Source organism: Magallana gigas, chromosome 3 (genome assembly GCF_963853765.1).
Source record: "Magallana gigas chromosome 3, xbMagGiga1.1, whole genome shotgun sequence".
Taxonomy (NCBI): Eukaryota; Metazoa; Mollusca; class Bivalvia; order Ostreida; family Ostreidae; genus Magallana; species Magallana gigas.
Window position 1 is genome coordinate 15,411,747 of NC_088855.1, and position 141,983 is coordinate 15,553,729.

The following is a 141,983-nucleotide window of genomic DNA, read 5'->3' on the forward strand; positions in this document are numbered from 1 at the left end:
GATAAAATATTTCTTTACATTTGATTTTATTTGGGGATATCATTGCAATGGAAAGGCAGGTGTCAACCTTCTTTGTAAGTTTTAAAACCGACTTTTTTCTCTCTTTCTCCTTTTTTTTCTTTCTCTGCTATTAGTTATTGTATTTGCCATTTATATAAAAATCTGACATAAATATTAAGTTTTATCAGTGAGGCTCCAAATGTTTCTGGTTATGGAATAAAAGATGCGATAGGGAAACCCAGTTTTTACTTGGCCGGAACGATAACAAAAATATTATTTTGGGTTGTTGATACAATGGCAAAAATATTTAATAGAAACTTAATATTGTAATTGATTTATACTGCTAAATGTGCAGTGATAACGGTTATGAATGAGTAGAACTAACGAACATCGGGTGAATTATAGAGAGATGGCGATCTAAAGGCCAAACGTTCGTCATACCCAGGGTGCTGACTACCAACGTGTAACTATTGATTTGTAGATAAATGTAATGGGTCTGGAGGCCTAACTGTATAAAACGATATTCTAAATCAAAGATAAATTAAAAATATATTTATCGCTGAATATTAATTCTATATCGCACCTATCAAGCAATCCATTATTCTTTTTAAGCGTATTGGCGCGAAGCAAAATTCTGCAAAACAGTTGATAAAAGCACGACTTGGGTCTTTGATATGGAAATACTAGAGACTTGATACCACAATAATCCGATAGCATTTATAGGACGATAAAGGACGCAGATTTTGATATGCTAATGGCACTTTATTCTCGGACAGATGGATTATTCGTCAGATGAACAACTGTTGTTTTATTGTTCTGATTCTGCCAAACATATTTGTTAGCAAAAGACCCATTCCCTTTCTTGAAGCACGATAAACATCGGGTTCGGATTTCTCCACCCGGTCTGGATATTCTCGTTGCAATAAACGTTTGTCAGACTAAGCTGATAAGAAATCGGGTGACAAAGAAGCTTATCGTATTTGAACTTGCAGATAGTATTCCTTTTTATTTTCGCGAGACAGAGAAAAAGATAACTTTTCTCATTATTCTGTTTCACTGCTTTATGAATATTTTATTTTCTTGACATTGCATAATTTCAGCGTTATGAAGGTTATCAGTTTTATCATTAGCCCATATCAATCACATATACTGAAACCCGATCCCCCCGAAGTCTAAAGCCGGTATTATAGGTGTCCACTTATCCATTGGGGCTTGTGATTGTGGAGATATATAGACAGCCTTTTTTCCCTCTCTGTCTATGTCTCTGTGATAGAATCTTATGATAATAGAAGAAACGAATTCCTCATTTATTTACTATTTTGTTTAAAACAATGCTATTCAATACAAAAAAATCAAGATTCCTTTTTCTTACTAACGCATTGTCTGGGACTTTGGCCCCCAGCTGACTAGCATTCGGTTCGGGGATAATAAGATCTCTTTGAAACTTGACAAAATAAGGGAATTATCAGTACTTACATCTGATTGTGAACACAGATAAACCCCCATTTAAAAATAAATTAAAAATTTGGTAGATCGCTTAATTGCTCGTAAGTGTATTTGTAAACGCCTTTTATCGTGTGAAAAATCTGGACTTGGTAATTAATGTCACGAAGGTAGGAGAGAGAGAGAGAGAGAGAGAGAGAGAGAGAGAGAGAGAGAGAGAGAGAGGGGGAGAGGGGGAGAGAGAGAGGGTAAAGAAAAGATAGTGAGAATTTTATACTAGTATGCTGCGATTGGTAAACTTCAATCAGGCATAACGCGTCGGTAAATCAAGGCACCGGGTACAATTTGTCAAATTTCAGATTTAAAATTTTTTCACAGATGATAAGGAAGAGAGGTGTGCGCAATTATCTTTATCCTTAAAATATAATGCGACTTATCCAAATTAAGTATTTTGTAAGTTTCTCTTTTTTATTATTTATCCAACATTTAATGGCGCCATATACATTAGCCGAAGTCGTCAAATTCGAAAAGAGTCTGTAATTTGTAAGGGGTATGTTTCTATTAGTTCGATATGATCTCAAGGATCTAATTGGATTATGATAAAATCAATATTTCTAATTGATCTGTCATCCGTACAAATTTTGCAGGATCCTTTTTGAATTTTTATATCTTAACTAAAAGGCTTTTATCAGCGAAAGGAGATAAAATGGAAATATTTCAAACATGTTTTCATGCGAGTTTATCTCTGGATCTGTGGCCCTTCTCTGAAGATGAACATCGCCTCTTCTTTGTCGCTGCACATTAACTGACTTAGTACATATCACCAAATCTAGAAATGTTTTAAGATGCATTTGCTTTATGTATTCAAAATTTAAAGAAGAAAAAAAACACTCTTTCCCCCGTCTATTTCTATCGTGGTAATACCGTCTCAGATTGTTTAAAATTTGGCTAAATTCAGTTTCAGATGTATTTTCTGATAAATTATGTCGCTAAAATACTGACAAGTCTAGACCGATTGACAAGGGAGTGTAAATAACCCGTGGAAAATCGTCTTTATGATTTCCAATTTTTACAGCATTTTAACTTTCTGTGGTGTGTGTCGATTTTTATATGAATCTAGCGTTTACTTCTTAGTCATCTCATAACGCTGAAGAAACAGCATCCGTTCCTACTTATCTGTCAACAGACAAAGCGACCGGCTCACAAAGGCGATTGTCAGCCATCTAAGTTAATCTAGCAACTTAAAGGCTACTCCCTCTCAAACTATCTCCGTACATATTTTTCCTGTTTTATAATCCTCTATAAATATGTTTTTATCTTATTCACTCATCGCATGTAGGACTGAATTATTGCAAGTTTCACGAAGATCCGATAAGTTGTACGATTTATTGAATCTCTGATATATTGCATTTGCAACAGGAGGAATAACTCCACCAATAATTTCACTAATTTCTCGTGAATTGTTTTACAGACGGAAAAATCTGGTGTGAAATTGTGAGTGACTTGAGTCCAGGAACAGAATTGTTGGCATCTTTTACGATTAACTCGAATAACATACCAGAAAGTGACGTTACATCTCCTGAGGCGCAGTCGACGGACGAACCAATGGAGACAACCCATGTACCAAAAGTTGAAACCCATTTGCCGAAAAGTCCACCTGCTCCAAGTGTGGATAAACCTGTTCCCTCACATGGTTTGTAAAAACAATTTATTTTTCGTAAAAAAAGAATATTTTTTTTATTTCAAATTTAAAGTGCTGTGGAACTGAAGGCCCCTTGTGTAATCACTAGTATCTTATGGTTGCAGCGGCCCTTTTGTATGGTTGCCAATTCTGTGGTGTTCGGTTTAGCAGTCTAAGGACTCTACAGGGTCATCTGACCTTCTATTGCTCCAAGAAACCCCAACTACCGGGGCAACAGTCGGAGGAGAATGACTGCACAGAAAATGACAAAGCTGGTAAGATTATGCGTCTTGTAGACGTTTTAAAGTATTGTATAAAGTATATTTTAGACAATATATTTGAATTTTGATCTTTTTAATTATCAGGAATGCGTACTGCGAAAAAGAGAACTCTCTCTGAGAGATCACAGAGTCCTGATGGGAAGTTTTCCTCGCCAAGTCCTGGGAAATCCGACGTTTCATCAGAATCGGACGGCGTTCCAGCTAAAGTGCCAAAACCGGAACTATTCAAGTGTGATATGTGTTCCTATTCTATTGACAAGCTGTCCAGTCTGAACCGTCATAAACGAATCCATAATAGGGGCGACAACTCGGCGATGGAACACCAACACATTGCTTCTAAACAAGACACTTATTGCAAAGACTGTAACATTCAGTTTTCTTCCTTCAGCACATACAAGTGTCACAAGGAAGTGTACTGTTCCAAAAGGTTCGTAGGAGTTGGTGCTCCTTCTCCTTCGCCTAAGCTGATCAGTCCTGGGAGTGATCCTGGGAGACTTATGTTGTCTCCAGCAACTCTCCAGCAGGCAATGATCGGTGTATCCGCAAAAACGAGCAACGGGCAACCGCGTGTTATTGTTGCTCCTCCTATATTGGTATCTTCAAAGGAATCTTCTGATATTAACTATAGTTATCCTACAGTTATAGTACAACCTGTTTTACCGACGCTAGGTGAACGCAAAACGCCACCAAAGGAACGTAGGGAAACTCGGGTCTCAACCTCGAGTTCCCCAGACATGCCGTTAGATTTAAGCACGTCCAAAAGCGATAGTCCAAAATCCTCTTTTTCGACGACATCAAAAGCCAGAACAGAAATAGAAGAGGAGCAAACCAAAGAGTTGGACCTTTCGATCAAAGTAAAAGAAGAAAGATTAAGTCCGAAATCGTCGTCCTCGATGTCGCCCCCTTCCAGACAGATGGTGACACCCAAGTCTTCTCCAAGCTCCCCAAACAGCCAGAGAAGCGACGAACACTCTATGTCAGAGTTACCTCGCCTGATGGCATCCCCCATTCCGCCCCTAATCACTGTACCGCAGCTGTCTTATATGGGAAAACCAGTTCCCGCGTTACCCCACTCCGTCAGTAAATGTACGGACTGCAACATCGTCTTCTACAAACGTGAAAACTATCTGATACATAAAAAGCATTACTGTTCTAGTCGCCAAAACAAATCCACGTCAGAAGACGAAGACGGAAGTACTGACCTGTTGTCAAGACGACAGGCTATCGGTGCACGTTCGATTGCCACTCCTGAACGTACGCATTCCACGGATAGCTCTGAAAAGTCTCCTCAAGGGAAAACTGAAGTCAAAGAACCGGTTACACCAGGACAGACAGCAAAGTCTCCCCAGGCTGAAAAACTGAGTCCATCCAGAACACGAGAGGCGGGGGAAATCATCTACCGATTCTATTGTGTTCCTTGCAAAATAAAATTCAGTTCTGCGAGTACTTTGCAAGCACACAAAGAGTTCTATTGTCCGCATGGAAAAGAAAGCGAACATACAGTTGTAGGGAAGAACAGAATGGAAGGAAAATCGTCTCCAAAATCGGACGAGGAGGCCATAAAGTGTCCTCGTTGTGAGGTGATGATGCCGTCCTCCAGACACCTAAAGATGCATTTCTGTACGGGAGTCTCCAGTCAAATGCCAATATTTCGGTGCATTTACTGTGATTTCGTCACTCAGACCGAAACAAGACTGTCGGAACACATGAAGGCCCACATGCCCAACAAAGCATATCGCTGCACTCTATGTGGATATCGCGGAAATACTGTGCGTGGAATGAGAATGCATGGCAAGGTCCATCTGGATAATGGAGAGGAATTTACGGATGATCACATGATAGAGATTGAGGAACCGCCGCTGATGCCAATAAAACTAGGAGACCACGTGTCATCAGAAGCCGGACCAATAGACGTGGAAGCAGAGTTGATCCGTCTAAAGAACGAACCCTACAAAAGGCGACGCTCAAGAAAGTCCTACGAAAAAGCAGAACACGCGTCTTCAATACCAAGAAACTTTTCTAGTATGTGTATGTATTGTGGACAAATCTTTACAGACATTTCAAACTTCGCCATGCATTTGAAACTTCACGAGATGATAGCCCTCCAAGCGGCTGGGGTTCAGAACTACAAATGTCAATATTGCACATCTTTATGTGACTCTTTTGAATCTTTGATGGCGCATGTTTACAACAAGCACCCGGAAAAAATTCCTCGAGACCAGTCTAGTCCAGGATCAACTTCTCGATCAAGCCCAGGTACAACCAAAACGCCAGAGCGGAAATCCCCCTCTCCCCAGCCAGATCAACCTGTCATAAAAACCGAGCCACAATCTTCAGCAGAGGAAGAGGAGGAGTCCCGTGAAACAATGGATCAGGAGTTGGTTTCCGTCAAGAGAGAAGCCACTACTGATAGCGAGGAAAGTGGAAATACCGAAAACATTCCAAACGAAACGTTGTCTTCTTCCAAAAGAATCAAAGAGGAAGTGCAAAGTGAAAGTTCAAGGTCACCCTTGGAGACATCCATTGTAAATAGAGACCTACCAAAAAGTGCTTCCTCTTCCCCTAGATCTCAGAAATCCCCAATTAGTCGCGATTCTACGCCCAAAACCAAATCAGAGAACCCAGAAACGGTCGATAAAAAATCCTCCCTAATGATTCCCCGAGTTGATCCTCAAATGATGCCATACTATCACGTGGTCCCTGCAGCTTTCCATGTCCTACCAAATATGGTAAGCCCTGTGTCGTCACAGATTGGACAGTCGCCAAAACGAACGGACAAGTACTGTCGCCATTGTGATATCTCATTTACCTACAAAAACTCTTACCTAGCACACAAAAAGTACTATTGCAGTGCCAACATGTCGTCGGAGGAAATGACTTCTCCTGCGCAAGCGTAGAAGATAACATTCCTTTAATTTCTATGGTATTTTGGTGCAAAACCTGATAGACTATTCGGTAGCTTTTTTTAAAGTTACTTGTATGAACGAGTGGTAATTTTAGCCGCGATAGACATATTATTTTATATACATCAGGATGTTTTTTGTGTATGATTTGAATCGGTGCTTCAACCCAATTCACGCCATTGCTATTGGTTGATTCAAATATTTGAATTTTGTTGCGTTCACACTGTGTTTAGTGATTATTTATTGTTACATATATGTGTTCATATTTAATCCGTTTCTAAGTAAAAATAAAAGATAAAAAAAAACTTTTTGTGTTTTTCTTTGTATCCTATGATTATCCATTATACGATGCCGGTTAATTTCATGTGTGATAGACATAATATAATTTTGATTGAGCCTAGCCTATAATGTAGACAACCAGTGTATTCATTAAATGAAATTGTAGTCTTATCAAATCTATTAAATGCACTTAAACAAGTTAGAATGTTGGTAGGTTTCTTCAGGTAATGAGAAAATCTTCTCACAGTTGTACTTGATTTATGGTTAGATTACGTATCAAATTTACAAACGCATGATCTAATTACCTGTATTTTGCATACTAGTATTCATATTTTAAATGGAAACGTCCTGGTCAGAATTCTTCTTATAAATTAGATGTGTAATTTACTCAATATGCATTTGTAAAAGCGAGTCTCCAGACTATATACTGACCTACATTATTTTTAAAAAGGATAATATGTATACTTACAAAATGATTGAAAAGATAGATAAACTGATTGTGAACGATAATATCTAATGGATATCTAATGGATTCAAAATAGATTATATTTACTTGTATTCTATTGATACATGCAGTATAATTATTATGATTGAACTTTACAGGAAATATTGAACTAAAGCAGTGTAATGTTCTAATAGGTAGCATTAGCATCCACGCAAACTTTAACATACAAATAATTAAGTCAAAGAGTATATTATAAAGTTTTATTATTGAGAATAAAAACGTGAAAAGATGATTTCAACAAAACCACGCATTACATATATACAAGACCAATATACAGCATTTCATGACGCCGAAATGAAGAATTACAGTGAACAAATTAAACGACCTTACGATTGCAGTTCTTTTTTTAAAATACGTACTTTGTGTAACAAATATCAAACACTTTGTATTATTTCCGCAATGAAGTATCAATTCGATCTATAATAAAACTACATGACTATCTCCCTGTCAGATATAACACGGGGACTGTTGTTTGTTCCGGGTATTTGTAGTAGTACTTAGGACCGCTCATTGATGTTGAACAGGCAGATACACTGTATCACTCATACAGTAGAACAGCGGCAACGACCGGATCAGGGGGACCAAACAATGGCGACCTTGTCGTTACTGTATCTACACAATCTAGAGACCATAAGTAGCTTCCTTAATGTTTCACTTGTACTCAGCGCTCAAGTATCACTTGATAAATAATTGCAGGACTGGTTTAGTTTAATAACCACAACCATAATCTGGAAAAATTAATAAGTAACATCTCTCTCTCTCTCTCTCTCTCTCTCTCTCTCTCTCTCTCTCTCTCTCTCTCTCTCTCTCTCTCTCTCTCTCTCTCTCTGATTCCAATGTACAGTTAATCTTTCTTCCAAAAAAAGAGAGATCTTGCTCAAGTAACACAGAATCCAGCATGCAGAGGAAAAGAAGGAGATGAACTCCTATACGAGTTACTCTGAATCTAAATCTCATTTTCTATCTCTTTTGATTAATTTAACGGCTTTGTTATCTATAGAAACGCGATTGTTTTCTCGTACAATATAAGTTAATTACTAGCGTAATCAGTTGGCAAACGGTTTTCATTTGGGTGTTCTCGACCCACGTGACATTCCGGAGTAGCCCGGATGACAAAGTGGTGAGATGTACTGACTTACAAACATGCCAAGGAATTCCAAATCATCTCGAATTTGAAATCTTTAATTAAATTGATAATACTTCCATTTCATCTCTCCGAAGATTAGATAATGCTACGGAGTTCTTTCTATCCTGCACCTGTCAGGGTCGAACATGTGATCCCGGCGATAGGCGCTTAGATAGGAAGGTGTTTATACCTTTATATCAATCGAGCCTGATTCTTATCTTGATTAGGTTCAGTTGATTTTATCTTTAAGAAAAGCCCAAGAGCGAATTCATTAAGGAACGAATTACTAAGCTATCAGGGACCCGTCATGGAAGAATTTCACCGCACAAGACAAAAATTACTTATGTCTCTTACATCAGAAAAATATCAAACCAAGAAGTATGGGGAGAAAAATACTCCTAATGATGGTTTAACGAGTGATGATATGCACTCTACCCTAGAAATGCACCGAGTGCACAATGTTCCCTCTGTTATTTTTCTTGCAGACTCAAATGTCACTTGATAAAACGAAAATATGAAGTAAAAAGTAATCACTTTGAATCTCTTTTACCAAGATAAGTCACATTCGCTATCTAGAGTTGGTATTCTAAAAATACAACTACATCAAAACCTTGAACGACATTCAGTGCATGATGTATACATGTATTTCTTGCCATGATTTGTGCTTAAAATTTCTTTAACAAAAGATCTGATAATTAGTTGATAATGGTATCATAGTCAAAGATACGTGTCATACGATGACATCAGTTTGTCACTGAATGGATTTCACATTGCGTCATCGCTCTTGAAAGGGTAATATGAGGGGGGATTTTTACCAGTATTACAGTTTCAAAAAAATATATCACAGATGAGTTAAAGAGACTTTAAAATGACGAATAAGGAATAAAGTATTTAATTTAATTATTGCATATTTTAGGGACGTAACAACGGGGTTGAGTGAGGAAGGAAAGAACTCGATCATATTTACTACCACCACCACCAGCAACAATCCCAACCCACCCACCCTCTCCTTCCGTTTAGGAAATAGCAATGCAGTGATGTGTTTACCCCCCCTTTTCCCCCGAGATTGTATAGGGTAGGTCTGTTTTAGGAAAATACATAATACCTGTCTGTGTGGTGCTGTCTCAGCTTAATAACCTTCATGCGATCTGTAATTCCGACCCGAAATCCACCAACAAAAGTTCCTTGACAGCAATTCATCACAGTACTTTGATTATCATATTGACTCCTGTTGTTCAAGATCAAAGAGAAATAACTCCTTTCACTGATTTGAAGTGTTGCCTTCATGAAACAAATGTGTGGATAGTGTGGGTATATATTGTACATTTCCCCTTCTCTCTATTTTTTTTGTAAGGGGACATTCATAACTTAACGGTATATTTATACAGACAGGAAAAATGACATTTATCAAATCTTTGTTTGTTTTTTGTGAAATTCTCTAAAAATGGGAATATTAATAAAACTGATTATTTGACAAGGTTTTATGTACACCGTTCACTTTGCTGAGTACTTGTGATATTCTTCTTTTGGTAATTATGTCTAAAAATGCCCCTCATTAAAATTAAGAGAATTGTTGAGATCTTTAAACCACTTGATGGTTATAACAAATACTGGCATCTGTTTTTAGTTATTGTTGTAATAAAACCAGTGACCATGCAGGCACGTAGCATCATTTTTGAAAGTGGGGGGGGGGGCAGACTCATCCAAAAAATCTTGTCAAGCAAAAAAAAAAGAAAGAAAGAAAGAAAGAAAGAAAAAGGAAATTAGGAATTTCCCAAAATCTTCAAAATCCTAAACCGTAAGGGGGGGGGGGGGGGGGCTGGCATGGTATATAACTTCAATTTCAATCCTAATTTCCTTATTTTCATATTAATTTTTTCCATACCCCCAAAAAGGGGGGGGGGGTAACTCCATGATAAGTCAAATTTTTATATGTAAATTTTAAAAAAAATTGTTGTTCCGATGCTACGTGCTTTCCATGCATACAACAAAACTGAGGAATCGCTCTTTAAAGGGTAATATTTCGAATAAAAAATATGTCGAATTCATTAAATTCGTATTAAATACTTATTCAGAAAATCCACTCCCACCCCCCTTAAACAAACCAATCATGACTGATTATTAATGTGGAGGGACAAAAGAATTCATTACCTTTTCTGCATTCTACTACGTCAAACAAAATGATATTACATTGTTTTACTTTTTTCAATCTTTTACTTCTTATATTAAAACTTTAATTTTCAATGTTTGTGCCGTAGATTGTTGGGATTTGCAATTCTCCATACAATGAAAGTCATTTTTCTTATACCAAGTTTTAAAATTAATACAGTTTCAGAATTCTTCTTCATTGGTTTTAATCTGCTTTCTTAGCATTCTGATTGACACAAACATCTCGCGTCCTATTTTTTGGTATTTCAGTATCAAAATATAGGACATTTTGATAAAATGACCTTGAGCGTAATGGCTTATGAAACAGTACTTTAAATTTATGGGGGAGACTATTTTTATAATCTTAGAACGATTCTCGTCTTAACATTGAACTTTATATCCAACGACGATTTATTGGAGTCGTATATGTGAATAAAAAGAGCAATAAGAACAATTCACGTGTTAAACCAGGAAGGACAGTCGCATATGTTTCCTGCTCTAGAAGAATACGTTTCCTCGTATAACAGTAAATGAGATTCAAGTACTCGGACATACACATGTATAAACAAACCACAAGGATTCAGTCATGGTTCCTCTGGTTGAAACCAAAATCGCTGCGTTTTTCATCATATTCTTTGTGACTTTCCTTTTTGGTTTCCTACCCACATGTGTACTAAGGTGTGTAAAGGGCGGGGCAACCCAAAGGAAGATTCAAACCGTCATTAGTCACCTCAACTGTTTCGCCGGCGGGGTATTTCTGGGCACCGCAATGTTACATTTGCTTGCGGAGGCAGAGGAGAGTATGAGGGAGGTTCTAAATGGCGGGAACGCCACCGCAGTTGACTACCCCGTCACCGAGATAACAGTAAGTGGAGGGTTTTTTGTCATACTTATCCTCGAAGTTGTGATTTTGAGAATCATGCATGGAGTCGGACATGGTCCCGGGGAGAAAAATGAAAAATGTTCTCCTAAACCCATTCATGGATACAAGACCTACAAGTGCTTGGAGGAAAGTGATAAAGTATTAATTGAAACCGAGACGGTGGAAGATCGTCTCTCCGCTTCCGGAGTACACGATGACGTCAGAGAGGTTATTAAGGACACTCCGTCACCTCTCCGCGCGTCTTTATTCGTGTTAGCCCTATCTTTACACATGATATTCGAATCCCTGGCTGTAGGCATACAAAGTACGGAATTAAAAATCTGGACGCTCCTGTTGGCTATTTCTTTACATAAATGTATTGTCGCCTTTAGTATTGGACTGGAGATGCACAAGCTACTCGGAACCGGGTGTAAAATGATGGCTTTTCTTTTAGTGTTTTCTGGGTTATCGTCTTCTGGCGTTTTGATTGGCATGGCTTTCACGGAGGATGGAGTGGGTGAATCGCTGATCATCGGGATTCTACAAAGCCTGGCCACAGGGACCTTCTTCTACGTAACCTTTTTTGAGATACTTCAGCGCGAGTTCGCGCACTGTCACAGCCTTGCCAAACTGTTCCTCTGCCTTGTAGGATACGGTGTAGTTGCAGGATTGAAAACATTGGAGAAAGATTAAAATTATAATCAACAAAAAATATACATGTAGCAAGATTATTTTTTTTTTAAATTAGTATTAAAAATAGTTGAATGGTATGTGTATATATTTTCCTGGTGTTTAAAATACTAGTATACAACAATTAGGTCCTGTATTAACAGGTTTCACGTATATACCTGAATGATCCTATTGATACTAGGATTTATTACAGTTTGTCATATCTTGTTAATAATAAAACACTTAAAGCTTGTGTCAAGTACTCATTTTAGTGACCCCCTTTGTGTGTCTAACTAGAGATCGTTTATTAAGGTCGCTCAAAAATAATTTTAAAAAACTTCCCTTCTGAAATATTTACTGTATACAAGGAAATAATCGCCCTTGGATTATTTTCGCCCTTGTTATCAACGTGCGAATTTAAGATTGGGCGAATTCCAGTTACCCAAATAATCTCTCTTTGACACAACTGTGTCTGAGCGAAATCATAACTGGGTGAAACTGTTTGCAAGTGTAGAAGGTTGAAAAATATTGTGTATACAATAAGCTTTTATCACACAATGTCATAATTGCACTGATTATGAATTAGCCGAATGAAATATTTAACCTATTTTAAGTATAGTCTATTTTTTATGGACACAAAATTTTTAAAATTTTATAGGGATATCAATCGATTGCAGAAATGCTAATCGGTTAATCGCAATTCGTTCGAATTCCGACCGATTAACCGGTAACTACTACGTATCAGTAAACTAAATACGCAGGTTTTGACATGTTATTACTCTTTTTAATAATTATTACAAATAAAACATAAAGAGCGATATGAATATTCTGTTTATTTGTAAATCAAAATACAATTTAAAAAGTATATCTCATGAGAATTATCTTAAACAAAAGCATACATTAATGAAATAGTTTCACTTACCACGTTTTAATTTCGCGGTCAAATCAAAGTCTGGCCATCACAAGTTAGAACCATTTTAACAAGACCTTGGACTTTCAGTAGGACGTAGCTATCTATTTATTGCGCCAAAACAAGTTAAAAATGACGCGGTTTCAAGCGAAATGTGCACCGATTGTGTATAGTCTTAGCTCAAATGCCAGACAAATCTTCTTGATTTCAAAGAGCCATGGCTGAGTGGCCAGCAATGAAATAGACAGGCTTACGTCACATTACTATTTGACACAACAACCCAAAGTCCAAGCTCTTGTTAAAATGGTTCTAAACAGATCTCCATTTGAAATGATTATCCTTTCGGATAGTAGTAATATACATGTACCTGATTAGACATTTTCTATGTGATAAATTGATGTCGTGTTAAAGGAAAAAAGTGAAATGATAACGACGAATGGAGGTACAATATTACTAAAACCGATTTGGTTGGACTTTTCCGATCACGTCGCGTTCAATTCTATCAACTACGTCATACATAAACAATACCCGCACCTTAACCACAATTTTTTTTATTGGTGGATTCAGCTAACCGCTGATTGGTTGCTGGTTAGCTCAGACTAGATTATGCACGGACAGAACAACAACATATCAGAGATGGGTACTCGTGACTGTCGAAATTGGGCTATTTTTCGAAAGTGTATATACACTTGTGATAAAACAAACATACAGTACATACATATATAGCTATAGCTCTATGTACACATTTTGGGTTAGTAAATATAGAACTACAGTGCATTCAATACTTACATGTACAAAAAAAAACTTTATGGCAATTAATCGAGCATAAAAATAACGCTATTTATGAAAAGATTTACATCATACCATACCACATTTTGTGCAAATAATCCATTTAAATAATTCTTCATTTAGAATATAGTTTACTACTGTTAATAATTGTAGCTTTACTCGCCCCAAACTTTCTCCTATTAAACAACCTTTTAACCGTACTCGGAAAGCGGATCAAGAGCTGTATTTTGTATTTATGTAAACAAACCAGTGTACATGTATGGAGCGGATGATCGGTGGTTCAGAGACAGGTAAAATAAAGAAATCTGCGGTAAATTGTTGGGGGATATTTTAGTATATATATTTACACCGAAAGTGATAGGGCAACAGAAGAGAAACGAATCGGACACTTGCCTAATGAAGACGCACATGTACAAACCCTCTTGCACTCTCCACTTCCGTCTCGTTCTTTCGCACCATCGTTTATTTCTTTTATTGACTATCGATTGCCGATCGAAAGGTGTAGAAATCAAGGAATTCATATCGATCACTTCGACTGGCAAGTTAGTAGGTAATACATGTGCATTATACATTTACGGTATTCACATGAAATGTACGTTTAACACATGCAACTTTTAAATATTATACTTTTTATAACGCCGTACTCTGGACCGGAGCTTGAGGCTATGGTTTGACGCCCGTTTACAGAGAGAGAGAGAGAGAGAGAGAGAGAGAGAGAGAGAGAGAGTTTTGCACAGAATTTAAACATAGGGGATCGTCAATAATGACTACATATTCGGAGAAAATGAACTGTTTTGAGAAATCCTTCAGCTCTGACATTGCATAAGCGTGTACTGATAGCTCCGCCTAAGAAAAGGAGTTGACTAATCATAAAGTTTTCAAAACGGCGGCATGTATATAATTTATGCATGACGTAGCTGACAGAAATGATCGTGACGCTATAGGAAAAATCCAACCAAATCGGTTTTGATAATAATAATTGTAACGGTACTCAACGGTGATATATGCATTGTAAGTACCATTCGTTGATGATTTATGAAAAGCTAAACAGACAAGGCATTTTCATGTCGTTTTATTAATCATTATACATGCAACGTCCTACTTACATTTTTCTCCGAGATCTCGGCCCTAAGATCTTAACTGTCTCCAATTTAACTTCATTAGATACCGGTAATAACCTCGAAAGACAAAAATAAAATTTATTTTGAAATTGCGTTAAAATCTACATTATGGTAACTTTTGGGGTTTTTTTTGACTAACCGATTACTGATTTCTAACCGGTTACCATCGTTCCGACCGAGTAATTAGTTAACCGGTTAGAGATTGCCATCCCTGAAATAATAAAAGAAATATTCCACCCTCTATATTTATTCTAATCATGTCCCATTGGAAGGGAGACTGGCTCTTAATTTTTAATAAACAGTAACGCCCTTCACCCAAGGGCATGGATGTGAATAAAGATTACGGGATTCGGATTTAAAAAAAAAACAACAATGCATTTTTTAACAAGCAGTGGACTTGACATTCGATAGGTTAATTTAAAAGTAGTAGTAATGAAGAAAGCTACATAAAAGACCACGGTTTGAAACGCACAACACATGGATCAATAAGGGTATAAAGCTATGCGAATTATAATGAAGTAAAATAATGTAGCACATCTTTAGCTAAGTTCCTACGGACGGGGAAAAATCACCAGTGACCTTTTGATGCAGACGATATTTTGGAAATGAACTTTGCGCAAAATTGAATTTGTGATTTCTTTGTTGAGGTTGATACATACTTGTACCTATTTTCTTTCAAAATGGTCGAAGAAACCGAAACTACATATATATGGGGTGGCAAGGAAAAATTGCTAGTTTGTCTAGAGATACTAATGTTTACATGAACTTCATATATTGGATTTTATCGTACAGAAAAATAAGCTATTAGTTTTGGGTTGCTTTTTTTCTAGCCGTTGCATAGACACTGTGCTATTGTGGGCGATGTAGCCCACAGGCCTCTCCCTGAATGGTTGACCACGTTAATAAAATGTTTCGGATAACAATAAAAAATATATAGGCCTAAATGGAAAAAAAAATTGTAAAAAATTGGGGGCTAAATAAAAAGATTTAGGTGTTATACTTCCTACATGAACATGTAGTTAGTAGTCTGTGCGGGATGCCCCCCCCCCTATTTTTCCTCGCTCTTCTCGATTTCGCTCTTCTATATCAGAAGGTAGAAAAGTCGACGAACAGAGACCGCCACTTTCTCGTCGTAAACGCTGTCACCGAATGTGACTGATGACAAAATAAGATTTATAACAATATAAATATATGCTGTCCCTGAATTCCTAGCATAGAACAGTTCTTAGGTAACATTGTGACACTTACAAGGATGCCGTCGATCAAAAGCTGTCGATTGGTGTGTCCCAACAACACACACGACCCCATCCCCCTCCCCGACGGAGAGCCTGTACACCTGGGTAGGAGTGAGGCTACACGCTGTATCGATCCCCGATGTTCTAGAAAACAATGTAAGTACAGAGTCTTTCCTTCCATGTCATTCAATTTAGAAGTCTTTAAGTGTTTAGATCGTTTTTATTGAATTTGCATGTACCTTTGGCATTAACTGATTAATTTAAGGCTAGTGCAATGATAAAACCATCTTAAAACCATTTGTTGTGTTTATGATGTTTAAGTGGAGGTGACAGCGGACTGGGCATCAGGGGAAGTCTCTGTTAAGCAGCTGGGAGCAAACTCATCAGCCATCGATGGAATAGAACTAGAGAAGGGTATCATATATTCAGATAATTAAGCTTTGAAAATTATGGAAGTCAACGTACATTTTTTGAACAGCTTATATTTTTATTTTAAGCGAATTGCAAATATTTTCATTATATGAAATATACTGTGGCAATACTATATACTGAATTTGACTTGTTTTGCAGATAGAGTATGCAAGCTTCCAGAGGGGGGAACTATATATCTTTTAACAGGGATGTATCCTCAAAAAGTAGAATTTATTCATGATCCATCCCCCAAGTCAACGACAGGTAGTAAAAATCAGAAATGTGAAAACAAAACAACAGAGAAAAAGAGGGAATCAAAGAAAAGGCCTGCATCAGAGAGTTTAGATTCGCATCAAAATTTGAAAAAACCTCGAAAAACTGAAAAAGAGAAACAAATGAACACTTCTGAGAATGGATCAGCTGATAAAACTGTAGAAGAGGATGAAGAAGATATAAAAAAGCTGGAAGAAAAGTTAAAACTTCTCAAGAAAAATGCAGCCGACAAAAAGTTTGCTTTTGCCTCAGACAGTGAAGGTTCACAAACTGATAACAAACAGAAAGCAACAGATGTAAAAAAGAAACCGAAAGCTGAAAAGGAAACATTGTCTTCAAAATCTTCTTCACCTGCCACATCTATGAAAAGTCCATCAAAAGGTCCCTCCTTGTCCAAAACCTCACCATCAGGACCAATGAAGAAGTCCCCCCAGAAATCAGAAGGGCCCCCAGCTGAGGAGACAAAGTGGCAGCAGTTTGAGAAACTGTATGTTTGTACCCGAAAAGGAGTCAGGGCCAGAAATAAGGTTAATAGCAACTCTGTAATTTTTAACTTATGAGACTTATTTTGTATGCAGCGCTTTCAGTACTTTTGACTTAGAAGTAGAGAGTTGAGAGATATATTTCAGAACCACTGAATTCTATAAATTGAAATCATCATAAACCTCCTCTGACCTCATGCCAACCCTTTTTGATAGCTTTCCATATTTTGCTTGTCAAAATAACGGAAAGCTCTGATATTAAAATTTAATTACATGTCCTAAGTTTATTTTTTACAGACATTTAATGGTCCAATTGCATTTGATATATGAAATTGAATGAGTAAAATTCTTGAAATTATCCAATCAAAAATATAATTTTAAAATTTTTTGTTATTAAACAGAAAGAAAAAAAAAATTAAAGATTTATTTGTTTCAACTTTGGTTCATTTGTACATAAAAAGCTGTGACTTACAGTATAACATTCAAAGGCAATGGTATTATGTTGTACAGGTTGCAGGTTTTGACATAGATGGCACCATCATCACCACACAGTCTGGGAAAACTTTCCCCACCCACCCAGGGGACTGGAGGTATGTATAGCATGACCAGTGTCTTGTCAGAACTCTCTGCAAAGGATACATGTACAGTATGAATTAATATCACTTCAAAAATAAAATTGACTTTCACGAATTGAATATTGTTAACGTTATACAGATGTACCACGTCGCTACACAAAGAGATCTTTGTGTAGCGAAATTGAATTTGTTGGAGCAGATCAAAGATCTGATTTTAATCAGATTGCCACATTTAATTGATGTTTCACCTTTTTTGCCCATGTGTTGATGGGCGAATTTGGGCAAATTCTAATGTGAAAATAACCCTGTATACAGTATATCAGGAATTTTGTTTTTCATGAACAGTCTGTTGTTTCAGGATTCTTTATCCAGAGATTCCGGGAAGGTTAAAAAAGTTACATGAAGATGGTTACAAGATTGTCTTCTTTACTAACCAGGTCAGAATGGTATTTTGAAGCAAATCATTTAATTTGTCATAGTTTCGTGGCTTTGAAACTTTAAGTACATGTACTTTCATAATGCTTGCCCGATTACCAAACATTGCCACAGTGAAGATGATTCTGTTTTGGTCAATTGATTTTTCCAGAAAAAATTGATTTCTAAAAGTATTGTTTAACTGCTGTATTTTAGTTCTAGATTACTGGTACATGAAATGTAGATCAATGCTTTTACTTTGAATATGTACATGTATGGTTGAGTGAACTTGAATTTTCATTTGTAGCTGGGTGTTTCTAAAGGGAAGACATCCATTGATGATCTAAAGACTAAGTTTAGCAGTGTTCTGGACAAACTTGGTGTCCCAGCCCAGGTCTGTGTTTCATTTACTTCTTCGTCTTAAAACAGGAAGGACTAAGGGTTTCAAAGACTAAGTAGTTACTGTATTTCATTTGTAGTGATGTATATATTATTTTCTATTTCAAGATATATGTACAAGTACTTTATTTATCCCCCAAAATGCACAGAAATTACATTAGCTATTTTGTACAAAAAAATCTTGGAAAACTGTAGCATTGTGAAAAATTACTTATGCAAATAGAAGATTTCCATCTATTTTCCAAATTTGCATCTCAACAAAAAAAACCTAAAATCTGAATTTGAATGTTGGTGTAATAGAGCACAAACTTTCAAAATAAATTATTTGCCTGTGTAAAAAGCCAAGATAATAAATTGAATGGAACTTGTCACTGTCAAATGGTATGGGGCTTCACTATTACATTTCTGATTTATTGCTGGCAGATTCTGATCTCCACTGGTGGAGGAATTTACAGGAAGCCAGCCAGAGGGATGTGGGACTTCATGTGTCTGGTATAGTCACTTTATTTAAACAATCAAATCTCCGACAAATTGTGTTCATGTTAGTGTAGTAGTGTGTTTCATAGATACAAATGTATATAACAGGCTCAGTACTGCCACGCTCCTACTAGCTTGAGCTAGTGGGTTAACCCTTTAGCTCAGTGGGTGGAGCATAGGTTTTTTAAAGTAAATTTCAATCGAATTTGAAATCAACCCCAAAGACAGTATAGTGTATATAACAGTATTCATAAGTAGAATAATTTGATGGCTGAAGCTTATTAATCTTTTCAGAAAGAAAATGACAGTGTAAGAGTTGATATTGATGAAAGCCTGTATGTTGGAGGTAATGTTAAGTTCAAATTATTATACTTTTTTCATTTACCTGATCCTAAGGCTCAAGATAACTTTCCTAATTTTGTTTCAATGAAACCCACAGTTCTAATTACAAGACATAGAAGTCTAATTATGTGTAACTGTAATCTAGACGCTGCTGGTCGGCCAGAGAAGTGGGCAGCCAAAAAGAAGAAGGATTTCTCCTGCAGTGATAGACTAGTAAGTTACATATACTAGTCATGTTATCTCAGCAACACAGGGAACTTACTGGTACACACTGTTTCTTTAATCTTTCAAATCCGAGTTTTGGGTAGGAAAATAGTTTTACCCAATGTAGATGATGCATATATGAGAGCATGTGTTCATGTACATCAGTCTTGGAATGTTAAGCTGCCCAACTATATATTTTTCACATTAATTTATCATTGCATAATTCTATTTTTTACATTATCATATATGTACATTTTCATTTACATAAATATTTTCAGCAAGAGAAGTTTATGTGTAGTAAAAATTTCTTAGGTTACACTGATTATAAATTTCAGTTTGCATTGAACATTGGAGTGAAGTTTTACACCCCTGAGGAGTTTTTCATGTTCCAGAAAGCGGCTCCTTTTAACATGCCAGAATTTGATCCTGTAAGTATTGTGGAGTATTTTTTTATTGCTGCATTAGAGCTGTATTTACTCACATGATGAATCGTACATGGATGTGTATACTTTATTTACACGGTGATCTGTGCACATATATGAATAAGAATGTACTTATTCACTTATATGCCCCCCAACAAGTTTTACACCATTGAGAAAATGGACTGTACATGTATGTGTTAGCACTTATTTCAGAGGGCAATAGACACATGTACCAGCTCTTCATTTTTTACCTGATGACTTGTAAACAAATATTTTCATGTATGTATCTGTAAATTTTTTAGAGGGCAATAGACACCAGTGCACCCCTTCTGGACCCTCCCAGTGCGTCCATCACCTCCAAGTCCCAGGAAGTGGTCCTGTTGGTGGGGTTCCCAGCCTGTAAGCTTGTCTCTCTGTTTATGCTTCTCTTGTTTATTACTTTATTACACCAGAGTAATGTAGAATAATATCGCTTCATTTGTCAACACTTACACCATATAAGATATGATATTCATTCATGTTATATTGTACAGTATGTTGATAAAGTTACACGTAAATAAGATACATGTAGATTTAAATTTTCTCTGTCAGTTAATTCAGTGAATCTTTCTCTGTTATTAACCTGTTATAACAACTAGATTCTGGCATTTTCAGGTGGAAAATCCTTCTTTTCACAAACCTACCTGATTCCCAAAGGATATGTACATGTCAATAGGGTGAGAACAAACATTAATGCATTCTCAAAACTGGCACATGTAATAGGAAAGTAAAGTAATTATTTTTTTTATTATTTCATTCATATATGGACATGGGTGTCTCTTCCAATATTTATTACCAAGATCAATAATTTTGTTTCTAGGACACACTGGGAACATGGAAGAAATGTGTGGACATGTGTGCTAAATCTCTGAGACAGGGACAGAGTGTGGTCATTGACAACACCAACCCAGACAAGGAGTCCAGACAGAGGTACATATAACCCTAACCCTGCATCCTCTCAGACAAAAAGGATCTACAAATTTACACACACACCCACAAAATTTGACATGTAATTTTGACAGGAAAATTCTCTTTTAAAATTTATTAATTAGCTATGGAATGAAACAAGCTTTCACTAAATATATCACAATAGCAGTGAACTAACAAAAGGTTTTATTATCAGGAGAACAAATACATGTATAATGCTAAGATCTTTTGATTATTCTGTAAAGGCATCCAGTTGTGTGAAATTTTTCCTCATAGAGTTACTAATGTATTTGTGTGTTATCATATTCAGGATATTGTGTGACTTGTCATATTAAATTTCTTATCTTGGATTGTATAGATACATAAATTGTGCAAAGACAGCAAAGGTTCCCTGTCGGTGTTTCTATTTTACTGCAACTATTACACAGGCTCGGCACAACGAACGGGTAAGTAATACATAAATAACTGTCTTAAAGTACCATACCTGTTCATAAATAACATATGTCTATTATGTATTTCATAGATTACAACAGCATTGAATAATGTAAATTTTACTACATGTAAATTATAAGCTTTAAAAAAACTTATTTTAGCAAGGAAAATTAAGTATTGAAGAAGAAATTAATCTTTTTTGGGGGTCTTGTTTTGTTGACAGTACAGAGAGATGATTGACAAGTCGCACCAACCAATCAATGACATGATCATGAATACATTCAAGTAAGTACTTGTCATACCCATGGATATATGTGAATCATGGTCCTCTGTCATACAAAAACACCTTTATAACAATTAAGGGTTAAGGGATAAACCCTGTGGATGGTAGAAAGGGCAGATCAAGCACCTTACACTAAAGATCCATCAATCTAGGAAAGTTTAATTAACACTAAATACTGTGCAGCATATAATACTCTGAACTTTAAGTATGGTTGAGTGACTTGATGTAGCAATTAAAGTGCTATACTGACAAAGACTTAATCATTAAGTTTATTTCATTTAATTACTTCAGATATTGAGCAATGCATTATTATACACTTTTTACTGGTACACCTACATTTATATAGGTCACTGGTGTTTGACTTATGTGTAGTTATGATATATACTTGTAGTTTAATTGGGCAGTTCCTGAGTAAAATGCTAATCATATATATTGTATTTGAACATTAGATGTACACAATATAAATAAAATTCTTCCAGTTTTAGAAAGACCGTGAATTTAATTTACCTGGTTTTATATTACAGATCAAAGCTAAAAGTGCCCGAGTCATCTGAAGGCTTCACAGAAATTGTACGGGTTAATTTTGTTCCAAAGTTCAAGGACTCTGAAAATGAGAAGTTGTACAAGCAATACCTGCTGGAAAAATAAAATGTGGAACATTTTGTTTTTAATTACTGCATGAGTAGTCAAAAAATAAATTAGTTTTCTAGAACTGTTGGTTTTTTTGTTGTTCAAAATGAAAATTCTCAAAATATTTCATGTACATACCGGTAATTATGAGTGTACAAAATATTGAAACATTGTACATGAACATATAAAAAATCCAAAATTTACTACCTTTTTGTGAGTTACATAATGAACATTTCCATTTTTTCACTTTTCTTTATTTTTTGATATACATGTACATGTAAAGTTCCTTGCTAAAACATTTGTGTATAGATTGAACACAAAGTGGCACCATATGAAATCTGCAATTACTGTCGAAACTCAGATTTTTGACCCCTGACACGCAGTCTGTTTTTTATAAAAATCACAGCATCAGAGTTGTAAGGTACCTTTGATAACATTTCATGTTTCTAGTTAATAGCTGTTTGCTGAGCAACTTGTCATACATTTCAATTAAACTCCTAGTCACTTTTTTGTACAAATATCTGTGTACCGGTACTTCTTCAGTACACATTTCTCCAGTGTGATGGATTCTCTCCCTTATTCGTATCGTTTCACATTTCCCCACACTGTGTTATAACAACTGCTATTTTTGGCTTGTTGTTTGGCCCGGTTGGAACGTTCTCAATTTTTCTTAAAACCAAAAGTCCATCAATCACTTTACCTGAAAATAAGATGGAAAAACAATTAGAAATTAATCTGAACTTCAATAAGAGGTGCTATTATAAAACAACTTTTTCACATCAAAATAATTACAACAGCTATGTTTACCGGTAGGTATTGTATAGTCTAATTCAATGTTTCAATGTTATAGTAATTCAATTTTTCTAAACCTTACCAAACACGACATGCTTGTTGTCCAGAAAATCACATGCAGCACACGTGATGAAAAACTGACATCCATTTGTGTCCCTGCCACTGTTTGCCTGCATTTAAAAATACTCCATATGATTTTTGCTAGTAATTTACTTAACAGAAAAATATGGTAACTGCCATATTTCCTACAATCTAGCAATGACATCCAAATATTTTCAAATTTTTTTTTCATGTTAAAGATTTTATGATAAGATTAAGACGGTGCTGGCGTATTTCACTGTATTACTCAGAGACAGATACACAATGCTTTGTGTTTGTTTAAACCCAGAAACTATCTTACCATTGAAAGCATTCCTGGGCCAGTGTGTTTCAATTTGAAATTTTCATCTGCAAAAGGCCCTCCTCCATATATACTACAAACACCAGTGCCGTCTCCCTGTCAATAGAAATGGCAATATATGTTTTAAAGGTATGTTTCTGATACAATTCTAAGGGGAAAAATCATCTTCATGAGCTTATCAGCAGGTTGTTTTAGTGAGCTGCTGCTAATTTTGGCTCTCAAAACAAAGTTTTAGAAATCAACACAATAAAAAGCCAAAATACATAGTAATGGTATATCTTATTTTTTTTTTTTTGAAAATTACCAAATTTTACACCGAACTCCTAATAGAATAAAAGGAAATGTGTTATGCAGACCAATACACACACAGGATAAAAATCTGACCTTCATAAAGTCTCCTCCTTGTACCATGAAATCTTTGATCACCCTGTAAGATATATAAGAAATAAATCATTCTAGGCAGAGTTGCTATGAAAAATTATTATTACCATATTTTTTCATTAGACAAAGCATATGATTTATAAGATTATCCAGTCTAAATCCAGCTCAAAACCAATAACTGAGTGTTATTATCTAACAGTAATGCACTGAAACATTTCTTTGCAAAAATATTCACAATATTCCCATAAATTCTTTACAAGCATAGTAATGTTCACTCAGGAATATGCAATACAGTGTGTGCTTTTGTATGCAATTTTGAAAAGAAAATCTACACAGATGTAAAATGATGTCATTGATCAGAATTTGAACTAGGTACCCCACTAGTCAACTGCTTTCTCATTAAAGCTACATGTATCAGCTGCCTTTAATTCAACTTGTCTGACCATAATCCTCCTCCTTAACTTAAGGGAACCACAAAGACCCATAACTTAGTTTTAGCATCCCTTGGCAGTTCCATATTTGGGGAGGGGGCATGGTAGCAGATGTAACAGAGAAGTAGAAAACACAACTGATTAAACTAGAATATGAACCTCGGCCACTGAATCTCTAATCAAGTGCTCTATCACTTGTTCTATCTAACCTGTATGACTGTCACAAAGAATATAATTTGTCTTGAAAAATTTAGTGAACTCAATATATGTATTACCTGTGAAAGGTACAAGCTTTAAATCCCATTTGGACCCCATCCTTTCTGTATTCTCCTGTGCAAAATTGCCTGTAAAAATAATCATTAAATAACCATTAAATATTATAAACCTCAGTATTAAAACCAGATAAGTTAGAACAGAGCTTTAATCAGGAAATACAACTTGTTTTATGTATTTCTTATCAAATTATTTTATTAAAAAAAAAAAACATATTTTTTTTATCCTAATGTAGCAAATTTCAAATCATTATAAACATTTAAAATTAATAAGTATTTACAGCAGAATAAATTCATGGAATCACCTTTCTTTGGCTCGGATATTTCCAAAAAACAAAACTTGTTGTGCATATAAAAAATGATGTAATAATTGTAGACTGAGCATGCAGCATTTACATGTAGCTTAACTTTGAATATCTACCAATATTATGATTTGAGTTGATGCAGGCAGATCCATATGTGTATGTTTCAAACAATTTTTTTTCTCTTTTACACAAATTGAAGTGTACTGTCTCTGTTTTAACTATAAAATTGGTGCTTGGTCTAATTGTAACTCCATTTACATGTTAAGGAAAATGAAAAAAAAAAGATAATTAGCTAAAATTGTGACCATTTTCGTTTTTTTAATTACGATCATAAAATCCTACTACTTTATATCAAATTAACTGCCTACCCAAAATGAAGAAACTTTGGCTAACTAAAAATTATTAGGACTCATCATCCAAATGGGTCATATAAAAAAGCATGGAAGAATGTACATATATGTACATGTATATAATGTATATGATACCTGAAATTCTCTGCTGTCTTTGGAACCACATCAGCAAATAATTCGAATTTTATCCTTCCAACTTCCTATAAAAGAGGAAAACCAATAAACTTCGATATAATTGTACGTTTTCTTTTGATTTCTTATTTTGTTTATATAAAATAAGGAAATTCGGACTGCATCACGTTTGATAAACACTATTATAATAACATCAAGTAAAATATATTAAAGACAGTGCTAATGATAACACTCATCTGTATTTTACAAACCGTGTTTCCGATTGAAACGTCAAAGAAAACAACAGGGTTGTTAGGATTTGTTACTTTTTCCATGGTTTTTCCAACGTTTTCCCACTCTTTGGGGAACAGGTACGCGTTGATTGTACAATAAATGTTTCGGAATAATTTTTAATATCTTAATCAGCAGATAAATTTGTTGTTGGATTGTGTATATTGTGAACCGTAAAACTGCAAAATAATCGTGCTTGTATAGACATCAATAAAACTGATCATGTTGATGTCTGAGTTAATCAATTTTTGCACATGCGCATTCGACTTTCATATTTGTTGACAGGAGTATCGAGGTTGGAGAAAACTTCAGTAATGTAAGTATCTTAGTATTTTGCTAGATTTTGAATTGTAATTGATTGTTCAACGAATCCTATCATGGCATATTGTTGTTTGCTTTCTAATACGTGAGTTTATCTTACTGGTTCCCTTACTTAATTAAGAATTGATGTGGTTTAATCTCTTAATGACAGAACCATAAATTGGTTCATTGATGAGCCTTCAATCTTGTGTTACAAACGAGTTTCTTTTAAAATGATTTGAGAACAAATACACTTGAAATAAAGCCGAAATTGAAATATTTTCAACTTGAAAACGGTGTGAAGTATAAAAATGATTGAAGACTCACCTTAATGCCAATCCACTTGATAAACAGAAGTAGAGGAGAATTTGGTCCACTTCAGTACTTATTCTGTGTATCAATATTCTAATGGGATGATTTTTCTTTTTTAAGGCCACACCAGTATAATTTCTTGTTCATTCGACCCCTTGCGCTCATAATAAAACTGTGCAAAAAAATTTAATATTAATTTCACGCATCCAGCAAATTCTGGGCTGTTTTCTGTTCTATTTCAGCTCAATTTTTTGTATTTTATATAGTTCAATTCTACAAATAAGAAACAAGTAATAAAATGTAACAGTCCGCACAAATTTATTTATGTACTGCATAAAAATTTTGCCTACAATTAAAATAATTTTATTATTTAATTGCTCGCCTGCTCGTACCTTTTTCATTGTTTGACAAACAAGAAATTATATTAGTGTGGCCTAATACTATTTTTTGCAATGTTTTCCCCCATTATTTACATATCATGCTGCTCTAACTGTAACACTGTAACATGTAAATGATGTAGATGTCCTCTACAATAAGTTACCATATATTAGCATGGTACAAAATTTGTCAAATTTAGGGAAATGTGTAACTTTTTTAAATTTAGTCATTTTTTGTGATTTAAAATTTTCTTATAGCAAACAATACAGGATATATAATTTCTGCGTATTGAATATTTTGCGATTGCAAAAAAGCAGAACTTTGATTATTGCAAAAATTACTGGATATATGGTAAATCCTTAAAATGAAAAGAAAACCTTTCAACATCTGATAATCTCAAGGACATTCAAATTTGTTAAAATATCTAATTTTAAACCATCATATTTTGTGTTTTACAAGTAATGATCTAATATTTCCAGGAAACAAAGTTGCAGTAGAGATGTCCTTATTTCAAATAAGAAATTTAGTGAATCTGAAAAATTGTAGGATTTTTTTTTTTACCTTAGTGATATAAATAGATTATAAGATTGTGTCTCTAAACAGTCTTATCCACCTTGTGTTTTTGTTATTACATGTATATAAACTTTATATTTTCTTTCGGCTTAGATATAAGAAAAGCTACATATTAAATTGAATTTTGAATTAAATAAAAAAAAATTATAACATTGAATTCTTTTAAATTAAAAAAAAAAATAAAAAAGGTGAAGGGCATTGAAGTCCATTGGGATGGGAATTTCACATTGCAAATGACAAGAAAGGGTAAAATGGATTATAATGTTAAAATATCTTGAAAGGAAGTTCAGAATCAAAGTCCCCCGATTTTTTCATTACTAATACCCACTAGGAATTGGTTTTCATTATTTTCATTTCCATGGGTAGAGTAACAATAAAGATATGTATGACCTATTAATTTTCCTTTGCAACATCTAGTAATCTGGTATTGGTGTGTAAAATTTGTTAAGACATTTTCCACGATGTGATGTTTTTTGAAACTGAGACTGTTACTCAATACTCATGGCTGTTTAAAAAATGAATTTGCAAAAAGAAAAAATAAATATCTCCAGCAGACACAACTTAGCAGCAGATTGTTTTGTGGTCAATGACAGCTAGTAAAGCTAAAGGATGGACTCATGGTAGACTTGGGCAGCTTCTTTGTCTATTTTATTTATGATCAATGTTATTGATAAGAAGATGTTGCTACATGTATATATCAAAGGTTATGAAGTGAAAAAGAGAAATATTTGGCTAATATATTTTGTGGACTTTTTATTGCAGTAGTAGGCAAGTGGAAATCAAGAAAATATAACAATTATAATTAGGTAATTTCATTCCAATCTGTTCATCCATTTAGATAAAAGTCAATCAGTTTGAAGGTATATGAGATGTTTTAATATACTTATAAGACTCAGAGGATTTTGCTTGACAAAAGATTGTCAATTCTAATGTTGCAATGTACCGGCATATTAGAATTAACTAGTGGCATTTCAGAAATGGTAAACATTGTTAAGAAACACATTCTTTCACCCATTTCAGGATTAGTTGCTTGGTGACAAATTTTAATGATCACCAGAAGAATATCCGATGATGTCATTAAACACGCATTTTATTGATTCCGACCAGATTTTACAGAAAATCAGCACACTGGGGCACACTATATAGCAGTATATCGGTCTCTTATTAACAAGGACCACTATTGATTCTCTGTCATTAAATCTGCAAAATTACAATGCAAGAGACACTGGCCCCCTCAAAAGAATTGGTAAATAATCGGAAGGTTCTTTATGGCCACACATTCAATCATGAAATCGGTTACCTTTTGTGTCTCTTCCCTCTGTATGAGGTTGCAGGCAGTCTATGTTGCTTAGTTCTGTTCTCAGCCGGTAGAGCACAAACCAGAGTAAGCCAGGAAAGGGTTGCCTCCAGGATTTCTGTCCCAGCTAGCATCTTAATTTGAAGGCTGTCTGATGTTTTCAGCATATTTTTTTCAATACCTTGTGAACTATCATGCAGCAATTTCTTTGTCTCAGAATTGATATGTTTTATGCAAATTAAAAAAATAAAAATAAAATATGAATAAGAATGGCACTGTCAGAAGATTTTATTGACTGTACATGCGGTAGATTTTAAACCAGTATATTTTATATGGAAATGAGATTCAGTTACTGCAACCATGTGCAGCTAGGTTTATATTGTAAACAGGGCTATTTTCGCCCCATGTAATTTTCACCTTTGTACATTTGCAGACAGTTTCACCATGTCTCCCATACACACTACACAGTTGAGTAAAGAGGGATAATTTGCGATAAATATAATTCACCCATTTGGTTGCTGACAGAGCGAAAGGAACAATATAAAATGGGCGAATATATTTTTCCTGTATACAGTATGTAGAAGGACAGTCATTTTTATGCAGGAATAGAAATGGATGGTCATGACTATTTTTAGACTACAGTATCTATAGAGAATAGGTATTAAAACCTTAAAGAACAGTGTTTATGGCTTAAATCATAATTGCAATTTTCAAGGTATAGTAAATCTGATTCATAGTTAGTTGAGCATCCAGTCTCCTTAAAACCCATTGTTCAAGTTTTGAAACATGTACTAAGATACTAGGGTATGTTAATATTAATTATGAATATAATTTTTCTTACTGTTTTTTCCAGCAGTGTCTCTGTTTATTGCAGTGCAGTTTTTTAAGATATGTGTATTATTTGTCATTCCAACATTATACTTGCAACATATGGAGCAATGTTAACACTGTGTCTGTTTCACATTAAGCTGAAAAGAATGTCACGTTTTGGTGATAATATATGTGTACGTATTAAAATCACTCTAAGTGTTACGTTGTGTCTCATGAAAACATACATTTTCCTAGAGATATTTGTCTAAATCCCGAACAGTCAAGATTTACTGATTGCATTGTGAATCCTCATCATCCTTGCGTTACAGATTTAGTTTGACCATGAAATCTCACATTATTGGGAATCCTTGAATTACAGAGTTTGTATGACTATGAACTATGCAAATGGAAAGAAAATATGAAGTTGTCTGTTTCAAGAATTCTTCAGAGATAATCAGATTGAGAGCTGATCTGCAAATGACTAGAATGCACCAGGTTTGTCTCTCAGAATTCTCCTAAACACACTTCAAACACACCAACTAGAAGTCAATAATATATATCTATGGGGAAAAAAACAGTTTTACATCCATTATACTCTGTGTGAAATAGACAGAAAAATCAAAAGCAAATACAAAGATATCATACTGGAAAAAATGGTTCTTCTGTAATTTTATAATTAACAAAAAAGTAACAGCTTAAAAGCCAATTTCACTTAGTATTAACAGTGTTTTGAGGATGCCTAATTACTGTGATAAGCACAGAGAGATGGAAGAAGCTGAAGCACCTAAATCCTCTTGTTTTGTAGAAGGCTCTTTATAATTGTGATAATCAGAGAGAGAGAAAAGGAGCTTCCAGGATAATGTATCAAAGTATGTCATTCTAGCTGAAGTTGGGAGACTTAAAAGCAAATGTTTTGCACTGCAGAATCCTTATTTGCTATCACTGTCGATCAAATGGTGAGAAAATTTAATGGTGGTGTTGATAACAATGTATAAGGATTGTTTTCATACTTTTGTATCCACAAAGGAGTGTACATGCACTACAATTAATCTGGCATGGTCTAGATTTTGTTTCAATTTGTCTTTATTTTGAAATAAGGTTCTGTGTAGTTTGAGGTAAATGTAACACAAAATGAAGTAAGTTTCAGTTTCACAAGAAATTGCTTACTGAATTCATAAAGTAAATGCTTTTTCAACACTACATTTTAGTTTCAATACAAATCAATTGCCTGGCAATTTGAATTGATATTCCTTCATTCAAAATCAATAAATTTTAAAAAAAATGGCCACTGAGAACAGTGTATTAAAAGATACACGCACCAGAGGTTTTATTTGCTCAATGAAGTGCTCATGAAATAGACTTTTGAATACAGATTGTTCTGAAAACGGTTCTCTATGTACAGGTAGCAATGAACAGTGACTAGAGGGAATCTTGTTCTACCGCTGATGTAGAAAGGCGGAGGATACAATGAAACATTATTTGTCTCATAGAATAGAACATCCGATTTCAGCAAGCAATTTCACAGGTTTATCATGCCTGAAGCATTCGTAAAGCAATATATAGAAGTTCCATGTGTCAATTTTTCCTTATATTTGATGAGATATGTAAATTGACATTGATTTAATACAAGGGACTTTGAATCACTGGTCTGGGAAATCAGATTCATCCAATTTCTTCTATTAATTAATCTGTCAGTGCAAGGATATAATAGTTTTTAATAGCGCACCTGGCGAGAGACAGAGAGCTGTTCAATTAAACTGCTGATAAAAACCATTTTTACAATTTCTTCACTCTCCATAATTTATGAATTGTTTGCATTGCTGGTATCATTTGGTTGCAAGCTCAATTACAGTACTTCTTCAAATGCATTTACATGCTTCATACAGCTTGCCAATTAATTAGTTTTTCAGCAATATTAATTAACATTTATCAATTGAAACTAGCTTAGTAAATTATAAAAAAAAACCAGATTTTTTGAGCTGCACACACTACAGACATTCTTTGTCCAGAATAGTTGATAATCTCAGAGACTCAAGAAAAGGATAATCTCAGAGACTCAAGGAAAGGATAATCTCAGTGACTCAAGAAAAAGATAATCTCAGAGACTCAAGAAAAGGATAATCTCAGAGACTCAAGGAAAGGATAATCTCAGTGACTCAAGGAAAGGATAATCTCAGAGACTCCAGGAAAGGATAATCTCAGAGACTCCAGGAAAGGATAATCTCAGATACTCAAGGAAAGGATAATCTCAGAGACTCAAGGAAAGGTTAATCTCAGAGACTCAAGGAAAGGATAATCTCAGAGACTCAAGGAAAGGATAATCTCAGAGACTCAAGGAAAGGATAATCTCAGAGACTCCAGGAAAGGATAATCTCAGAGACTCAAGAAAAAGATAATCTCAGAGACTCAAGAAAAGGATAATCTCAGAGACTCAAGGAAAGGATAATCTCAGTGACTCAAGGAAAGGATAATCTCAGAGACTCAAGGAAAGGATAATCTCAGAGACTCAAGGAAAGGATAATCTCAGATACTCAAGGAAAGGATAATCTCAGAGACTCAAGGGAAGGTTAATCTCAGAGACTCAAGGAAAGGATAATCATAGAGACTCAAGGAAAGGATAATCTCAGAGACTCAAGGAAAGAATAATCTTAGAGACTCAAGGAAAGGATAATCTCAGAGACTCAAGAAAAGGATAATCTCAAAGACTCAAGGAAAGGATAATCTCAGAGACTCAAGGAAAGTTCATTCCATACCCCATTCAAATCCAGTGTGCATGCATAATGCCATTATGGGTGATTTTTTTTAATAATCTGTCAGCTTAAGGTCTTGTTTATTAAGCAATGTGTAGTTCATTATTATACAATACAAATGTACAATATCTATTACATTATATTAATAGAACAATCATGCATTTATATTGCATGAGAACAGAATGTACCGGTACTTGATATATTACATGATGAATGAAAATAATTGGATATATCCAAGAACTTAATTTGGCTCCCATCATATTTCATCTAAGTATGGAGATGGTTGATTTTTTTCCAGGAGTATTCTCAATCATAGCCTTGTAATTGAATTAATCTTTATCATTTCATAATGAGGATTCCCCAAGAGGTGGGAGGAACGAAAATTGAGCCAGTGGGATTTGTAATTATCTTTCAGACGAAGTTATCAATACAGTGCATGATGAGCTTGTATTTTGTACAATTGTACTTGATTTTCAGTGATAACCCATAAAGTTAATCACTTGCTTTGATGGATTGACACAGCTTGAGATGACCAGTAGCAGTAATGATGTAGTCTTGTAGAGTATGAAGTCAGGGTCGTAGCGTTTGTACATTGTGATTAGCTGATACCCCTTTGTTATGGAGCCCAGTAATGAGTTCCTGATTAGCAGCTAACACATGTAGAAACACCAGTTGTTATTTTGTTTTACTGGCGGTGTGTAGTTCATTTACTCTGACCACAATTAGCAGGATTTTCTTTAAGCCATACTCCTGTCTCCTTGGTGGTTTCTCTTCTTTTTTTTTCAGTTTCGTATTGGCATCATTTGAATTACTATAGAACCTTGAAATTTCATTTACTGTATTAAGGTTATATATACTTTGCCCCACTTTATGAGAAAAAAAATGAAACAAAAATAAACCATCCTTCATTTAAAACAAGTGGAATAGTTTTCTACAGGAAAAGAATAAATATATATATTTGGCATGTTGATATCCTGAAAGGAAATTGTATTAGAAAACCTAATACAGTTGTGAAAAAAAAAACAAGATATGAATGCAATGACTTGGAATTTATATAAGCTTTCAAATTTAGGTATGTAACCATGAAAAGATTTCATGCTGAGCAGAGAATTAGTTTGCTAGGATGCCGAGAGGTCTTTGGTTTTCACAGCCCTGTAGACACCAAATATTGATATTGATTGTTATGATATTTAGCTCTAGTGACACTTCTGTGGCAATCTCTACAATTATAGATGGTACTGAGCCCCTAAGGAGTAGCTTCTAAATAAAGGAGACCCGACAGATGACAGAGGGATTTACACTGGAGTTTCTCAGCTGCCGTGGCCAAATACCAGTTGAACTCTTTTCTTTTTTTTTTTATTGATTTGAAGTATTATTTGCACATTTTCTTATCCTTCAAAGATGTTTAAAATAAACTTTTTTGATCATTTTGGTCAAATATAAAAAGATTAAACTGTAAATGAATGCATTTTCTGTGTAGCACCGTGGTCACATATCTTTGCTAAGGGTTGTGCTTCAGATAAGGTTCTGTGATGTAGCCTTATTGAGGTAACAAATCATTCCTTTATTTAATCTGGTGGTGGGGATGGACAGAAGAGATATTAAAGCCAGCAAATTGAAATCAATATTTTTTTGTCCAGCGCCTGGTGTTTTATTGAGTTAACAGTATATGTGTGCCTTTTTTTCTGGTGCAAAGAAAAAAGAATGGATATAGATTTTAAAGATTGAAAACAAATGTTTGAAATGATGTTCCGTAGTTCAAACATTATTGAACTCATTAAATCTGTGTGTGGTGTGTTTTACGGGACTGCGTTCAATTTTTGCAGGTGTCTTGGAATGAGATCAGATGTTAGCAAAGCTCCCATACGATGCACTTGGATTAAATAAATATCACCCATATTAAACAAATGTTGAGCAATTTGCTGAGAAAATAATCCCATTTATTTGTTTAATCATTGAAAACAAGTGATTACATCCCAGTGTTGGTCCCAGTTAGAGCTTAATGCAAAGTGTCAAAAATCATACCAATATGGGGTTTTAATATCAAGAGAACAGAAAGGGGTGAAAGTTCAAATTTCTAGGAAGTCTAGAATTGGTGTTCTTCCAAAGATATAATTCCTTAATGGAATATGGAAGTAGAGAATGATTGCATGTGAAGGCAGAAGTTTGAGCTGAGAGTGCTATTGATCCCACCGAGTTGGTCAGTAAATTGCTGGCTTATTAACGAAGGAAAGTCAGATTCCGATGCTTTGCCAGTTTCAGCAGTCACTTAGCATGAAAAAACTTTTTCTAGGTATGACGTACCCATGGGTAGAATTTGTCACGTTGTTCACTTGTGTGTCAAATGTTTGTGGTCTGGATGTAATTGAAAATGAATCTACCGTACATGTAACTGGTGTATTTTATTTTAATTTCATATTTGGACAGAGGATGGAGTAAAACAGTTTGGACAGCTGGTGAAAATGGGAGAGCCTGCCTCCTCCTCCAGTCACCAGGACAATAGCAGGGCCCCCTCAGGTAGGTGTCTTGTACAATATAGTACAGTATAGTATAAAAGCAAGGCCCCCTCAGGTAGGTGTATAGTCCAATACAGTACAGTAGTACAATCGCAAGGTACCTCCAAGTTGGTGTAAAGTACAATATATACATGTAGTACAATAGCAAGGCCCCCTCAGATAGATGTATAATACAAATGCAGGTCCACGTAATATAGCAATAACAAAATTTAGAATGAAGATTCATAAAACAATAAAAGGACCTTCTTTGATGAAGCAGTATATAACAAATACATAGGCCTCTTCGGGTAGTTTTATGATATGTTACAATTACACGGCCTCCCAGTAAATTTATGTTACAATAGCAAGGCCTTCAAGAATATATATGTTACAACGACAAAGCCTCCTAGAGTAACCGTATACTGGTATGTTATGATGGCAAGGCCTCCTCAGGTATATTAAGACATTTTGATCACTGCATGACAAGATTTTGTTGATTTGAACCAGGAAGATTTACCTACATAAAATAATTGTACATAGGGAATCAATCCCTAGATTTACCAAATTTTAAGTACCTATCTTAATTTTTTTTTCCACGTTCATTGTCCTCATTTAAATTTTGCCTCTTAATTGATTTTATTTGAATTTCTAATAACTATTGTAAAGACAACACCAGTGTTAATGAAGGACTCTAATTTTCAACCTATTCTGAGCTGGGTGCATCAGTAATGAGGGAATCTTATTCTGACCACACCTTCTGTAAAATGGGACCTGATTTTAAGGGTTTTATTAACCAATGCATTTTATTTTGGTTACCGACTGGAAGAGCTATTATTACTTACTTTTTATCCACTGAGGCTTCATGCAGAAGAGGTTGGAACATGTTCTACTGTAATTGAAACATTTTCTCATTTGACTAAGTTACTGTCATGACCGATTTAGGTTGCATTCAGAAAACAAAGGAGATTTTATATAACCTTAATAGGTACACTCCTTTTATTTGAAGTGTCAGCAAGGCTGTCAATACCTTATCAGTTATATAAAAAAATTGCTGAATATCCCCAAAACAAAAAACATCGTTTGTCAACATGAGAAAATACAGTAGACTGATGTGCATGACAGAGACATACGGTACTGTAATGAAAATTGATGAAGCCAACAATTTTTACACCTTTCAAAATGGTATTTTACTCTAAACCTGTGATATTATTCCAGGAAACAATGATTTGATACTCCCTAAGCAGCTAGAAGATATCCAAGCTGCCCGGGACTTTCCACAGTACAGGCATCGATGGAACAGCAATGAGGTAAGCAAAGGAGCTTATGAAATTGTCACTTCAAGCCAGACCTGTGAAACTTGCTGTCTGAATCTAATCTAAAAGACAAATAACTGAATGCACTGACTTTTCTATCTTAAATCTGTCTCGGATGTTAATTTCAGTCAAACCTGGGTTAAATTGCATTGGTAGTCAAATTTGATTTTGGTGCCATAACGGTCAAACCTTTGTTTATCATTACAGTCAAACCTCTGTTAAAGTGTTATTTATTAGACCTTTTGCTAGACCTTGAATGAATTGCATTTGCAATCAGGCCTAGTTCAGGTCCATAAACAGTCAAAATGTGTTAGATTTAAGAGTCAATTACAATGCATGACAGTCAAACTTTTTGCTGAGTTAAACTGTAATTTACAGTCAATCCTGAATCAAGTGTCAATTTCAATTGAACTTGTGTTGTCATCTAATGCAGTCAGAACTTGTTTTAAGTGCCAGTTACTGAAGCGAAGTCACATATCAGAAGAGCAATACACAGTAAAACCTTAGTATGGGGTTGGTCATTTATAGTTCAACCAGATTTTTTTGTTCTTCAACATGCTCCCACAGCGGTTCCGTGTTTATCAACCCATTTGGGAATACACAGGAAGGAATTTAATCTAATTTTGTTTTCTTGCATAATTGTTCCACATACATTTATTTTGATATAGAAAAATTATCTGACTTTGATGTCGGGTACAATTTAATTGTCTTTTTCTCTGATTGTTACTATATTGAGAACTTATAGCCATGGTTTCTTGTTGTTTGGAGAGTTTGAACAACGTTATCAAACATTCTTATAGATGGACAGAAGATAGGGTTTAAAAAAAAAAATTAAATTAATTTGGAAAAATGAAAGTTTTTTGAGAAACCATGTACTACTAGATACTTTTCTATATCATTTTATAAATTTTATGTTCATTTTTTAACTGAACAAGCAAGTTTGATATCATTATGAGTCACATGTACGCTGTACAAGATATGTTCAGTCGTCAAAGATATTGTCGGAGAGACTGGGGCATTTAAAAGATAAAAGTAAATTTCAATTCAGTTTGAGGACCATAAAACATATATACCACCCTCTTTAACCGAGTTGTAATGTAAACACATAAGGAGAGACCCATAACCAGAGGTGGTTTTTATTTGTGGGAAATGCGTATAATGTCTGGATTAGGATAGCAATATATTTCTTGGTTATCTTCGTGCAGACTATCTCCCCAAAGCCCCATCTTCAAAGGAAGCTTTTCAGAAAATATGGTGTGCCTGTGTGACCAATGATATCGGGCTGTGTGCCAAATTGCTGATTTTCGTTGTTTTTTATGAGATTTCTATGTATGGTATATGTATTACTGGCCATCTTGACATAAGAGTTGTTAAAATTCTGTAACAAAATTTGCCTAGTGTTTCCTTGTACTAAATAATGCAGGACTATTACTGAGGCATTGGTAACATATTTAAAACCTACAGCATTTCCTGGTTTTAATGATAGCAATGGTCTTATATTTAACTCAATGGGGAATCAATCAACTCATTCTTTAGATTTTCATGTACTAAAAATATGATATTCCTGAAATGAAACATTAACTCAGTAATGATAATTGTTACTTGAAATGCTACACTTTAATTGTAGTGATTACATTACAGCCAGCTCCTCATTATACATGTATTTTAGAATAGATTACATTTATATTAGCTCAGTTCTGTAGTTTCAGGATTACTTCATCCCACACCCCTTCCCAAACACACATTATTTATGATTGAGGTAATTAAGTTCTTTACATTTAATTTGTGCGATGTATGAATAAGTTGAGTATGATTTTATTTTGATTCATTATTGTATCTCTTCATTTGGGAATGAAATGTAGGTAAAATAGGGGAAGAATGGTAACAATGTTGTAAGGCAACAATAGTGTTGTCAGCAAAAAAATTAATGTTTGCGCTAACCTCATGACTGAAAGCTGCCCTCTGCTGACGTTGTGTGCTACTTGAGTCAGAATACGTAATTCTGAACATGACAAGACTCCGTGTACCAGGCCGAAGACTCGGAGGTGAGATCTAATCGGAACAGGGGGCTTCCTGTCCTTGTATCCTGCAGGAAATGTGTTGCCAATGTGACGCGCGCCAGAGTCTGGAATGGTGATCATCCACCAGAGCCAGACACAGTGCAGCAGTCAGCCTCTTTGTAACCTTGCTCACCCGCAGCAATTTGTAGATCAAATTGAAGAGGTGCTTAGTGTCGGAAATCATTTGCATCACCTTTAATTTCAGGGCATGGCAGGAATTAGCTCTCTCTTTATGCTTCGTGACATGAATGGACAGATTTATTAAATGTCTACTCAACATCCAAGAGCTCTCGGGCAATTCAGAAGATTATCTCCAGACATGATTGTTTAGTCTTCAGGAAGTTTCCCACAATGTTTTGATTCTGTTTGTTTTGGGTTTTTGTACACATATTGTATACACCAGTAATTCTATATTCTTTGCTTCCAACAGTTTATAAGATTGAAGATGGTGACTAAGTCTAGAAAAATAGAAAAAAAATATATTAGAATTCAATATAAATGCTAAAGATATGTAAATTTCTCAATTTACAATTTTAAGATCTAAACTTTGTGAAAATGATAAAACTGGTGTGTTGCATTCCAATTTGCATATGAAAATTTCAGAATTCTATTCAAATTATTTTTGAAAGCTGTGAAAGTTTTTGTTAGAATGAAGGAAAAAGATTTGAAAAGCTTAAAAGTTTATGAGAAAAAATGTGCGAATATATCTGATTTTAAAAAGATAATGTATGTGTCTTCATTTCCACTTGTATTACTGTAAATTCCTAATCAAACATGAGGAATTAATATTTAAGTAAAATTGCGAGAAGCACATAACGCGAAATTTATGTTCTGATGTTTGGTGAAAAACGGTTGAATTGCAGAATTAAGTACTTTCGTAAAATAAGGAATCTACAGTATTGCTACTGATTAAGTTTCATTAAGATTTAATTTCATAGAGAATCAATTTTATTATTACTGGAGTAAAGTCTTCATAATTTTATCAAATATTCTCTTGTGGGTAATGAAAATATACATATTTTTTTTCTTTTTTTTTTTTTTAAATATGGATTCTAAAATAATTTTTCATATTTTGGTGATAAGAAAAGTTTCTTTTACTTGGTAGCCTTCTCTTTACCGTCTTATCTTTTATTATTTGATGTTTGAAAACTTTTTTTTTTATTTTTAAAAATACATTATTTTTTTAGGATGGCTTAATTGAAAATTGTTCAATGCGAACAGAGCAAGTCTTCCAAGTTTCCAAGTCTAATGTATGAATATTTTTAGATGGTTTGGAGAGTGGCGCTATCCAAATGCACCATATGCATATACTCTTGTTATGTAAAAAATAGTTTCCAGCAAAAATAGGGATTTGAATAAGAGATAGGCCTCCATATGTAGACCAAATTGATTTATAATGAGGATCTAAATGGCAAGTGTATCATTATTCACACACTTTACTCTTCTATTTAGTCATGAGGAAATCAATTTTGCCTTTTATGTTTTATCCCCAGCATCTCACCACAGACTTACTACAGTAATTTGGTCTTGCTCCTCCTCTGTCTTAGCGGGGGATTGCGAGATATTGCTGCGAGACAGTAAGATTGAATGTCCAAAACCAATATTTATTTGGACAATTCCGATAGACTTTCTGCACATTTTTGATAGAAAATAGATACATTGCATATACTAATCACTCCAAGAAACAACATTTTTACAGAAAAAGCAATTTGTTCAGTGATGAGGATGAGTTTGTTCTAATCAGCAGCGGTGTTGTTATCTCTGGGAGGTGTCTGCTAATCTCGGTGTATTTAATTGAATTCAGCTGATGCATGATGGTATACTTTTAAAAAAATAATCTAGTCTCGGTTAAAGATATTTAATCATTATGCTATCTTCCTGAAGGAAATTTATTGTACAGATTTCACTTATCCTTGAGGAATGAAGGATCCCCAAGTACAAGTATACATGTCATATCATCTGCAGATTCCTTATTGAATGCTAGAACTTAATTCCACAATTCTACTGTAACATATTAAATCTTAAGAATTTAAAACACCAAGTACTAAACCTTTGTTATAATTTCATATAGTTCACAACTGTCAAAAAATAAAAATGATAGTGAGATTTTAAAATCAAGAGGGGTCTTTAATCCGGATATTGACTCGAGTCTACTGTATTTTACAGGAATTACTTCTATTTTTTTTTGGCCAATGAATTTACTTCTAAACAAGAACAGTTTCAGTTGTTGTTTTATTTCTCTATCCAGGAAATAGCCTCCATATTAATCGCCTTCTCCAGACACAAAGAATGGCTGAAGATGGAGATGAAGATTCGACCGCCCAGCGGGTCAATGCTCCTATACAGCAGGAACCGGGTCCGCTACCGCAAGGATGGCTACTGCTGGAAGAAGAGAAAGGACGGCAAAAACATTAGAGAGGACCACATGAAGCTCAAAGTCCAGGGACTGGAGGTCAGTGTTGTCAGGTTTCTATGGAGATGCAAAGGAGTCTTCTTGCGTGTTGGTCTTTCATGTTAGAAAGCAGCCCTAAGACAAAAGGACTCATATTTCATATGTTTCTGAGCTATAATAATTTGAAAAGCCCTAGAGCTAGATATTTAATATGCTTTATTGTAAGACATCCAAAGATTTTTCTTATTTGAGTATCTATTATAAGTCCAGGCACTAGATGTTATAAGTTGTTATTAGTTGTTGAGGGCCTGAGACTAGATTTCTGAATTGTGTTGCTCAATAATAATGACTAAATTATCATGTTGCATTGTTGTCATATGCTATTGAATGGTATTGCTTTCAGCTGAAGACTCAGTTTTTTTAGCCATGTTGTTATAAGCTCAGGTACAGGTCCTATTTCTGAATTTGTTTAAGTCCAGATAACTAGATTTTTGTGTTGCACTGTTAGCATTATAGACCCCACTGATGTTACATCTGCATTTTATGGGTGTTAGAAGCACACTGATCTGTTTTCTGATTGTATTGTTAATAAAATTTTCAAGGACGAGACTTAATAAGAATTTAAATGTTGTAATTTTATGGCTTGAGAACTAGGGATTTCTACTGAATAAATTTGTAGTTAGGTTTTAGGAAGGGATTTTTTCCCCCATTGATACAGGTACATGTACCATAGCCTTATTTACTGAAATGCGCAATTTAAAAAAAAATTTGATAAGAACGATGTATGATTGGAGGTTTTTCTTGTGTTATATCACCAACAATTATGTAATTCCTGAAGGTCAGAAAGATGAAAAAACTGATAAAAAGCATTAGCTTGTTGTAAAAATTTTTTGAATTTATATAATATATGACTCCTGGGATTGGAAGAGGATACTAAGATTACCTAGATACTTGATTAATGTAAAAGATACTTGATTAATATAAAATCAAGCTTGACCATTTTAATGAGGATGTCCAAGACTTCTTTTGTATGTGTATGAGGAAACATGACCAGGGTGTTTATGAGATAAATGATTATAATGTTTTCATGGAATTCATTTGCATTGTATTTGATATGATATAATAAATGCTTTGCTGAAAAGAATGAGTAGAGTGGCCCTTTGACCTCTTGGTTTTTATTAATTAATAAGTACCTGTAGTTTAGACACATACATCAGTACAGAGATTAACTGCTAGATTAACCCTGATCCTGAGTCATGCTTCAGACAGTGCTCTTTCCTTTCAGTGTATCTACGGCTCTTATGTCCACTCTGATATACTTCCAACATTCCACCGGCGCTGCTACTGGCTACTTCAGGTGAGTGCAAGATTTACCTCCCCTTAATTGCAACACCAGTGAGTGCAATGTGCATATACAAAAACACCAATAATGTCTCGTCATTGCTCTGCGCTGAGAACATACTGCACTGTATATACACAGTGTGCAGTTAGGCTGTCATCAGATGCTTGGTTTATCTGGGCAGCCAGGTGGAATCTCATTTGTGTTTTTTAAGGCCATGAGTTGAAGCCTCTCCCACTAAATCTCCAGAAATGAGCCATGTTTTATCTCTCAAGCAAGTTCATTCGATAAAACTTCAATTTGTTACTTACAATTTAACAAATTATGTTTGTATTTATCATGCACTTCTGCTGGCATTTTTTTTATATTTATGTCTTAAACAGTCCTTTCAAACAAAAAGCTTTTGGGAATGTTTTTGTTCATTGTTTAATTCAAGAGTAATCAATTTCTTCAGTTTTTAATAGTGAATTACACATGGTTTGCTTTATCCCAGTGAGATATAATTCTTGTCAAGGTCTTTTACCTAAGGTCAAAGTCATTGAAAACATGTTATTTTAGTGTCAAAAGTTCAAACTTAAAGCAAAAGACAGATATATTTCAAATGTTTCATCATTTGTTAATAATTGTTTCGTGAAGTGATGTGAAATGCATTGGTGTGGTGTGCTCTTTTTCTGTACAAAGAACATAAATATGTGTACTTGATTGTTGAATTGTTTTGTACAGAACCCAGACATTGTATTGGTTCATTACTTGAACATCCCGTACCAAGACAACACAAAGGTCAAGATCCCTGTAGTCCCTCCCTACACTCTAGAGAAGAAAGAATGGACCAAGGAGGAGCTCGTCGACCAACTGAGGCCAATGTGTGAGTGTCACTCAAGGCCATGTGTGGTGTAATTAACTACATGTACTGCTAAAAAGCTTTTTTCTACTACTTAATCTTTATGTAATAACTTCAAAGACAAAAAATAAGCATCTTTAAATTTTGGCACATGTATAGTACTCTTACTCATACTCAACAAATTTGATAGCAGGTGGAACGAGAGAGAGAGAGAGAGAGAGAGAGAGAGAGAGAGAGAGAGAGAGAGAGAGAGAGAGAGAGAGAGAGAGAGAGAGAGAGAGAGAGAGTATTTTTACAACAGGTGAATATGGACATTGAATGAGAAACATAACAGGTACGATTGATGAATTAAATGAGAAATGTGATAATTTTACAAAATACATGTATTGATCAAAGAACCACTAATCTCAGAATGATGTATTGTAAAACTGTAAATTACGTAGACTCAGAAAATATGTCTGTGAAATGAATGTTTATTCATGTGTTTACTATAACCATACCATTCACATATACATGTAAATTAGATATATCTTTTCTTTCCAGTTTCAACTGGTCAGCCAGGAGAGGAGTCTGAACAGATGGTGAGATTTACAGCCCCAGAATAATTTGAACATTTCACAGAAAATGTCTCTATATTGACAAAGATATGATAAATGGACATTATCTCAAGGTTTATTTACATAAAAGTAATGAAACGACACAATCAATTTAATCAGACAATCATCGTAATGTACACAAAGATTCCACCAATTAATGAGGATAGCTCAATATTTGTATAAGTTTAATCTGACTCTTTTACAATCAGCAATTATTCCATTTCTTTGTTTAAGATTTTTAAACAAACGGAAATATTGATGTAATTGCGAAATTGTCAACAATTATTCTCAATACAATGGTCCTTCAGCTTCCATTATGATCGAATCTATTTTAGTTCTTCCCAATTATGAATATTTCCCCTGTGATGGAAACTCTTACATCATGCAGATGAGCAGTTCTTAATTGGAATCAATACTTTTTATTTTTTTGTAGATTGATGAGACTGTGGAGGCTCTGGTCAAACATTTGATTGAATATCACGAAAATGCCAACAAGTTCGTCAAGGACAAACCGACCATGGCATCGAGTAACAAGATATCACGTGACACGCCCCCTCATGTCAAAAACAGTCTCCACCTATCGCACTACCACAAGAAACACGCGGGAAACGGCAGCGAGGGGAGCTCTCATGTCGTCCATCACAAACCAGACATAGCTCATATTCCATATCTGTTGAATGTGGGTGGGAAGTTGAACGTACCAGGAAGCAGTTATCTGCTTGTGAACGGACATGGGGGCTCAGAGAATGGACATTCCTCCCAAGGTCTGGTGGTGCCAGAGGGTGGGGGTCTACAGCTCACAGGGGCAGATAGTGGTGCCCTGGTAACCTGCCCCTCTGCCTCTGGGGCTGCATCTCAGACCGAGGGCAGCCACTTAGACTATCAAAGTGTTCAGAACTTACACAATGCATGTTCCATGTCAGACATATGTGATTCTAATAGTAAACTAGTCAGCTCAGTTGAGCAATCCTTGTTAAACTCATGTAAACAAGACTTTACACCAATGCAATTTTCTACAGACACTTGTTCCTCGTTAATAGGTAGCACAAACATTATTAAACCTGATGTCAACCTTGTGCCGTATCTTAAATCAGTAACTGTTGAAGACGTTCAACATGTGATTAGGTCCCACACTGAAGAAAACAAGGTAAAGTCTAAAGGATTTCCAAGTGAACTAGAACAGGACCCAATGAGTGCCAGTTTTGGGTCCTCAGACTTTGACAATCTTGACCTCGAACTTCATGACATTGAGAAGTTGTGTAACTTTCTGGAGACTCCAGACGATAGGTCATCTCAGGACATGGCTGGATCCATTCCTGTGACTGAGAGTGACAACAAAATCAGTTCTGCTCTAGATGACTTCACTGACTTCAAGTCCTCGGAGAAAGCCACGTCGAGCTGTCAGCAATGCAGGGAGAAATCAAGACAACTGTCGGTGGACCATAAAACAGGCTCTCGGAAGTCCAGTGGTCGCGGTCTGGTGGACATTGTGGATTACTCCCCAGAATCTAGCTACACAGAGGTAAAGCTGGAACTGTTCCGGGTGTATTGAGTTTTTGTTGTGCACTGACAATAAATGATCAGAAAATCTGTTATCATAAACTCAAAATGAAAGATTTGAGAATCTAATGATAGACTCAAAATTTTCAACTTCATTCTAAATTTTGAATCACACTAAGACAGAAACTTCTTGCTTGGTAACATACCAGATAAAATATCATTTAAAGGTATATTATGTGGGTAGGCAGATATAGTGTCTATTTTTTAACATCTACATCTGTTATGTTTCAGGGAGGCAGTAAATTACTTCTGATAGGTCCATGGACAAAAGTTTCCTCTACCTATACATGTGTAATAGATGGTGAACCTGTCCAGACCACATTATTACAGCCAGGTGTACTCAGGTGTTACACTCCAGGTCAGTTACATGTAGTCATGCTTGAATTTAAGCAGAAAGCTTAAGATCTACATATTATAGTTATTTTTGACGATGGTGTTATTGTTTTCACAGCTCATGACAAAGGTTGTGTGCCTGTGTATGTAAGCTGTGATGGGAAGAATCTTTCCAGACCTGTTCCATTCCTATACAAAGAAAATCCGGAAAATAAACCCAGTTCCAGGTTTTCTTGGTTTTCAGTGAATGGTAAGAAATGCTAGCTCCCAATCAAGTGAACTACTCAGTACCATCTTCTGTGACTACCTCACTACTTTAAAAATGACTTGCCTTACAGCAAAACAATACAATTACAAAGTGATACAATACTTTCATTTGTCCATCTTTGAAATAATATCTATCTAAGCAAATTTGTCTCACCCTCAGGAAAGGAGCTGAAATCTCTGCTGGTGGAGCGTCTTGTACAACTAGAGAACCGTCTGACCCAGTCACTGTACAGGGATGGGCCTGTTCCTTCCCTTCAGCAGGTAAGAACCCAGATCTACCTATCCATTCCTTATAACAGCAATCTTGTTACTGTTGAATCATTGAAATTTGTTGGAGGCCAACTTTTGTGAGTGCTCATTTTTTAAAGAATTGGGGGGGGGGGGGGGGGGGCATTATTTCCAGATTTGCCACAATGTATAATTAACAGACTATACATTGTATTTAATAATTTATTGGGGATGTCATTTTGTGATTAGGAGTCACCAAGAAATCCACAAAAATTGAGTCCTACAAATGTTTATGATTCAACAGTGTACATGTACTAACCCTACTGATTATACATGTAATCACATTTCTTCTTTATGGAGAAGGCTTACATAGGCATTGCCTGCTGCCTAATCCATTTATGTAAATGTATATTTGCATAATAAAATATGTTCAAATCAAATCAATCACATTTCTCAATCATAAACAGGCCAGTCAGGACTTGGTGGAGAGTGACGACATGGAAGGGAAGCTACTCTGGTACATCAAGATGTTTTCTGCAGGCACCTGGAGGGACACAGAGAGCTTTCCTCATTGTAGTAAATATGGCATGACTTTACTGCACTTAACAGCAGCATTAGGTTATGCCAGGGTGATTCAGGCCTTGTTACAATGGAGGTAGGGAACGATTTCAGTGCAACAGAATTTCATTGTTCCGCTTATTAAATGTTTTGCTGATGGATTAAAAGTTGTTGAGTACTGTTTTTTATGTATGTGTGATTTGATTGTTGATTAGTAAATTTTTTCATAGTCTGATATTAGTTGAATGTGTAATGTACTGGATACATGCACATACATGCAATATTCATCAATATCTTCTATATAATCCTTTTCATCCATTACAGAATGGATAATCCATGCTGGTTCTTGGATTATGAAGTGGATGCTAATTGTCTGGATGAAAACTCTTGTACTGCATTAGTAAGTATCTTTCACATTCATTTGTTGGGATTTCCTCTGTTGAAAAATCCAGCTATTGGATCTATAGAGCTCTGAGAAGTAACATCTTTGTTTTGTTATGTGTTGATAGATGTGGGCCTGTGCTAAAGGCCACCAGCAGGCAGCTATTGTTCTGTATCAGTGGAACTCAGAAACCCTGAAAATGACCACCAAAGACGGCTTCACTGCTCTGAATTTTGCTCAAATCTATGGTCATCATCAGCTGTACAGTGAACTGAACAAGTACCAAACCTCTCTCACTGATGTCTCTCAATCCGCTGGATCAGTGGACACAGCATTCCCTCTCCCCCCACAGCCCCAGCCTAACCGTGATCTCTTTAAGCAGCCCCACCCACGGGGTATTAACTCCCTTCACATACAGATCCCAAATCCTCCCCAGCAACAGCCTGGATATTTAATCCGCAGACAGAGTGAACAAGATCTCAGAGGAAAGTCCACTCGTAAAAAACTCAGCAAGCGAGCATCTGTCGATCTTCCGCCTAACTCAGATGACGGAAGATCAGCTAGAGCGGGTTCATATGAATATCCAATCCGAGAGACCAATTCTGAGCCTTACTTACCAATGGCCACTGACCATCCAATGACAAGAGGAGAGAACCCAATGCTGTCGGATAACAGGAGAGACATTATGTCCCCTGATTTGATGATGAATTCAGAAGTTGACCAACTAAAACAGGTTAATCTGAAAAACATGGATCCAAGCTCTTTGTCTATCATACAGACACAGTCAGGCTACACTAGAATGGATACAGGTATGAAAAAAGGGCTAAGTTCAGTACTCAAATATCAAATGTGTAATAACCATAATGGTTATATATTTAATGTGCTTTGTTCAGATGAGGTAGAGTCCAGTGCTAGCGGGAGTCCAATCATTGATGTAGAGAGAGTGTCTTCTGACGAAGAGTCCTACTACCAACAAACTCGCTCCAAATCCCAGTCTATTAGTGAGTCCTCATACACATAGCCTTACATTTATTTATTAACAGTCTCAAATTCAGTAAATGCATGTTGTTACAATAGTTGAAGGCTTTATGTAACTTGGATTTTCTTTACACAAACATTTCACCCAAATGTAATATTTCATTGTGAAATAATTGTTTAGAAAAGTTCTTAATATAATATTGATATTATGACTGCTTCAGCTTTCATATGGCATCCTGATTTGTAGGTTCAGACAGTTGCGAGGACATTAAACACCAGATGGTGGCACTAGCCAAGCAGATCATAGCTGCCATGCCCGAGCGAATCAAGCTGTCGCCGAGTCGCTGCGATGAAGTGGAACCAGAAAGGGAGCGCAGTGGGTCGTACAGTTCTATACAGTCTCAATCCTCCCCACACGCCTCCTCTTATGAGGAGGACTCCGGAATCTCGACACCAATGGGGGACACCTTTACCTTTGATGACTACAGGTAATATTTTGCAATTGTTTTTCACCAACTAATTCACTCATTTGTAAAAGTTGCCCCTCTATGTTACTTGTTCATTGAACTGCAGTTTAATCAATATTTCTTGAAAACTAGTTTTTGTGGATTTTATTGTTGAGTTTATATAGAAAATCAAATTTTCATCAAAACAAGATATCTGACAAGACCATTGTTTTTGAGTTTAAATATCTTCCAACTTCTCAATTTTACTAAAACTATGAAAATTCATGCCAAGAATATAAATAAAACCACCTCAAAATTTCAATCTTAATGTTCTTTTCATTGTTTAATTGTCCATTTGATTGACAGGTACACAGACCTAGGGACCCCCGCCTCTTCCCTAAGTCCTGACTCCACCTGTATGCCCAGCCCCTACAGTCCCTACAGCTTCACCCTGGACTCCCCACCCCCTACCACAGAGGATTTCACTGAGTACTTCAATGCTCCCACCACCTTCATGGAGAAAGACTTCTCCCAGCTTACTCTCTCAGGTATGGCTTCAATGTCCATCAAACTTTTATCAAAAAGTACATGTACTACAAAGTGTTATTTGTGCTACATGGGGTATTATCAAGGTAGCTTGTCTTTTGTAGTGAAAATTATGAACATTGATAATGACTCCTACATACATGTATATTAATAACTGAGCCCATGAATAGAGGACAGCTTGTTACAATAAGTGTTTTCTAAAGATTTTTTCATGTACAGGAAGTGTATTTGTTATCCTTATAATACATTTAAATATTTTTGTCACCCTAGATGTCAAAGTATTTCTTTGCTAAAAATTGAAAATATTTGAATGCCATTGTTATTTAGACAAGGAGCAGAGGAAGCTGTATGAGGCAGCCAAGGTGATACAGAAGACATACCGACAGTATCGGGACAAGCAGCAGCTACAGCAGCAGCAGCAGAAGGAGATAGAGGCTGCGGTACTCATACAAAAGTACTACCGCCGATACAAACAGGTACATGTACACCTCTCCTCTCTCTTTCTCTGTCCCTCTCTCTTTCTCATTTGAACAGTAATGAGTTACAACAAAAATGCACTTGATTTTTTTAAAGGGACACTCACCTGCTGGCCTGAGTTGGTCAAAAAGCTCTTCCTTGGTCTTTTCTTTCTTTTCCAGGGTTATCTCTAGGGTTTTCTCTCTTTCTATCTCTTAAATGTTAACTTTGGTTAAATGATTGCAATCAACACTATGAATAAACTTTCTTTTACCATAAGGTGACACTTCCATGAATATTTCACAATAATTTTAGTTTCGGACTATGATCTCCAACTTATTAGGTAGTGATTTACTCTGTTGCTGTAACGTCTCTTTGTTTTGTCCAGTATGCCTATTACAAGAAGATGACCCAAGCTGCAGTGCTAATACAGAGCCAGTTCAGGAGTTACTATGCTCAGAAGAGGTTCAAGAAATCACGAGATGCAGCAGTGGTGATCCAGAATCAATACAGGACTTATAAAGAGCACGAACGACTGAAGAAAGGAGGCAACAAGTCTGTGATAATCCAACAACGATACAGGTCACTACTTCATATAATACTCAAACTGAAATAGGAATCCATCTGTTTACTTGTAACAGCTACACATAGAAAATAGATCCAAAGTTCACTCCTTACTTATATTATTCAATTAAAATGATACACAGCTTAAGAAAATCTTTGTGTGTTTTTTGTTGTTAGCAGCCTTGGTATATGAACACGTATTCACAATAGATGTACATATACTGGTAGAAGGTTTCTGAATTTATTTGTAGTGGTGTTTTTTGTTGCAGGAGCCATTATCGGCGGAAGAATGTGAAAGGACAGAGTTCAGAGGAACATGTGATTCCTGTAGTCCCAGACTCGGCAGAGAGGTAATATTGAAAGCCTGTCCATTTAAGAGTCTTTGTGATGGACAGATACATTAATCGTTTTATCTTTTTGGATGGTGATATAAGTGTAACTGAGAAAAAAGACTTGTTTTATTCAGATGTTGAACAGGCCTTGAATTATAACAACAGAAATTTTATTATGATTGAAAAATACGGCAATCTTTTTATGTTTTTTTTTTGGCAATATATGCTAAGCCTTAATGAAATGTGTAAGGAAGTTAATTTATGGTATGTTCAATTTTAAAGACTTATTTTTTTAAAGGTTAAAACTTTCACTTCTAAAAATGCAATAATGAACAAAACATATTACTAGAGGGATATGATTTATACAGGACATCAAAACATGTATTACTGCACTGACTGATATACACTGTAGTTAATAAAACAATGTACTTTATTCATCCACCTCAATCCATGTTCACAATGGTATTTACAGTTGTTTAAAATTTTTAAAGACATTATTTAACAAAATGATTGTTGAAAACAGAGAAAATGAATACCGGTAAATACATATGGAAATCAATTTGATACTTTCACATATTAAGGGAAAACATTATCATTCATTTTTTTTTTGTAACCTGCACACACAGGATTTTGAGTTTTGAAAACCACAGGATTTTGAGTTTTGAAAACCAAATGAACTATATAGAATTAAATTGCCATACTCACTTACTAAATATTCAAATACAGGACATGTACTACAAAATCCTTTTTTGAAAATCCTGTACATGTGCAAGAAAAACAACAGTTTTATAAAACTTTGAAAACTTTGACATTTAATGCATATTAGTGAGCTGTGGAAGTTTGTGCATGTTCGCAGGGTAGGTAACCAATGGTAACGAATCACTGTTGTCACCATATTGTAAGTTTTTGCGTGGTTTTTTTTTTTTTTTAAATATCAAGTCAGCTGGACCCTCTCTGTACTATCTTTTAAAAATCTATTTTTTTTTAAAGTAGCAAACTTTTTTACAATGAAGACATGTTATCTGAAAACATGCTCTAGACATTGTGTCATGTATTTGATGCTCTCTATGTTGATGTCTTTCAAGTTTATCTTTTCAAGAAAGATTTTATACTTCTAAAATCTGGCTTGTGAATTATGACTTTTTTGTGACTCTCCATTATTTTCCTCAATTGTGATGCCATGCTGTTGTGCAGATATTAATTGTTACTAAAGGGGGAAAAAGATCAAGTAATTTGATGAATTTTAACTACACTTGTCAGGGTACAAGAACATTATACACTTTTCCCAGAATTTCTTATCATGATACTAAGCATAATTGTTTCCAGCGTACAACAAAACTTACATATATGCTGATGCTCGTGGGTGCTAATAACAAGGAAATGAGAATGAATAATGTTTGTGATCACCCCTGAATGGTCCCCACCCAGCTAGATTCTATGTGGGTGTCGTCCCTTTCCTGGTTTGGGATCTAACTTGCATGAATTTACACCTGTCTTCTTGTACTGTTATGCTTGTGGCATGATGATTGTACTGCGTAGCTAATGTCTTGCGTTATTTTGTTTCAGGGTTGTTATGCATTGAATGAGGTATATTTTGTTTATGTTTGTGTAAAGCTTACTTTACTTTACCCTCTTTAGAGTGCACTCTTTGTCTGTTAACCTTTTCTACTATGTATCTCTTTTAAAGCTCTTGTCTGACTGTGTAGTGCTAATGAATTAAAAATTGCAACTGTACTAGAGTATAGAATGTGCAATGATTATTTTTCTTTCCAACTGTCTGTTTTAACCTTACCTCAAGGCTTTATCTCTAAAATAATACTAGATATTCTCTAAAACTAATACATGTACTGAACATGTTTTAATTCACAAAATCCACTCAGATAGTTTAAAGGTTTCTGATACATCTTGCTTGTTGTAACAAATCAAAATACTCTATGCTTGCTGTACATGTATTTGGTATTCATTATTACATACATGTATTGTGTTTTATTGCCGTATTTTGATTCTTCCATTTTTATTCATTTTTACTTTTTGTGTGATTATGCAGCTCTCCTCCAGACCAAAGCAACACAACGTCAGACATCACAAAACGGCCAGACGATGAGGGGACCCCTAGTGGCGAGAATGGGCAACAAGAGGAAGGCAATCAAACTAGGAGCAGATAACTCATGACCAAGGAATCTCCTAGCAGCACTTTACCTAGATTTGTTAGAATTTCACCTCTCTTCTATCATTTCATGATCAAATTTTTAGAACTTCAACATGAAGAAATTTATATGATATAGAATATGCTGTTGTTATTTTGTGAAGTTTAGACAATGACAATTCGTTGAACGGTGTAGAGATGTGAACAATTACGATGAAGACACTGGAGTTTGTCAGTGAACTTAAGACTATCAGGAAGTGATGTCAAAAATGAACAATATAAAATCATTTGTGTTTAAAACAATATACATGTTGGTATGTTTTTGTGAATATTGAGCTTTATAAGCTTTAAACAATGATTGAACAATTTGTATTTATTTACAGAAAAGATCTAAAGGTGTGCTTACATTTCCTTCATCATCTTAATTTAGTTTATTTTCTAGAGTGAACTAGAAAGTGTACTGTATAACGTCCTTAGAAGACAATGTGAATCGGTCCATTTGCTTTACCTGAAATATTGTATTATATCATTTTGAAAATGAATTGTCAAAATTTTGAGCCTGATTTTTCCATCCATATCAGTATTTAATTTTTGCCTCTTGAAGTATTGAATTGACTTAGCCTTTAAATCACACTGCTGTTCTTTTTCCTAGTAGAGCCCTTCACGATGAGTGGGTTACTGCTCTCTTGCAGGGCAAATTGAGTTTTAGTAGGTAGATAATCAAATGACATCATGCAATGAAACAATTAACATTACGTCGTATTTCACCAAACTGTGTCATTTTGCCCTGCAAAATAGCAGTACAGCAGATATTGTGAAGGGGTCTATAACTTAATAGAATAACTTAATAGATAATTTAATAGATATTAGAATACACATGTACATGTGTACTTTAATTTCAGTGAAAGATTAATTTTAAGGTATTGTTATGTGAGATTACTTTAGGGGCATCTTTTTCTTCTGAATTTTGATTTGCATGACAAACTGTGCATTTCAAATTCCTTTGATGGCGTATTCGGGAGTTCCAAAATGAACAATTTTTATGAATCTTCCATCTTACAAATGAAACAAAGTTTGTGTGTATTGCATCATATTTATAAATAGATACATATTTTACAGGGTGTTATGTATACGTACTTTAATGATGATTTTTTAAATTATTATTGATCACATTTTTTTATATTTCGCATTAAGTTCTAGCTTTTATTTGTGATATACATGTACATGTGTATGTTTTTATGACTTTATTATGTTGTTTAATTTTTGGCATCAATCAGTTTATTATTTTGTTGTTTAGATATTTATTTGATACACTTCAATATTTAGTTTACTGTATCTTTTTTTTTCACTTTGCCTGTTCTTTTACACACTTCATTTTCAATTGAGCAGCTTTTTAGGTCACCTGAGTCACTCAGGTGACCTATTGCAATTGGTCTTCGTCCGTCGTCGTGCGTTGTGCGTCGTGCGTCTGTGCGTCGTGCGTTAACAATTTTACATTTTTGACTTCTTCTTGAAAACTACCAGGCCAATCGTTATCGTTTTTGGTGTAAAGCATCTCTATGGTAAGAAGAATCTAAATTGTGAAATTCATGGCTCTACCACCCCTGAGGTGCCACGGGCGGGGCCAAATATGCAAAAAAAGCCAAATTTTCAAAAATCTTCTTCTCTACTCCCACGCATGTGAGGAAAAAACTAAATGCATGGTTATGTTGTCCATGAAGCCCTCTACCAAAATTGTGAAATTTATGGCCCCTGGGTCCGGGGTTCTGGCTCTAGGGTGGGGCCAATGTGGCCATATAGTAAAAATGTATTTAATCTTAGAAAATCTTCTTCTCTACTACCATATACATTTGTCAAAAACTAAATGCATGATTATGATGTCCATGAAGCCCTCAACCTAAATTGTGAAATTCATGACCCCTGGGTCAGGGGTTCAGGCTCTAGGGTTGGGCCAATATGGCCATATAGTAAAAATGTATTAAATCTTAGAAAATCTTCTTCTCTATTATCATATATATTTGTCAACAACTAAATGCATGATAATGATGTCCATGAAGCCCTCAACCTAAATTGTGAAGTTCATGACCCCTTGGTCAGGGGTTCAGGCTCTAGGGTTGGGCCAATATGGCCAAATAGTAAAAATGTATTAAATCTTAGAAAATCTTCTTCTCTACCCCCATATATATTTGTTAAAAACTAAATGCATGATTATGATGTCCATGAAGCCCTCTACCAAAATTGTGAAATTCATGACCCCTGGGTCAGGGCTTCAGGCTCTAGGGTGAGGCCAATATGGCCAAATAGTAAAAATGTATTTAATCTTAGAAAATCTTCTTCTCTACTACCATATACCGTATATTTGTTAAAAATTAAATGCATTGTTATGATGTCCATGAGGTCCTCTACCAAAATTGTGAAATTCATGACCCCTGGGTCAGGGGTTCAGGCTCTAGGGTGGGGCCAATATGGCCATATAGTAAGAAAAATTAAAATCTTAAAAAATCTTCTTCTCTACTCCCACACATGTGAGCAAAAAACTGAATACATGGTTATGATGTCCATGAGGGCCTCTACTAAAATTGTGAAATTCATGACCCCTTTGTTAGGTGTTCAGGCTCTAGGGTTGGGCCAATATGGCCATGTAGTAAAAATGTTTTAAATCTTAAAAAATCTTCTCTACTCCCACACATGTGGGCAAAAAAATGAATACATGGTTATGATATCCACAATCTCCTTGACCTAAATTGTGAAATTCATGGCCCCTGAGTCAGGGGTTCAAAACATGAAAGGGGGGGGGGCGCAATATGGCAATATAGTGTTAATGCATATAATGTTTAAACATTTTCTTCTCTATTCTCACACATCTGTATAAAAAAACTGACTAATAATTATGTTTACCAGGAAGTCCTCTACTGAAATTTTAATTTTCATGTCCCCTCAAGGATGGGTTTTGACTCTAGGGCAGGGCCAAAATGGATGTATAGATGTTAATGCATATAACGTTAAAAAATTATTTTCTTTACTCCCACACACCTGAAAGGAAAACTGAATTCATGATTTTGTTGACCAGATCTTTTAGTTTTTCACCAAAATAATAGGTTTCACAGTTCTTTTTGAAACGTGGTCGTCATTACAAATTTATAATTTTTCTACTCCAGTATGAAACCTAATTAATTAGACTCCATGACAAGTTTGTGTATGGGATATATGCTACTCAGGTGACCGTTAAGGCCAATTGGCCTCTTGTTCATTTTCTTAAGAGACCCTTAGAATCACCCAGTTTGTAACATGATGAGAGAAAAAAATTTCTAAATGAGTTGTATGCTAGAGTCAGTTTAATACCAGGAAGTCCAAGGAAGCAAAGTTTCTCCTATACATGTTGTTATAGAGAATTTCAAATTTCAATTCAGATTTTGATTTAATGGTCATTTAATTACATGTAACTAAACTCAAAGTAATGGAAAATGAATTCATTATAATCTCATAAAAATTGAATTTTTGCACCACACATATGTAGAAAAAATGCTACCAAAAAATCCACAAATATTTTTATTTGGCTGCTTTCCACGGTACAGTTTTTAATTCAACATAGTGAATTCAGGAGAACTTTTTTTTAACAAATACTTAAATAAAAATAAAATAAAAAAAATTGTCAGATCCAAAGATACTTTTATCTGTGTTAGCTTTATATAGTGTGTGACCATAAGAGTATTTAAACTTGACCTTTTTATACCCCTGCACCATGACCATTCCAGACAGAAATCCTAATCCACGCCCTGTCTCTTTTATTTTTGTCTCTGTATCTTTTGTATCTAGATTTTGCATGAAATTCTTATTTATTTCAAATATGTTTGAATCATTTTTCTGTAAGAATTATGTTTACTTATTACGTTGCTTAAAAGGTGGCAGAAAATGCTTTTTTGTTATTATGATAATTAAATGTCTTTCAGACAGTACAAATATTACATCCCTTCTGCATCCAAATTCTGTTTTGATACATGTCTTGCCAATTTAAATATTTTCCCCCGGCTATTTTGTGGATTTTTTTGATTACTCATTATCTTGTTGCCACATGGTTTATTCTCTTGCACAGAGGGTATATTGTTCAAAATTATGATTTTTTAGAGAAAATGTTGCACTTTAAACCCCAGAAATATTATGTGGGAACACCCAATTCTTATAATTTGCAATTGTTTTCATATCAATTTTCTTTCTACATGAAGGGATGTAACTTTTGTCAACATTTAAGACAATTAATTAACCTCCCTTGCTGTGATAAATAGAGAGAAATACTGAAATAGAATATGCATGTTTTGCATTTAATATTTATTTGTAGTGTTGATTTATCTGCGATGAAATTACAAAGAGCTGTAATATATGTAAAAATTGTTATTGTGTTAAATGTTAAAGCCTTGAAACAAAAGGTATGTGTTATGTTTGTTGCTTCAATGAAATTGTGATCTGTTATTGTGGTTATTTTTAGAAGAGTAATGTGCTTTTGTTAATTATATGTAAACAGTTTGATTTAGCATTGATGAAATTTGTCCAGGCTTTATGACTGGTAATCTAGCAAGTGTAACACCCACATTGTGAACTTAGATGCCTCATGATGATGATGTTGGGCATATTTATATAAAGCGGCATGATAGCAACAAGTTTTCTGATAACTGTACTATAACTTTTTTTTCCAAAGCCTTGCAAAATTACTTACCAAAATTTGCTGTATAATATACCGGTATATATTTTAGGCTGTTTTGGGGCTTTGAAATGTACTCAAGAGTTTATATTTGAAAATTTAGAGCTACCACATATTCATGTAGAATAAGTGAAAATTCTTGAAGATGTTGATTCCTTATTGACAAAGTTTATTCTCTCTCTCTCTCTCTCTCTCTCTCTCTCTCTCTCTCTCTCTCTCTCTCTCTCTCTCTCTCTCTCTCTCCTTGCACCATACATAATACCATAATCCTATTGAGAGGGAGGACAATCTCATATACATGTATTTAGTATGATATATGTATAATGTACTACCAGTATTTTAATCAATTAAGCAGTGGGATTAGAGGGGAATAATAAATACATTCTATATAGGACACCATATTTTAGAATATCATTTTGCTGACTCATTTTGAAACACTATACACTGTACAAAATTTGAAGAACAATTAATGCTTGGGTTTGAAGGGAAACAACTTATGGAGAGAGGAATTTGAACTTGATGGTTAAGTTTTGATATTGAACAAAACAAACACATATAGTACTTCATAAAATCCACAATTTACATAGATTTGTTACATCAAGATTACTATTATTTTTTTAATGGTTAAAAAATTCTGATGCATTTACATGGGTCTTACTTCCTGAAATGTATTGTGTAGGCATTGTGGCTTCTAAAGTTTGAGTCTGTAGAGTCTATGCTATAGAGTCTTTGTCCCTGGCCTTTTTATCCCTTTTACATGTAGCTGTGTTGTCTGTTGTGTATTCTGTGGGCAGTAAACGCCCTCGGGAGGTCAACCAAAACAATAAAGAATTTATATAGTGGAGGTTTTATATGTTACTTAAATTATGATATCAGTTGTTATCAGTTTCTATTAATAAATTTATTGATCCCTGTTTTACTTTTCTTTTAATACCACAAAAATGTTGTGCGACATGTTTGATTAGAAACATGATTTGGCTGAGTGCTGAAATGTGTTACGTACTCTTGAATATAATGTATCGTAGAGGGACGGTTGTACAATTTTAATAGCAGTAAAACTGAACTGTATATATATAATCATGTAGCGTTACATGTATACTGCTGAATGTTGTTAGAGAAGACAGGCAGTCATATATGGCATGAAAGATCGTAGTAATGGAATAATTCGTGTTAATTCACAAAATTTGCAGTAAACTCGCCCAATTTTATGCATGGTATAATAAAAATCGTTTTGGGGTAAACCTTGAGAAAAACTTCATAACTTTAGTTTGTCTGATAAACATGATCAAAGTCTAGATATGTAAAGATTGTATATTTAATGAAAAACCTTATTGATATACATGTACATGTAAATACTATCATGACCAGTCGTTACGTTAATGTTTCTAATGTTTACGCGTAAATGAACCGATATTGTGACATAAATTACGTTTGACGATGTGGTCTTAATCTGCACCCCCCCCCCTTCCAAATATTTTGATAAAGAAGCGTGATATACAGATTGTGAGATATATTTTACTGGTTTAGGATAAGACTGGAAGATACGGCCGCTAGGAGTATTGATTTTCACACCTATCCGATGACACCGTAATTGTCTGCCTGGCAGGCTCCGTAATTACGATTAATGATCAAGAGCCAATTATCAGCCGATAACGGACCAGAAAAAACTCCTAATTAGCGGTAATTAACGCAGTCAGTCCGCCTATACAAACACTGATGAACAGACAGACATCTGGTCATTGCATGTCTGTCTGTCGTCCTCATCTGTGAGTATCGAGAGTGACTCCAAGCCCGACGCGTCAGCTGATTAACGAGTATATAAAGTAGTCTATAAAATCAGGTACATAGATATCGTTCCTATCAATTCTCAGTCGACTTTTGAATAGTATAGCCATGTCTGCCATGTATAAGTTTGATATGTACGCTGATCTGTATGAGGCGGAGAGCCGACTACAGAATGCTCATCGTCAAGTGTATGCTCTGAACGCGAGGCTCGCGGACCTCGAAGCTCGCTACGGTAAGGCTCTTCAAAGTGGAAACAGAGTGTATAGGTACAGACTCAGGATGAAGATCATCACCATAGAGGGGCTAATGAACGCCTACTACGAGTACACGCTGCTGAAGAAAGAGGAAATAAAGGACCTTCGCTTCAAGCTGTTTGGTGAAGAGGACGAGTTGGAAGACGAGGATGAGGAAGACGAGGAGGGAGAGGAGGAGGAAACTGAAGTGGAAGAATGAGTTCCTTGTTGGAAGAATGAGGTTCATTTATGAAGACTGAGATCCAACTCTTATGAAGAATGAGATCATCGTAGAAAGAATGGGATCCTTGTAGGAAGAATGAGGTCCATGTAGGAAGAACTAGGTTCACGTACGGAAGAAGAATGAAGTCCAAGTCCTCGTGTGAAGAATAAGGTCCAAGTCGAAAGAGGTATGCTGCAACCCATCGAGAGAGCATCCCTTGTCCCACGTTGTCTTGTTGATGTGTATGATCACTTACAGCTGCCTGTGCCCTGAAAATAGGCACCGTCAGAGCCTGGACAAGCCGTCGGGACGTAAGGACTCTATTCCACCAACAGTGACAAACTGAAAGAAACAAAGTAACGAATTTTTGTTGAATTCCATTGTGTTACTATCAATAAACGAGAAGAACGTATATATTTCAGTTTTTTGGTTGTTGTTGTTGGTTGTTTTTTTTTTTTTGAAGCCACGTTTTAGAAGATGGACCCACTGTTTATAAATTAGATTATTTACAGATGGATTATATTAAATGTAGAGATATTAAGAAAAACTATATATCTAATTTATCTTATATCCCTTAAGAAAGGATAATGGACATATACCGTAGTATCCATGCATACTTGTTCTTGAACATGTTCTGAAATAATTTCGAAACAATTCCATAGTATTATACTCATAACACCTTCCTTCAATCAAATGCTTCACATTGGTACAGTTTTTGAGGATGACCTGACCAGGCTCAAGGACCATGATGCTGTCTCAGGCTAAATAGTCATAATTTATACACCTTTATTTTTTTTTAAATCATTAAATGCCACCATATTAAGTTTCTAAAGAATCGTTTTCTTACATTGACCTGCATACACAATTCAAACATGCACCGATCTGTAAATCAATTAATATTTGGTGAATTGCCGAAATTTTAAAGATTGGACTGAAAGATTCAAAAAATTTCCTCTCTATCGTGTGCAGTTCTGCACAATTTATTTTTAAGTATAGTCGTGTTTTGACAAGTGACAATGCAAGACCGTTACGGAGAAATACATGCACCTTTACGATCTGCACTGTGACCGCTGGCGGTTCCCAATTTGCTTTTTGCTACGATAAAAGTAATGATGCATTTAGCAGAATGATTTTTTTGAATTGTCAAACCTATAAGTATAGCAAATGTTCATTATGAATATTATATTAGGTCTAAGTGCAGTTTCTTAATTGGCATGCGTGCATCCAATAAAATTCCGGTGATGGGGGTCCGAGGGAATATTTTGCTTGCGATAAATGAAAAAAAAAATGGAATGAAAACCCCTTCTTAGATCCATTAATCCGTTGTTGTTTTTGTAATTTGAAATACTTAATCATAATTGCGAACAATATAGATTCATCGAGGATATTTTGAGAAGCATAAATCGGGTTAAAAATATTTACCCTGCGCGGGTCTAAGTGGGGTCGATAACCCCCCCTCCGCCTCCATTGAAAAATTAAAATAAATTCACATAGTAAAAATTCTCGAAAATAGGCCACGGCCTCTCAATGGAAAACAAGATTATCTCTCGGACACCCCCTGAAAAACATGTTCGTCTAAAGGCCCGAAAAGTTCGGCTGTTGTCAAAAGTTTTTAGGACAACTTATCTAGGCCCGGTACTTCCTGTTAACGCATGCGCATGAGATTTTAAGCGCAATATTTTGAAAGCGATGTTGATGTTTTGATAATTTTCTGGTTTTTGTACTGAAAGACAGGTAACCAATTAAATTTATTTAATTTCATCAAATGATTTATATAGGCAAAAGTTTAAAACAACATGTTGAATGAATTTAACCCCTGTTTTACTCGTCCATTGTGGACCACTAAGTGTTCATCAATTCACATTTGTTGATAGCCTAATGAAATGAAAGAAGGAATACATATAAACTCTAAAGTTGGTTTTAGTTACCTAAAAGTGACTTTTTCACTACTGTTTGATTCCGATCTTTGCATGTTACAGTTAATAAACACGACAACAGCCAACCAAGTGTGACGGACTATTATTGTCTTGTGTCTTTTTATTATACAAAACAAGATGTTTTATAGCAGAGCCCTCGTTAGCCTTTTACTTTGTATGGGACTGCATTTATGTTTTACTTATAATAATTTTTCTCTGCACCAATCTTCGGAGACAGGGATAATCATGAAAATATATATCAAAAGCGTTGTGACAGTCTGAGGCAACTGATCACCAGAAAGAAGTTTGAAAACACCTGACTAGAGATTCACGGGGGCTGGGTTCCAGCCCTCTCTTTCAGGTCATTATTTCTTCCATTCTGTTACATTTGGTGCCAAGAGCGGAATTTCTTACAGGGTAAAGATTCAGGAATGTTGATCACTGGATGGCTCAGTTGGTAGAGTACTAAACTATAGAGTTTCAGGGGGTTCAAATTCCACTCTGATCTGTTATTTTTACTCACATATCCCAACCCATTACAGTATGGATTAATTTACCTCAACTTGGAAGCTACAGCTTCCAATATCTTTACACCTTTATAAATATACTTCTTTAAAGATTGTTTCTCTCTACTGCAAGCAAACTGTAAATATTTATTAAAATATGTGCACTTTTCTTCATTAGGAGTTCAAGATGAGTTTTGAGTTTATCATTCCATCACAAAAAGATGACCTTCTGAACAAAACAGAAATCAATCAGTATGTGGTGGATGAGGTGTTGTCGTTCCGAGAGATTCCCAGTGCTTTGCAGTGTAAGTTGATTATGTTTTAATTGTAAAGATGCCATACATTGTAATGTATACTGCCTGTTTAAAAAAAAAAATTCGCTTACACTACTAAGATACATACAAAATTAACACTTTTTTTAGATTTTTTATTAAATGGTGACTAAGATTGAAAGTTTTAAAATGAGCATTCTTATGTACAGTTTTTTACTATGTAAAAAATGATGATGATTGCATGGAGTTTTTTAAGTAAATTCTTTTTCTTGCAGCTGTGAAGAGCAGTTTTCGCAGTAATGGGACTCAATGTTTACTTGAAAAGTTTGATGTGTTTTTCAGTATAATTATGTAAGTCATGATCTGACATTTTTACATTAATACCATTTTGATAAGTCTTAGAAAACGTTAAGACCCTTGCATCATACCTAAGAGTTGGAGCCATTGCAACATTTTAGTAAAAATTAGGAAATTTGAATTAGAAATAGGTCTATTTGACAATCCCAATTAAAGAAAATTTATATGATCCTTGCTGTTTGTTTAGAATATTTATAAAGTAGAGAACATCTTAACAAAATTAATAAATTGATAAATTTGTCAACTGTTGATACATGTACTTAATTAAATATGCATCAGATAGGGACTTATCAATGAACAATTTGAATCGTAATATGCTATGTGTTGTTGCAGTTTGAAGAAAGATGTGAAACCAGATTTAAAAGAAGATGCCTGGCAGTTAATTTTAAAAGGTAAAATACTGCCAACAACATTTTCTGATTGAGTGGAGGTGTTAATTACCATACATTCTTGTTTACATTATTCACTTTATCTACAAAAATTCAAATGGAAAAAAAGATCAACATGCACATCATGTACACTTTATAAAAATCATGTATATGCAGACCAATTTGTATGGTTATTATTATTATACATGTGACTTAACAGCATGTGTAGATTTATACACAAAATCTGACAGTTGGTAAAAATATTCTTTATGAATAAAAATTTTGATAGTACTGTCAATCATATTCAACAAACAAAATATTGAACCACAATATTGTCAGGTTTTATATTTGCATCAAATTTTGTAGTTGGCAAGTCATTGGCCACAGAGGTAGCAGGTGTGTTGGAGGACACATCCCTGGAACCAGGGTCTCGCCTGGCGCACCTGAACCAGGTGAAAATGTTGTGTTACCTGCTCTGTCAGTACATGGAAATGTTTGAAGACGACAGCAATGAAAAATCAGATGTCATCACAACAGGAAAGGTAAACAATGATCTGTTTTATATGTTAATTGTGTGTACACTGAAATATATTCCCTGAGAGATACATTAATTTATTTATTTGTCAATAGCATTGAAAAAGTGTACATTTATGAAGAAATAGAGTAATTTGTCTATTGATTGTATTCAGGGTCGAAAGAACAAGAAATCAACTGACATGGCTATTGACTGGGAGGTGGAGAGAGAAAACGGAGTCAAGACACTGCTTCACTTGGTCTCGCTGAATATTTTGAGGCTCTGGGATCCACCAATCGCAGAAGTAGAATTTGTCAAGTAAGTCTTTAAACCACAAAATATTCAGAAACAATGTAGAATATTGTACAAGATAATGTAGTAGACTGAATCCAAAGTTTTCTAGAGATGTTTCAGTTGTAATAATTATGTCCTTGTATATTTGTTTTACAGCATGATAACAAACTTGGTGTACAAACTACTGGAGAATCCACACATTGTGTATGTGAAGGCTAAGGAGACAAGGACTGCAATATTTAACATTGTAGGAGTTATGGTGAAGCGTTACAACCATGCACTCAGTAAGTGGAGTTGATGCACAAAGTACAGTCAAACTTTGTTATCCTGAACTAGATAATACTGTTTAATAACTTCAAGATATTTGCGATATCGAAGTAAAATACTATAAAAATAAGTGGTTGGGACTTACAATCACTTCGACATATCCATTGTATTCGAGATATTGAAGTTCAAATGTAGTTTATATTCATGTATAGATATTATTTCAGATCAGTCATGTTCCTTCTTGATTTTATTGAATATAATGTGGAAGCCACTAGTTTAGATATTTGTTTTTTTTACTAATGAGGCTCCTAATGCAAAAACAGTTAAGAAAACTATATTACAGAACCTTCTCAGAACCAATTTCGGGGAAGAGTTTTATTTACATGTACATGTACGGAATATGAGAAAAGTTAGAAAATGGTTTTTGAATCTTTTTTGTGTAAATTTGAGATTTGCCGCTGACAGTACTGACACTCGCTATGGAATATGAATATTTGATGTACACATATAAATTTGAATACTAGTACCAGATTATCATGCCATTGATGCTAAAGAGTGCTTTAAAATGATGTAATAAAGCTGCTCATCATATTACCACCATTAGGCACCATACATTTCCTTACTGGAATTGATTTGTGTACCTGACAGGTGCCAGTCTGAAGATTCTACAGCAGCTCCAGCACTTTGAGCACCTGGTGTCCCCCCTGGCAGAAATGACCAGCATCATCACCACAGAGTACGGCAACAAGAGCGTAGTGGCAGAGATCATGAGGGAGGTGGGCAGGAAGGATCCAAAGGACCTGGTCCGAGACAACACTGGAACAAAGTCATTTGCCACCTTTCTTGTGGAGTTGTCCGAGAAAGTTCCTGGAGTGATGATGTCCAACATTAGTGTGGTCCTCTGTCACTTAGAGGGAGAGGTAAGCAAGGGTGTTGTGTATTCATATTGGGTGATGAGATTCTTAACTGTCATATGATTGTATTTTTACTTTCCACTAGATGATCCCAGCACTGATTGATAAAATTTAAACAGATTTAATAATAATGTGATGACTTGACAATCTGAATTGTCATGCAGAGTTTACAGTCTGATGATAAAGCATACAGGTGCATTGACTTTAGACATGCAGATTTGCTTTTACACCACTAATCTAACTTTCTGTTGCATGATGCCAGCTTTGATAAAACTTGAGTGTATAAATAATGTTATTTTTTGCTGCAGTCCTACACAATGAGGAATGGTGTCCTGGGGGTGATGGGAGAAATCTTACTGAAGGTCCTGAGTAAGGACAGCTTGGAGGACAAACTGAAGGACACACGAGATCAGTTCCTGGAGAAACTAGAGGTCAGATTAACAGCTGACCAGAGCTGTAACTCTAGATCTGTTCTGTTCATACTGTATATTGTATCTGTGGACAATATTAAAATTTTAACAAAAAATTGTGCATGTTAATGTCTGGTGAAAAAAGTGGTCTGTTTATTCACATTCATCATTCTGCCAGTTGCTCAAAATTAATTTCAAATTGTGTTCATTTTATACATACATGCATATAACATGCATATAGGACAGGCAAATGTATATAGTAAGTATTTGTTAATTTATGTGTAAATTTGTCTTTTGCGTTTTAGGAACATATCCATGATGTCAACGCTTTTGTGAGAAGTCGAGTTCTTCAGATTTGGTTGAATTTAGTTAATGAAAAGGTATGTTGATAAATTTGATGTGTACTGATATCAGAAGCACTACGTCCTGTCTGTCTCTACCTTTGTCAGAACTTTAATACTTTGTTATAATTCTGAACTGTTTAAGTTAATTTCTTCAAATTCTGGGTCATTTGTGTTTAACAATCACATCTTAAGTCAACATATAATGGGTTAATAGCCATAAAGTATATTTTGTACTCTTGATATCTGCTATATACATGTCCATTCCACATATATGTTTCTACTTTCCTTTTTACAGTGCCTCCCCCTGCCAAGACATGAGCACCTGCTGAGTCTGTGTATCGGTCGACTACAGGACAAGTCGTCCCAAGTCAGGAAGCAGGCCATTCAACTCGTCACTGCATTCATCAAGTCCAATCCATTCGCAGCAAAGGTACTGACTCAGTTTCTTTAGAAATATTGCTCTTGATCTTAATGCTGATGTAAATATATGTACCTGGTAAATATAGTGTATCCTTACATATTTAGAAGAGAGTTGTATAAATTGAGCAACCCTCTTGTGGTTTAGAAGATTTTTATGGTGTAGAGAATCATGAATCTAGTGTTTATTATTGTCTTAATTCTAATCTTGCATGTTTTCCCACAGCTGTCACTTGAGGACCTAAAGGCAAATTATGAAAAGGAGAAAGAGAAGTTGGAGAGCATGGCTCCAGAGGAACAATCAGTTTTGGAAGGTTAATGATTTTACTAACTACATTCAATGTCTAAATTGATGATGGTCAAAACAATCTGTTAAATAATAGATGACTATACTTTGTGCTTGAATTTTTTTTTTACTAGATCCTTCAGATTTTTATTTGTGATTATTTCTTGCTAGATTCCACATTAGTGAAGATTGAAGAGGAGTGGAAACCTCTGGAGAAAAAACTGAGGAAAGCTCTCAAAAAGCTGGAAGGAGAAGAGGAGATGGAAGAGGACAGCAATGAAGAGCTGATTCAGGATGAGGAGTCTGCTAACAGGTAAGGAAAGTGTCAAAATGACATCAATCAAGAACCAATCCAAGATGTCTGCTAATAGGTAGGGAATGTCTCAAAAGTGCATAAAACAAGGAGCTAATTCAAGATAAGGAGTCTGTTTATACAAAGGGAATTTGTTAAAATTATACAAAACAAGCTTAGGAATGGATTTTTCAGGAGCAGGAGATTGCCAATGTGTTGAAATGTTTCGAATTGGCAACAAAAGTGAGAAGTTTTCCAATAAATGGGGAACATGTTGAAATCATGCAAACTGCACAAGACAATGGATAGAAAAATTAAAATTGACGATTAACTGTACATTTTGAAAATAATTACAACTACATGTAGTTATATTTCATGATTACATTTGCTGATTTATATTCTAGTGTCATGGACAGGATTTACAACCTTTTGACTGAGGAGAAATTTTCCGATGCCAAACTGTTACTGGCTGCCTTCAAGGATGCCTTCCCAGACAACTCTTTTCTACAGGACATATCAAAAGAAAGTCAGAGGTAAGTTATTAACACATTATCACACTGCCAGCAGTTGGTGAAGCTAATTTTGTTCTGTTTGTTTGCCATTCCATACAATGCGTCTTTAAAATTTTTTTTTTTTTTTTAAATAAAACAAATTTAGATAAAGAACATGGTTATACAATGTAAGATTAGAAAAAAACTTAAGATTTTAAGTAAAACTACATCACAATTAACTTGTTTTTTTATAGTTCTACATGTATTTGTATAGAAGAGAGAAATACATGTGTATGACAACCTTATACACAAGAAAAGCTTTTTTGCACATATATATGTAATGTGGATGAACTGAGATTGATTTCCATTTGTTTACTATGCATTATTCATAGAAGTTGAATTCTTTTGTTTATTTTCAGTGAGGCTGACACTGAAGATTCTCAGAGATCCACTGATGCCAACATTGACTTGGGTCACATGAAAATGATTTTCTTTGGTAATAGAAAAATATGACATATCTCTATATACAGGACATTTACCAAGATTATCCATTTGTTAAGCCATTGTATCATTAAAATATACATATGTAAATCAGCATCTTTTACCTTTATGTTTACCTATATGTAGGTCACAAAAAACAAAGTCTGGTGATAACCTCTGGCATTGAAGAGGAGAAAGAGAAGGACCCCATAGTGAATGAGGTTACCAAACAACAAGTCCTTGTTCAGTACCTTAAGGTAGCTACTCTCCTCAACCTTTCTAATTTGTAGAGCTAAAAAATTGCTTGTACATGTAGTAATTATTGAATCCCTTCCCTCTCCCTACAAATATGGACGCAGTTAACAAAAATTTACACTGGTTGGTGTGGAATTAATTGTTGTGGTGATCCACACAATGAAGTGTTCATCAAAGTAAGAAAAGCGTTGAAAATTACTTATCCATTATAATTATAAAGGCAAGAAATATAAATGAATTGAAAGCATATGCGTCACAGATTTATGAATAAAACTAGCTAGAAATGACGATTGATGAAAAAAGCATGCTTATACATGTTTATAGCAACAATGATACAAACATGTACCTTGTAGACACTGTACTGATTTATATACTGGTTCTCCCACTAGGACTGCTGTGCCTTTGCCACTCAGATCCAGACAGCTGTTCCTGTGATCTGTCAGCTCCTGGGCTCAAAGACTAACACAGATATCCTGGAGGCCATTGATTTCTTTGTCACTGGTTTTGAATTCGGCGTGACTTTGACCATGATGGGAATTCGCCGTATGTTGCACTTGATCTGGTCCCGAGAATCGAGTGTCAAAGAAGCTGTTGTGTCGGCTTACAAACGACTCTACCTCAACCCTCAGGGGGGAAACCAAAGGTAATGGCACCATTTAGGAGGACTAGATAAAACTTCTACACTTGTGGTTAAAAAACATTTTTACCGAAAAGAAATATATATGATAAGAGTTAAATTTGGCCCCCATAATTCGCCATTTTTTAAGTGTTTCGGGTACAATAAAATGTTAACTAATTTTTTAAAAGAGTTGATATAAAATATATTTTTCATCTATTTATTTGATTTATTTGCACTCACTGGCAGTATATGATGTCAGAAGTGACGCCATTTCTATAATTCAATCAAAATCAGCCAAAAATTGACATTTTTCTTATCTATTTAGGAATGGGAAATATAGAGCGCATGCTTGAACAAGGAAAATTTTTTTGTCACTTATTAGTCTTGGTTAGATACATCTCTGATTAAAATATTTTATTTGTTCAAGAATGCGCTCTATGTTTTCGGAAGGAAAAACTGCTTGAAAACAAGCTGTTTTACGCTAAAAATGCAAAAATGGCGGGAAAAGGTTGTCTTTACAATGTCATATTTCTAAATTGTGGGCACTTGAACCAAAATGAATATGTCAACACATCACATACATATCTGTACTAAGAACACAAAGAATTACAGTAAAATGATGATTTTCATTTTAGGGGGCCATTTTAGGCCCTTATCATATATAGTCCTTAACACAGCATTGTATGCAATTGTAAATGTAAAATTAGTATATTAGCACAAAAATGTATTTATACCCATAGATCTATTTAAGAAAGCAGTATACTTTTAAAGATATTTTATTTAAAAAATGAATGACTTTGTAGAGCCAAAGCCTTCTCCATTGTGAAGAATCTGTCAGCGTTGTTGTCGGGGGCCAGTCTAGGGGATTTAACATCTCTGGAGGGATTGGTAAGATATTTACATGTATATTTAAAATCAAACAATCACGGCAGATTGAAATAAAATAAGATAAACAGAAAGTGTGTCCCAGTGTATATCAAACCCACATTTGCATGTATTTAGGATTATGCCTGTACATTTTAATGAGAATGTGTATTGACTGTAGAGATTGGTAATTTGTAACTGTACCTTTTACCCCACTAGGTGGTGGAGCTGATGAAGTCGGGAGAGATTGAGCAGAGTGTGATACAGATGCTGTGGGAGAGGTTTGCCATGAAGGTCCCCAACACCACAGTGGAGGACAGTCGGGCGGCGGTCACACTGCTCTATATGATAGCGGGGTAAGGGAGCAGATACATGATTAATGTGTTATAAGTGTATGAAGGGTATACCTGTACATGTGTAATGTATTACAAGGGTACCGGTACATAATATCAGGGTAAGATGGTAGCTATAGAGATTATATCTGTTTGAAAGAAGAGTAAGGTGGTTGACAAAATACTGTAGTATTTTGCATCAAGGTTAAATTTTGTTTAAGGTTAATTGCCTAGTTTGTTTTGAGTGTTATGTCTTTTTTATGTGGATTCCAGGGCTGACATGGGAGTAGTGAAGAGCAACATTGACGTCCTAGTGAAGGAGGGTCTGGGAGAGAGGGCGGAGAATGACTTTATTCTGGCCAGGGACACTTGTCTGGCCCTGCTGAAGCTAGGTCCTCCTAAGAAGGTTCAGGGACAACTCCAAGCCGAGCCGTTCCGCTTCCCCCAGAACCACCAAATGTTTGACAGACTACAAACACTACTCATCAATGGTAGGCAGAGGAGATGAGAATTTTTTCTTCTAGTAACTGATGTTTATCGCATAAATATTTTTTTGTTGGTGCAAATATTTAGGCTTTGCTTCCAGAATAAGCACATGTACAGTATTTGTTTTGCAGTATTATTTTTACGTATTTTAAACCAATGACCATAAATATCATAAAATCATTTTTTGCAAATGAATTGATTTTGGTAAAGATGAAATACAAAGCAATAGCACCATTCAGAAATATCAAGTTGAAACAGTTTGTTACTGATTTAAAAATATGTAAGTGTATAATGATAATGATGATAATCATTTTTGTAGAAAATTAAAATTAGAAAAATATGTTTATGTGTTAGGTGTTCAACAGTTTGAGAATTCCTATTGGATCCCGTTTGGAGAGCAGGCCATTAATGTAATATACAAGCTTGCTGAACACCCTGACATTATCTGTGGTGACATCATCAAGGCCCTGGCAAAAGAAGTTATCAAGGCAGAGCAACTGAATCAGACTCTGAGTCAAGGTAAGACTTGAAACAAGTAATAAAAAAATGTAGACCACGGGTACTTGTATCTCAGATTAAAGGTAAAGAAGTAAAGACATTGGAAAGTGGAAACATTCATTTGATGTTGATGTTTAAAATGGAAGTAAAGGCTTTATTTACATTAAAGTAAACATTATGTCTATCAAAAGGTCTTCCAGATAGTATTGATAATAGTATAAAGTAGAATCATTTAAATTCAAAGGGACCAATGATCATGGATTGTCAATAATTTAATGACTCATAAGTACATGTAATTTTTTAGATTCACTGGTATATCATCAATAAACTTAAAGTGTGTCTTAATTTTGTTATAAATATATATTAGGAATGTTTGTTTGTTCTGCCCACAATTTACTTTTAATAAGTCCATAGTAGTTAGTTTCATATTCTACATTGCCAGAGACGCCAATGGAGGGGGAGAAGCAAGAAGAGACTGAGTCCAAAGAGGCTGACCCACAAGACGCCAGTCCCTCCAACAGCCAGGACACCAGTCCTTCTAACAGCCAGCCCAGCAGCCAGCCCAGCTCCTCCGCCACTGTCATCCTGACCCGACTCATCGCGTTCGCTGGTCACGTCGCCTTCAGACAGATGGTCCACTTGGATACGTATGTGTTTGGCGAGCTGAAGCGGAGGAGGGCGATACAGGAACAGAAGAAGGACATGAAAACGCCCAAAGCTGACAGGCGGGGAAGCAAAGTGGTAGGGATGAAATCTCAGTGTTTTTATTTATTGCTGTTAAATATACAGTCAAACTTTGTTATCTCGAACTAAATGGGACTGTTTAAAAACTGTTAGATATCCGAGTATTCAAGATATCGAGAGTAAAGTACTTAAAAATAAGTAGTTAGGACATACAAATCACTTCGACATATCAATTGTATTTGAGATATCAGTGTTCGAGATATCGAAGTTCAACTGAATTCATTATTATACACCAAGAATATTTAAATGCAATTATAGCTGCTGCACAATCTGAAATCTTCTGAAATTTTCTTTGAAGGACAAGAGCACGGCTGAAGCCATTGAAGATGAGCTTGGTTTGGCTGGAGCTGCCGAGGAAGATGCTGATGCAGAGTACATCCGTAAAGTGTGTGATGTGGAGATTGTCACAGGTAATGTGGAAACGGTCACTTTTATGTTTGTATAGTGGAAGAAATCGCCAAGTGATGTTGAATCTTTGAGTTTTTTTTGCTATCTCTGAAATAAAATGTTCTTTTGCCTTGTGATAAACCTTCATTTCCTTTACAGGAGACTCTTTGCTGGGCAGCATTGGTCCTCTGCTGGTGACTGTCTGCACCAATCAGAATCGATACTCAGACCCACACCTCCGGTCAGCGGCCACCCTGGCCCTGGCTAAGTTCATGCTCGTCAGGTATGTTCCTGGACATGTGTATACAAAAAATCTCTATTCATGTGTACTTAGAAATGAAATCATATTATCTCTTGTAAAAAAAAATAACCCTTAAAAAAGGCTTACAAGCATTCCAAATATTTAAGTTCATAAATACACTCTACTTGTCCATGACGATTGTTTGTATTTTATCAAAAGTTTCACTGACTACTAATAATCAAGTTTGGAGTTTTGCAATCCAAAAGTCCCCCTTTCTTAGTGTAGCTGTTTGTTTATTTTCCAGCTCAGAGTTCTGTGAGAGTAACCTTCAGTTGTTGTTCACTGTTCTGGAGAAATCGCCTTACCCCACAATACGAGCCAACACAATCATTGCTCTTGGGGATCTTACGGTCAGATTCCCCAACCTGATAGAGCCCTGGACCCCACACATGTATGCCAGGTCAGTGAGCAACTGCTTGTTGCATAATCATGTGATGTTTTCTCACTGCAGTGTTACCTGTTAGTCTTTGAATTTACCTGTAAGTTTGTGGAATAACCCTTTAGTCATTACATTTACCTGTAGTACCCGAATGTACTTTTTCAGACTGCGAGATGAATCTCAGACTGTGAGGAAGAACACCCTCCAGGTGCTAACACACTTGATCCTTAATGACATGGTCAAGGTCAAAGGCCAGATCAGCGAGGTTGCAACCTGTGTTGTGGACCATAACGAACGAATCTCCAGTCTCGCCAAACTCTTTTTCCATGAGCTGTCTCACAAGGTAAAAACTAGCAGTGCATAATCTCAATTGGCTTAATCTCCATGAAAGTACCTTTACCATATGATCTGTGGGCCTGGTTTATTGTTTTGCTTAACAAAAAAACTTTTTATGGTTTTCATGTTTAGTTGAAAATTCAGTTCAAACTTCAGCAAATCCATGTTGTTTGACAAATTATTATGACAGATTGTTGAAGAATAATTTGTCAACAATACCTGTATTTCTATTTTGTAGGGTAATGCCATCTACAACATAATGCCTGACGTGATCAGTCGCCTTTCTGACCCGGATGTTGGAGTGGATGAGGAAAACTTCAGAATTATCATGAAGTAAGTACATGTGTTCTCTTGTGGTAGAGAGTAAAAAAAAACCTGTAAATTGTGGTCATTCATCGGAACTTGATGTATGTATTACTTAGATTTTAATTTTCTTGATAGACTTTCATACATGTTATCAATGATAAACTATTCCTTCCCAGATTAATTATAGACATTGATATTGTTTGCAGGTACCTATTCTCCTTTATTCAGAAGGACCGTCAGTGTGAAAGCTTGGTAGAAAAACTCTGTCATCGCTTCAGGGCAACAAAGTAAGTAATTGTACTGACTTTAATAGGTCTCCAGTCTTGCCAATTGTACACATAATACACATACATGTATATGTACATTGTAGCTCTGATTCGTCAGCTTACCATACTTTAAGAACAGATCTAATTTTTTACATTTTTCTAATAATAAATATACATTTGTAAACACTTCTATGAACTCTTTTAGGGAATTCCGTGTAAGATATCTATAAATCTTATTTAAAATATTGCAACGCATCTACAGCATATATTTATATGAATTGGATCTTGTATTTTCCTTCATCATTCATCGTATGCTGAATAATAACTGTAGAATATTCATTGTTACATGTACATTGTTCATTTAATGAGATAATGTTACAATTTGTTTCAGGACGGACAGACAGTGGAGAGATTTGTCCTTCTGTCTATCTATGATGTCATACAGTGAGAAGTCGATACGTAAACTCCAGGAGAACTTTGCCTGTTTTGGGGACAAGTTGGCTGATGAGGATGTGTACAGCTGTTTCTGTACCATCATCAGTAAATCCAGGTCATTTGCCAAACCCACAGCAAAGGTAGGAATATGTCAAAGCAATCAGCTGTAAGATGCTTTGTTAAAAGAATGAATGAGTTTCAGAAATTCAGAAAAATTACCCGGTCTTGTGGTCTGCAAGATTCTCTATTTGCAATTATATGCAAGAGTCTTTAAATACAAGTTTTTACAAAGTATATGTAGAAATGTTTGCAAAAATTGATTTGATGAAGTTATAAAATGGATTTTAATCATTTTATGCAGATACATGCATACCAGTTGTTTATAAATTCAATGTAGATTAGACCTTAATCTGATGAGATTTATACTGTTTATTTCAGACCTTGATAGATGAGCTGGAGCAGCGTCTTCAGCAGTGTCACACCAAAGGACTGGAGGACGGGGAGATAGCAGTCAAGGCCAGTCAGGTCTCCTCCCAGGTGGCCGCACAGACGAAGGGGAAGTCCCGCACAAAGTCTGCCAAAACACCGGCCAAAGGCAGAACCCCAGGTAAATAGTCTGGTCTATAACCCTTTAAAAGGGCATTGTCACAATTTTGGTCAAATTTTATTTTTCTATTTTTGTTGTTTTTTTGCTTTAGTTTCGTATTTCTGATGATCAACCAAAATTTGATGTCAGTCGTATGAGTTTTAAGAAAGAGACAGAGCTCATAGTTCTTTGTTATGTAAACAAGGCTTGTGCCATGTTTTTGTTTATAAGTACATTGGTTCAATATACCTGTAAAAGTTCTTTTTCAAGCTGATTTTTCTATCTGCTTATTTGATTAAACATAAATTATAAACAGTTCCTAGCATTTGTCACATTCATTTTTAGGTCTAAACGTAGAAATTTTTTTCACGTTCAAAATGTAAACAAAAACATGACCTGAGCCTTGTTTACATAACAAAGAATTGTGAGCTTTGTATCTTGCTGACACTCAAATTTTGGATGACTATTAGAAATGGCTTACTATCACTTTGTAAACACTAAAAACAAGAAAAAAACTGACCAAAACTGACCATACCCCAAGGGGAAAAATACTGTGAATATGTTATGAATGAATTTGTTTTTTTGATTTTCATTTGTTTATAAATGCAAGGGCCTGTTCTTGTCTTGCAGCCAGAGGTAAGCGTGGTGGTCAACGCCGGCTAGACAGCAGCAGCGAAGAGGACTTTGTGGACGGGGTGGAGAATACGACCCCAGCCCCACGTAGCAAACGCCAGCCCAAGGGAAGACAGGCTCGACAGAAACCCAAGGTCTCGTTTGATTCTGACTCAGACAGTGAAATAGAGCTGTTTGACCTAGATAAATCCTCCCAAGGTCAGTGAGTATCTAATGAATTATTAACAACATCTAGTTCATGTGGGGCCCCTCCTAGATATGGCTGATTGTGCTTCTACAATTGTTGCTGCTTCCGTGCTTTTCCGTCTTATTACCTGCTTCATAGATGATATATATTTAAAACGAAAATATTTTCCTTTTTCGTACAGACTGATTTTGCATTAGTGAAGGTAAAAAATTAATTTTAAAGTCCTTTTTTTCCTTGGTCATACTGTATGTACTACTATTTTTTCTTTAGTCTTTCCTGGTACAGTTTCCAAAATGCTTACCTTTGTAGAAGTGATGCCCTTAAATTCGGGTTGTGTCAATTTAACTGTTTTTGCACCTTGCATGTACATGTAGATTGTAGAAGGCAATTTGAATATAATGAATGTTGCAGTTTGTCCTAACAATGGTGATTTAATTTTAATGCTCTGTAGCTAAATTTGCTATGGTTTTTGCTTATTTGTCGGTCTTTGTTTGCTCTTGTTAAAAGTTTTAAAAGAAGCCTGATTTATCTTAACAATTATTTCAAGTGGTGAAACCTTTGTAATCTTACCAGTAACAACTTTTGTCATGTGTTACTACCATTAAATGTAATATATGTAAATGTCCTTTCCCCAACATTTTGGTAATTGCATGAAATATTACCGATACGTACGGTATACGTAGAATATGTTATCATTAAGTTTATCTAATTCTGAACACAGTTTCAATGCTTTTACATGTATGTGGGTCTCTAAATTTGGTGAACAACAGTTGAAGAAGTTACATGCATTGAGATGTTATTCAAAAGCAAACACCAAGATTGAATTCTATCTATATTCTGATCACAGTTTTAATGTAAGTACATGTATATAAAGACGCTGATCTTTATCTCCGTCAGGCACTCAGGTGACGGGTGAGGGCGACCAGTCTGACGACTCGGACCTGATGCCCACAAAGCGCTCAGCCAGGCGTGTCCTGACCTCCCCCCGCCGGATCCTACCCCTCCAGGACCTCAACGGGGACGTCTGACGCACCCCACCCCCCTCCTAGGGCCCCTCAGAGCGGGACCACGCCTTGTTCTGACGAGAGGGTGTATATCGACGGAATCTTGATCTGTTAATTCTTTCATCAACGGAATCTTATGCTCTGTTATCTCTCTCCATTGTCTGCTATCTCTTTTGTCATAATTATGAATCGTTATTTAACCATATGAATAAATCTTAGAAATAAACAATGAAAATCCTTGTTAATTTTTATTGTTAGCTAATGCACAAGAACCAAGAGATGGATTTTGTTGAAGTGAGATATTACTTTCTGCACCAGATGATAAGGCGTGTCACGTCGGGCGTAAATTGACTTTCATTTTCACCTGTCGATATCCATAATTAACGCAGAGTCGCAGACAAAAAGTACATCACCTCAAAGTACGTTTTAATTTATTTTTTTTTTGAAAGGTAAAAATTAGAAAAGGCCCAACGGTATTCGAACTAATGACTTACGGATTCGTAATGAACGTTCTTACCCACTCTGCTAAGCTGTTAGGAAAAACATTGGAGAAAAATATTTATGAAACTTTACTCGATTTCATTGTTTATTTCGATAGGAAATGATAGATAGAGAGAGATATATATAGAGAGAGGTGTCCCATACAACCTTAAGGTACCTCACTACACCTACACTTATACTTTTTAAGACACCACGTCACAAGATGGCGATTTAAATGTTTTGTTAAACTGTTTATATCCTTTTAATGGGTTGTATATCGTCGAAGCTCAGTGGTTAAAGTATTGGCCTTCTTGACCGCAGATCATGAGTTCGAATCTGCCTGGAGTTAATTAAATTAAATTTTTGAAAATGTAATTTTTCATCCAAAATTACACATATTTTTTGCCTATTAGACTTAAATAATTCTTATCCATTATTATATATATCATAATCAAATAATTTTCTGCTGATTTGAGAAAATATTTCACGATGTAGTGAGCCACCTTAAAACTGGTTACATGTACTTTTGCTGTGAAACATGAATGCTCATATCAAAACCAACCACCCGCAGCAAAGAACGGGTTAGGATAACACAGATAATATCTCTCGTCGAGTTGACCACCAAAATGAATTAAAAGTTTCTTTAGAGAGCCGCGCGCTTTTACCATACTGACCTCTAAGTGCTAATTGTATGTGTACCTATACTACAGTTAATGTGTATCAGCACCTTTACGACTTAGTTCAAAGAAAGAAAACAGATTTTACAGTGCCTGTAACCCCGGAATATTTTATAACGACTATACATGTATAGCAATATCAAATCATGAGAATAAAAACTTGCTGATTCTAAAGTCAAACGCTGCATGCAAGAAGATGTTGAATTTGTGACCGCAATCGTTCTTCCCCTTTTCATTTTTTTTTCAATTTATTTTAAAATAGACTTATACGACACGCTATAGCTTTAGATTTAACCAGTGCGCGATGATTAGAAGGTATATCCTAATGGTAATACAAGGAATAGAGAATACAGTGTAATCTATTAACTTGTTCTGAAGTAGAGAGCAGTTTATGTAAACAGTGCGAAATAAACCATAGGTATATTTTAAAACAAACATGTAGCTGTGATACTTCACCCATTTTATAATATTTCGGTATAATAATTTTTTTTCTCGAATTCGATAGTTATCTGTACCAATTTTAAAAACACTGTTATCTTGGTAGAATTTAGAGCGTATAATGCTAGTAATAATTAGTCAATGTTCTACAGCAATGGGCGTCAATATTGATGTTTAGTATTCGTACTTCTTCCCAGGAGATGGGTGTCCGAGGTTTGTTGTTTGATTGGTTTTTTGGGGGTTTTTTTTTTTGGGGGGGGGGGGGTCGATGGTGCAACTTAATATGTTTCACAATTTTACGATATTAGCGAAAGAAGTTACGGTCAATCGATCTTAAACGAAGTTGAAAAAGATGTAACATATTCACCTAAATGGATAATGGTCTAACCATCTGGGTCCGAAATTACACGAAAGACTTGATTTTATGGAGATTTTGTGTATAAATACTAAACGCCGTGTTGAGGAGGTACATTACCAGCCGCGTGTCGCCGTACACACACGCCGAGATTAACTCTCTCAGGAGAAGAAAGTCTCCGTCATTTTACAACACAATGGTTATAAGGCTTGGAAGACTCGGGTATTGTTCCCGATATTTGTTGCTACCGGCATTACTGTCCATTTTGTGTAAGTATGAATTTTAAAAATATCCTCAAATTATTCACTCAACGTGGTAAAGCAGTAATTCGATGAATTATTGTGCACAAGTTTGGATTTCTGATATTTCTAAAGTTTCCACTGAATGCAAATGATGGGTTTGATTTAATTTAAACAGATTTTATTGACTAATCAAATGGATTAGGCAACAGACAAAGCCTATATAAACCCTCTCCAAAATACAAAGTCAAGAAGTGGTGTTATTAAATTATCATAGAATATAGTATATATAACTTATAGCATTATTTACCAGTTTACAGAGTGATTTATTATAGATATTTTTTGTATACAAGACAAGAGATAATTGGATATTAAATAATAAGCTTGACTTTTGTCGTATAATTATAAATTGTAAGTTAATTTGTCGTTTAACATATACATGAACACATTCATACCTACATTTATAAACCAAATGATGGGTTTGATCGTAAGTCTTGTAAATGTAGAAGCATCCCCTCCCTAAGTTCGCCCTAAAAAGACTTTCCCGTCGTATAAATTACTTTTTTCTGTTAAAAATGAAAGAACTATATATGATAAGAGTTAAATTTGGCCCCCATAATTCGCCATTTTTTAAGTGTTTCGGGTACAATAAAATATTAAGTAATTTTTAAGAAGAGTTGTTATAAAATATATTTTTCATCTATTTATTTGATTTATTGGCACTCACTGGCAGTATATGACGTCAGAAGTGACGCCATTTCTATAATTCAATCAAAATCAGCCAAAAATTGACATTTTTCTTATCTATTTACGAATGGGAAATATAGAGCGCATTCTTGAACAAGGAAAAATTTTTGGTCACTTATTAGTCTTGCCTAGATACATCTCTGATTAAAATATTTTATAGAATGCGCTCTATGTTATCGGAAGGAAACACTGCTTGAAAAAAACCTGTTTTACGCTAAAAATGCAAAAATGGCGGGAAAAGGTTGTCTTTACAGTGTCATATTTCTAAATTGTGGGAACTTGAACCAAAATGAATATTACGTAAACACATCACTTATACATATCTGTACTAAGAAAACAAAGAATGATAGTAAAATGATAATGTTCATTTTAGGGGGACATTTTAGGCCCTTATCATATATAGTCCTTTATTGAGGGATTACATGATTTGAAACATACTTGTACATGTCTTCCTGAAGTTGAACAATTCATGGGTCGAACGCATTTTTTCTATTTAAAAAAAATCCCTTGATAAATTGAGAACCATCCCCCCCCCCCATCCCTCTAGGGTTAGAGGGAGGGAGGAGAGAACCTCCTAGTTGATCCAGATTACTAGTATAGTTGTTCAGGGTATGGGAAGTTTTTCATTGGGGATTCCTTCTCTACAACATCGGCATAAAATCGGGAAAAGGTAAAGACCTCATTTTGCTTCTTCAGAATAAGTGTAATATATAAACATATGAAGGAGAGGTTCGTGTTCATACCTGGGGAGACAGGTACATGTAACAAGACTTCGCTACCCACTATTAGCCTCCAGCGGAAGAAAAGACGGATTGATTATGTATTTTTTATCTATGTATTTTCACATCAGTCGATAAACATAATTCTCGGTACAGTCTTGTCTTCACATCAGTAAACTAGTTAATGCCCAATATATATATACGAACATACAAATAGGTACATAGTGACTACATACAGTTCATGGCGTTTTTTGTTTTTGTTTTCTTTTTGTTTTTGTTTTGTTTTTTGGTTGAATATCAACATTTTGAAAATACTCTACTGTATTCAACTACTGATGTACATATAAAGTTTTCTTACTAAATATTTATTCAAAGGATATCGGGTCTTAATGCATTTATTGCCGACACGAAAAAAGTCATGTACAATCTCCGCACAAAAATACCCCTCTCTCTCTCTCTCTCTCTCTCTCTCTCTCTCTCTCTCTCTCTCTCTCTCTCTCTCTCTCTCTCTCTCATATTAAACAATGAAGTTGTCTGATTGAGACATAGAATCTGTAAAAAAAAAAAAAAAAAACCATTGTCCCGTTATGTTGAAAATTAACAAAAATACTTTTTGATTAAAGGAATGATTGTGAATGTCCTTTACTACGTCCTTATGTAATTACTGCAATAGACAAAACAAAGTTAGTGGAACTTTTATAACGCGATATTTTAAATTGTTATTTCAAATACAGCATCTTCGCTAGCCGAGTGTTCGATTCACTATTCTCGGACACTTGGTCAGCAACGAAGGAAATCAAATGATTGACACAGAGTAGCGCGTAGATAGTTACATTTGATAGATACTCCTCACATTGACATTTTGACATTGCAGCAATTAAAGCCTCTACACCGCAGCATCCCCTAACTTCGCTGTGATATTTAAGGAGAGAGAGAGAGAGAGAGAGAGAGAGAGAGAGAGAGAGAGAGAGAGAGAGATGAACAGGAAACTGCTATCTTAGTGACATAGGGCTATGAAAATATCAATTACCGGATAATATTGTTATGCATATACTAGGCTACCCAATGATCAAAGAAAGCATTTTATTGATTGAGTAAAATAAAACGACATGATGCAATCAAAGAACTGAATGTACTCAAAGGTTTTATCACAGACATAAATAACCACACACTCAGAATGAAAATTTAATACAACAGAATTGTGAAGAAAACAAAATCGTTGAATTCTTAATTCTTAGTATGACAATGGAATAAATAACCTCTAGCAATTCTTAACAAAGGAAATCAATGCAATTTCAAATAACAGTTTGAGAAAGGAGAAAAGTATAAAAGTATTATGTGATTAGGAGGATGGAAAAAATGAAGAAATGGTTTTTAAAAAAGCAAAAAAAGAAAAAAAAAAATCGAAAAAAATCGTTACTATCAAATCGATTCATAAACTATAAATATTTATTACACTTGCAGGTGTAGTGTACTTGGGATTACTCAAAGACAGTGTCATGAGAACACCCATCATATACAGTAGTGTCGACAACATTGCGCGAATAGAGGGACAACAGGATCGGGCACCTGCCGGTAGGGATATACATGTACAGGCATATAAAAGACATCTTATACAGCATTTTCTTTTTTTGCATAATTCAGAGATTATTTATCTAAAATACCATATGTGTATTTTTGTAGAATTCACGTATACATATATTTTACATCATTTTAAGCTATTTTTTCATTTTTAAAACAGCGTGTATTTTACAAGACCCATCGATGACGGCGCAATGTTACTTACATTTCTTTTTTATAAAACATGAAGATATTTTCATGAAAAGAATCTGATGTTTCACAAATGGTCATAAGTGGATGAATGTTCGTAGACTGATCTAAACGTGCGATTTACGTGCATGCGAATTACAAATCTACACGTATGGGAGACAGAGAACGCAAAATAAAAAGAAGTCCAAATCCCGAACGACCAGAAATTAATGAGAAGAATCATAATGTTCTCTGTATACTAATATACATTGCTGTTATTTTTTCCTCTGGACTATTGCTATCTGATGTTCACAAAGCAATTGCTAATTATTTTTCCATGCACCATGTTTATAAGATCAAAGACTTATGAATAGTTACAAACATATAACGTCGTTATAATACACTCTTCTTTTTTTCCATTGTCGGTTTGAGAAGAAAAAAATAGAGTTAAGAACATACTAGTTGTGGCGTACCAGAGAAGTGGGTCAACTTTCACTTCCGAGATCCTTCAACATGGAGACGAAAAGTCCTTCTTCAGCATGGAACCTCTGTGGCAGACCTACAGGACCTGTAACATACGGAGCGAGGGCATATGTTGTCTCAACAACAAGTGTCGGTCTGTAGAGTGTGCATGGTTTAAGGATGAAAAAGGTTTTATTAGATTTGTAGGAACGCTTCATCGTCGTTCGAATTTCGAATTTACAGTTTGGGTAAACGTTGATGCGCACTGGTTTATTCGTCAGATAAAATCTAGAAAAATCTAGAAAACGGAGTCAAACACAAATGTACATTATTAATTTTTAAGATCAGAATTTACACACTTTAAGTCATTTTAAGTTTTAAGAATTTTACATTTGTATTTGAAAGATAGAACACCAGTTTTACTTTTTTAATTCTATTCGAAATTAACTTTACCATTTCGACTAAAACAAAACGTCCAAGACTTTTTTCGTTTCGTGTTCACAGATCACCATTGCACAAGTACGAAGAGATAGAATATGCCTTGTCAGTGCTACAGAAGATCTACACCTGTAATTTCAACGCTTTGTCATACAAGATTCTCAAATCCTTTGTAGCCTTTCCTAGCACAGGCCAAGGCTATCTAAGATCTGCTGGATGTTTCCAGCATAAAAGGGAAAAGAATGTAAGCCATTGTGTTCAACATCTGACAGACCTCTGTAGATCTTCCTCTGTCGTCATTATCAAGGTACTAAGAATCGATATGGAGTTAGCCAGGGTTTTAAAGACGTATCTAAACAACCTGTCTATCATCCACCTCGTGAGAGACCCCAGGGCCATTATGAACTCCCGAGCCAAAGGTCACTTCCTATCTAACGACCCGCTTTCTTCACAGTCCATGGCACTTTGCTCGGTCATGTATAAAAACATAATGAATGTGCAACGATATGATTCTTGTTTTACGCTACAGTTCGAACATTTAGCAAAGGAACCCGAACTAGTTGTCAGGCGACTTTATAGCTATTGCGGGTTAAACTTTACCATGGAAACCTCTCGGTGGTTAAAGCTACATACTAACGCCTCCCAGCGTGACTTGTTTCAACTTCCGGTAAATATAAAGGCCCACAAGATTACCTTTCTTAAAAATTCGATGCACGTTTCTCAAGACTGGAGAAGAAGAATGTCATTGAAAGACATTGGAATTATTCAAAATTCTTGTCACGAAGTGTTAGGGGTGCTTGGATCCCGCGTTTTTGCAGGAGAGTCGGAACTTCGAAATGTAAGCATAAGTGTTTTTAGCGCAATTTAAACGCACCTAGAAAATGATTCGATAGCTTCACTTAATGTTTTAACTGTAGTTTGAAAGCGAAAATAAGGCAATGGGCATCAATTAATACCCGTGTGTTTCATCGATGTTCATAAACTGACACAAACAAACAAGCATGTGAATAAATATAAAGAAACAACTGTCATTTACGTGATGGTTTACTGAAAACAAAACAACTGGGAAAACGAAACATCTTATAATTTATATAAATCAATTTAGACACCTTCGTCAGTGTAATATAAAATCTAATTGTTAAATTATTATTATTATTATTAATGACTGTGCAAAGTCACTTCCGGTGAGCGGTCAGCCATTTTTATCTGGGAGCATCACCACATTCCCCTTTTAAGAAGGCAGGACCAAATTCTCCATTCCGTATCACAGTTCGGCGACTGGTGTCATATCGGTAAAATCTGTAAATAATATGTAAATATATCATTCAACAGTGTTCCCAATAAATTATTCCATATGGATTTTTTTGCATTTATTTTTTTTTTGGATGAAACATATACATTTCTGTAGAAATAATATAAAGCACTTAGTTGAATATTTAGCACAAATTATTAAATTAGATGCTAGTATATATACCAAAAGTTACATGTATACCAGTACTATTAATCACCTGGCTCTTAGTATCAATAGCTTAGCTATAGAAAACTAGAATTTCGTTTTGATACATTAACCAATGATAATATCACATATTTCTGAGCATCCACGAACTTAGCTATTTGAGGTTTTAAAATAATGTTTATTTCAATTTGGATGCAAAGACTTATTATTCTAAATTATCAAACGACTTTTGTATGATTGTCCTGTTATAAAATACACACCTGTTTCCTTTAAAGAAATAAACAGTTCCGGAGTCCCATCTTACGGCAGCATCGATCATACTCGGAACTCCTCTGTACTGATTGGAAATGTAACGATGAGATCCAACTATAACTTCGCCATTCATTCTCATCCTCCAAAGGATACCACTCTGTTCGAAAGCAAAAATGAAAAACTGAAATCAACTTTCACATCACTTCCCTCATCATTCCTATACAAATTTGGAACAGAAAAAAACATCGTCTGATCTGTTGAAAACGATCAGACGTAAAGGTTGATACGTACTCCAAACACTTCTACGTCATTTCCGGAGGCAGATGTGGCGATCACGGCCCGTGGTCTCTCGGGCATTGTTCGAGGGCCGCCTTGTACCAATATTGTACCCATAGGATTCCTCATTCGGTCAAACTCCCAAAGTCTTTGACCTGCAAATTAAATTACGCCTTCTTCAAAACATGACATTGGAATATCACAACTGTAATTCTATTACATCATACGTTCAAAGGTCTGACAATAATTGTCACCGAATATTTGAAGCATATCTTCTTTAATTAAGTAATACCTCGCATAAAATAAGTGCGACCAAGACTTGGAATACTATAGGCTGCGTCCATAGACCATGGAGCACGCCGAAAGAGGTTATTGGTTCGAATTCTGTCTAGGAAGCCTCTCTCTGTTATTCTCATGACGTAATTGCCTTGGATGAACACAAACAGTGTACCATCAAAATCTGTAAAATAAAAATGATAAAATGGTCAAAAAGAATTAAGTCTAATACTTTGGCAATATACACTGTACAAAACCAGATTTTTCGCAAAAACAAATTTTTAAAGTTCAATACCATAAAGATATACTTCTTTTTATTTGAATCTAATAATTTATAGGTAAACACGAATGAAATCTCACCTCTGACAGCAGCTTGTATCTGAACGTTACAAAATTCCGGAATTTCTGGTCTTGGGGTAGGTCTGGGGGTAGGTGCCGGGGTGATTCGAGGCCGAGGTGCTGGTGTGGTGGGGCGAGATGTTGTCATAGGATAGGGGGTGGTCAGCGGCCTCCCTGTTGGCGGACCTAAAGAGTAATCAGACAGAAGTTGAGATTTTTTTAAAATTCAAACAAAGACAATCTTATTTCAATGCTGTAAAATTTCAGATATCATTTTGCATCTAAACTATACAACGAATACTACATGTACATGCTTATTTAACATGCCAACTCTTCAAAGAGAAACTTCCATTTGATTTATCAAATTGACATCAATTATTATGCGAATGCGACTATTTCTTTATTTTTTTCAGAATCTGTTTCCTGCATATATATACACACCATACAAACTCTGCATCCCTTTCACGTCATCGTCATGCAGCGTGAAACTCGCGTTATATCCGGAATAATACGGGTACATGAGCGCCCCCTGTACGTCTGAGTGAAACAACCCCATGGTGTGACCAAACTCATGCACCGCCACCGTGAAGAAATCGGTCTTGGTGTTTCCCACTTCGTCACCAAACCCCCAGTTTTCCTCGTCATCGAAGTGGACATCGCCATTGGATGGGAAAAAAGCATGCGCGAGTACTCTACCTAAAAGTAGTAAAACATGGATTAGAAAAATTTTAAAGTTTATAAAAGAAAGTTTTTTTTCCCATTAAGTTTGAATAATTACAGATACAAAAAGAAACTTTGAAATTTTAATCGTTTATCGTTTTTATAACGGCATGATGCCGGGCATGCATGGTCGTTTGAAATCCGGACTTTTGGGAACAGATCTTTGCAGTTTTACATAACTTTTGCAACGTATCAGACTTCATTGGAAACAACGAGTCATTCTCAATAAGGTAGCCTCCCACATAAAAAGGAACCTATCTTCGCATCGGGATTTAGGTTTTCCAAAAAAAAAAACCCACAGTTTATAACCATTTTTAAAATTTACTTAAAGTTTCAGCAGAACTAAGGGCTCTCTGAAATAAGCATAAATAAATTCAGTAGAACACGGTTATAGCGAACACGCTTATAATGAATTGACGCTTACAGCAAAGTGATTTTAAGTCCCCGTGACTAGATAATATGTTGAAAACTTGACGGATATAACGGTTTCGCTTATAACGAAGTAAAATCACCCGTCCCTGGCACTTCGTTATAATAAGGGTCTCTTACTGTAAATAAATGAAGGGTAAAACCACAAAAAAAGGTTTAAGCATCCAAACTATATTTGGGATCCCCCCATAATATGTATAGAAATAACCTACCGCGGCCATCAAAGGAATTGCTGGCACCGTCCCCGTGAGTTCGAACCTCGAAGGAAATGGTTATATCGGACTCGCCGGCGACCTCCCTAAAAGTTAGTGGGGTCACATCGGACCAATGCCTCAATGCTCGAGCAATCTCTCTCCTACCAACAGACAAATCAACAGTATTATACTACTAGTATTATACCTTGTGCTTTGTATATCTGGTTTGTTTCGTCCATTACTCAAGAAAAAAAACCCTCTGTATTATTCTTTATATGTTTTTTTTTTAATTATTTACTCAATGATTCGTCTAACTAAACTGATGTAACGCTAAATATACCGAGTTTTATCTTGATCAAGCTGTCTGGTAAATTTGGTAATTTTCCACGTCAGAGCTGTTTTCCGCCATTTTGGGCCTTGAATAGTAGATGAATAGTCATTAGAAAAAGTAGCAAATCAGAAGACAGCCACTGAAAGTAAAAGATATTAAGGTTAATATCAAAACTTACCAAGATTGAATTGTTGAGGTTGGAGTTCAGGGTTCATGACTTCATCCTTTTGCATAACATCTTCACAAGCACATCGTCGTTTGTTCATGACCACTTCGTCTGCGGGACCAATGACCCCTGTGACCTCGAGATTGCTGAACATTTGCCACCATCTGAAGACAAGATGAATTCATGACATTCGTTCGGTTTTTTTTTCAGCAAAGTAAGTTTTGGCCGTCTTTGCACCGAATTTCACATGCATAATAAGGATACGAAACATAATCCCAGAAGTAAAAAAAGTATGACAAAATTAAAAAAAAAAATGAAAAGGTAACGATTATTTCCCAAAACCTATTTACATGCACATGACTATATGAATACACAAGTATATCATAAATCATGTGACACTCCAATCTCCTAGCCAATCTTGTTGAACCCAAAGTACAGAAAAAAAGACCCTGAAACGTACTACTACACCAAAAAAGCGTGCGACTTTCGTGCGAGAAAAGTTTCGTGTAAACCGTTTAGCGTTTCGTGTAAACCGTTTAGCGTTTCGTGTGAATCGTGAAGCGTTTCATGTAAACCGTTTAACGTTTCGGGCAAAGCGTGCAGCGTTTCGGGCAAAGCGTGTAAATCGTTTCGGGCAAAGCGTGCGAGAACCGTGTGAAACGTTCATCAGATTTCATTCGGAACTCTCTGACAATTTAATTGTTTCAAAATAGCGCTCGTGTTAAACATTACTTTAAACTGATTGGCAAAACTCCTTTGAGATATTCTCGTGAAAAAAATCTGTAAGAAATGATATACTTATCTTTTTACAAAATTGAATTAATTTTTAACAAACAAAAGAAAAGTACGCGTATTGAAAGAAGACTGGTTACTGAGACTGTTCGGTTGTGTACAACCAGTACACATAACCTCGGACATCGGGTAAGACCTGCACCTGGCTGAACCTGTCAATCAAACTCTGTGTATTCGTTTTCATTGGATGGTCACTATTTTTTCAATAGCCAATAGAAATTTAATGACTTGAAGGTAGTCGGAATCAGTATTTGATGATGCACACAATTTCAATGATAGATTATTTAACATTAATTTGAACAAAATTAAATGTAAACATAGAAAAAAAAATATTCTGTTCATTTCTATGAAATGCGGGAAGTAAATTCTTCTAAATCCCGATTGAAATATTCTACAAGTTATTATTTTAATTATTTAAACACTGATAACGGAAAACAACAAGTAATTAACGCACTGAAATTTTCCTATAATGCACACATGCAATTAATTATTATGGGAATCTATATGCATGGTACTTAATTCAAATAGATTATGATAAATATATTGTACGCCGTTATGCGGGGCGCCGGTTATGTATACGAATATTGAGACAAAAATCTAAATCATGTTTTAATTTTTTGTTCTTTCCGAAATCCAAAACAGTAATGACAACTTTCTTTATTGTTTAATCCATTGATTTTTCTCTGTGATGTTATGTACGGAACATTTATTTAGGCGAATGATTCGACATAAAAAAAATTAATCGGTTGTTTTATAGCATTTTTCTAACTTATGTGACTAATTTTATTTTACATAACTTTCAAAATTATCAATGTAAATAATTACAGGTTTATTTACAGTTAGTATTTTTACATCGTATTCTCTGAAACCAATTAAAATATTAATGTGAGAAGAAAAAACAAATCCCGCCGAATACTGAAAAACCAAATTATCAATGTAAATAATTACAGGTTTATTTACAGTTAGTATTTTTACATCGTATTCTCTGAAACCAATAAAAATATTAATATGAGAAGAAAAAACAAATCCCACCAAATACTGAAAAACCGATTTCAGTTTGTAATCATACGGATTTTATTTTTGGTATTGAATATTGTGTTACGGTAACTTTTTTCTCTGGAATTTTTATTATTTACGGGACTAATAAGAATCATGGATATTTCTTTTGTGCAATAAATATATTTATAGAAGTAATATTTTGGCTAATTCTTTGAATAAATAATTTTTTGATTTAAATATAAGTACCAAATTAATTTAATTAATCAATTCAATACTTATGTACATATATGTTTCTAATATCAGTATATCTATTATTTCGTGTTTTCTTAAAATTAATTCTTACTAACAGAGTCAGGGTAAAAATCCGAGAGGACCCGAATCGATCAGGATAAAAGCGTGTCCAAAGCGTGTGAAAAGCGAGCAAATCGTTTCGTGCGAGAATCGTTTCGTGTAAACCGTTCAGCGTTTCGTGTAAATCGTTTAGCGTTTCGGGTAAAGCGTGCAGCGTTTCGTGTAAACCGTTCAGCGTTTCGTGTGAAACGTTTAGCGAGCGTGTAGCGAGCGTGCAGCGAGCGTGCAGCGAGCGTGCAGCGAGCGTGTGGTGTAGTAGTACGTTTCAGGGTATTTATGTAGAAGAGATGTATTGGAAAATCCGCCATATGATACGATGTGACAATCCTCGTATAATTTTCTGAAGATATTAACCAATGGTAGGGCGTTTAAACCTATATTATACTGGTAGATACCTCGCAATGTTAGAGATATCACTTAAACATACATGAAGTATAATATCTATTTAACAAAGAAAGAGACATCCATCCGAAATCAAAAGATATCCCCCTGAATTAGTAAAAGAGATTTTGATTTTGGTTTATGGAGTGTTCTTTGTGAAATAGACAAACGGTGCATATTTGAATTATGAAGAATAAGGTATCTTGAAATTTGAAAGACGTCACAGGAAATTGAAAGGTTTTTCTCCTTTGTACTATAGTTACAACAGAGCTTGTCTTATTTCCTCTTTTACGAGCCAATGACCACCAAAAAGTACTTGAGATTGTGTTTCATACAAAATTACTAACCACATCCGGGAACTTTGAGTGACTAACCCTTAAAACATGTTGTTAGTCATAATATGAATAAGTATCCGTTGCAATTCATTTACATTGTCCGTTAACATAAATTGCACCAGTTTATACCTGCTTGGTCTACTGCGCTTCTATGATTCCACTTGTATAAACCAATGGCTTGTTCGATAATTTGCCATGTCATGATAAGTATACGTCGGAGTTTGGGATTTTTTGGGGATTTCTGAAGATGCTAAACCAATGGAGTTTAACGTTGATTGTTATGTACATCATGTTTTACTTATCAATTAATACGGTAAATGAACTCGATCTGTGGAATGCCGTACAATTATTTTTATACTCACTTGATTGCGTATATTCTATTTTCTTCACTGGCCCGTCGATTGGTGTTGCAGTTTTCAATCAGGTATCCATATTTACACAAATAAGTCTAAAAATTGCAATTTTACACATTATATTAAAATACAATTCATACTTTCATAAAATAAACTCGACCCAAGGTTAATCCGTTATTACTTTAGACTCTCTCCTTAACTAATACCATTCTTAGAGTGGGTGTTAAGGTATTAACTATATCGAACACGCCCGAGAATATTAACTATATCGAATACGCCCGAGAATATTAACTATATCGAATACGCCCGAGAATATTAACTATATCGAATACGCCCGAGAATATTAACTATATCGAACACGCCCGAGAATATTAATTATATCGAACACGCCGGAGAATATTAACTATATCGAATACGCCGGAGAATATTAACTATATCGAACACGCCCGAGAATATTAATTATATCGAACACGCCCGTGAATATTAACTATATCGAATACGCCGGAGAATATGAACTATATCGAACACGCCCGAGAATAAGAATTGTGAGGGTTTATTGCAAAAATGTACGTAAAATAAAAAAAAACCATCCTATTTAGAGGGTTAGAAGATAGCCATTTCAGCTATATTGGTCCTCTTTTAAAAGAAGATCTCTGTATAAAGATATAGAATACTTAAACAAATAAGTTATTTTAAATAAAATATTTAAATTTTTTCTTCAAGAACTATATATGATATTAGTCAAATTTGGCCTTCATAATTCGCTATTTTTAAAATGATTCAGGTACATTAATTTGATGTGTTAATTTATAAAAGAATTGACATGAAATATGTTTTTCACCTATTTATTTGATTTATATGCACTCACTGGCAGTATATGACGTCAGAAGTGACGCTATTTTTATAATTCAATCAAAATCAGTCAAAAATTGACATTTTTCTTATCTTTTTTCGTATGGGAAATATAGAGCGACTCTTTGAACATGAACGAACTTTTTGTCACTTATAAGTATTGGAGAGATACATCTTTGGTGAAAATATTTTTTTTGTTCAAGCAGTCGCTCAATGTTTCCTTAAAGAAAAACTGCTTCAAAACAAGTCGTTTTATGCTAGAAATGAGAATATGTCGGGAAAAGGTAAACTTTATGATGTCATATTTTTAAATTGAGGGCACTAAAATCAAAATGAAAATTATGAAAAAACTTCAAATGTATATTTGTACAAATAAAACAAAGAATTACAGTAAAATGACAATGTTCATTTAAGGGGGCCATTTTAGGCTCAAACTATATATAGTCCTTTATGATAGTTTATGGCTAAAAATATCATATTTATAATTTAAAAGTAGATCCGACGGGTAATTTGTAGACTATCCAGCCTCCTTAATTGAATATCATGAAAGTACATGATGACAAATTCACTTATATTAAGTAAGCGTATATTTTAAGAGCATAATTTTTGGATCAAAAGTATGTATAAGATACAGTATTATGTAAGATTGCTCTTGATTTGACATCACATCAAAAAATATAAATAGATCTAAAATGATCTCTACTTTTTGTGCTCAAATAAACGGAAACAGACACCGTTATATAACATGTCAAAGGAAACATTTTTGACTTATTTTTTTTTAGACGAACTATCTGTCATATGTCTCACCTCTATCTCCTCCGTTGTCTTTTCTCCAGACACAGAATACAGTACCACCAGTGTAAGTAACCCAAAGATCATCGCCGAATTCATTGTTTTAAACCGGAATGTCTGGACGCCCTGTTTATATACACAACATAGCACTCAAAGATCAAGGGGGCACTTCATTTTGTAAAGTTAGAGTCCTGTCATCTTCCGAATCTCATCTACAGATCATCACTAGAGATCTGACGTCATCTTTTACCGCATGTTGTGGAGTGTATATAAAAGTAAAATCAATCCCACGTTCTCTTTATTCAGTCCCCCCCCCCCCCTGTTGCTACGTGCCTGCCATATGCGGATATAAATTTTTTTATTAAAACTAGCAAGATCATTTGTAAAAATTAAACGGGGTCATGTGACCCAGACGTTTAATTTACTATCAGCCGGAGCCTCAAGCCGGAAGCCGTCCACAAATAGTTTTATTAAATTAAATATTCTTAATTTGGTCAATAGTTGCGCTTGGAGTTACATAACTGAATGCACACAGCCACTGACCGGTTTGTTCCCGTTTTGCACACATCTAAATATCTAGTATAGTAGAAAAAATGTGTGCAAAACGGGAATTTGTCCAGGTGAGATTATAACTTATTAAATTGCTATCGTTTGCTTCATAATTAATGCTGAGATTTTATTTCAATATCTTGCTCCACTGCTACAAACGCAAGAAAAAATTGATTTGCCAATTTTATTTTATATCAGGTATAATATGAATCTGAATTTGTAACCATTTTGTGTCAATAAGTATATATGATGTGTAACGAATTTTGAATGGTCATTTTTTTTCTATATACTTTATGCAATTTTCAAACCCCTGTCATATTCATGTACATTGTATTGTGAATAAAATTCCTACTCAAAATGTTTTGAAGCATATTCGAAGAAAATGTGGACGATTACTTATTTATATAATTCAAACTTTCAAAACCCTGTCTTTCAGTACTGTGATTTTAAGCTCACCTGAGCTGAAAGCTCAAATCTTCTCCGAAACTAATCAGCCAGGAAAGCTGAAACTTGCGTCAAAGCACCATCTGGTAGTGTAGATTCAAAGTTGTGAAAATCGTGATACGCAGGGGCAGGGTGTGGCCACAATGGGGGCCAAATTTTTACATAGGAATATATAGAGTAAATCTTCTTGTAAACTAATCAAACAGGAAAGCTGAAACTTGTGTGGAAGCATCCTCAGGTAATGTAGATTCAAAGTTGTGAAAATCATGACCCCTGGGGGTAGGTTGAGGCCATAATTGGGAGGCGAATTTTTACATAGGAATATATAGAGTAAATCTTTTAAAATCTTCTTCTCCGAAACTGATGAGCCAGGTTATTCTTTAAATTTGTTTAGACTTTGGCCCCTTGACGATTATTGGGCCTCACAAAGGGTTCAGAGTTTGATGTAGGTTTATATCACATATATAAACAATTGTTTAGGATCTTTTTGATAATTGCAATGCTCAACATGTGTTATGACTATAATTCATCCTGTTAGAAAGGGGCTAATGACAATAAAAATAAGAATATCCAAGGGGAAAATTGATTTTCATTTTTACAAGATCTACATGTATTATACTACATTGTCCAGATAGTTTGTATTATGACTCCATAAAGCTATTTTTAATAGTTATTATACCTATTGTTCCTCTGACTATAATCTAAATGAAATTTTAACAAACATTGAAATAAAAACACTTAATGATAAACAAAGAGACTCCTTAGAAGGTGAAACTGAAGATGATACTGAATATCTGATATCTCAATATGCTGATGACACTGTACTAATTTAGGTGGCTCAGAAAAATCCCTCAGAACAACTATTGGTGAATTGAATAATTTTAATACAATCTCTGGACTCAAGATTAATTTATCAAAAACACAATTAGTCTGGATAGGCAGCAAAAAATATTCTACTGAAAAATTATGTCATGAAATGAATTTTCATTGGACAACACAATTTAAATTACTAGGCATCCAATTTGACGTAGATCTAGCAGATATTCCAAAACTCAATTACGATAAAAAGAAATTTTCAATCAGTGGAACAAAAGACATACAACTCCTATTGGTAGGATTACTTTGATCAAATCTCTTATCATATCACAAATGAATCATTTGTTTATTTCACTTCCAACACCATCAAGTAAATTTATTAAAGACTTAAATGAAATATAATTGTTTAATTTTCTTTGGAAATCTAAGGTGGACAAAATAAAAAGAAAACAAATTACACAAGAATATTCAAATGGTGGTCTCAAAATGATTGAAATAAATAATTGCATCCAAAGTCTAAAGTCATCCTGGATCAGAAGATTGATAAATAGCCCAAATTCAAAATGGAATATATTATTAAATAAATCAATTAATACGGACATAGTACTGAAGACTGGGTCAGACTTCATATCCTGTATATTAACTAATTCAGTTAGAAACTCCTTTTGGAAGGATACATTTATTGCTTTTAAAAATATACAAGATAGAATGAAATTACTTACATGGCAAGAATTTATTACACAACCCATATGGTACAATAAGAACATTACAATGGGGGGAAAATCAATTTTCTTTATTGATTGGTTTAATAAGAATATTGTTTACATCAATGATTTGCTGGATGAAAATGGGTCCTTTTTAAGTTTACATGACCTTCAAAGTAAGTTTGATGTCAAGTCAAACTTCATTACTTTTCTTGGTTTACAGAAATATATTTTAACTAGTTTACATTATCATGGAATCTCAAAAGAAGATAATAACCCAAGGCCTTTTATACCTTTCCACATTTAATTATTTCGCTCACCTCGAAAAGGATCTAAGATCATGTATAATATTCTAAACATGAAAAATGTTACATCTTTCAATAAATCAAAATGGGGATTATTTTTTATGTTGTCAGATTTACAGTGGAAACCATATACCAGTTACCTTTTGTCAACGCTAAAAGTACCAAATTACAATGGCCGCATTTTAGAATTAATCACCACATTCTAACAACTAATAAATATCTATTTAAAATAGGAAAGGAATGTAGTAAGTTATGTAACTTTTTTAAACAACATGATGAGACAATTTTTCATGTACTATGGGAGTGTCCTAATGTTCAAGAACTCTTTCAGCAATTTTTTGAATTCTATCAATCAAAGAGAATTACAATCCAAAGAGATCCTTTAATTTTTAGACAGGGTCACGTGACCCCGTCTATTGGTTTACTGTCAGGCGAAGTCTCAAACCGGATGGCACGCGTAGAACACATGAATTGAGTCTACGCGTAAGAAAATAGTGCAGAGAGTTTTCATGCATTTCAGTAAATATGTATCATTAAAACACGCATTAAATCTTTTAAAGTCCTCTGTGTATAAACAACATTCTATTTAGAAAATAAACAAATAGTTTTATTGATCAAAATATTCTTGCTCGGGTTCAAATGTGGAATGAGTTACGTAACTGAATGCACAGCGCCGTTGACGATTCAGATGGTGTACGAGCTCATTAATCAATAGAAGAGGTTGATGGTGGAATCGAAATCAAAGTTCCCAAACGCAATGTGCCATTTTTGAAAAGTTGTGAATTTTATTTTTACAATCTTTCACCTGAATACGACCAAACTTCATACGCAAGCCGAAGTTAAAATCGGGACGGATTATACACAGATGTTTACAAATTAAATAGGTGTTTCCAGTCTACTTGCAGTATGACTGATGTTCGTCTCTAAAGGAATTTCGTACAAAGAAAATAAAAACAAGTCTGAATTTGCGCATGCCTTTTCGTTCGTTGGCTCTTTAGTTGATTAAACTGAATCTAAATTTTAAACAATGCATTATAAGCAAAATCTATAATAGATTATACATTTTGGAAGACTTATACATCATATAATATATACAATCTTATCGATTGAAGAACCAAGTTAAAAGTTAATGTTCATGTTTTCCGGCTTCGTTGGAATCAGGCTTGGGGTGAATTACATTGTAATTAATGCATTACATTACCATTACTTCATGAATTATAGCATTAAATTACCATTACCATTACTTAATTTTCTTGAAGTAATGCATTACATTACCATTACATGAGTAAAGTAATGCATTACCATTTATTTACTTTGTGAAAAGTCAATAAGTTTTAAAAAAGTAATTTAAAAACTAAATAAAGAGTTTTTGTAAATATTTCATAAATAAAACATGCTTAAAATATTTACAGGTTCATGTTCATGTTCACTATCAGGTTCAAATTTAATGACTTATACAAGATTGCTGTTGCACTTGTAGTTCTCAAAGTATGGTTGGTCCCGTAATATTTACACGCTAATGGCGGAGTTGACAATCTCTGTTATTTATGTCTCTGATTTTCGGAGTATGATTTTTAATGAAAGGAACGGTTGTATCGTAATTCGTGTAGGTGATGCACTAGTTTACACAAAAAGTAGTAACTGGCGAACGGATTTATTTTTACCTATTAATTTTGCATAAGTCGCAAATGAAGAAAATCGTGTCAAATAAGTCGGTCTTTTAAAAAATCAAAATGGCGACCGTGACAAATCTTTTTATTGTCAAAGTTCTTGGAATCTTATTGTAAAAAAATATTTCTAACGTCAGCTGCCTGTGCTTGTTATCGGTATACAAATGTTCACTTTGTTTGTTAATTTAGCAGTTTTAGAGTTTTCGGGGTTTTCATGAAACTTTTATTACGGATACCGTCCGACTTGTGGATTTTCCCTTGGATCACAAAATTGAATAAATCTAATGATAAAATAATTATCTACTTTGATATTGTTGTCTGATTTTCCCGGTTAGTAGTAATTTTTAAAAAAATTTCCTTGGGGTCTTATTTTACATAATATACCGTTGTGTCAATTTTCTACAATTATGAAGGCCGGGATTGGGTAAAATTTAGACAAAGTATTAGACAATTGCAAAAAAGCCGAATTAACATAGATTGTAACAACTAATTCAAACTCATAAATTTTGGAAGCATATTCGATGAAATCCAGGACAATTACACATTCAAACTTTCAAGACCCCGTCTTTCAGTACTCTCAGTACTTTGATTATATTTGGGCTACACCCTGACCCTATTTCTACAGACATTTATACTATCTTCTTGGTTATGAAATCCTATATCTATAGGAAAAGATGTCTTAATGAAGCACTAACAATTCATGAATTACTTATAGATATTAAAACACATATATCAACTCTAAGATATATAGCTACCCGAAATTGCAGATTAGATGATTTCTATAAGAGATGGGAAACTTGGCTTTTTCTTCTTAATAGACTTGACTGAACAATTATAGCAGACTCTGACTGCATAGAGATGATATAAAACTATAAATCAATTTCTAACTCATGTTCAACAACCAGTTCTCTCTCTCTCTCTCTCTCTCTCTCTCTCTCTCTCTCTCTCTCTCTCTTCCAAGGAAAAATTTTGTTTTGAAGTAAATTTTCTCAAAGCTGTTATAATCACTTTATTGTATACAAATGTATTTGATTGTTCAACTTCAAATAAAAAAAACCCCAAAAAACAAAACAAAAAAAGCCCTATTGTTCCTCATGTGAGCGTTGTGGCCCATGGCCCTCTTGTTTATCTTGTTACAAAAGCTTTACATTCTAAAATTACGTCTTTCAATTGGATAATAACAAGAGTAGCAATACAGGAAGTTTTGATTTAACTGCAACCATGCATTCGCTGTATGTATCTTTCCCTCCAAATGACGACTTGAGTTAGCCTAGCTTGACAGCATGAGGAAATCATTTTTAAAAAAATACTTTCCTTCGGAAAACATGAAATCCACATCTTGGGATGAAATACCGTATAAATATATGTTGTAGCACTGCGCTTGTGATGTTGATGGTACATGCTTTTGCGACTCCTATCACACCCCTGCAAATGTGTTCGGAATGTTTCTTTATCGTTGCTAATTATATAATAAATCCAGAGGTGCTCGAATGAAAGTTAACGAGCCTTGTTCAGCTCCTGTGAAATTTCGGAAGTATATGTGTTCGGATAAGATTCTCAAAATACGTAAGTACTGGTCGTTTTTCAAATCATATCCTACTTTGATTTATGTTAAAACATGAACATTTTTTAAGATGTATGTTTTTATTTCACCATCTATCGGTTATTTGAATTAAACGATGATATTCAGAACAGAGTTGTCGTTCGTGTTCAACCACGTGTAGAGTAGTTGAAAATATAAACATTCGGTTGCTTAATAAAAACCATAGCCATGTTTGATGCTTGTTGTGTGCAATACCATGTTTTAAAAAAAATAATGGTTGTCTGTTTTGCATAAAATCTTAGTATATCGAGCCATTTTAAAAGAACAGTCTGCATAACATAATATAGTCTGTTTCACTATTGATGCTATTACTAGGTCAGGGGCGGATCGAAAATAAACGCTAAGGGGGATCTCTACTAAGTATGTTAATTGTTGCAACTGCAGAAAAAACCCTATTTTTTGTATTGTCACATTTCTAGAACACATTTTACCCACCAATTAATGAAGATAACGTTTAAAATCAATGAACATCTAGATTATATTTTTGACTACAAGTACTTTGATTCTATGAAATATACTATAAACACGAGGCACGATTTTTACTGCAAAACGGAAAAGGTAAAATAAAACACGTGGTCCAAAATTTAAATGACAATAACATTCGCAGGGATGTATCAGATGTGAGATATAGAGTCGTGTGAAGTTTTTTAAAGCATGCCATTTTGTATCATTTTATGTGATCTGATTTGCACACAAGAATACAGTATACATGTTTCTTTATTTACGAATCAAGAGCCCTCGGGAGGGAGATATACATTTAAATAATAAATAACACAAGACGTTCAATCTTGCCGAGCGGATTATATAAGAAAGTTATTTTTCCAAGATACCAAAAACTGGATTCCGAGGGACAATTTTGTGGGGTAAGGGGGTCTGAGTCATATTCACGGTGACTTTTACTATGTGAATTACTTTACTATGTTTGAAATACTCCGTTATTGCTGTTTAAAAGCAGGGGATTCTTATGTCACTTCTCTCATAGTTTAATAATAAATCGACACATGTAAAGAGGTGGAAAATTCAAGTTGTGATGTTGACATATATTGAAAACTGTGCACTAGAAAATTTTACATCTTCATTCGATATGTTCAGCTAAAAATGTTAATAGATTATGGTTTGTAAATGATTTAGGTCAAAATAATGTTAAATCAACCTCTATGATCCACACATGCACCATTATGGAAAAGCCTGTAGCGTTTTAATTTTTAAGCCGGTTTTTCGAAAGAAAATTGGATAAAACTCGGTAACTTGGAGAAATATATAGAGAAATATATATGAAGTATAAAATACAAAATGTTCGGTTAAAAAAACATGAATATTATCCAGTTAAAATATCACAAAGTGTTCAGATGTTCATATTTACGTAATGAATGTTTTGGTTAATATATAACTGCTATTAAATATAGATATTTGCTCTGTTAAAATATCAATCACTACTAAATTAATATAATTGAAATTTTGTAACTTGATTGCCAACAATAAAGGTCTGGCTCTCAGTACTTTCAGTACTTTGATACATAGAAGAAACCAAATGCCGATCTAACAAGACAAGTAGTGTAGAAGTAATCCATAACCTTCCTAGCAAAGTGTTTCTGGTCACATAAACCTGAAGTATCTACAACAACGGCTTCCTTTTTCTGATTTTTTTTTGGGGGGGGGGGGGGGGGGGGCAGAGAAAATGTTTGAATTCTATTTTACCCGCAGATATAGAAGGCAAATCTCTAAAACGTGACCAAAGTGCTAAACTAATGGTTAAACCAATCAAAATAAGTATGTAATAGACATGGAACACATTTCTAAGAAATTTTCCAAGCGAAAAAATAAAATCAGAAAAAAGGTGTAGTAGTATCTATAATTCAGGTGTCTTTGTTTTGGATTCTCTACATAGATCAGTCTCCGCACCCTTACCTTTTTCTGTAAGGTGTTGCATTGTCTGCACACACAATTTCATTCAAAATTCTCGTTCGATTTTTTTTTTCGCTTCTTGGAAAGGCCCGAGAAGTTGCAATTGAAAGCATTACTAGTATCTGACTAAATGACATTTTACACACACAAAAAAAACCAAAAAACCCAAAAACCCAAAAAAACAAACCAAAAAAAAAAACTACGTCACGTGGATAAGTGAATGATGATTTCTTATTGATTTGAATTAAAAATTTTGAATTTGAATACAATGATAATGAAAAATCCATGAAAAATCCAACAAGAGATCTTCCATTACACTCACTTATTCAACCCTCCGATTAAACGGAACTATGAAATTTCTATCAAGTATGTTTTGACGTACGAACCCAACCCTAATGCATTTTCTAGTAATGAATGTTGGTTTCATCCACATGAGAAATAGAATTTACTTTTTCGTCACAAAAATACATCCGTAAATATTTAAAAGTTTTCATCCAAACGTCGATTCTTGGAAAGAGGCTAGGCTACAAGATAAACAAAAATAGAAAAATTAAATACAACCGAATTCTATTGCATTGCAATGAGTTTTTCTTTTAGTAAATTTATTCATTGGATTACAAGCTCATGATTAAATAATTTTTAATCGTCCTTCATGCAGTTCAGTATTATTAATATCAATATTCATTTATCCACAGATCTATAAAAACCAGCTATTTCCTCTTTCTACTCACTGGATTTCGCAGATGAATTTGGCGCTTTTCTCACAGTCGTCTGCTACCCAAAAATTCTGATTCAGGGGGTCGATGGCCAGGCAGTGATGTGTCACGGGTTGTCCCCCAGCCCAGTTACTGAACCCCAGGGTACCGTCCTTACCCCAGAGCCACGTCCCGGGGGTCTGGAAGTCTGTCCCTGATGTCCAGTATTTCAAGTGTGAATCTTTGTCAGATCCGGAATCTGGAAAAAAGGAAGACATTGAACCAGCATTTTTTCTCTCCCATTCGGGCAGCACGCGGTTAGTTTTCCTACTTTCTAGTAGGCAACTCTTCCTAGTTTATTTTTTTTTCTCTCTATTACATAATTTATTTAAAAAATATATATATATTCTAATTCTGGTTTGTCAAAACTCACGACATGAAAACCAATTCATTTTTAGAGAGACGAGGTCGGAATCACATCATCGGATCGAGACACTGGCGATCAGATCTTGAAAACTTCCTACATAGACTAATGATTAAACTTACGGTTGGCGCCAAGAGTTGAAAGTTCGTTTTTGATAAATTCATTTTCTTTTGAAGTTTCAATCGCCAAAAGCTTTGCGCCCAAGAAATCACAAACCACCTGAAATTAAAATTACTGAATCGGACAATTTTCACGATGCATGGTAACTGAGATCATCTGAAAATGAGGTTCGACAAAACGTACAATGCTTTATGAACGAAATTACCATAGTACCTTTACCAAAAATCAACAATTAAACCCATGCATTTATCCTCTCCTCGCTATTTGAGAGATATTCTATAAAGTTAGACACGTCTTGGCTGTATTATATATATAGTGTTATAGTTTAGTGGTTAAATAAATAATCTCATAACTTAGTATGGTAATGAAATTTAATATTGTTCAAATTGACAATATATGAAACGGATTACGTATATACACATTTAGCCTTCTGCGCTCTATGTATATACTAAATATACCAGTTTACATATGTATTTTTAAAAAAAAGATAAATTGGACCCCCTTTAGTTACTTTGGCGCCTGCCCAGTTCTGTGTCATAGATCTTATCAGGTAACAGGAGTCGCCCCCGTGGATCCACCCATTTCTGCACGAGGTTGGTCTCTCCGCATCTACGATCAACCGAAGTGAAAAAACAATACAGACTTTGACAAAGAAAGCTTTAAATGAAACTATTCTTATCTAGTGATATAAATATTGCAAGAGTCACATACTTGAATACACAGAGAATATAACACAAAGACACAGTACAATCAACATGGCGGGCGGTTAACGATAAGTGTGAGAAACGTTAGACTATATGATAAGAAGAGGGTTTTCTTGTTATATAATTAAACAAGAATAGATAAGGGTTATCCCATATCCAAGATTTTCGACTTTTAAATTAAATGAATTTTCACTGTTCTCAGTGGATCTTAAGTTAAAATCATTAAACTTGTTAAGAAATTTGTGTATATATAGTTCTTCGTGTCCGTAGCAAGTACACTACCACCAATCTTGCGTTGATAACTACACGCCTTGAAATCCATTGTCAACCTCCGCTTAGCGTCGGTTGCCAATGCTTTTCTACGGGGGTGTTGCCCTCCCAAACAGGCAGTACTGTGATTTATATACTGCCACAGTCTATCTAAAGTTTTCCCAGAATGCTCGACCGTGAAGTCGAGCATGCGTTTTCCAAAAATAGACTAACGCACCCCTGCGAATGTTATTGTCATTTAAATTTTAGATCACATGGTTTTATTTGACCCTTGCAGTTTCGCAGTAAAAATCATGCCTCGTGTTTATAGTCCTTTTTAGAGAATCTAGGTACTTGTTATCAAATATAAATTCTAGAGATTTATTGATTTCAAACTTTATCTTCATTAAATGTGTTCTAGAAATAAATGTAACAATACAAAAAATAGTTTTTTTCTGCTGTTGCGACAATTACATGTAACATGCGTTGTAGAGATTCACCATAAGAATAAATTTTCGATCCGCGCCTGACCTAGTAATAACATCAATAGTGAAACAGACTGTACTATTTTATGCAGAGTGTTTCTTGAAAATGGCTCGATATACTAAGTTTTTATGCAAAACATTCACCCATTATTTTTTTTAAAAAACATGGTATTGCACACCACAAGCATCAAACATGGCTATGATTTTATTAAGCAACCCAATGTTTAATTATCAACCACTCTACACGGGGTTGAACACGAACGATAACTCTGTTCTGAATACCATCGTTTAATTTAAAAAACCGCTGGAATGTGAAATAAGACATACATCTTAAAAGATGTTGATGTTTTAACATAAATCAAAGTAGGATATGACACGAAAATCGACCAGTACTTGTGTATTTTGAGAATATTATCCGAACACTTATACTTCCGCTCGAAATTTCACAGGAACTGAACAAATCTCGGTGAAGTCTCGTGAACTTTCATTCGAGCACCTCTGAATTTATTACATACTTAGCAACGATAAAGAAAACATTCCGAACACATTCGCAGGGGTGTAACGTAACTGTTGCTGGCGCTCGATCAAGAGCGCTATAGCAATAAACAAGGTTAAATACATAGAATATAATTATGATTTACACATCAGATGAGTAAGGTTCTTATAGGTCTCTGCTTCATATTCTGACAATAACGTTAGTCATCTTTTAAATTTTTTTTAAATGACTGTAGCCTATTAGAATTGTGCATTTGCAAAATTATTTAAATCATTAAAAAAGATAAAGGAAAATTAATTCGAAATGGAATTTTCTTTTTAACCAAAGGGCACAAGTTTTCGCCGTATCATTCGCCCATCTGCCGATATGTATCTATAATTTTTCGGAATAGACCTTCATCTATTTGACTTTTATTGTACTGCTACTACATCCAGTTATGAATCGAATGTAAACAATGTGATCGAGAAAGCAAAGGTCGACTAACTTATCATCTCATTGATCGAAGACACAGGTACATTAACTCGTTATCGGAGTATGCACGGTATACTACATGTAGTAAGAGTAGCACACAGGGTATGGTAGAAATGAGATATAGTTGCAGGTCTGTAGCTCACGGTCTGAAAAAAATCGGATGGACGACCCAGGTCGTGGTCGTCCATCCGAATTTTTTCAGACCGTGAGCTACAGACCTGCAGCTAATAATGAGGTTAAGATAGGTTGCTAACATTTGGACTCCAGAGTATTACAGTGATGTTAGCTGATTTATGTATACTTAATGACGATATTGTACATCACCAAGTATATCTGTGATTCCTACTCAATAGAAAATGATTGAAATCTACACAATCAAGTTCTATATAACCATTTTAATGATCGGTCGAAACCTTCAGCAACCGAAGAAAACTACAATGGACTGCACGATATAATCATGATAATATCAGACACAAAGTTTTAAATAAGAGGTATTGGTAATATCTTTTATTTAACGTAATGATGTACATTATAACCCTGTCCCGAGTTTTTGCTTCCACCACTTTTTGCTTGATATTTCGATAAATCATAAATACCTTTGTGCTAAAACTACGTTCATCCACTAATATGAAAAATGTCCAGAATATCTGTTTTGAAACGCTCCCTCTACCGCTTCAACTTTAAATACACATCCCAATATAGAAAGTCTACAAGGATTTTGCATTGCATCAGCCATTAATAAGCCCGGATGATAGCGTTGAAAAATTGCGCGAGGTATCCCGAGTACTTCCGAATGGGGAAGGATGTAAACATTTCCCATTATAAATCTCCGTAAGAAATTTGTTTTTGTTCCTGTGAACTTTTATGAGTGAAAAATGATAATTGTTCAATGAAGATATCTTGGACACATTCTCTTTTATCGATTTCAACTGTATTTTTTCACAGGTATGTGTATTTATATTAAAAATCATCAAAAAGTAATGGAAGCAATAACTTGGGACAGACTATGACAATAATTTAGTTGCATTTACTTACTCTTTACAATAGCTTTTATTACTCTTTACAATAAATTCATTAGTTTGTGAAAGGAAAATGCTTTCTTTGATGATTCATGCGGGCTATATGAACAGAATATAAATATGAATATTATGAAAAGATATTTTTTTCCAAAAAATATGTCCACATTGCTACAGCCATGAAACTATCATCTAACAAAAGAATTACTGTATCCTTGCGGACTAGAGATATAATTTCCATGTTTGTTATTATTAAGCAGGTATTGTGATATCAATGCAGTCATGGATGGCGAGAGTTAACCGTATTACCTCAATCCTCAAACAAACAGTACCCCCGTATGTCACCACATTGTCGCGGGAGATGGAGCTGTTTGTCGGTTCGGAGCATTCTCGTCTTTACCAAAAGCATAGACCAGCATATCCCTCAAGTCTGTACCAATTCATCGCAGACTTCTGTAAGACGGGAACCGGAATTCTTGACTCCGCGGTGGACGTTGGATGTGGAACTGGACTGAGCACCCGCCCACTCTGTGAACACTTCCGCCACGTCATCGGAGTTGACGTCAGTGAAACTCAGATAAAAATGGCTCGGGAAGCGCATGCGCAGACTAACCTGTCGTTCGAGGTCAGTGAAGCGGAGCGACTGACGTTCATGCATGATGCTAGCACAGATCTGGTGACAGTTGCACAAGCTATTCACTGGATTGATCAGGAACCTTTCTACAAAGAGGTAGAAAGGTACTGCTGAGTCAAATGTAGTGTTTGTTTGTCTCCTCATTACGTTCATTGTTATCCAATTCTAAATTTCAAATGCAACAACAACAAAATGAAAACTTTGCATAGCAAGCAATCAGATTAAAGCTTAATATTTATGTTCTTTGAAAATAAAAAGTGAATTCAAAGGGTATATCAAAAGATTTTCTTGTTGCCCAAACTTTAAGTTTAAAACAATTTAACCAAAAGAATCAATCAAAAATATCCGTTATATGATTAAATGTTAGACGTACGTACATACAAATTTTAAGATCAGCACATTTAAACCAAATTCTTGGAGAAACATATTTGCAGGATCCTGAAACCGGGTGGAAGTTTGATTGTATATGGATATGGAAACTGTGTACTGGATAACGACAAAGGCAATCAAGTCATCCAAAGGGTAAGTATATACATGGCATCCTCATCTAATCAAAAGCGACACTGTTTCTTCTACGTGGAGCATGGTAATTGGCATTTATTGGGTACATGCGTTGTCCAATTGCGCGGCCATTAGCAGATCAGTGTCACACACAAAACATACTTGTAGCATGTTTAAGATGTATTTTTTCCACAAGAATTTAACTTTGGGAGTTTGCTCTTTGATTTTCTCCCTATCCGTGTTTCCTAGTTCTACCGACATGATCTTCATGGCTACTGGGACTCCAGGAGACGCCATATTGACAACTTGTGCCAGGAAGTACGTCTCCCGTTTCCAGGAAGGACAAGGTAAACGGAGCAACATTAATTACAAGATTCTAGCTTATTGATGTTGATCATCGCATATCCCTCAATAGATGGTAATATATCTACTATGGTTAATAAAATCCTTAGAATGATAAAGAGTTCATCCTTTGTTGGTAAACAGAAATTTCTAAACTTAATTGGTTTCGCATTTCCTTTGATTTAGGAATTCGGATTTCGTCATACAATACAGATGGACGGCTGCGGAGGTTGTGGGTTACCTGTCCACGTGGTCAGCCTGGCAGTCCTACCTCAAACAGAATCCCGAGTCTCATCTACTGAGGGACTTAGAGCAACAGTAAGTGTTTGTCACGTATGTAATGCAACAAATGCGCATAGACGTCATCAATTCCTTTGCCCGTTGCAACTCAAACACAGCGTGATTTTGTTTAGGCAAAACGCCTGCAGCGTACATGTACGAAGACGAATAATTGCTTTTAACTTTGACACAGAAATACCAAAGACATAAGAAATCGTTGATATCTTCGATTTTAATAGTATCCAGGTAATCCAAATACAACAAATGTACAAGTAAATTTTTTATCAATTTTTAGATAATGTGACGTACATATAAAACCTAGCTTTGAAAACGGTAGTATATTGAATGATCTAATACCATGTTCCGGAATTAACTGTGAACTTTGTGAAACAGTATAGAAATTGAAAACATTGGATTAATCTTTATTATTCCGACTCCGAACAGAAGGAATTAATATCTTTTTTGTAACATAGTGAGCTTATGGTTTGTAGCTCCTGATCTGAACAAATTCGGCTGGACGATGCTATAGTCGTTTTAAAATTTACAGCAAATCAATATTGCAGTATTATTTTGTGAAAAAGTATTAGATATTGAAGGAATTTTTATCGCCCCTGGTCTTAAGTTTGAGAATAACAGACATTTCGATTATTTTACAGTTTGAGGGATATATATCTGGACCAAAGAGTGACCATCACGTGGCCCGTGTTTCTTTTACTCGGAAGAAAGGCACCCACAAGCTAGGACTGTCTCATCAGTCAGAGAGAGAGAGAGAGAGAGAGAGAGAGAGAGAGAGAGAGAGAGAGAGAGAGGAGAGAGAGAGTGTGTGTAATGAAATTCCATTAAGAGTTTTCCCCCTTACTTTATACAATGTATTAAATGATTCTGTATTTATTTTAATAATTGTATGTGTATATATCTCCGTATAATGTATATTCTCAGAAGAAAATAAATTTTGTCATTTTGTGAATGTTTTGTTTGGCTGCTTCGGGGACCCTCAATTTAAAAATACATTATGTATGTGCTCCGAATACACTCGGAGAATAGGACTATAGCAAATAAAAACGGAACTATTATGATGTGATAAACAAAACAATCTTTGAAGTCACATCGTTAAAATTGGACATTGGGGTTTTTGAGGGTAGTACCCTGTATTTTTCTCACAGCACCAGGTCAAAATTGCAACGCGGTTTAAAAGGTGTCTTGGGTAAACGTACCCCCGCGGAGTGGGAGGGTTTAAGAAAAACTTTATACGCCACTGATACTCCTTGTGCATCTTCATATTCAACAAACGTTATATGATATTAAACTAATATTGTATTTTTCAAGGGTAAAGTTACAAAAACCCCTCAATTATGCTGTTGATCACACGTGCTTGTCTTGAGTATCAATAAGCTTGATGAGGTTAAAAAAAAGTTGGAGTATGAAATATGTTATTTTAAAATCATAAAAAAATCAAGCTATCAAACCAAGCATCAAGAAGAATCAAAGTACTGATAGTACTGAAAAGCGCTAACCCAGCTTCTGTTTGTATATAACAGATATATGTATATAACATTTCAGCTTCTGTATACGCACTATATTTCCTCATCACTGCGTGGCAGCCCCTGCAATAATGGTTTTTGTAAACCCCGTACATTAAATTCACAATAGCCCGTACATTAGATTCACAATAGCCCGTGCAGGTATGTGCATAAACTTCTGAAACTGGTTCCCCAACCAGTTTAAATGATGTAAACTTCAGCTCATAGGGGGTGGGAGGTGGGGGGGGGGGGGGGCGGCGGTTATTCGATGCACCGGAAGTAGAAGTCTAACGACAATAAAGCGCTGAGCTATGCTTAGTGCTTTAAAAACGACTTTCTTCGGTGATTCATGCCGATATGAAAGAAACGATATTACAGAATACACACATAACCAACATTTTTGTAAATCGTGATCCTTTGCATGATTAACAGTTGTCATATAATCCAATTTGTGTTATTTAAACAACAAAATGCTTTCTTTGGAGATTCATGGGAATATGAGGGTGGCGACATTGCAAAAAATAAATAAATGATAAAAAAAATAATACATAAACCGCGTTAGCAGATAACGCGGATTATTTATTTTTTCCCGCAATGATCGCTACCTGCATATTTAACCGGCATGAATCATAAAAAGCATTTTATTATTGATATTTACATCTTTCTTTTAACAAATTAATACATGGATCGTAAAATGTCAGAAAATTAACTTGATTATTGTTATACTGTACATCAGTACCTTAGCAAAAAGAATTCTAAACAGTCAAATATCGTCTCCTATGGGAATCTGAGTCTGACATTATCATGATTATTTCACCCAGTCTGTCATTTTTCTGAGGTTGCTGAAGGTTTCAACCAATCGATAAACGGGGCGTATTTATTGCAGATTTTCATTTTCTACAGAGCTATGAATAACGATATATTTTCGTAAGAAATAGAGGAATGCTTCTTTCTGAGTATAATAGAATGATTCGTGGTCATACCATACAGTAAAGGCAGCGCAGATGACGTATTTCCCGCGCACCCCTGCGGTCAAAATTACAAAGCGGTTTAAGACAGGTGTCTCTGGTAAAACCGCGTACCCCTGCGGTAGAGTCGTCCAACAAGTCAACAAGGTGAACAGGATATCGGACTGAAACGCGAGTTACCTCTCTTGACTAAAAAATTGACAGCTACACGTAACTACATGTATACAGTGTATATAATTTTATTCAATGGAACTATCTAAAATAAAATACGATATATTTTTAAAATGTGAAATTTATAGCGTACGTTTAAATTCGTTCATCAATGCTATTTAATTTAGTTACTTGACGATGTATTTTTACAATCCATTCAAAATGACGTAGCCTTTTCAAAAATTGGTTAAAGTACATGTATATTTAAAAGGCTGCACTTGTCTAAAGTGTTTTGGATTTAGTACTTTTTCTTTATGAAAAAGTATGCGTACATTCATATATAACAATGTTCACGCTAATTAAATTTAGACCTTCGATCACTGGCAAAGAGCACGATGATAGGTATATTAGATTGGATAGTATTGTAATCTTACCCAGCGCTTGTTTTCGTCGTTAGTAATAATTACGTTGGTCCAAAGTGAAAACGTCCTATAAGTGAAAATATACAAAGGAAACCGTCCAGTTTCATCCTACTTCAATGAATTAGGAGGGTTGGATGGTTGTGGCCATTTTAAGGCTATATTTATTTCCTCATAAAGAAGAACTCAATTAATGCTCAAAATTTTAAAGCTAAAATAGTTGGATTTTAAAAAACTTAATGTTAGTTGGCCAAAAACAAAAACAAATACAAATATTTTATTGGCACAAACACAATTACAATAATTGGCAAAGGCCCAATGGATATATAGGAACATCATTGTATGTTTACAATAACTGCATGCATGTACAGTAGGCCTATATATATATTTTTACTGGTCTATATAGATCAGTTGAACATTTCCCTAGACTAATTGACATCTGTGTTCAAAGCAGTCATTAATGAATTTAACAGTAATTTTTAAAATAGTATGTATTTCACTATTTAAACATACATGTAAAATGTATCTTTCTTTGTCCAAGTTATTGGCAATATTTATTTTAATTATATTATAAAAATTACGAAAATAGCTGTTCCTTAGATGAGAATAGGCTTTACATTCAAAAAGAAAATGAGTTTTATAACATCAAAGTATAGCATACGTTAATTTGTTAACCACCGTATTTCTTTAACAATGTACGGTGAAGATGTACAGTCACACGAATCGGATTATTAATGGGATATTATACAATTATTTAATGCTTGAGCAGTCAATAGACCAGAATGTTTTTCCCGAGGTGCAGGGAACAAACAGCTCAGTGTGATCTATTGCCCGAGGCCAACGGCCAAGGGCAATAGATCATACTGAGCTGTTCCATGCACCAAGGGAAAAAAATCTGGTCTATTGACTGCTCAAGCATTAAATAATTGTTTTATTACCTAATTCCTTATTTAGTTTTCCGGGTTTACAATTTGCATATTGCAGATGGTTTTCGTGCCATTATGCAATATACTAAGATTTTTTTTTCATCTTTTACATGCACCAAACTTGTTGCATGCATTACAACATCTCAGTTTAATATTAGTTTACACAAAGAAGGAGGAGTCTTCAACCCATTAGATTTAAATAGTCTTTTACCTTATATGAGGCTTTAAAACTGTTGATTATTTGATACATTGAATTTGGTTTCACCAAGTACTCAAAACAGCATCTATGTAAAGGAATATACATTCCATGAGAAAAAATGTAACATTATAACAAACACGCGTTCTGATCAGGGACGTATATAGTATACTACGTAGTATATACGTCCCTGTTCTGATATACGTTGCCGGTCTAATAGATCACAGTCTATTGAACCGGCAGTTCAAAATAGACGCAAATATTTAATTTGTAATAAAAGATCAACATCCCTTTGGTTAGGTAGTAAAATAAATTGTCTAAGGTGTAGGCATACGTAATGTAGTTTCGCTCACCAGTTGTGGGTTGGATTTTAAACTTTATCAGAGCCTACATTTTATATAGCTGATATACCTGAGACCACGTCACTGTGCCTTATCTAATCAGTGTGACCAATGCAATATAATCGCGCCATATAACTGTTTAAACGAACAGGAAAATTACGAATTAAAAAAAAATTGCGCATATATTTTTCGGATAAAAGCATTCCAAAGTATTTCATTTTGTTCTTTATAGACTACTTTCATTTTTTGGCGATGTCCACAAATTACGGACATAAAAATGTTGTTGATGAGTCTGCAAGGAAACTTGTCGCAGTGATCACTGGTGGTAACTCGTAAGTATTGAAAAACTTAAAATATGTTCCTTTAACATGGAGGAAAGTTTTGAAAGTTATATCTGTGAACATCTGATCAAAGCGTTTCAATGTAAACAATAACGTGACATGAGCCGTGTTTTTCATGTTTACAAGAATATCTCGCTTATTATTTGACATGTTCTGGCATTAAAATTTTGGTTGAGCATGAATCATTGCAAAAAAAAAAATTATCAACAGTATTAGCTGCAGGTCTGTAGCTCCCGGTCTGAAAAATTCGGAATTTTTTTTCAGACCGGGAGCTACAAACCTGCAGCTACAAGCATACAAGATGAATTTTATTTAAAGAAGATGTTAATTTGCCTCTTTACATACATGTGTAATTATAATAGCTTACTCTCCGTCAAATTACAAACTACAGGTTTAAGCAGTAGAAATTTATTTATTATGTTATAGCAGGGACGTGTATATACGTCCCTGGTTATAGACATTGTTTATTTTCATGTGGAATTACAATGTAAAGCATCTTTATTTACAGGGGTGTTGGGCTAACGGCAGCGGAGAGGCTTCTAAGCTTGAACAATGGTGAAGGAATAGAAATCTGTTTGGTGTGTAGAAATAAGCAACGGGCAGAGGTTGCTAGATCTTCTCTTCTGAAATCTCATCCTAATGCTACAGTGGACATTGTCTTAATAGACACAAGTAGCATTGCATCTGTGATAAAAGGAGCCAAAGAACTTCGCATAAAGTAAGCACTTAGCAGGTATCAAACAATTCTAATTACTATGCATTATATGTACCTTTTGAATCGGTATTAATAGTGAGTGCATGTACATGCACTGCAGCAGTCTTTGGATTTATTTGTTTAAGTTTTGGAAATTAAGATATGAAGTGGAGTTAGGAAGATAGATGAGGACTATATGTATATTTTTTGTCCCGTTATTTATAAATTTTCACATTAAAATGATATTCCCCAAAACCTCTTCTCCACACCTTATTTTCAGAATTTTGATTAGCAAAGAAAAATATGGATCTTTATGAAATAAAAAACATTTTACAGAACTTATTTAACCCACTTTGGGACTCACAGAGAAATATAACACCCCCCCCCCCTATAAAAAAAAACACCCTTCATCACTCCCACCTCCCCCCCCCCCCCAAAAAAAAACCCCCAAAAAAACAAAACAAAGAACCCAAAAAACCAGACAACCCCCCCCCCCCCCCCCCCAAGAACCCGTACTTCAATTTCTATAAATAATTTGAAAAAGAAGTACTGGTAGTATTGGATTCTTTAATACCAAAATCGTAGATTCCTATCTACGAAAAGAGCATGTTAGGCAATCTCACAGCTTATGAAACCAGAAATCTTAATCAAGGGAAAGCTTTTGGATCGTGAGAGGGCCTTTTGAAAACAACGCGTATATTGATTGAATTTTCTTGGTTGCTTAGCTTCTCAGGTATTTGTTTGACACTAAGATCAAGGTCATGCCCACTGTCTGGCCTAGTCTATGGTTGACAAATTTATTATTTATTTGTTTTAAAAAAGAATTTGCAAAATACATGTAACACAATCTTATCACATAGATTCAAGGTACAACAACACTACACTTTTAAGATATTAAGGATATGAAAAAAGTATTTATTCACGTCTTAATTGTAGTAAAGAATTGATAAGCAATTTGACTGCTTTAACAGCATTTTTTTAGGAGGCTTGTCATAAAATGGGAAAGACAGCAAGGGAAGAGATTGAGAACAGAATGTGTGAATGCAAGTTTGTTTTAGAAATACCTGAAATCATACCACACATATAATACTGGTACAATTATAAAAGTATTTTTTAGTTTGTATACATAAGAATTTGAAGTTCACAATTATTGATTTTAAAGGGTGCAGATTATCTTCAATCAAGTATAAATACCAGCATTTTTTTGCTTCCAATTTGCCATATAATTCATTTGTAAATATAAAGGATGACAGCAAAATTTCCACAATAGTGACTTTTGATGAATATAATGAATTATTTTTGTTAATGTAACAAAAACCAATTACATATATAGGAAAGAAAAATCAAGATAAGACCTTTTTTTTCTAAGTTAACTATTCTTATGTGTAAATTTTCTGTAGAGTGGAATTCAATTCTTTTTATTCATATACATGTGGTTCTAAAATATATACAGAGTGACTGTACAATAAATCTCACAGTAATTTGACTTTCGAATAGCAGTGATTAGAATTTTGTTACAAAGTAATCAAGAATGGAGAGAATAATTATGTAAATGCTTCTCATGGCTTCCTTAACTGAAAATAAACTAAAGATGAGAAATAAGAAATAAATCAAATAATGTTTTCAGTCTGTTCATTTGCAAGGGAGTACATGTAATAAGATACATCGTATTGACGATAGGTTTGTGATTGCTCAAGGTAGTACCCTAGGCAAATTTGACAAACTACCAGGAATGATCTAGTGAAGTCTTGGACTAGAAAATTTATTCTGGAATACTTTTTTGTGAAATTCCAAGGGTTTATCTATTATTCCAAGGGAATAAGAATAAATGTCTCAATGATTAATTTCTGAACAATCCTTGAAAAAAGTACATGCATTTGCAATGCATTTGATTTAGCGTAAACTGTTTTCTAATGAAAAAAAAAAGGTAAATATAATACACAGCCAATTTATGTCATACGTTGACAATAATTCACTACTGTATGCAGAGTTATTTTCGCCTCATGTAATTTTCGCCCTTCTACACTTGCAAACAGTTTTGCCCAGTCTTGAATTTGCCTAGACACAGACTTTATCTATGAATTTTTAGATCCATCTCAGACAAACTTTACTGTACAGTAAATGTTGGGTAGAACGAATACATGTATCTTTCAATGTGTTTATAAATATCAAACTTTTGGGGATCTGTATATAGAAAAATAATCACATCAATACAGTGTAATAACACTCTCATTTTACCTTCGCCCCCGATGTAAGAAGACAAATTAAAGACTGGGTGAATTCAAAATAATTTTCATGCCCCTCCAAAAAGTGGCTGGGGCATAACGACCCATTCCATCATTCCATTCTTTCATCCATCATTCTGTCATGATTAACTTTCCTTTCATTATCTTGACAACAGACGTGCACATTCAACTGAAATTAGATTGATGGATATGTCGTAGAATTACGCAGTTCAAGTTTAATTTTGTTTCAGGTATGATTATTTTCGACAGAGTTATGTTTCTTTAAATAAGAAAAAAATAAGAAATTTTTAGTTTTCGATACTTAAATTTTTGAAGGAATGTATATGCATTGTAAAAGTTGAGATTGCATGTATAGGTAAAGTTCAAATTTGGTCCAGGTTTGATGATTTTAAACAGAGTTATAGCCTAGGAATTTAGAAAAAATAAGAAAATTTCAGTTTCTGCTCTCTAATTTTTGAAGGGATGTAAACAGTATATATTAAGTTAAAATTGTATAAACAAATATTTATCAGAAAATACAGGTCAAGTTTGAATTTGGTCCAGGTCCTATTTTTGACTGAGTTATGCCCCTTAGAAAAAGAAATTTAAAAAAAATTCAGTTTCCACTCTCTGACTTCGAAGGAATGTATATACATGTATAAAGTTGATATTGTTTATACAAACATTTTACAAGAAAATAGAAGTCAATTTCGAATTTGGTCAAGGTCCATACTATGCTGTACGTGTATGGCCATATTAACTGCAAAGTGTATAGAAGAGCAAAAAACATGGGGTGAAAATAACCATGTATACATTATATCGGAGAAAGTGCCCTGTTTACTACATGTTGTACAAATATATATGTAAAATCTGTAAGTTTATTCACATGTTTACATGTACTTTAATATTTGCCTGACAAACGTATAACTCATTGTGTGGGTGTTCAGAAATTGAATGTCGTAATTGTGTTCGAGTTCATCACCTTTAAAACCACAATGGTTGCATGTAGATTGCACATAGAAAACAGAAATGTAGGCGGCTCGGTCTGTTTGTTGGTCATAGTAATTCAGTTCATGTCGGTGCTTGGCTTGAATTAATTGGCGTAACTTCAGAATCCTCCAGTGTAATCATTATGTAATTATTGTAATGAAGTTAAATGACATAAAACCACAGATAGGACTCTGCTTTATGGGTTTGTCGTGTTCATTAGCATCAGTTCTGATGTTTCTTCAGGGTTCATTATTTTATTTTTAATCCACAAAGAAATCAATGCATGACTCTCTATGTCTCTCTCTCCATCTTGCTTCAGTAAGCATAACTTGTTTACCGCATGTCTGGTGTTGGGAGTTGTATCTAGTACATGTTCTCATTAGTTCAGTGAACTTAAACTTGCTTTGCAAAAAAACGTGATTAGTTAGAAATTAATAATATGGATGCCAAATTATATATTGATCATAAATAATTTTTTTTTTTTTATAAAATCTTTATTGTATCTTTGATCTTTACTGTAAATGAATTTTTGTATGTAGAGCTTAAGGATCCTCCACACACCTGGGGAAAGATACTGCATACACGATCATTTTTCTAAATAAATGACCTTTTAAAATTTTATTGCTATTCATGAAAATGAAAGTCCCAGCAGTATTTGAACTTGGGACCTGCGGGTCGGCAGGTCGAATCTTCACCCATTGCTCCACAGAGATAGACACTAAATTTTTTCAATATAAGCTTTTCACAATGCGTTAAAATTGCAATGTTGTGACGTACTGTCATAAAAAGTAAAAGTCACAGGGTGTCGAAGATCCTTATAACGAAGTCATCATGAGTTTGATTTTGTATGTTATTTTCAGATATACAAGTTAATTCTACATTCAACGTCACTTCAAAATACCAAAGCTACGAGGGAGGGTGATAAAATTAAAACAAACAAAATTTTCAAACAATTGTTTTTCTTTTCACTTACATTAATACAAATACAGTAAATATTCAAAAAACATGTTGGTTGTCTCTTTAGTAATGGCCTCACCTGGAAATCCCATTGAATATCAGATTTATAGTCCATAATGTGCTCTAAACATTTCAAATTTCTACGGATTTCAGTATTTTAATAAAATCAAACTGAAATAAAAAAAATGGGTTTGTTTGTTTTTTTAAAACTCCATTTCTCCTTAACCTGCAGGCACGGGTTACGTTAAACTTAAAATTAACTTTGAAAAGCCTTATGTAGCATAATTTTAAATGGTAAATGTGGTAAATATTAAATGAATCATTTAACAAAATCATGCAGACACAATTTTTATTGAGTATAGAGTATTGAAAAGAAAAAGTTGTTTTTACTTCTTACATGTACCACAGTAGCAAAATTTTGAGAGGTACCGGTATATTTCTAGTGGTACGTGGCTATTTTTTAAAAATCAATTTCCAAAGATTGCCACTACACAAACATTAATTCCACTCGTACATGTATGGTGTTTTTCACTAAGGATCACTGAAATGCTAAGTTTATTTTACTTTGCCTAAGTTACGCAGATGTACCGGTACATGAATTCTTCTATTTTCAGATATCAGCATGTGGACTTTCTCTACCTCAATGCTGGCGCCTTTTTGGTCAGACGCGGCATCAACTGGTCACACATGATGAAGGAAATCTTTGACAGTGATAGTCCAGGACAGTATGTATCAAAGAATATGTATGAAAGAAAATGATAAGTGACACGCAGAGTCAGCACTTAAAGACTCTGAGAGGAAGGCAACACTCCCACTAAGAATACACCACTCTATTAACACTTCTTCTTTGCAACCATTTCTTGTGTACTGTAGATTGGCAAATAATTTCAATGGTTTTTATTTCACTATGTAAGCGATTCATCGATTTCCGCAAAATTAAACCCATCATAAATATTAACAAAAGTTTTAAAAATGTTAATTGTACATATACTTTGATCAACTGGTTTTCTTGGAGCGTGAAATTATAACCATCGCAATTGGTACTTTTTTAGAAATCGTGACATTTTAACATCGTGGATTTAAAATGACTTACAGTTTATTTGAATTTTGATAACTTAAACACTGTATTAATTTGTTATACTGTGGATATGTGGAAAAGAGATGAGGGCACTGGTTTAGTTATTTTGTTTTTTAACCCTTACTAACAATTCAAGACACCAGGTATCTGAGTTTTCACTCTGTTCATTAGAGTAACTAAATCACTGAAATAATGAGGTTTAAATGTTAATTGGCTCATAAAGTAATGGCTACATGCACTTTTTTTGCATTTTGTGCTTGTGTTCAATGCTGGTTCTTGCTTACAGGAAGATTTTACACATGTTCAGCACTGGTGAAGGTTTGCTACTGCAGAGGGATAGCTTAACCAATGAAGGACTCCAACAGGTGTTTGCCACCAATTTATTCGGCCATTATGTTTTAGTAAGCGTCACATTGTCTGCTTTGGTTTCATCAATTATGGACATTGATTTTTTGAATCAAGTTAAATGTACAGTTTCGAAGATATGTATACGGTATTTGAAACAAAAGTCTTATCAATAAAATAATTTTGTGTATCGACTGCGTAGATATCGATGAAAATTGATGTACAATGAACATTGCAAATTCCTATTTTTTTAAGGGGCATGGTCACAATTTTGGTCAAAAATTATTTTTTCAATTTTAATATTCACAATGCTTCAGTAAGACATTTTAAATAGGCAACCAAAATTTGAGTGTCATTCGTTGAGTTATAATCGAGTTACAGAGCTTACAATTCTTTGCTATGTAAGCAAAACTTTTGTTTACATTTTGAATATTGAAGTGAAATTTCCAGTTTTAGACCTAAAATAAATGTGTTAAACATTAGGAACTGTCTATTTATGCTTAAAATGAATAAGAAGATAGACAAATCAGCCTGAAAAAGATTTTTTACTGGTAAATTGAACCTAAGTAAAGAAAAACAGGACACGAGCCTTGTTTACATCAAAAAGAATTGTGAGTTCTGTATCTTGCTTATAACTCAATGACTGACTCTCATATTTCATTTGATCATTAGAAATGCATTCCTGAAGCATTGTAAATAATAAAACAGAAAAATAAAATTTGACCAAAATTGTGACCATGCCCCTTTAAAGTGGGCCCCTTTGAGATGGTCACCATCTAATGATGTCTAGTTTGAAAAAATACACATTTTTAATATAATATAATTGGGAATGCCAGGCATTTCTTTTATGAAAGCAATTCAAAACCTGTAGGATTTTGTTTTTATGTACATGTACCAGTTATGAGTACTTGCGGTACCGTAATTTTCTTTCAGGTGAGAGAGCTAGAGCCTCTTCTTGGGAAGGATTCCCCATCCCAAGTTATATGGACATCATCGAGGGCCAGCATAAAATCTTCCTTTAATGTAAATGATATTCAGCACAAGAATGGGTAAGTTTATGGTTAACACAGGTATATACCAATGTGCTGTGGGTAAGAACAAAATTGTAATTATTTTTAGAGTTCTTTACCAAGCAGAAGTTATACCCATGCAAACAGAAAAACCGAAAAATCTTATCACATACAAATTCATTCACATCAACAGTATTAAGGAAGTAAAACAGAATCTCCAAATTTTAGCTAATTTCAGTAGACTTACTTTCTTACTCAGGAAAATTGATTGATTTTTGTTTATAATTAACTGAAATTCATTTATGACATTTAATTTTCTTTCTGTCTGAAAAAAAAAAAACTTGATCAAAGCAGAGTCTTCAGGAAATTCTGTTTTTACTCTGTATGTGGTTTCAGCCCCCAAGCTTATCAATTGTTTAGTTTTGATTAATGTATTTGTATAACCACAACATTTTTAGCTCTCCTGAGCCAAAGACTAAAGCGAGCTTTTCTGATCAAAATCTGTCTGTTGTTGCTGCTGTCTTCGTTGTAGTCATCATCATAACATCATTTTTTCATCTTCTTCTCTGGAACCACTTGGCCAAAATCAACCAAACTTGGCACAAAGCACCCTTGGAGAAGGGCTCTCAAGTTTGTTTAAATGAAGAGCCAGATTCTTTTCAAAGGGGAGATAATTTAAAAAAGAGTGAAGATTTTAAAATCTTCTCCAGAACCAAATAGCCTATAATAATCAAACTTTACATTTGCTTCATGATATATAGTAGATTCAAATTTGCTCAAATCATGACCCCAACTTTTTTTCCTATTGAATCTTTTATAAAGTTTAAATTCAGAATTTGATCTCTTCTTCTTTTCAATTTTGTATGAATAAAATGTACGTCAAACTCCTGTTTCGTCACTGAAGAGTAGATGAATTACTGCTCACATTATTGCCTGGCTTAATGCTCAGAGTTTTTAGCTATTCATCTGAACATTCAAACCCAAGCAAAACTGTAAACAAAATGATCATATTAGCAGCTACAAGGAAAATAGACATATCAGTGTGAAAAGGAAAAAAAAAGGAAAATCTTTTTATTTTTTTTGTGAAATACCTTGTATTAATTTGTTAAAGTACAACATGCATCTTTTCTACCAGGTATGTGTAATGTCAGGTATAATTATCAATTTGAAAAGAAGTGAAAAATTGGATAGTTTTATTACTGTAGATTCCTTAATCGAGAGAACATAAAATCGTGAATGCCGAAATTTTATCATAGTTTCATGTAGTCTACATATGGCCGAAAATAAAAAGCGAGATTTTAAAATTCGCCAGGCGGGCTTCTCACAATTTTACGCAGATATTAATTTCTCGCTTTTAATTAGGAATTTACAGTATCCACTGTTAGTTTTTATAATACAAACTTAAATTCCTATTTAGTAAAGCTCATTCCTATTTTTGAGGTGTAATTTCCTAATTAATTCATTCTTAGGAAATAAAAGTTATACATAGAAACCGGCCCCTCCACTTTTTTGGGAAAGACTTTTAATTTAATTAATTTCAATGATCTTGAAAGTGTGTATTGTAAACATCTAACTGTTGATTATTAAAGTTTTGATTATTCTGAAATTTTTTTCCTCTGAAAAATACTGAAACTCATAAGTAGTTTATAGAATTATAATAGCTGAGATCTCAATACCAATTTAGCAGCAATGTTTAGGTGTCCCAGAGCTAAAATAAAGCTAGAAAACGGTATTGTCTGAATCAAGGAAAAATATGTTGACTGAGAATATTTCTTAAAATACTGATTACATACCGGTAATTGACAACAATATTCAACATGATATTTGATGCAATTTTAGCTAACCGAGACGAAGTTGGAGGGAGCTTATGCTATACCCCTGGTGTCAGCATCCAGACCTGGTTAAAGTTTTTGGTGCAGGTCCTGTATCTAACTTATCACTTGTCTAATCTTTACCAAACTTGCATGGATGATGCATCTGGGCCTACTTATGGACTTAAAAGACTTGGATACTGAGTCTGGGCCATGAATTTCAGATGCTGGAGGAGGTTAAGGTTTTTGGAGCAGGTTAAAGTTTTTGGAGTAGGTGCCCTTGGATAGCCATTTCTAAGTTACCGATACTAACAATTCTAACTTCACCAAACTTGCATGGATGGTGTGTGTCTTATGATACTGATGCACTTGATAGGCTTGAATGCTGAATCTGAGCCATAGGTTTTGGATGCTGGATGAGGATAAGGTTTTTGGAATAGGTGCCCTTTGATGACTATACCTTTCTTACTATTGGTCCTTACTTCATCAAACTTGCATTGATGGTGTGTTACATGGTTTGTAGTTGACTAAATATGGTTTATTAGTAGTCAGTATATTCCATATGGAAGCTCAAGCTTTGCTTGCCCCATATGGAATTTACTGACTGTATAAACCATGTTTGGTCAACTTCAAACCATGTTACTATTTATGTTGTAATGTATCATTTGATATGATATTTTTTCATATCAAACTATATTGTATCATATATTATGTTATGATATTGTGTTATGTGATATTATACATTTATATTTAACAAGATACAAAATCATATCATATTGTACATTGTTATACTTTCATGTTAAATACTGAAATCTGATTGGTTAAGACGCAGTTAATAATATTTACTATTACCCTCAGCGTTAGCAACGCACTTGGCAACGGGTAACATTAAAAAATGTTACATGCGCGAAAATTATGCGCGTACGGTTCGCTGTAGAATTCACGTTATTCCTATATAAAAGCAGTAAAATTTTCTTAAAAATTTTAAAAAAGACATTCAGTATAACAAAATAAATAGTGCCTGTTTGGGAGGATAACAGTTGAAATTGACACCCCTCGAAAACCATTGTCAACCTCCGCTTCGCGTCGGTTGACAATGGTTTTCTCGGGGTGTCAATTTCAACTGTTACCCTCCCAAACAGGCACTATTTATATATTGTAATATACAATAATGAATGAAATTTACATATGATTATCATAAAATTATGTATCATATGATATACGATATTGTGTCAGACCACACTATAGTTCCCAATATATCCAAGATCATTAACAGTGAATTTCAAATGATAAAAGTGATGCCTCATAAAGGTGATGACTCATCTCAGTGAGCTTTGAAATTTGTGATTACCAATGTTTGTGATGTCATATATACTTCGTAGTCATGTGACGTGCGTATCCTAACATTTAACATTGCAAATGATCTGGTTAAATGATACTGGCACAGGTGATGAATGACATAAAATCATAAACATTTTGAAGAAAAATCCTCTGTTATGTCATATACTTTGAAGTTCTTCCTTATGCTTTAAATAGATATTTTGTTTATTAAAGATATTAGATAAAACTTTTTGTCAGATCCTCAAAATAATGCACATTTTTACGAATAAAAAGCAATGTACCTAAAGTTGGGGTACATCTGCAAGTTTCCCAAGCTTGATTCACACAGATACTTATATTTTCTACCAATTTTACGTAAAATATTTTTAATTAAAAAATGTATCAATCTTTCACCTGAGCCAAGCTATTTATTACGTGCATGAAAATCTCTTCATTCAGTTTTTTACACGTAGCAGGGAGAGTCTCCAAACCATTCGTTTAAAATAGTCGTTTACTTTAAACAAAGCTTTATAAATGCCAATTATTTGATAAAATGAATATTAATATGAATGAATTATGTACATCTAGTATTAATGAAAGCATCTATGTAAAGGATACAAGGGGTTTTATTACTGTTTCAATATGATTCCCCTTTTCATGTTGCAATACATTCCCCGAGAACTATGGAATGGAATGCAGGTCATGATGTCAAAGTTGATTATGATTTCATATCACATGACGTTCAGAGAAGTGACTTTCTTTGCATTACTGTGAAATTATTTGGGAAGATTAACGTGCTCGCATAGGTCAATTTTAGATTGACCTTTTTCAACCAATCAAATCTTACCTCAACTCTAAAAACAGGTTGATTTTCTGCGTGATCTAACCAACTCTTATCTGAAGAATTTTGATGAACACAACTTGATGATTGTAGAATTCTTGTTTTCTAGGCAAGATCCATATGGTTCTTCAAAGTTTGGGATCGATGTTATGAGTGTGGCTTTAAATGAAAGATTGAACAAACAGGTATAGTATGCCAATGAATCATGTCAGACAAAGAAATTTCCCCTCTCTCTCTCTCTCTCTCTCTTCTCTCTCCCCCCCCCCCCCCCCCAAAATAACCCACAGTCACATAGTTCTTCACAAGTTCTTAGGATGTTGTTCATTTAGGGTTAAAGTTGTCAGATTCGGATTTTTATAAAGTAAAATCATGAGTAAAAATTGTTCTAAACACAAAAAGTACTTAAAAAATGAATTATTATTGACATAGCTAGAATTCGTTGTTTTAACTATATTATGGATTTAAGATCAAATGAAAACATGAACTTAAAGCAAAACAGAGAATTTTTGGTCATTTGGTTCTGTGTGAGTGGAAATAAGGTATTATTTTTATCTATTACATATTAAATTTTTGATTCGTAAACATCCTTTTATTCCATACGATTCTATAAGTACATTTGTAAAATGGCTGGCACGACACGTTTAGAGGACCAAACTCTAAGGGCGGATAGCATAAAATCTATGTGGTCAAATTTGTTTTAATTTGGCAAAAAGATAAGTCTTATATGTTATCCTTCCATTGCTGAAAATTAAAAGAAAATCATATGTTGTAATTTTTTACATATGAAATTGAAAATGAAAACACCCTTTTTCCTATTTAATCCTATATAAAATGTCGGGGATGATTCAGACATATGACCAAAATTTGAGCGCAGCTAACAAATAAACTATATGTCAATTTACCTTTTATTTTGCACATGGTTTACTCAGAAGCTGACCTTTCACTATAAAAAAAATTAAATGAAATCTTATGTTTGAAACATTCTCCCCCAAGACTCCTTAAACAAGAGTACGTGAAGATTTTAAAATTCATGCAATGAAATACTGGTTTTAATTAGAGATACTCCTTATAAATTTATTTTCAAAGTATGGCATTGAATTAAAGAATTTACTTTATGTACTTTTTTACGAATTAAAGAATTTACTTTATGTACTTTTGTAAAAAAAATATGTGGAATTCTAATTAATCATACTCACAAAAAAATGTCCATGCTAAGACAGACCCAGGGAACAATGTTCTGGGCTTGTTTTTTGAATGAGATTCTTTATTTTTTCAATTCAAAAATAGATTTCAGAAAATTTAATCAATTTTGTGTCTTGGAAGATTACAGGTATTAAATGTTGATTATCATGCAAACACACCATGAATAGACCAAAGGAGCACAAAATTAAAACCATCGTTTGTTATGTTCGGAGAAAATCTAAGAATAGTTTTCTGGAAGATTATGATTATAGTAATCTCAATGACGCAGTAGCTTAGTTAGTTTTAATAGGGCATGTTTAATACAGGTTAATCGTTTTTGTGACATCGCTGATATGGAGGAATTTTTTTATCCCTGAAGTGATTTTGCAAACTAGTTATTTTTTTCATCAGCATACAATTTTATGTGAATCATACAGCTAGGTTAAAATTTAATTTTGTTTGAATTTAATTTTATTGATAAATATTAGCAATAAAGGACAAGATAAAGTATCACATAAGACAGTAGAAACATTCAGATCATTACATGCTTTTAACATTGACACAAATTTCTTATGACCAAAAAAAAAAAAGGAGAAAATTTATCACATGTACATATATAAATGAAGTTGTAAAACGAAAGGCTGTCTAATACTGCAGGGTTCATAAATTTCAAGTCTATAAACATGATCAATTTCAAACTATTTCATAAAAATAATTTTTATTTAAAATTGTGTATTTAACAAAAATTTGATAATGATGTGGTATCATTTTAATTGAAATTAGAGGATATTTTCTTGACTAGACAGAATTCGCTAAGTAGTAGGTACCGGTAATGCTTTGTTTGAAAACATACTGGAATCACACTGCCTGTTACTAGATTCATTCAAGCCCCCCCAAATTATTATATCGTACTGTGAAAAATTCATATGGATGTTCAACAATGTTCGACAATGTTACCTAAAACATATGTTTAACATTTGTTGCAATTTATAAAGTGTATACTCAATATGGAGTTGAGATTGAAACAATCTTAAGAATGAAGAATTGGTGATCAGGTTTACCTCTAAACCAAAGACATTGATAATTTTCTTAGGGTATAAGGCACACTACCGTTCAACTTTCATATCTTGAACAATGAAATCTTGAATACAATGGATATGTCGAAGTGATTTGTAAGTCCCAACCACTTATTTTTTTCTAGTATTTTACCTTGGATATCTCGAATACTCGGATATCTAGAAGATTATAAACAGTCCGATCAAGTTTGAGTTAAGGAAGTTTGAATATATTAGACTACTATGCTTTTTTATCTTTGAGTCCAAATTCTTTGAAATAAACAATCATAGGTACCATATTTAAGAAGTTGCCTGACCTTGCTTAAAAGTGGATTTTATGAAGAGAGAATAATACAAGCTGATATAGGAGTAAAATAATACTGCCTTCATCAACATCCAGGTTAAAAAAAACCCACAATAAATTCCAAATTACATCTTTCAAATACTGCCATGATTTGGACTCCAAATTAAAACATAAGTTAATAGTTGCAACATATTCAAATTCTTTTTATCTTTTTGTATTGAAAAGTTGAACAAATTTCAAACTACTTCAAAATACATGTACATTACATTAAATGGAAATATGAAAAATCTTACCACAGTGAAATTCTCTCTCGATCGTCTCTGAATATCTTAGCCGCAAAATTGAATTGAACAATTTTTTCTCATGAAATTCATGATATACCTTGAACATTTTTTTTTTTTTTTACCATTTTCCTTCCAATTTTTTTTATTATTATTATTATTTGAAACTGGTATAAATTAGCACAGGAAAATCTGCCGAGGATAGTTAACAAAGACGTAATGACAAGCCTCCCCACTCATTACACCTGCATGGTTGAAATTAATCACGCAGCCGGGAGCCCAATTTGTTGGTCGGATTCCATGATTGTTGAAAAACTCTGATTTATTTTGTCTTGTTAGGAACAAAATCATGCAGCCTCCAATCAGCAAAGATGTCTGGCTGTCCTTGTGTTTTTGTTATTTTTTGTTTAGTTTGGAATTACATTTTTTTTTTTTAATTAAAATGTTGTCAACTGTATTTTTTGTGTGTATGTGGTTAGACAATCAAAATTCGCAGCAATGTTCTTTTTATGGTTCTGTTAAACCTATTAATAAAGTTTTTTTTACTTATACATATACAAATGATTTGACTTCTCATTAGCCAAAAAAATATGGCTTTTAACAAGTGTCTGTTTGAATTAATAGTTGTCAATCATGAATAATATTACATGTAATGATGTTCATTAATTTCCGTGAAGTTCAGGTACTGCAGTAATTACACTGTCATATGTTAGATAATTTTTTTCAGTGCAATAATATTTTTACTAATGAATCGTCATTATATGTTAATCAATTTTAACGTGATGGGGTTTTCATTTTAATCAGGACCAGTATAATTAAAATGAAGGGGAGATGCTTGAATCTTAATTGCATGAATATTGATTTGATAGAGAGCATTACTCCTGCAAATATGTCCATACAAGTTTAAAATCTTCAACAATAAAATTATAAAGTAAGGGAGCTAGGAAAGATTTCAACAGTCAAACATATAAGCATCAATTTCATTGAATGAAGTTCAACATAGTTAGATTTGTTTGAGAAAAAAAGATTAATTTCATAAAATTTATATAGTAGTAATTATATACTAGTACAAGAACCCATGAATTCATGTTTACATAGGACCATTGTTTTACATGGAGTGAAAGTGTTAAATGATCGTGGTATCATTGTATGTTTACAGCATCTAATGAACTGTAAACGTATTATATTTGGCGTGTACGATATTTGGCGGAAATTAGTTTTTGAACAAGTTGGCATGAATTTGAATTAGCGTGTTCCTCAATGTGACTATACACATGGCATTTAGCGATGAACTTGATTTAGCGCAAGCCGCATTCCGCCAAAAGCGCTAAATAGATACACAACCAAATGTAATATGTTAACAGTAATCTATTGTTACTTTACAGAACATCTACTCCCACACATGTTGTCCAGGCCTAGTGCTCACAAACTTGACCAGTGCTATTTTCCCCATGTGGATCTGGTATATGCTGCTGCCTTTCTTTCTACTTGTAAGTTATAAGCATACGCCAAATCGAGAATTAATCCGACTCCTTTTAATTGCTTTTTATACATGTTTTAAATCATTTAAATGTAGGTGCATGTATCTTGATCTTGTCAGCAGCCATCTTGTGAAGCTGCATATTCTTCAGAGTTAAAGCAGAAACTTAATATGAAAATAATGAAATTGATAAAATTCTTCATTATTATGAGAGTGGGATGGTGAAATTTCACGTGGGGACAACTAATTATTATAGTCTCAGATGTGACTGTGCAAGGTCGTAGATTGACAATCTTGGCCTTGATTGTTCAAAATATGTAAAACATCAATAGGAAGTAGTTGAAAAAAAATTCATCTCAAGTTTTTTCATTGTTCCTGTATCTGTTGTAATTTTGATGTGTTATTTTTGACAATATTGACAATATTCATTTTCTTGTCAAAATTTTTATTTTTCAATTCTCTTATTATATACATCACAAAAATGAGGGTCAATAAACAAAAAAAAACAACAAAAAAAAAAACCCGAAGAAAATGTGGCTGTCTATCATATATTTTTCATATAAGTTATAACTAACAAATTCATTTATGCACCAACTTTTATTTTATTGATATGTGAAGTTTCATACCATTTGATGAAAAGGTATTTTTTGTTACTTGATTTTAAAAACAACATGATTTGTCACCAATGAGCACGGTAATGTTCAAAACATGACGTCAAGATGACAGACGCAAAACATGTCAAGATGATGGACGCACAGTTCATAGTTATACCTTATCTTTATATCACGCTTATAGTCTCTTGTGCCTTTCACCATACAATTTTAAAATATTAAAAAAAAAAATGTTTTTTGGTTGTTGGGTGTTGAAAATGATCTGTTTGAGTGAAAGCATAAATCTTTGAAGGATAGATTGAACAGTAATACTGTGAATGGGGTGACTGTATTGGTTTGCTTGGAGTTTTCATGTGATTATTAATTTTTCAGATGAGAATTCTTATTTCCAATTTCAACATGACACCTTACAATGGCTCAGAATCACTAGTAAGTTTATCACAGATTTTGATATAGTAACAGTTGTTTTTTTTTAAGTTCCTTATGAAACCATTAGCATGGTTAGTTACAACTTAATTGGCAGATTTTTTTTTCATGTATTTTACAGTGTAAATGTTCACATTGAGAGCACCGGTTTACATTAAAATCATAAAAAATATTGGAAATTTTTTATGCAGGTTTGGTTATCCCAACAAAATCCAAAAAAACTAGATCCAATGGCCAGATATGAAAGCAACACTTCCTTTCTTTGGAAAAGATATGTATCATCCAGAAAGGTTTGTATACACACTGAAGAAAGATTGTCTGTTTCCTTAAGGGTCTCCCACACCCTGGGACTTCTACTTTTTATAACAGTATGTCATCGATAAATTAAATTTAATTAGGGTCTTTCGTCTCCAGCGGAAGACCCTACTATTATTCTATTGTTTCTTTTTCACTTTTCTTATTATTCTTTTTATTCTTTTTTTGTCTTACAAATTTTGTGCAGGCGATTTCTCGAAGATGGCTCATTCGATTTTCTTCAAATTTTAAGGGTTGATGTGTCGGCATCTGAAGTTTGTACCGCCGTTTCAATTTTTTGATAATCACTTCCGGTCGGATGTTATCGTCCGTTTACGATTTTTAAAAGTCAATTTTGTTGGCTAGAGATCTAAAAAACGAAAAAAGATATAGGGCTGAAATTTTCAGTGAAGATAGACATCAGTTTTACCTGTTGCAACATGGTCATAAAAACGTCCGCCGTCACTTCCGGTCGTCACCGGAAGGAAAGATAAAAAATCTATTTTTTCGACTTTTTGCTTTTAGTATATTTTTCTAACGGGTTGATAGAGACTCTTTTACTGATTCAGAATATGTAATTTGTTTTGAAATCGATTGATGTGTTCCCGAGTTATTAAGCATCAAAGTCCTGAAGCGAGAGTCTGAGTAACTCGGTCGTTAGAGTCGTGGACATGTGCCCAAGCGACCCGGGTTCAAGCTTTGGGTGCCGAAATATTTTTTCCTAATTTTTTTGCATTGATTTACAATTTAGTCTTAAAAGTGAAGGATTTTATCTCATTTATTAAAAAATCGGACGGAAGACCCACTCGTTGCTCACAACGAGAACGATCTAGTTGCTTTGGGAAATTGTTTCCACCAATAGATTTGTCAGACTTTGTAGTGCAGTGTAAACATCAGTAGGCTACTGTCCTTCAGATCCTCTGTTTGAATCCTGGAGGGATTTATGTTAACATGTACTAGTATGCAGCATTTTTCTGAAAATTGTGTCCTTTCCCTCCACTCCCCTCAAATAAAAAATTCTATTTGTTTCTGAGCTTTCAGATCTTTGACCTGTTAGAGTATCTTTTCTTTTAAAATATTACAATTTTTTGCGGTGTTTTAAGAAACTTTTCTCAAAGGTGTGGGAGACCATTAAATTAAAACCTATGAAGGAAAATAAAAGTAAATCCAGTGCATTAGCTAATTATGGTATATTGATAAAATGTATTGATGAATTGTTTTCAGCTTCCGGTGGACAAGGACACTTGTGATCAACTGTTCAAGGAATGTGACTCTCTGTATCAGATGTTCAAGAGAGGAGAAACTATAGATAATATAGATAAATAGCAGACCTGTACAAGAACCTCAGTCTTTCATATTTGAATTGAACCTCAGTCAATGTGGATAAGAACCATGGTTAAACCGGTTCATTGTACATGCATATACCGTGTACATGTACAATGATTTCAGAGATCCAATGAATTTGCTCAGAATTTATTGTATTACTTTTGTTTATACTTTTTCTAAATATATTTTTTTTATGTACGGGTAGTACACAAGTATATGCAAACAAATCCTTTTCCAGTTAACTTAGGACAAGGTGTATTTTATAAGTTGTACCGGTAATATATGATTTGAATTAATTTATTCCATCTCCGGGTAATGGTTAATTTATTTTTTTAAGATGCTGCCTGTAAATAACAAGTATGCTGTGGTTACATTGTAGACAATATTACTTTACACGTAACTAGTTTAAGTTATGTAAATTTCTGTGTTTGTTATACAATATTTTACAATAAACTATTTTTATGACATTAGCCATCTCTTTCTTGTATAAAAAATCATCACTGCATTGCCCATTTCATAGTGCCTGGTTGCTTAAATAATTATGGTATTAATATTTTAAATGAATATAGGGGCAGGGCATTAAGTAAAGAGTTGACTTTCCTTTAAAATAAAATAAGTTGTTTTTCAAGAATTAGTGCAGTAGTGCTCAGCATAATGAAGGGGTTAGCGGAAAAATATATCTTACTTCATTTTTTCTGTGCTCTGACATGTACAGTAGAACTTGTTTAGTACAGCAAGATTATATTGAAATTTTGGATATACATTAAAACTCGGTTATAGCGAAGTCCTTGGGACCATTGGAATTACTTTGTTATATTCGTAATTCGTTATATCCGTAAAACGGATTCATAAAAACATCTATGGCGAATTCACTATATACATGTTTTCTTTCACCAGACTATGATTTTTGCTAATTGAGGCTTAAAATAGAAAGTCATTACTTTGATGGCTTTAATGATCGGATTGTGAATTGAAAAAATTATATGAAAAGAAATTCATTCAAATTATTTTATCAATTGGTAGCGCAAACTTTTTTAAACTGTAAAGAAATTGGTTATGAAGGTGTTAAATTTCATTATTATTCACCTCTACGGGACTCAAAATCAGTTCGCTATATCCGTAAATTCGTTATATCCGAATTCATTATAACAGTAAAATTTTGGAAAGATTTGTTAAGAATTTTACCGAGGATTCCAAAAAACTTCGCTGTATGCAAAAATTCACTACATCTGTGTTCGTACTAAACGAGTTTTACTGTACATGTAGTATTGGGTTCTCCAGCAACATTCTTTGCAATTCCTTGTCAATATTTCAATTTTATCAAACTCAGATTTAAGTTTTCCAACATTGAAACACTATTAAAGGTAATTTAATTAGGTTGGGTGTTATATGTAAATAACCCCTTTACTGAGTGTAACTAGATTATTCTCCCAGCTCCAAAGTATAATAATGATGACTAATCATGCTTTATTCCCTGGAAAACAGAGTGCAGATCAGTTCCATTTGCATTTACTTTATGCCTGTTCGAAAGGTGATCAGCAATACATGTAAAACACTTTGAACAAGAACTATATTGTGGTAGATTAGGTCCAAAGTAAATCAAAGTTTTCAGTATTCTGTATAATAAGATGCTGTTCTAAGCTGTGATTCATAAAATTAAAAGAATTACATGAGTATTTAACATTGTCAGCTTTATTCAAATATTCATTTCAGAATACACAAAAAATAAGATACATGTCTGCTTCAGACATACACATAACATTTTCCCCATTTTCTAGTATCCCATTTCTTGACCCCTTTTCTGTTTTCATCTCAACAACATACAAATATACACAAGTAACAGAAAAATATCAACCAGATATGGGACTATATATACACATGCATGCTCTTCATATCAAAATCTGAAGTGTATTTTCCTGTGTGTCACTATTTTTCAAAGTCCAATGGACTTGGCTCCCAAATATATTACACATATAAGCAGCCAGATACATGGATAATCCAATTTGGAGTGGTTCAAGAAATAATTTTTTCTGTTAAGTCATTTCCCTTCACAATATTTTAGCTAGCTTCGCCATGTAACGTCTACTTCGTCTGTACGAAATCTGGAAAGTAAATACATGTCTATGTGAAACTTGAAACAAATACCCAACATATTCAATTCCATTCAGAACACATGGGTATTTCTTCTGAGGATGATTTGTGATATAAGAATGAAAAACACAACACATAAAAATCCCTGAAAATAAACACCTTACAATAATGAATGTTGTTCACAGATAAAATGCAATAAAAATCATAAAAATAAAATAGTCATAAGTTTTCTACCAAGTTATCAGAAATTACCTTTGTGTGCAGGTAGTTTCTTTCAGCGGAGTTGTCTGCCCTGAACGGAACATTTCCCAGCCTGCTTGAGCAATCATGGCTCCATTATCAATACAGAACCTTTTCAAAAGTAAACAGATATTGCAAAACATGTTCACTAGATGTCCTTAAAGTAAAGAGACATTGAAGTACATTTACTCAATGTACTGGACAATAAATTATACAAGTGCACAGATCCTATTGCATGTACACAGAGTGAATGCTGGTTTCTATCAGAATCCAAATAAGTGTAAATCACATATACCTTTCATCTGTAGCATACAGCTTGGCCCCTCTCTCCTTGGCCATTGTTTCCATCATGTCCTGTAGTCGTTTATTACCTATTGAAAAAATACAATGTTTTTGAATATATACAAATTTATGTAAATAACAGGCAGGGTTGTCTCTAAAAATTGAAGTAAAGGAAGAAATAAAAAAGTAGAAGGGGGTCTGTGGGTCTAGCTTATAGCTAGATTGTGTTTGAAATGCAAAAATAGCCAGGTAATTACGTCACTTTAGACGGGTTAATTTCCCGCCCCCCAGGTCATAGAGACAACCCTGAACAGGCATACACCCAATTAGAATGCACTTTAAACAAATATATTGTAAAACTGTTCAACTTAAACTTTTTGTATCTAATATTATACATGTATAGAATAAATAGATAAATTGACGCAAATAATCCAACTCACAGCCAACGCCCCCAACGATGAGAACTTCTTGAGATCCACAGTGTGCCATGGCACGCTCTGAAAATAACATATTTGTCATAAAGTATGTTATCTAATACATATCTCTCTAAAGTACAGCTCATCATAACTTCTTTTCTTCTGGATGATGTATAGTAGATTGTAGAATACGAATGAGCAATTATAAAGTTATAAAAGTACATCCTTGTGTATATTAATCCTTTATAAAAGATGAGGTTTGACTCCTGAGATAACATGCTGGACAGTGATGTACATATACTATAGTAAATACCGTGAAATTATTTAAATTTTGGAGAGAGAGGCCATTTTCTTAAGATTTCCAATTTTTAAAGGTTTTTGAGGAGATTGGGCTTGTTTTTTAAATAAAGACAGTGCTTCATAATTTGTTGGTAATTTGAATTCATTGGTAATAAAATCCCCACTGAGCCACCACAAATCTACTATTCTACAGTGCCCACTAAATATACCTGTGATTTCTATCAACATGGCAAACACGGTCTCTTGGAGGGAGAAGCAGAGATCTTCTGGTGTGTATTCACCCTTCTGAAGAAGCTGTGGTGCTTTTTCCTATATAATTAAATGATTTATGTACATGTAATTACAAATGAAGTTAAGGTAAGTTTACTAGAAAAGTAACCTTTTGAAATAAAGGTGATTCATTTTAAATAAGATGAAATTGTACCATACATTGATATCCTTTCATAAAACTTTGGACAAATTCTGGATTACACTTGGTAACACAGCACTGCTGAAAATTATGTATTTAGGGGAAAAAGACTAAATAAAATTTACAGGTATTAGTTGTGATAAAAAAGGGGTATGTTCTTAATTTTTTAAAAATAAGATGCAAGTGGTGCATGAAAATGATTGCCATACCTCTATAAATGAGAGTAAGCCCGAGAAAGATACATCCATTCCCTTCACAACATAAGGTAGTTCCAAAAACTTATTACCCCTGGAAAACAATTTCCTTGGTATTACACGTAAATTGAAATTTGGTCGACTTTATACATTTTAGGTTTGTGTGGATCAGAAATTAATTAATTTCCAATCAAAAGACTAAACAACAGTTGTTAATGTAGAGGAGTTGTGCTACATGCATTGAATACACATTTCTAGTTTTATTGTAAATTTGAAATCGCTATGTATAACATACTTTTTGGCCAGTTGTTCAATATTGTATCCAGGACTTGGATCGTTAGACAACTGAAATTGAAAAAAAAAGTTATTTTTTGTATTCAGTCTTTATTTTATTCAACATGAATATTATTGAATTAAATACATGTACATAGAGCTGAGAGTAACAGTAAGACATACTTTCTTACTTTTAAAACTCTGGCAAATCTATCAAGACAATTTCCCACTGCAATATCTATCGTCTCTCCAAATATTCGATATCTTCTCTGGGAATAGGCTATCACCTGATAAAAATAAAGTCAATAAATGACCATTTAGTATGCTATAAATGGACTATAAGATGCAAAGGCATCAAACTGACCAGCCAATCTAATTAAATTGACTGACCAGCTTACTAAAACATTCTTTGACAGTACTTGCCTGAGTATTTCCTCCACTGACATATAGTACGATAGGATTTTCAGCCCCTGTAACCAGACGCCCCATTTCTATGTCTGAACAATATCCTTAAGGATTCCACAACTTTTTAAATAATATATGACCATTTCAACTTGTCAACAACATACATGTAATTATAGATGTAGCAAGAACTAGATGTTAATATGAACTAAAAATATTTCTAAAGATAAACCAAAATAGGCAGATGTTAAAATCAGCGATATAATTGAACTTTGTTTTTGGATACGTCCAATACAATGGTTGACTGCAATCATGGGTTTACCCCACAACTGTGCGACAGTCCTAGCAACAATGGCAGTGGAAACCAATGGTGCACCCATTCCTGGACCTGGTAGAACCATATAAAAAGAACAATGATTTTGTAGTTCACTCATATACGGTAGGTATTTTGCTTTATTTGCAAATAGATTATAGCTTTTTTAACACTCTGACATGACAGCTGTGGAGAAAAATCCTCTGATTTAAGCCCAAGTGATTATTGAACTATTATTTGCATCTCTATATCAAATCATACCTTTTGTGTAACAAACAACATCTATGTCCTTTGGAGAGATCTTTGCTTCATCTAAAGCTTTTTGCAAAACTTCAAGAGCATGCTCCCTGTGATGTTGCGCTGTGTTCTTTGGTAAAAATCCTAAGAAGGACAATAATTGGTTAAAACTTTAAACATTAATAAGTCGCTGTCTAGAAATATTTTCATAGAAAGCTTCATTTTGTTTCTCTGGATTTCAAGCTACAAAATCTGCTCTACAAAATACTCTATCAACAGTTTTTGTTAAGATTAATGCAATAAGTGGTGAAAAGTCAAGTCTCAATCTTGACTCGAACCCAGGGCCTCTTACCATTGAGCTATTGATATCCGATAAATTGACTGACAGTCACACACCTGTCAACCTGATGACATGCTCCCCCTCTTTCAGAAATTACAGGGCTGTCACAGCACTTTTTGGTACAGGGACCGGGTCCCTCTCCATTTGGAAAATTATCGACATTTTTTGTCAAATTGGGAAAATTTAAGATACTTTAATATACCATCAAAATGCTTTCTGTATAAATAGCAGAATCTGCTGTTCACTTCTTAAAATTAAAGTTTTATAGCTCACATGATGTTCCCAGGAACTAACCAAGAGTTAAAAGGAAGACACAAAAAATAGGAAAATTTTCAGAATTATGAAGAGTTCAATTTTTAAAAAAAAATTATTTACACATGTTGAATTACAGATTTAAATTGTACAGTGGTCAGGAAAATAAGAAGACTTCATTTTTTTTTTCACATGATTGAGACATGTTGATTGACAATTTTTTTTAAAAATCACAGGAATCCACATACATAGATTAAAAATACTTCAAAAATACTAAATTAAAAAAGATTAAGATCAAATTTGGAAAAGGGAACCAAATCTACATGAGGTGGAATTATTATATTTCATTTCAAAGATAAAATATTTGTAATATCTTATAAGCAAAATACTGTGTAATATGTTACTGACATCTTGTGTATATTTACGGGTATTAGTAAAACCCTGTGATCCAATTACTGCCGTAATGCAGAAGATCTGTTTACGAAGTCTACATGCAAATGTTTTCCTAATAATCTAAGCAATTACTTGGAAGGTTTAATTATCATCTAATTACCAGATAACAACCTATCCCTCTGTATTCCCAATAATTTATATCAATCACTTTAAAATGCATCACTCATAACAGCATAATGCCGTGCATGCCGTACAACCCAATTAACCGACCCAAAAGTGACTACTAGTTGGGCTTGTTAGGTCACCACAGGAGTTCAGTCCAGATGTAAGAAGCTCTTGAAATAATCATCAGTGTTGTCCCCATTACTAGATCATTCAGGATATAATTAAGCCAGCGTTAATCAATTACGGCAAATCTACTGACCAAAAAGCAGCTGGTCAAATCGCAAGTTGTAAATAGTTAATGCCTTTGGGAATTTTTTTCCTGAAATTGGGAAAATCTGTGGCTTTTTGCCATTGGGAATGGGTCCGATATTCGGTTCAAATTTGAGGGGAGTGACTGCCCTGAATTAGTACCCAAATTCTGAGATTACAGGAAATGCTCTGAAGCATATTCCTGGGGAATGACATTTGGTTTAATACATTGGGCGCCAATGTAACAGGTGGTGAAAAGTCAAGTCTCATCTGGGACTCAAACTCAGGGCCTCTGGTGTACCATGACAGCGCTCTAACCACTGAGTTATTGAGACCCAACTGTGTGGCAACATACTGACTGGCAGTCACACACCAGTCAACCCGGCGACATGAGTATAATTGTTTCCCTCAAACTTTGAGATAAAAACCACCTTTGTCAGTTTCACTTTTAAAAAAGCCTGATGTGCTTTGTCTCTCATTATGTGGGCTTTGATTATGTAAGTGACTGCAATATATTGTGCTTTACTCGACGGTAACACACGTGCAATATATATGTACTTAAAAATCTATCATATTGTTTACCTTGTCCTGGTGGGGTGATGTATGTATGACGTGGGTTAGACAACACAACCCCATCTTTCACAATTCCTACACCAAGTTTATTGGCACTGCCTTCAAATCCAATCGCGACAACCATTGTTTTTCAAGAATAGAAGAATTTAAAATAACAATAACATTATTTTGAATAATGTTTCTCTTTTAAAATAAATTTATAGCAAAATATTGCAGAAACACAAAAGAAAGAAGAAAAAATGACCATGCATGCAGTATTTTTAACCGGAAATAAATTGATAAGTGTAAATTTAAAACCAATTTAGTTAACGATTGTTCTGCAAAGTATTCGGGGATTTGCTATAAATGCATTGTTGATATATATAGAAACATTAAACATGTTTTTATTTTTAAAAATTTTAATCTCTATTATTTGAACATTCCTTGAAAAAAAATCTAGTGGAAAGAAATAAGCAATTTTAAAAAGACACAACCGAAAAACCTTTGAACGACATAATATGAAGCTTATGTGTTCCGGAAAAGTTATGTACACAAACTATGGTCAGGTGAATTAACTAATTTACAGAATAACCATAATGGCAGGTTCCCAAATAAGATGGGTAAGATTTTTGTCGTAGTATACAAACGAAATTAAAATTTAAAAAATCATTGTTATGATATCAGGGTTGGAGATTAATCAAGTAAAGTACAGCCTTTTTTAAAAGAGAAAGAGAACAGGTGCTTGGGTCTCCATATACATTGTACAAACATCATTACATGTAATAGGTATCATGCACATATATCTGTATATGGAGACCCAAACATCTGTGAGAAAAAGTTTCTACTATATTCAAAATTTCATTTTATATCTTGGCATGTTTATTTTCAAGGACCATGAAGATCCAATGAGGAATTATATTGAAGAGAAGAAAAAGAAAGAGAAGAAAGAAAGGTACATGTATATTATGAAATTAGAACTTTTGCTATGTAATTATGCTATTTTGTAGCTGTAGGTCTGTAACTCCGGGTCTGAAAAAAATTGGATGGACAACCTGGGAGCTACAGTGCCTCCCATTGAAAAAATTGTATTTTCATTGTGCACAAAAATGTGTTTTAGACTTAATAGCCTTACTTATACTCAAATTCTGTGAAAACAATTAGTACCATTAAATTCATCATGCAATTTACTCCTGATATTGTCTCTTTACTTTCCTCTGATAACCTTTTAAACACCATAATTAGCCCCGTAATTTGAAGTGGTGCAGTTTGTTTACATGTAAAAATGGTGACTCTCAATCTCGATGTTAAATTGACATACTGGTACTTGATTTTTGAGGTCAGTAGTGTTTTCCAGAAAAGTCTGAGGCTAGTAAAGAGACGATATCAGTGGCTAGTCTAGCTCTTGTTGGAAAATAAAATTGGTAACTGTAATTCTCTCTCTCTCTCTCTCTCTCTCTCTCTCTCTCTCTCTCTCTCTCTCTCTCTGTATTTGCAAAGTGAAATGATCTATCAACTGTTACATAAATAAATCTACAATATAACATAATCTTTTTGTCCTTTCTCAGAATTGAACAGTTGAAAGCTCTTGTCTTTGACTCGGACACAACATCATCGTCTTCTTCAGAGGATTCTGGTTATCACAGAAAACGCAAGAGAAGAAGATCTGAAACAAGGTCAAAATCCAAGAGGAAAAAATCGAATTCAAGGTCTGACTCAAGGGAATCTAACCAGGAAAAGAGCAGTAGGAAACATAGGAAAAAGAGAAAGAGAAAGAAGAATATAGAAGAGAGTGATAATGAAATTTCATTCAAACCAAAGAAAAAGAAAAAATCAAAAAGACGTGATCCTCTAAGAACTGATGTTGAGGATGAAAAGATTGTTTGGTTGGAGAGAACAGTCAGTGACAGTGATGTTAATAAAAAGCAAACCGAACATGATAAAAATTCAAAAACTAGAAGTCATAAGCATAAGAAGCGTAAACATAAGCTCAAGCATAAGAAAAAAAAGTAATAAAAATGCTGCAACAAATGATTGTCTCTTCTTGGTCTTTGCTATAACACACAAATATATGCATAATAATGAAATCATCATGTGCAGACAAAGAGGGTGGGTCTTTTTTTTCTAGCTTGACATTTCCTATAAGCAAAGGGTGATGATCCACTTTGTTTCTCTTTTCTGAATAAGAAAACACAAGTGGATCCTCACCCACTGGAAAATTAAAACTTGTTAATTTCTCATGAATTATTAGTAAAGTTCACGAAAATAGGTTAAATTAAGGCCTTGAGCCCCCAACACCCAAACAAAATTATCACTCGGAAAAGCCTTTCCCTACATGGTCCCTATGAAAAACTTAGATCTGCACATTCATTTAATTAGTAATCGCAGGGTTTTGACAGTCTGTGCGAAAAAAACCCAACACATTTTATTTCTAGTTGAAACGCCTCATTTGATTGGCTAATTAAATTCATATATATCATAGGGTAAACTGATCGTGAGTCGGACACATAATTTTATAAACATGAACTGTATTCAATCCTGTGAATGTACCCTTGTTTCGATTTGTTCAACCGGTGCCCCTCTGGCATTTTGATATCTGTCTGTGTATTATCAGACTCGGAATTCATCAGATTGTTATAAATATGAAAATGATATTTGTGATCATAAGTCGGACGACAAATGACCGAGAGTCGGACATGGTTTTACAGCGTGATAAGGCACAATTAATAGTTGCAGTTACTTTTTAAATCAATAAATTTATTAATTTTTTTAAAGCGAATTAATTTCTGACCCAGAAAGAGGATATATAGTTTTTTGATGAGACAAGATCAATCTGTAAACAATGAAACCTCGATCAGTATGATAAAACAAAACAGGTGCTTGAAGTTTTCACGGCATTTGCCAAGTCAATTTCCAATATGCGAAGCTTGGTTTCGCTGAATGAAAAAAATTAACTGACCCTTGTCCAATCAGCTTGTAGTAGGCGGAGTTAAGATATTCATATGAGAGAGAGAGAGAGAGAGAGAGAGAGAGAGAATAATTGTCAGTAAACATATGAAATAAAATGCATGCATGCATGTTCATATACTTGTATGAGTAAATACTTAGCAGTCCTCTATTCAAAATTATCTAGAATATCTGTAAGGATATCGGAGCGACCCGATGAGCTCAAATGATGTCGTACTGTGTGAATGTTTCAGCGGCATGTCTTTGATGCCGGCGAACTGACCGGCCGACTGGGTTCAACACAGACTCTATATGCATACAAAGTCATGCAATACAAGGCTGTTTCAATTGAAAGTTATTGCGTTCAAAGAAGACCAAGCTTTCGTTAATTCTGTCGCCTTTGATTGAATCGTACAGACTTGACTAAAGTACAAATAACCTGACCCATGTTAACGAAGTAAATTCCCATGCAGTGTTCAACATTGGCTGTTTTTAATGCAAGAATATAAAACTAACAGGTAAGTGTTTCATTAAATATATTATACAATCAATTAGATATAAATATTTGTTAACGAAACAAAATTCCCATCTTTAATTATCAAGTAATTCTCGCAGTGGCATCATGCCAGCTGTCTCGCCGATTTTCCCCTTTTTTCCCTTTCCTTTGATTTCACTGGCAGTTTGGCGCTGGACTCTCTTTAGCGCCTTCTTTTGTTCTTTTTCTTTTTTGCTGTCATGCGCTTGTTTTTTGTGACTGTAAGCATCATCTGCAGTAATAACAAAATACTGTGTTTCAGGCTTGTTCCGCTTACTAGCGGCTTTTGATGCTCTCGGAATGGGATTAGGTAAGGACAGAATATTGCTTTCTGAATTTTCATTTTGAATAATTGAGGACAAAGGGTCAGATATGATTGTTTTTGTAGCAGTATTTTCTTTATACATTTTCCACGTTTGAAAAAGGGGGTCCTTAATTTCTTTATTGCCTAATAAAGCCGCTGTGAATTTGAGTAGTTTCGCTGAATCCATTGTAGATTCAAGAACTTCTAGAGCTTTTTCATTTGTTACAGGTGCAAGATCCGCGCCATCAGCTGTACTAGTCGCCAAAGACTCAAAACTCATCAACCCATCAGTATCCATTGTTATTGGGAGATCAATTAAGGTTGCTGATGTCAATTCAGTTGGAGGAAAAAGAGGCAAATCTAAATAAATAGAATTAACATTGGGCTGATCTACTTTCTCTGGCTGTGCGGATGAAGAACTCTCGAAGGAAATGTCAGACGTCTCAAGCTGAGCGGAGGCAGAACTCTCTAAGAAATTGTCAGAACTCGAGTACAATGTCGCTGGTTTGTACGCATCGTTTGGGATGGCCTCTGGGTCGAACGGGAATATACCTGTCGCCTTGAACCCATTTTTTACCACTGATGGTTCCGTAGCAGATACCCACGCTTTGTGAAACATTCTAAAAAACTGCCCATGGCCCACAGGAACCCCCGTTACTTGAGTGAAGTTACTGACTTCGGAATTCCAAGTGTTTTTCAAAGATTTAAAAAAGCTTCTATCTAAAGGTTGTGTCCAGTGACTTGTATGGCTGGGGAGTTCAATGATTATAATATTTTCTCTACGTGCTAATTCAATGAACTCCACGTTGTTATGCGAGCTATGCCCATCGCACACGAGGAGTTGAGGACGATGTTGCCCAATGAAGGGAAGAAATGTGGACTCAAACCACAACCTCCCTATTCCATCTTTAGTCCACCCAGACTCTGAGAGGGAAATGTTTGCGTTTTTTATTTCAGTTTTCTGCAAGTATTCAGAATCGTAACTAAGAAGACTACGTTTAGTTTTTCCAGGGATTATGAAGTGGGGCGGGACTGTATTGCCCTTTGCATTTGCGCAGACGATTACAGTGACAAGTTGTCGCTGAGTGGAACATTTGGCATGAACTGTTTTTGCCCCCTTCTCTGCAACAACTTTTCCTGGCTTATGGGCCAATGTGAGTCCTGTCTCGTCCATGTTCCAAATGTGCTCTGGCTGTAAATTGTTTTCGTTCAACACTTTTCCAAGTGCAAGAAAAAATTTACCGACCCTCTCCTTTGTCATAGAAGCATGCCTATTTGAAGCAGTTGCTTCTGGAGACCTCAAAGAAAAGCTAGTGTGTCTTTTTTTCAGACGTCTCCACCACATTTCAGATGGATTTTTGTTTTTGAACGGCACATGTTTGGCTTTCGCCATAGCACTTGCGGCACGCATAAAGTTGTATTTACTGTAACCTATACCTAGAGCTGCCCTCTCTTTCGCCGTTTCTATCAACTCTTGTTCATCTTTAGTAGATAATTTGGGTTTTGAGCCCCATACCCCATCCTCTTTGACTTTACCACTAACTCTGTCACTCAATGTAGAGGAGGGGACAGAGTATTTTTCCGCGGCTTTGCGGAGAGAGGAATAACCAGACTTGACTTCAGTTATCGCCTTGCGCATATTTTCAGGGTCCCAAGCTCCATATACTCTCTTTTTTTTCGTCTGACACCTTAGCATCTGTAAAGTTTCAAAATTTTCATTTTTGTTATTTTTTTGGTAGCGTATTTCCTATATTTATTATATTTGAAACTACCAGGGCAATAATTCTGTATTTATTGTTTTAATTGTGTTTTCTCGTATCAGCATTTGTAACGCGATTTTTTTTAAAGTTAAAAAGGGTTTTTTTAATGTACAAGTAATTTTATATCATTTTGTTATTTATTTATTTTTTTGTGACTTGAAGCTCGTTTATGAATCGTAATTTTATATAAAACAACGCATTCATATTCAACGTTTATTAATTTATTTGCATTTTGTTTCATTAATGTATCAATTGCACACAAGCATTAATGATGTAGAAATTAAAATCACCATATTTTTAATTCATATTTGTCTAAAACTTGTCTGATTTGAACTATATTTTCATCTGCAGTGAAAAACCCGATGTTGCACTTCTGGAGAGGACCACATTTTTGACTGAATTTTTCAGCAGCTCCCTTTGGTTTTACGTAACATTTATCATGAATAAGATTTTCTTCAAATAGCCTAGAAATATGAAGCGCATCTTTTCGGCTCAGGTAGGCTCGTTTATGAGAGCAATCCATATCGGCAAAAACTGCTACGGCATGTTTGTCTTTTGGTTTTAAAGGCTCGTTTCTGGCATAGTACACTTCACCAACCCTAAGTTCTGTACCTCCCCAGTGGTGCATGCCCACTGCATAGACACCAAAAACAGCAACTTTCTTCATATCTGACTTTTGACTGAAATGACAATATTCTGCGA

At 34.5% G+C, this 141,983-nt stretch overlaps 14 protein-coding genes across 25 annotated transcripts in view; 10 read left to right on the forward strand and 4 right to left on the reverse strand.

The window, feature by feature from the left end:
- Positions 1-6,597, forward strand: part of LOC105322853 (zinc finger protein ush) — a 21,176-nt gene extending 14,579 nt beyond the window's left edge. For 2 of the 4 annotated variants that reach the window (XM_011421751.4, XM_066078640.1), the window contains exons 5-7: positions 2,915-3,136; positions 3,250-3,399; positions 3,490-6,597. In XM_011421751.4, coding sequence (XP_011420053.3) covers positions 2,915-3,136; positions 3,250-3,399; positions 3,490-6,302 — 3,185 coding nt within the window. In that variant the 3' untranslated portion in view covers positions 6,303-6,597. Of the gene's footprint in view, positions 75-2,322; positions 2,822-2,914; positions 3,137-3,249; positions 3,400-3,489 lie in introns of those variants that run through there. The other 2 variants (XM_066078642.1, XM_066078641.1) reach the window with 2 other exon arrangements.
- Positions 6,598-10,691: 4,094 nt separating this feature from the next.
- LOC105322854 (zinc transporter ZIP1) lies at positions 10,692-11,998 on the forward strand. The gene has a single exon (XM_011421754.4). It carries the CDS (start codon positions 10,953-10,955, stop codon positions 11,919-11,921), a length of 969 nt encoding a protein of 322 aa, XP_011420056.3. The 5' UTR covers positions 10,692-10,952; the 3' UTR covers positions 11,922-11,998.
- Positions 11,999-15,805: 3,807 nt separating this feature from the next.
- LOC105322855 (bifunctional polynucleotide phosphatase/kinase) lies at positions 15,806-22,344 on the forward strand. Its single transcript, XM_011421755.4, has 16 exons — positions 15,806-16,108; positions 16,274-16,366; positions 16,523-17,163; positions 17,629-17,708; positions 18,052-18,130; positions 18,415-18,501; positions 18,930-18,998; positions 19,278-19,329; positions 19,471-19,538; positions 19,865-19,957; positions 20,254-20,350; positions 20,606-20,667; positions 20,811-20,920; positions 21,276-21,363; positions 21,573-21,634; positions 22,157-22,344. Exons 1-16 carry the CDS (start codon positions 15,970-15,972, stop codon positions 22,278-22,280), a joined length of 1,944 nt encoding a protein of 647 aa, XP_011420057.3. The 5' UTR covers positions 15,806-15,969; the 3' UTR covers positions 22,281-22,344.
- Positions 22,345-22,494: 150 nt separating this feature from the next.
- Positions 22,495-25,735, reverse strand: LOC105322856 (peptidyl-prolyl cis-trans isomerase H). Its single transcript, XM_034482917.2, has 7 exons — positions 25,577-25,735; positions 25,329-25,393; positions 24,542-24,610; positions 23,839-23,881; positions 23,455-23,550; positions 23,137-23,224; positions 22,495-22,962 (listed from the first exon to the last, which is right to left on the reverse strand). The coding sequence occupies exons 1-7, from the start codon at positions 25,637-25,639 to the stop codon at positions 22,853-22,855; spliced, it is 534 nt and encodes a 177-aa protein (XP_034338808.2). The 5' UTR covers positions 25,640-25,735; the 3' UTR covers positions 22,495-22,852.
- A 48-nt stretch (positions 25,736-25,783) lies between these two features.
- On the forward strand, positions 25,784-57,459 carry LOC105338898 (calmodulin-binding transcription activator 2). 4 transcript variants are annotated; one of them, XM_034482914.2, is made up of 22 exons: positions 33,601-34,308; positions 34,443-34,532; positions 35,726-35,817; positions 40,132-40,335; positions 41,561-41,632; positions 42,338-42,479; positions 42,999-43,036; positions 43,485-44,573; positions 44,843-44,969; positions 45,063-45,194; positions 45,372-45,472; positions 45,907-46,094; positions 46,322-46,397; positions 46,507-47,188; positions 47,273-47,380; positions 47,605-47,845; positions 48,170-48,351; positions 48,677-48,825; positions 49,194-49,387; positions 49,639-49,719; positions 50,528-50,558; positions 51,749-57,459. In XM_034482914.2, exons 1-22 carry the CDS (start codon positions 34,260-34,262, stop codon positions 51,803-51,805), a joined length of 4,125 nt encoding a protein of 1,374 aa, XP_034338805.2. In that variant the 5' UTR covers positions 33,601-34,259; the 3' UTR covers positions 51,806-57,459. The 4 variants fall into 4 exon arrangements, with proteins under 4 accessions (XP_034338806.2, XP_034338805.2, XP_034338803.2 ...); XM_034482916.2 differs by lacking the exon at positions 50,528-50,558 and adding an exon at positions 51,268-51,288 and having other exon boundaries at positions 33,605-34,308; XM_034482915.2 differs by lacking the exons at positions 33,601-34,308; positions 50,528-50,558 and adding an exon at positions 25,784-25,911.
- A 2,940-nt stretch (positions 57,460-60,399) lies between these two features.
- LOC105338897 (condensin complex subunit 1) lies at positions 60,400-75,770 on the forward strand. Of its 4 annotated transcripts, none has more exons than XM_034482920.2 (33): positions 60,400-60,518; positions 61,385-61,511; positions 61,754-61,829; positions 62,169-62,227; positions 62,570-62,745; positions 62,893-63,035; positions 63,168-63,295; positions 63,927-64,198; positions 64,501-64,623; positions 64,908-64,982; positions 65,242-65,376; positions 65,590-65,677; positions 65,821-65,962; positions 66,346-66,474; positions 66,852-66,928; positions 67,060-67,169; positions 67,557-67,810; positions 68,590-68,674; positions 68,870-69,006; positions 69,256-69,473; positions 69,823-69,987; positions 70,409-70,707; positions 71,009-71,120; positions 71,257-71,380; positions 71,643-71,798; positions 71,943-72,120; positions 72,352-72,446; positions 72,626-72,706; positions 73,077-73,260; positions 73,559-73,727; positions 74,337-74,541; positions 74,708-74,728; positions 75,424-75,562. In XM_034482920.2, exons 2-32 carry the CDS (start codon positions 61,394-61,396, stop codon positions 74,721-74,723), a joined length of 4,329 nt encoding a protein of 1,442 aa, XP_034338811.2. In that variant the 5' UTR covers positions 60,400-60,518; positions 61,385-61,393; the 3' UTR covers positions 74,724-74,728; positions 75,424-75,562. The 4 variants fall into 4 exon arrangements, with proteins under 4 accessions (XP_034338811.2, XP_034338812.2, XP_034338810.2 ...); XM_034482921.2 differs by having other exon boundaries at positions 74,337-74,537; positions 75,424-75,540; XM_034482919.2 differs by lacking the exon at positions 74,708-74,728 and having other exon boundaries at positions 75,424-75,770.
- Positions 75,771-77,592: 1,822 nt separating this feature from the next.
- LOC105338895 (carbohydrate sulfotransferase 1-like) lies at positions 77,593-83,072 on the forward strand. Of its 2 annotated transcripts, none has more exons than XM_066078644.1 (4): positions 77,593-77,749; positions 80,650-80,760; positions 81,367-81,550; positions 81,901-83,072. In XM_066078644.1, exons 1-4 carry the CDS (start codon positions 77,677-77,679, stop codon positions 82,700-82,702), a joined length of 1,170 nt encoding a protein of 389 aa, XP_065934716.1. In that variant the 5' UTR covers positions 77,593-77,676; the 3' UTR covers positions 82,703-83,072. The 2 variants fall into 2 exon arrangements, with proteins under 2 accessions (XP_065934716.1, XP_019927234.3); XM_020071675.3 differs by having other exon boundaries at positions 81,370-81,550.
- Positions 82,861-91,304, reverse strand: LOC105338896 (stromelysin-3). The gene is made up of 11 exons (XM_066078643.1): positions 91,144-91,304; positions 89,494-89,579; positions 86,286-86,437; positions 86,117-86,192; positions 85,791-85,937; positions 84,875-85,125; positions 84,455-84,619; positions 84,111-84,278; positions 83,834-83,973; positions 83,551-83,699; positions 82,861-83,133 (listed from the first exon to the last, which is right to left on the reverse strand). Exons 1-11 carry the CDS (start codon positions 91,225-91,227, stop codon positions 83,037-83,039), a joined length of 1,515 nt encoding a protein of 504 aa, XP_065934715.1. The 5' UTR covers positions 91,228-91,304; the 3' UTR covers positions 82,861-83,036.
- A 1,926-nt stretch (positions 91,305-93,230) lies between these two features.
- LOC136273307 (uncharacterized) lies at positions 93,231-96,661 on the forward strand. Its single transcript, XM_066077730.1, has 3 exons — positions 93,231-93,817; positions 94,066-94,191; positions 96,149-96,661. The coding sequence occupies exons 1-3, from the start codon at positions 93,424-93,426 to the stop codon at positions 96,442-96,444; spliced, it is 816 nt and encodes a 271-aa protein (XP_065933802.1). The 5' UTR covers positions 93,231-93,423; the 3' UTR covers positions 96,445-96,661.
- Positions 96,662-99,454: 2,793 nt separating this feature from the next.
- Positions 99,455-101,207, reverse strand: LOC105338893 (perlucin). The gene is made up of 5 exons (XM_011444187.4): positions 101,075-101,207; positions 100,875-100,972; positions 100,366-100,462; positions 99,856-100,078; positions 99,455-99,648 (listed from the first exon to the last, which is right to left on the reverse strand). The coding sequence occupies exons 1-5, from the start codon at positions 101,118-101,120 to the stop codon at positions 99,615-99,617; spliced, it is 498 nt and encodes a 165-aa protein (XP_011442489.3). The 5' UTR covers positions 101,121-101,207; the 3' UTR covers positions 99,455-99,614.
- A 1,502-nt stretch (positions 101,208-102,709) lies between these two features.
- On the forward strand, positions 102,710-106,503 carry LOC105338892 (putative methyltransferase DDB_G0268948). 2 transcript variants are annotated; one of them, XM_034483303.2, is made up of 6 exons: positions 102,710-102,808; positions 104,045-104,522; positions 104,853-104,940; positions 105,169-105,266; positions 105,448-105,579; positions 106,197-106,503. In XM_034483303.2, exons 2-6 carry the CDS (start codon positions 104,059-104,061, stop codon positions 106,279-106,281), a joined length of 867 nt encoding a protein of 288 aa, XP_034339194.2. In that variant the 5' UTR covers positions 102,710-102,808; positions 104,045-104,058; the 3' UTR covers positions 106,282-106,503. The 2 variants fall into 2 exon arrangements, with proteins under 2 accessions (XP_034339194.2, XP_065934717.1); XM_066078645.1 differs by having other exon boundaries at positions 102,719-102,808; positions 104,042-104,522.
- A 3,664-nt stretch (positions 106,504-110,167) lies between these two features.
- Positions 110,168-129,097, forward strand: LOC105338891 (3-keto-steroid reductase/17-beta-hydroxysteroid dehydrogenase 7). Its single transcript, XM_011444184.4, has 10 exons — positions 110,168-110,392; positions 110,910-111,119; positions 115,882-115,992; positions 116,632-116,746; positions 117,624-117,739; positions 121,782-121,857; positions 125,880-125,984; positions 126,958-127,014; positions 127,203-127,301; positions 128,530-129,097. Exons 1-10 carry the CDS (start codon positions 110,313-110,315, stop codon positions 128,629-128,631), a joined length of 1,071 nt encoding a protein of 356 aa, XP_011442486.3. The 5' UTR covers positions 110,168-110,312; the 3' UTR covers positions 128,632-129,097.
- Positions 129,098-130,296: 1,199 nt separating this feature from the next.
- On the reverse strand, positions 130,297-136,037 carry LOC105338890 (probable tRNA N6-adenosine threonylcarbamoyltransferase). Its single transcript, XM_011444183.4, has 12 exons — positions 135,770-136,037; positions 133,813-133,932; positions 133,525-133,626; positions 133,260-133,333; positions 133,028-133,123; positions 132,859-132,908; positions 132,579-132,657; positions 132,170-132,269; positions 131,685-131,741; positions 131,258-131,333; positions 130,975-131,073; positions 130,297-130,733 (listed from the first exon to the last, which is right to left on the reverse strand). The coding sequence occupies exons 1-12, from the start codon at positions 135,882-135,884 to the stop codon at positions 130,694-130,696; spliced, it is 1,008 nt and encodes a 335-aa protein (XP_011442485.3). The 5' UTR covers positions 135,885-136,037; the 3' UTR covers positions 130,297-130,693.
- Positions 136,038-136,245: 208 nt separating this feature from the next.
- LOC105338889 (protein FAM133) lies at positions 136,246-137,768 on the forward strand. Its single transcript, XM_011444182.4, has 3 exons — positions 136,246-136,359; positions 136,630-136,691; positions 137,305-137,768. The coding sequence occupies exons 1-3, from the start codon at positions 136,336-136,338 to the stop codon at positions 137,747-137,749; spliced, it is 531 nt and encodes a 176-aa protein (XP_011442484.2). The 5' UTR covers positions 136,246-136,335; the 3' UTR covers positions 137,750-137,768.
- Positions 137,769-141,983: the final 4,215 nt, after the last annotated feature.

What these genes read in the sequence shown, in the direction of transcription:
- LOC105322855 (XM_011421755.4), top strand. Translation starts at nt 15,970, where the DNA reads ATGCCGTCGATCAAAAGCTGTCGATTGGTGTGTCCCAACAACACACAC. An exon ending in CCGATGTTCTAGAAAACAAT is followed by an intron (nt 16,109 to 16,273) that starts GTAAGTACAGAG and finishes ATGATGTTTAAG; the next exon opens with TGGAGGTGACAGCGGACTGG. An exon ending in TGGAATAGAACTAGAGAAGG is followed by an intron (nt 16,367 to 16,522) that starts GTATCATATATT and finishes CTTGTTTTGCAG; the next exon opens with ATAGAGTATGCAAGCTTCCA.
- LOC105338895 (XM_066078644.1), top strand. Translation starts at nt 77,677, where the DNA reads ATGGTTATAAGGCTTGGAAGACTCGGGTATTGTTCCCGATATTTGTTG. An exon ending in ACAGGATCGGGCACCTGCCG is followed by an intron (nt 80,761 to 81,366) that starts GTAGGGATATAC and finishes TGTCGGTTTGAG; the next exon opens with AAGAAAAAAATAGAGTTAAG. An exon ending in TGTCTCAACAACAAGTGTCG is followed by an intron (nt 81,551 to 81,900) that starts GTCTGTAGAGTG and finishes TCGTGTTCACAG; the next exon opens with ATCACCATTGCACAAGTACG.
- LOC105322856 (XM_034482917.2), bottom strand. Translation starts at nt 25,639, where the DNA reads ATGGAAAAAGTAACAAATCCTAACAACCCTGTTGTTTTCTTTGACGTT. An exon ending in AAGACAGCAGAGAATTTCAG is followed by an intron (nt 24,611 to 25,328) that starts GTATCATATACA and finishes TTATTTTTACAG; the next exon opens with GCAATTTTGCACAGGAGAAT. An exon ending in GCCCAGGAATGCTTTCAATG is followed by an intron (nt 23,225 to 23,454) that starts GTAAGATAGTTT and finishes TTTTAAATGCAG; the next exon opens with GCAAACAGTGGCAGGGACAC.
- LOC105338892 (XM_034483303.2), top strand. Translation starts at nt 104,059, where the DNA reads ATGCAGTCATGGATGGCGAGAGTTAACCGTATTACCTCAATCCTCAAA. An exon ending in TTCTACAAAGAGGTAGAAAG is followed by an intron (nt 104,523 to 104,852) that starts GTACTGCTGAGT and finishes ACATATTTGCAG; the next exon opens with GATCCTGAAACCGGGTGGAA. An exon ending in GCAATCAAGTCATCCAAAGG is followed by an intron (nt 104,941 to 105,168) that starts GTAAGTATATAC and finishes CGTGTTTCCTAG; the next exon opens with TTCTACCGACATGATCTTCA.
- LOC105338890 (XM_011444183.4), bottom strand. Translation starts at nt 135,884, where the DNA reads ATGGTTGTCGCGATTGGATTTGAAGGCAGTGCCAATAAACTTGGTGTA. An exon ending in TCAGTGGAGGAAATACTCAG is followed by an intron (nt 133,124 to 133,259) that starts GCAAGTACTGTC and finishes TATTTTTATCAG; the next exon opens with GTGATAGCCTATTCCCAGAG. An exon ending in GATTTGCCAGAGTTTTAAAA is followed by an intron (nt 132,909 to 133,027) that starts GTAAGAAAGTAT and finishes TTTCAATTTCAG; the next exon opens with TTGTCTAACGATCCAAGTCC.
- LOC105338898 (XM_034482912.2), top strand. Translation starts at nt 34,260, where the DNA reads ATGCTTTGCCAGTTTCAGCAGTCACTTAGCATGAAAAAACTTTTTCTA. An exon ending in CGACCAACTGAGGCCAATGT is followed by an intron (nt 42,480 to 42,998) that starts GTGAGTGTCACT and finishes TTTTCTTTCCAG; the next exon opens with TTTCAACTGGTCAGCCAGGA. An exon ending in GAGAGGAGTCTGAACAGATG is followed by an intron (nt 43,037 to 43,484) that starts GTGAGATTTACA and finishes ATTTTTTTGTAG; the next exon opens with ATTGATGAGACTGTGGAGGC.
- LOC105338889 (XM_011444182.4), top strand. Translation starts at nt 136,336, where the DNA reads ATGGCAGGTTCCCAAATAAGATGG. An exon ending in CAGGTTCCCAAATAAGATGG is followed by an intron (nt 136,360 to 136,629) that starts GTAAGATTTTTG and finishes TTTATTTTCAAG; the next exon opens with GACCATGAAGATCCAATGAG. An exon ending in AAGAAAGAGAAGAAAGAAAG is followed by an intron (nt 136,692 to 137,304) that starts GTACATGTATAT and finishes GTCCTTTCTCAG; the next exon opens with AATTGAACAGTTGAAAGCTC.
- LOC105338893 (XM_011444187.4), bottom strand. Translation starts at nt 101,120, where the DNA reads ATGTTGATTGTACTGTGTCTTTGTGTTATATTCTCTGTGTATTCAA. An exon ending in TATATTCTCTGTGTATTCAA is followed by an intron (nt 100,973 to 101,074) that starts GTATGTGACTCT and finishes GGTTGATCGTAG; the next exon opens with ATGCGGAGAGACCAACCTCG. An exon ending in AAATTCATCTGCGAAATCCA is followed by an intron (nt 99,649 to 99,855) that starts GTGAGTAGAAAG and finishes TTTATCTTGTAG; the next exon opens with CCTAGCCTCTTTCCAAGAAT.
- LOC105322854 (XM_011421754.4), top strand. Translation starts at nt 10,953, where the DNA reads ATGGTTCCTCTGGTTGAAACCAAAATCGCTGCGTTTTTCATCATATTC.
- LOC105338897 (XM_034482918.2), top strand. Translation starts at nt 61,394, where the DNA reads ATGAGTTTTGAGTTTATCATTCCATCACAAAAAGATGACCTTCTGAAC. An exon ending in GCAGAAGTAGAATTTGTCAA is followed by an intron (nt 63,036 to 63,167) that starts GTAAGTCTTTAA and finishes TTTGTTTTACAG; the next exon opens with CATGATAACAAACTTGGTGT. An exon ending in TCCATGAGCTGTCTCACAAG is followed by an intron (nt 72,121 to 72,351) that starts GTAAAAACTAGC and finishes TCTATTTTGTAG; the next exon opens with GGTAATGCCATCTACAACAT.
- LOC136273307 (XM_066077730.1), top strand. Translation starts at nt 93,424, where the DNA reads ATGATTGAAATAAATAATTGCATCCAAAGTCTAAAGTCATCCTGGATC. An exon ending in AAGTTTACATGACCTTCAAA is followed by an intron (nt 93,818 to 94,065) that starts GTAAGTTTGATG and finishes TCAGATTTACAG; the next exon opens with TGGAAACCATATACCAGTTA. An exon ending in TAAAATAGGAAAGGAATGTA is followed by an intron (nt 94,192 to 96,148) that starts GTAAGTTATGTA and finishes GATGAAATCCAG; the next exon opens with GACAATTACACATTCAAACT.
- LOC105338896 (XM_066078643.1), bottom strand. Translation starts at nt 91,227, where the DNA reads ATGAATTCGGCGATGATCTTTGGGTTACTTACACTGGTGGTACTGTAT. An exon ending in TCCTTTGATGGCCGCGGTAG is followed by an intron (nt 85,126 to 85,790) that starts GTTATTTCTATA and finishes ACTTTTAGGTAG; the next exon opens with AGTACTCGCGCATGCTTTTT. An exon ending in ATGACGTAGAAGTGTTTGGA is followed by an intron (nt 83,700 to 83,833) that starts GTACGTATCAAC and finishes GCTTTCGAACAG; the next exon opens with AGTGGTATCCTTTGGAGGAT.
- LOC105338891 (XM_011444184.4), top strand. Translation starts at nt 110,313, where the DNA reads ATGTCCACAAATTACGGACATAAAAATGTTGTTGATGAGTCTGCAAGG. An exon ending in GCCAAAGAACTTCGCATAAA is followed by an intron (nt 111,120 to 115,881) that starts GTAAGCACTTAG and finishes TTCTATTTTCAG; the next exon opens with ATATCAGCATGTGGACTTTC. An exon ending in GATATGTATCATCCAGAAAG is followed by an intron (nt 127,302 to 128,529) that starts GTTTGTATACAC and finishes AATTGTTTTCAG; the next exon opens with CTTCCGGTGGACAAGGACAC.